Raw genomic sequence first — 144,179 nt, 5'->3', positions numbered from 1 at the left:
GAATCGGCTCCATTTAGCTCTCTTTGGCTTGAATCGGGTCCATTCGCCTCAATTCTGCTCGATTCAGCATAATTAGGCTCGATTAAAACTTACTGAGCTCTAATCAGCTCTTTTCTACTATATTTGTCTCTATTTGGCTCCATTCGACTCCATTCCACACCAGTCTACTCCATTCTACACTATTCTATTCTGTTCTACCCTACTCTAATCTATTCTAATCGATTCGATTCATCGCGATTCGTCTCATTTCCTCTCCACTCGACTCGATTCGGCTTGAATTGGGTCTCTTCATCCATATTCTGCACTACTCCACTCTGACGATTCTACTCTACTCCATTCTACTCTTTGTATTCTCTTCTGTTCTGCTCTATTCAATTGCACTGTGCCTTACCCACTGAATCCCTCCCTAAGCTACACTACTCTAATCTATTCAATTTAATTCGATTTCATTCAATTCAATACTATTCTACCCTCTTAGACACAGTTCAAAGGGATTCGGTGAAATTCCACGAGTTTCGACAGGTTTTGGTTGGATTTCATGGAATTGGACGAAATTCGATGCAGTAGGATGCGATTAGGTGTGTTTTATCTCGATTTAGCTCGGTTCATTTTGTTTGTCTCTAGTTGGCTCTTTTCAGCTCCATTCGGCTACTTTCAGCTCGAATATGGTCGATTTGACTCGATTCGACTCAATTTGCCTTGATTCCGCTCGATTCGGCCCTATTTGGCCCTATTCGGTGCTCTTCAGCTCTATTCCACTCTTTTCTACTCTAGTCATCTCTGTCCGACTCCATTCGACTCCATTCCACACCATTCTACTCCATTCTACACTATCCTATTCTGCAGAACCCTAACCCACCCCACCCTATCCTAATCTAGTCTCTTATTTTCTCTTCTCTTCTGTGGTATTCTATTCTCTTTTTCTATTTTCTCTATTTCATCCTATGATACACTACCATAACCTACACTGAAGTATGTCATCCTATTCTTTTTATTCTATTTTCTCTGTTCCACCGCATGCTACCCTACCCTATGCTACCCACCTAGTCATTGGGAGTACTTAATAAGGGTACTAATTAAGGGTACTAGTTATGGCAAGGGTAATAATTAACACAAGGTTACTAGTTCAGGCTACTAGTTGAAGCCAGGGCACTAGATAAGGCTACTAGTTGAGCTCAGATTCACTAGTTAGGGGTATTAGTGAATGCCAGGGTACTAGTGAAGGGTCCTAGTTCAGACAGAAGTCCTTGTTGAGGGTACTGTTTTAGTCAAGGTTACTGTAAATTGCTCCTATTTAAGAGAAGGGTCCTAGTTAGGGGTACATGTTAAGGTACGGGTACAAGTTAGGGTGACTAGTTAAGGCCAGTTTACTGGTTCAGGCAAGGCTACTAGTTAAGGTAAGTTTGCAAGATAGGGTTACTAGTTCAGACACGTTTACTTGTTAAGGCAAGGCTACTAGTTAGGGGTACTAGTTAAGGTAAGTTTACAAGATAGGGTTACTCATTCAGGCCAGTTTACTAGTTAAGGCAAGGCTACTAGTTAGGGCTACTGGTTAAGGCAAGGGTACTGTTAGGGCTGCTACATAAGGCAGGGCACTAGTTAAGGCAAGGCTACTAGTTCAGGGTACTAATTAAGGCAGGGGCACTAGTTATGTCTCCTAGTTAAGGCAAGGGTACCAGTTTGGGGTCCTAATTCAGGGTACTTGTCAAGACAAGGGTACTATTCAAGGCTACTTGTCTAAGCTACTGATCTATGCCACTATTCTAGCTGACTTGGCTGGGTTACTAGTCTAGGCTACTACTCTAGCCTTCTCTTGTCTACTCTACTCTAGTCTACCTTAGTCTACCCTAGTCCACCCTATCAGAAACTCCCGTGCCATAACCCTTCTAATCTGTTTGATTTGATTCGATTCAAAGCATTTCGATGCCATTGGACACGACTAGGCTCGAAGCTGCTCGATTCGGCTCGATTCAGCACCATTAGCTCGATTCAGCTCGATTATCCTCGTTTCCACGTGATTCGGCTCTGTTCAGCCTTTGTCGTCCCTATTCAGCTCGATTCCACTCTTTTCTACTCTATTCGTCTCTATTTCACTCCATTCTATTCATTCCACACAATTCGACTCTATTCTGCTCTACCCTACCCTACCCTACCCTACTCTAATTGACTCTAATCTCTCTGATGCGATTCATCTCCTTTTATCCCCATCCTGCTATATTCAGCTCTATTCGACTCGATGCTACTCTACTCTATTGTACTCTAGTCTACTCTTCTGTAGTCTAGTCTAGTCTACTCTCTTCTATTCTATTGTATGTTTTCTATTCTGTTCTGTTCTATTCTACTCTATTGTACCGTACCCTATGCTATCCGACTCTAATCGATTCTACTCCATTTGATTGGGTATGATTCGACCCATTTTGAAGTGATTCAGCTCGATTTGGCTCTATTCTACTCTATTCCCCTTCTACTATACTCTAGTCTACTCTTTTCTGTATTCTTTCTGTAATGTTCTGTTCTATTCTATTCTGTCTGATTCTATTCTACTCTAGTCTACCCTACCCTACCATACGCGAACATCCCCTACTCCAATCTATTCAATTTGAGTTGACGAATTTTGACACAATTCAGATCGAATCGGTTCGATTCGTGTCCGCTTGGCTCGAACAGAATAGATTCAGCTTGATTCGGGTCGATTCGGCTCCATTAGACTCGATTCAATGAATTTGGCTCGATTCGGATTGAATAGGTTCAAATGAGCTCGATTCGGCCCTCTTTGGACCTATTCAGCACTATTTGACTCAATCGGCTCTTTTCTACTCCATTCGACTCCATTCAAATCCACTGCACACCATTCTACTCCATTCTACACTATTCTACTCTACCCTACTCTAATTTACTGTAATTGATTCGGTGGGATTCCATGCAATTTGTCTTCTTTCATCTCCATTCGGCTCGATTCGACTCTATTCTACGCTACTCTCCTCTACACTGTTCTGCTCTACTCTACTTTTATCTACTCCATTCTATTGTGTTCTTTCTATTCTGTTCTACCGTGTTCAGTTCTATTCTAATCTATTCTATCATAAAGTACTCTAATATATGTTGCTGGATTCAGTTGCATTCATTTCAATGCGATTGGCTCAAATCGGCTCCATTCCACTCCATTCATCCCCATTCGTCTCGAAGCGCTTCGATTCGGCTCTATTCGGCTCTAATAGCCTCTACTCGACTTTATTAGACTCTACTCAACTCTATTATCTCTTTTCAACTCCATTTGACTCCATTCGACTCCAGTCAACTCCATTCTACAGAATTCTACTTCATCCTACTCTATTCTCTGTTATATTGCATAGTAGTCTACCCTACTCTAAACGAAAAATGTGTTTTATTAGAGTAGTAGTCAATTCGAATGGATTGGATTGGATTTGACTTGAATTGTTGGGATTCAATGCAATTCGACGGGATTCGACGCTATACGGCACGGTTCTGAGGGATTCGGCGTGATTCGTCTTGATTTCTATCGATTCAGCTAATTTTAGCTCTATTTGGCTCTGTTTGGCAATATTGGACTCTATTCTACTCTAGTCTTTGATACTCTACTCGACCCTGTTCTATTCTTTCAGTTCAGTTCTGTTCTATTCTATTCTGTTCTACTACATTCTATTCTACCCTACCCTACCCTTGCTTACCCTACTGTAATCTGTTCGATTCTATTCGAAACACTTGAACGCGATTCGAATTGATTCGGGTCGTATCGGCTCGATTCAGCTCCTTTCTGCTCCATTAGACTCGATTCAGTTCTACTCGGCTCTTTTCTGCTCTATTCAGCTCTGATCGGCAGTATTCGACTCTATTTGACTCTAGTCTACTCCTCTCCACTCCACTCTATTCTTTCTGTTCTCTTCGATTCTACCGTACTCTACCCTAACCTTACCTGCAGCTGCACTAATCTATTTGATTCAGCTCGACACATTTCAATGCGAATCGACATGATTCGTCTCGATTCATCTCGAATTTGGTCGATTCGGGTGTATTCAGCTCTGTTCGGCTATTCGGTCTATTCACCTCTATTTGACTCTATTCTATTCTACTCTACTCTACTTAATTCTATTTTATTCTTTCTATTGCATTCTGTTCCGTGCTAGTCTAACCTCTCCTACCCTACCCTCCTCTACTCTAATCTATACGATTCAATTCAATGCATTTCGTCGCGATTCCATGTGATTAGGCTTGAATCGGCTCCATTTAGCTCTCTTTGGCTTGAATCGGGTCCATTCGCCTCAATTCTGCTCGATTCAGCATAATTAGGCTCGATTAAAACTTATTGAGCTCTAATCAGCTCTTTTCTACTATATTTGTCTCTATTTGGCTCCATTCGACTCCATTCCACACCAGTCTACTCCATTGTACACTATTCTATTCTGTTCTACCCTACTCTAATCTATTCTAATCGATTCGATTCATCGCGATTCGTCTCATTTCCTCTCCACTCGACTCGATTCGGCTTGAATTGGGTCTCTTCATCCATATTCTGCACTACTCCACTCTGACGATTCTACTCTACTCCATTCTACTCTTTGTATTCTCTTCTGTTCTGCTCTATTCAATTGTACTGTGCCTTACCCACTGAATCCCTCCCTAAGCTACACTACTCTAATCTATTCAATTTAATTCGATTTCATTCAATTCAATACTATTCTACCCTCTTAGACACAGTTCAAAGGGATTCGGTGAAATTCCACGAGTTTCGACAGGTTTTGGTTGGATTTCATGGAATTGGACGAAATTCGATGCAGTAGGATGCGATTAGGTGTGTTTTATCTCGATTTAGCTCGGTTCATTTTGTTTGTCTCTAGTTGGCTCTTTTCAGCTCCATTCGGCTACTTTCAGCTCGAATATGGTCGATTTGACTCGATTCGACTCAATTTGCCTTGATTCCGCTCGATTCGGCCCTATTTGGCCCTATTCGGTGCTCTTCAGCTCTATTCCACTCTTTTCTACTCTAGTCATCTCTGTCCGACTCCATTCGACTCCATTCCACACCATTCTACTCCATTCTACACTATCCTATTCTGCAGAACCCTAACCCACCCCACCCTATCCTAATCTAGTCTCTTATTTTCTCTTCTCTTCTGTGGTATTCTATTCTCTTTTTCTATTTTCTCTATTTCATCCTATGATACACCACCATAACCGACACTGAACTATGTCATTCTATTCTTTTTATTCTATTTTCTCTGTTCCACCGCATGCTACCCTACCCTATGCTACTCACCTAGTCATTGGGAGTACTTAATAAGGGTACTAATTAAGGGTACTAGTTATGGCAAGGGTAATAATTAACACAAGGTTACTAGTTCAGGCTACTAGTTGAAGCCAGGGCCCTAGTTAAGGCTACTAGTTGAGCAAAGATTCACTAGTTAGGGGTATTAGTGAATGCCAGGGTACTAGTGAAGGGTCCTAGTTCAGACAGAAGTCCTTGTTGAGGGTACTGTTTTAGTCAAGGTTACTGTAAATTGCTCCTATTTAAGAGAAGGGTCCTAGTTAGGGGTACATGTTAAGGTACGGGTACAAGTTAGGGTGACTAGTTAAGGCCAGTTTACTGGTTCAGGCAAGGCTACTAGTTAAGGTAAGTTTGCAAGATAGGGTTACTAGTTCAGGCACGTTTACTTGTTAAGGCAAGGCTACTAGTTAGGGGTACTAGTTAAGGTAAGTTTACAAGATAGGGTTACTCGTTCAGGCCAGTTTACTAGTTAAGGCAAGGCTACTAGTTAGGGCTACTGGTTAAGGCAAGGGTACTGTTAGGGCTGCTACATAAGGCAGGGCACTAGTTAAGGCAAGGCTACTAGTTCAGGGTACTAATTAAGGCAGGGGCACTAGTTATGGCTCCTAGTTAAGGCAAGGGTACTAGTTTGGGGTCCTAATTCAGGGTACTTGTCAAGACAAGGGTACTATTCAAGGCTACTTGTCTAAGCTACTGATCTATGCCACTATTCTAGCTGACTTGGCTGGGTTACTAGTCTAGGCTACTACTCTAGCCTTCTCTTGTCTACTCTACTCTAGTCTACCTTAGTCTACCCTAGTCCACCCTATCAGAAACTCCCGTGCCATAACCCTTCTAATCTGTTTGATTTGATTCGATTCAAAGCATTTCGATGCCATTGGACACGACTAGGCTCGAAGCTGCTCGATTCGGCTCGATTCAGCACCATTAGCTCGATTCAGCTCGATTATCCTCGTTTCCACTTGATTCGGCTCTGTTCAGCCTTTGTCGTCCCTATTCAGCTCGATTCCACTCTTTTCTACTCTATTCGTCTCTATTTCACTCCATTCTATTCATTCCACACAATTCGACTCTATTCTGCTCTACCCTACCCTACCCTACCCTACTCTAATTGACTCTAATCTCTCTGATGCGATTCATCTCCTTTTATCCCCATCCTGCTATATTCAGCTCTATTCGACTCGATGCTACTCTACTCTATTGTACTCTAGTCTACTCTTCTGTAGTCTAGTCTAGTCTACTCTCTTCTATTCTATTGTATGTTTTCTATTCTGTTCTGTTCTATTCTACTCTATTGTACCGTACCCTATGCTATCCGACTCTAATCGATTCTACTCCATTTGATTGGGTATGATTCGACCCATTTTGAAGTGATTCAGCTCGATTTGGCTCTATTCTACTCTATTCCCCTTCTACTATACTCTAGTCTACTCTTTTCTGTATTCTTTCTGTAATGTTCTGTTCTATTCTATTCTGTCTGATTCTATTCTACTCTAGTCTACCCTACCCTACCATACGCGAACATCCCCTACTCCAATCTATTCAATTTGAGTTGACGAATTTTGACACAATTCAGATCGAATCGGTTCGATTCGTGTCCGCTTGGCTCGAACAGAATAGATTCAGCTTGATTCGGGTCGATTCGGCTCCATTAGACTCGATTCAATGAATTTGGTTCGATTCGGATTGATTAGGTTCAAATGAGCTCGATTCGGCCCTCTTTGGACCTATTCAGCACTATTTGGCTCTATTCGGCTCTTTTCTACTCCATTCGACTCCATTCAATTCCACTGCACACCATTCTACTCCATTCTACACTATTCTACTCTACCCTACTCTAATTTACTGTAATTGATTCGGTGGGATTCCATGCAATTTGTCTCCTTTCATCTCCATTCGGCTCGATTCGACTCTATTCTACGCTACTCTCCTCTACACTGTTCTGCTCTACTCTACTTTTATCTACTCCATTCTATTGTGTTCTATTCCGTTCTACCGTGTTCAATTCTATTCTAATCTATTCTATCATAAAGTACTCTAATATATGTTGCTGGATTCAGTTGCATTCATTTCAATGCGATTGGCTCAAATCGGCTCCATTCCACTCCATTCATCCCCATTCGTCTCGAAGCGCTTCCATTCGGCTCTATTCGGCTCTAATAGCCTCTACTCGACTTTATTAGACTCTACTCAACTCTATTATCTCTTTTCAACTCCATTTGACTCCATTCGACTCCAGTCAACTCCATTCTACAGAATTCTACTTCATCCTACTCTATTCTCTGTTATATTGCATAGTAGTCTACCCTACTCTAAACGAAAAATGTGTTTTATTAGAGTAGTAGTCAATTCGAATCGATTGGATTGGATTTGACTTGAATTGTTGGGATTCAATGCAATTCGACGGGATTCGACGCTATACGGCACGGTTCTGAGGGATTCGGCGTGATTCGTCTTGATTTCTATCGATTCAGCTAATTTTAGCTCTATTTGGCTCTGTTTGGCAATATTGGACTCTATTCTACTCTAGTCTTTGATACTCTACTCGACCCTATTCTATTCTTTCAGTTCGGTTCTGTTCTATTCTATTCTGTTCTACTACATTCTATTCTACCCTACCCTACCCTTGCTTACCCTACTGTAATCTGTTCGATTCTATTCGAAACACTTGAACGCGATTCGAATTGATTCGGGTCGTATCGGCTCGATTCAGCTCCTTTCTGCTCCATTAGACTCGATTCAGTTCTACTCGGCTCTTTTCTGCTCTATTCAGCTCTGATCGGCAGTATTCGACTCTATTTGACTCTAGTCTACTCCTCTCCACTCCACTCTATTCTTTCTGTTCTCTTCGATTCTACCGTACTCTACCCTAAGCTTACCTGCACCTGCACTAATCTATTTGATTCAGCTCGACACGTTTCAATGCGAATCGACATGATTCGTCTCGATTCATCTCGAATTTGGTCGATTCGAGTGTATTCAGCTCTGTTCGGCTCTTTTCGGCTCTTCGGTCTATTCACCTCTATTTGACTCTATTCTATTCTACTCTACTCTACTTAATTCTATTTTATTCTTTCTATTGCATTGTGTTCCGTGCTAGTCTAACCTCTCCTACCCTACCCTCCTCTACTCTAATCTATACGATTCAATTCAATGTATTTCGTCGCGATTCCATGTGATTAGGCTTGAATCGGCTCCATTTAGCTCTCTTTGGCTTGAATCGGGTCCATTCGCCTCAATTCTGCTCGATTCAGCATAATTAGGCTCGATTAAAACTTACTGAGCTCTAATCAGCTCTTTTCTACTATATTTGTCTCTATTTGGCTCCATTCGACTCCATTCCACACCAGTCTACTCCATTCTACACTATTCTATTCTGTTCTACCCTACTCTAATCTATTCTAATCGATTCGATTCATCGCGATTCGTCTCATTTCCTCTCCACTCGACTCGATTCGGCTTGAATTGGGTCTCTTCATCCATATTCTGCACTACTCCACTCTGACGATTCTACTCTACTCATCTCTACTCCATTCTACTCTTTGTATTCTCTTCTGTTCTGCTCTATTCAATTGCACTGTGCCTTACCCACTGAATCCCTCCCTAAGCTACACTACTCTAATCTATTCAATTTAATTCGATTTCATTCAATTCAATACTATTCTACCCTCTTAGACACAGTTCAAAGGGATTCGGTGAAAGTCCACGAGTTTCGACAGGTTTTGGTTGGATTTCATGGAATTGGACGAAATTCGATGCAGTAGGATGCGATTAGGTGTGTTTTATCTCGATTTAGCTCGGTTCATTTTGTTTGTCTCTAGTTGGCTCTTTTCAGCTCCATTCGGCTACTTTCAGCTCGAATATGGTCGATTTGACTCGATTCGACTCAATTTGCCTTGATTCCGCTCGATTCGGCCCTATTTGGCCCTATTCGGTGCTCTTCAGCTCTATTCCACTCTTTTCTACTCTAGTCATCTCTGTCCGACTCCATTCGACTCCATTCCACACCATTCTACTCCATTCTACACTATCCTATTCTGCAGAACCCTAACCCACCCCACCCTATCCTAATCTAGTCTCTTATTTTCTCTTCTCTTCTGTGGTATTCTATTCTCTTTTTCTATTTTCTCTATTTCATCCTATGATACACTACCATAACCTACACTGAAGTATGTCATTCTATTCTTTTTATTCTATTTTCTCTGTTCCACCGCATGCTACCCTACCCTATGCTACCCACCTAGTCATTGGGAGTACTTAATAAGGGTACTAATTAAGGGTACTAGTTATGGCAAGGGTAATAATTAACACAAGGTTACTAGTTCAGGCTACTAGTTGAAGCCAGGGCACTAGTTAAGGCTACTAGTTGAGCAAAGATTCACTAGTTAGGGGTATTAGTGAATGCCAGGGTACTAGTGAAGGGTCCTAGTTCAGACAGAAGTCCTTGTTGAGGGTACTGTTTTAGTCAACGTTACTGTAAATTGCTCCTATTTAAGAGAAGGGTCCTAGTTAGGGGTACATGTTAAGGTACGGGTACAAGTTAGGGTGACTAGTTAAGGCCAGTTTACTGGTTCAGGCAAGGCTACTAGTTAAGGTAAGTTTGCAAGATAGGGTTACTAGTTCAGGCACGTTTACTTGTTAAGGCAAGGCTACTAGTTAGGGGTACTAGTTAAGGTAAGTTTACAAGATAGGGTTACTCGTTCAGGCCAGTTTACTAGTTAAGGCAAGGCTACTAGTTAGGGCTACTGGTTAAGGCAAGGGTACTGTTAGGGCTGCTACATAAGGCAGGGCACTAGTTAAGGCAAGGCTACTAGTTCAGGGTACTAATTAAGGCAGGGGCACTAGTTATGGCTCCTAGTTAAGGCAAGGGTACCAGTTTGGGGTCCTAATTCAGGGTACTTGTCAAGACAAGGGTACTATTCAAGGCTACTTGTCTAAGCTACTGATCTATGCCACTATTCTAGCTGACTTGGCTGGGTTACTAGTCTAGGCTACTACTCTAGCCTTCTCTTGTCTACTCTACTCTAGTCTACCTTAGTCTACCCTAGTCCACCCTATCAGAAACTCCCGTGCCATAACCCTTCTAATCTGTTTGATTTGATTCGATTCAAAGCATTTCGATGCCATTGGACACGACTAGGCTCGAAGCTGCTCGATTCGGCTCGATTCAGCACCATTAGCTCGATTCAGCTCGATTATCCTCGTTTCCACTTGATTCGGCTCTGTTCAGCCTTTGTCGTCCCTATTCAGCTCGATTCCACTCTTTTCTACTCTATTCGTCTCTATTTCACTCCATTCTATTCATTCCACACAATTCGACTCTATTCTGCTCTACCCTACCCTACCCTACCCTACTCTAATTGACTCTAATCTCTCTGATGCGATTCATCTCCTTTTATCCCCATCCTGCTGTATTCAGCTCTATTCGACTCGATGCTACTCTACTCTATTGTACTCTAGTCTACTCTTCTGTAGTCTAGTCTAGTCTACTCTCTTCTATTCTATTGTATGTTTTCTATTCTGTTCTGTTCTATTCTACTCTATTGTACCGTACCCTATGCTATCCGACTCTAATCGATTCTACTCCATTTGATTGGGTATGATTCGACCCATTTTGAAGTGATTCAGCTCGATTTGGCTCTATTCTACTCTATTCCCCTTCTACTATACTCTAGTCTACTCTTTTCTGTATTCTTTCTGTAATGTTCTGTTCTATTCTATTCTGTCTGATTCTATTCTACTCTAGTCTACCCTACCCTACCATACGCGAACATCCCCTACTCCAATCTATTCAATTTGAGTTGACGAATTTTGACACAATTCAGATCGAATCGGTTCGATTCGTGTCCGCTTGGCTCGAACAGAATAGATTCAGCTTGATTCGGGTCGATTCGGCTCCATTAGACTCGATTCAATGAATTTGGCTCGATTCGGATTGATTAGGTTCAAATGAGCTCGATTCGGCCCTCTTTGGACCTATTCAGCACTATTTGGCTCTATTCGGCTCTTTTCTACTCTATTCGACTCCATTCAATTCCATTGCACACCATTCTACTCCATTCTACACTATTCTACTCTACCCTACTCTAATTTACTGTAATTGATTCGGTGGGATTCCATGCAATTTGTCTCCTTTCATCTCCATTCGGCTCGATTCGACTCTATTCTACGCTACTCTCCTCTACACTGTTCTGCTCTACTCTACTTTTATCTACTCCATTCTATTGTGTTCTATTCCGTTCTACCGTGTTCAATTCTATTCTAATCTATTCTATCATAAAGTACTCTAATATATGTTGCTGGATTCAGTTGCATTCATTTCAATGCGATTGGCTCAAATCGGCTCCATTCCACTCCATTCATCCCCATTCGTCTCGAAGCGCTTCGATTCGGCTCTATTCGGCTCTAATAGCCTCTACTCGACTTTATTAGACTCTACTCAACTCTATTATCTCTTTTCAACTCCATTTGACTCCATTCGACTCCAGTCAACTCCATTCTACAGAATTCTACTTCATCCTACTCTATTCTCTGTTATATTGCATAGTAGTCTACCCTACTCTAAACGAAAAATGTGTTTTATTAGAGTAGTAGTCAATTCGAATCGATTGGATTGGATTTGACTTGAATTGTTGGGATTCAATGCAATTCGATGGGATTCGACGCTATACGGCACGGTTCTGAGGGATTCGGCGTGATTCGTCTTGATTTCTATCGATTCAGCTAATTTTAGCTCTATTTGGCTCTGTTTGGCAATATTGGACTCTATTCTACTCTAGTCTTTGATACTCTACTCGACCCTATTCTATTCTTTCAGTTCGGTTCTGTTCTATTCTATTCTGTTCTACTACATTCTATTCTACCCTACCCTACCCTTGCTTACCCTACTGTAATCTGTTCGATTCTATTCGAAACACTTGAACGCGATTCGAATTGATTCGGGTCGTATCGGCTCGATTCAGCTCCTTTCTGCTCCATTAGACTCGATTCAGTTCTACTCGGCTCTTTTCTGCTCTATTCAGCTCTGATCGGCAGTAGTCGACTCTATTTGACTCTAGTCTACTCCTCTCCACTCCACTCTATTCTTTCTGTTCTCTTCGATTCTACCGTACTCTACCCTAACCTTACCTGCACCTGCACTAATCTATTTGATTCAGCTCGACACGTTTCAATGCGAATCGACATGATTCGTCTCGATTCATCTCGAATTTGGTCGATTCGGGTGTATTCAGCTCTGTTCGGCTCTTTTCGGCTATTCGGTCTATTCACCTCTATTTGACTCTATTCTATTCTACTCTACTCTACTTAATTCTATTTTATTCTTTCTATTGCATTCTGTTCCGTGCTAGTCTAACCTCTCCTACCCTACCCTCCTCTACTCTAATCTATACGATTCAATTCAATGTATTTCGTCGCGATTCCATGTGATTAGGCTTGAATCGGCTCCATTTAGCTCTCTTTGGCTTGAATCGGGTCCATTCGCCTCAATTCTGCTCGATTCAGCATAATTAGGCTCGATTAAAACTTATTGAGCTCTAATCAGCTCTTTTCTACTATATTTGTCTCTATTTGGCTCCATTCGACTCCATTCCACACCAGTCTACTCCATTCTACACTATTCTATTCTGTTCTACCCTACTCTAATCTATTCTAATCGATTCGATTCATCGCGATTCGTCTCATTTCCTCTCCACTCGACTCGATTCGGCTTGAATTGGGTCTCTTCATCCATATTCTGCACTACTCCACTCTGACGATTCTACTCTACTCATCTCTACTCCATTCTACTCTTTGTATTCTCTTCTGTTCTGCTCTATTCAATTGCACTGTGCCTTACCCACTGAATCCCTCCCTAAGCTACACTACTCTAATCTATTCAATTTAATTCGATTTCATTCAATTCAATACTATTCTACCCTCTTAGACACAGTTCAAAGGGATTCGGTGAAATTCCACGAGTTTCGACAGGTTTTGGTTGGATTTCATGGAATTGGACGAAATTCGATGCAGTAGGATGCGATTAGGTGTGTTTTATCTCGATTTAGCTCGGTTCATTTTGTTTGTCTCTAGTTGGCTCTTTTCAGCTCCATTCGGCTACTTTCAGCTCGAATATGGTCGATTTGACTCGATTCGACTCAATTTGCCTTGATTCGGCTCGATTCGGCCCTATTTGGCCCTATTCGGTGCTCTTCAGCTCTATTCCACTCTTTTCTACTCTAGTCATCTCTGTCCGACTCCATTCGACTCCATTCCACACCATTCTACTCCATTCTACACTATCCTATTCTGCAGAACCCTAACCCACCCCACCCTATCCTAATCTAGTCTCTTATTTTCTCTTCTCTTCTGTGGTATTCTATTCTCTTTTTCTATTTTCTCTATTTCATCCTATGATACACTACCATAACCTACACTGAAGTATGTCATCCTATTCTTTTTATTCTATTTTCTCTGTTCCACCGCATGCTACCCTACCCTATGCTACCCACCTAGTCATTGGGAGTACTTAATAAGGGTACTAATTAAGGGTACTAGTTATGGCAAGGGTAATAATTAACACAAGGTTACTAGTTCAGGCTACTAGTTGAAGCCAGGGCACTAGATAAGGCTACTAGTTGAGCTCAGATTCACTAGTTAGGGGTATTAGTGAATGCCAGGGTACTAGTGAAGGGTCCTAGTTCAGACAGAAGTCCTTGTTGAGGGTACTGTTTTAGTCAAGGTTACTGTAAATTGCTCCTATTTAAGAGAAGGGTCCTAGTTAGGGGTACATGTTAAGGTACGGGTACAAGTTAGGGTGACTAGTTAAGGCCAGTTTACTGGTTCAGGCAAGGCTACTAGTTAAGGTAAGTTTGCAAGATAGGGTTACTAGTTCAGGCACGTTTACTTGTTAAGGCAAGGCTACTAGTTAGGGGTACTAGTTAAGGTAAGTTTACAAGATAGGGTTACTCGTTCAGGCCAGTTTACTAGTTAAGGCAAGGCTACTAGTTAGGGCTACTGGTTAAGGCAAGGGTACTGTTAGGGCTGCTACATAAGGCAGGGCACTAGTTAAGGCAAGGCTACTAGTTCAGGGTACTAATTAAGGCAGGGGCACTAGTTATGGCTCCTAGTTAAGGCAAGGGTACCAGTTTGGGGTCCTAATTCAGGGTACTTGTCAAGACAAGGGTACTATTCAAGGCTACTTGTCTAAGCTACTGATCTATGCCACTATTCTAGCTGACTTGGCTGGGTTACTAGTCTAGGCTACTACTCTAGCCTTCTCTTGTCTACTCTACTCTAGTCTACCTTAGTCTACCCTAGTCCACCCTATCAGAAACTCCCGTGCCATAACCCTTCTAATCTGTTTGATTTGATTCGATTCAAAGCATTTCGATGCCATTGGACACGACCAGGCTCGAAGCTGCTCGATTCGGCTCGATTCAGCACCATTAGCTCGATTCAGCTCGATTATCCTCGTTTCCACTTGATTCGGCTCTGTTCAGCCTTTGTCGTCCCTATTCAGCTCGATTCCACTCTTTTCTACTCTATTCGTCTCTATTTCACTCCATTCTATTCATTCCACACAATTCGACTCTATTCTGCTCTACCCTACCCTACCCTACCCTACTCTAATTGACTCTAATCTCTCTGATGCGATTCATCTCCTTTTATCCCCATCCTGCTATATTCAGCTCTATTCGACTCGATGCTACTCTACTCTATTGTACTCTAGTCTACTCTTCTGTAGTCTAGTCTAGTCTACTCTCTTCTATTCTATTGTATGTTTTCTATTCTGTTCTGTTCTATTCTACTCTATTGTACCGTACCCTATGCTATCCGACTCTAATCGATTCTACTCCATTTGATTGGGTATGATTCGACCCATTTTGAAGTGATTCAGCTCGATTTGGCTCTATTCTACTCTATTCCCCTTCTACTATACTCTAGTCTACTCTTTTCTGTATTCTTTCTGTAATGTTCTGTTCTATTCTATTCTGTCTGATTCTATTCTACTCTAGTCTACCCTACCCTACCATACGCGAACATCCCCTACTCCAATCTATTCAATTTGAGTTGACGAATTTTGACACAATTCAGATCGAATCGGTTCGATTCGTGTCCGCTTGGCTCGAACAGAATAGATTCAGCTTGATTCGGGTCGATTCGGCTCCATTAGACTCGATTCAATGAATTTGGCTCGATTCGGATTGATTAGGTTCAAATGAGCTCGATTCGGCCCTCTTTGGACCTATTCAGCACTATTTGGCTCTATTCGGCTCTTTTCTACTCTATTCGACTCCATTCAATTCCATTGCACACCATTCTACTCCATTCTACACTATTCTACTCTACCCTACTCTAATTTACTGTAATTGATTCGGTGGGATTCCATGCAATTTGTCTCCTTTCATCTCCATTCGGCTCGATTCGACTCTATTCTACGCTACTCTCCTCTACACTGTTCTGCTCTACTCTACTTTTATCTACTCCATTCTATTGTGTTCTATTCCGTTCTACCGTGTTCAATTCTATTCTAATCTATTCTATCATAAAGTACTCTAATATATGTTGCTGGATTCAGTTGCATTCATTTCAATGCGATTGGCTCAAATCGGCTCCATTCCACTCCATTCATCCCCATTCGTCTCGAAGCGCTTCGATTCGGCTCTATTCGGCTCTAATAGCCTCTACTCGACTTTATTAGACTCTACTCAACTCTATTATCTCTTTTCAACTCCATTTGACTCCATTCGACTCCAGTCAACTCCATTCTACAGAATTCTACTTCATCCTACTCTATTCTCTGTTATATTGCATAGTAGTCTCCCCTACTCTAAACGAAAAATGTGTTTTATTAGAGTAGTAGTCAATTCGAATCGATTGGATTGGATTTGACTTGAATTGTTGGGATTCAATGCAATTCGACGGGATTCGACGCTATACGGCACGGTTCTGAGGGATTCGGCGTGATTCGTCTTGATTTCTATTGATTCAGCTAATTTTAGCTCTATTTGGCTCTGTTTGGCAATATTGGACTCTATTCTACTCTAGTCTTTGATACTCTACTCGACCCTATTCTATTCTTTCAGTTCGGTTCTGTTCTATTCTATTCTGTTCTACTACATTCTATTCTACCCTACCCTACCCTTGCTTACCCTACTGTAATCTGTTCGATTCTATTCGAAACACTTGAACGCGATTCGAATTGATTCGGGTCGTATCGGCTCGATTCAGCTCCTTTCTGCTCCATTAGACTCGATTCAGTTCTACTCGGCTCTTTTCTGCTCTATTCAGCTCTGATCGGCAGTATTCGACTCTATTTGACTCTAGTCTACTCCTCTCCAATCCACTCTATTCTTTCTGTTCTCTTCGATTCTACCGTACTCTACCCTAAGCTTACCTGCACCTGCACTAATCTATTTGATTCAGCTCGACACGTTTCAATGCGAATCGACATGATTCGTCTCGATTCATCTCGAATTTGGTCGATTCGGGTGTATTCAGCTCTGTTCGGCTCTTTTCGGCTCTTCGGTCTATTCACCTCTATTTGACTCTATTCTATTCTACTCTACTCTACTTAATTCTATTTTATTCTTTCTATTGCATTCTGTTCCGTGCTAGTCTAACCTCTCCTACCCTACCCTCCTCTACTCTAATCTATACGATTCAATTCAATGTATTTCGTCGCGATTCCATGTGATTAGGCTTGAATCGGCTCCATTTAGCTCTCTTTGGCTTGAATCGGGTCCATTCGCCTCAATTCTGCTCGATTCAGCATAATTAGGCTCGATTAAAACTTACTGAGCTCTAATCAGCTCTTTTCTACTATATTTGTCTCTATTTGGCTCCATTCGACTCCATTCCACACCAGTCTACTCCATTCTACACTATTCTATTCTGTTCTACCCTACTCTAATCTATTCTAATCGATTCGATTCATCGCGATTCGTCTCATTTCCTCTCCACTCGACTCGATTCGGCTTGAATTGGGTCTCTTCATCCATATTCTGCACTACTCCACTCTGACGATTCTACTCTACTCATCTCTACTCCATTCTACTCTTTGTATTCTCTTCTGTTCTGCTCTATTCAATTGCACTGTGCCTTACCCACTGAATCCCTCCCTAAGCTACACTACTCTAATCTATTCAATTTAATTCGATTTCATTCAATTCAATACTATTCTACCCTCTTAGACACAGTTCAAAGGGATTCGGTGAAATTCCACGAGTTTCGACAGGTTTTGGTTGGATTTCATGGAATTGGACGAAATTCGATGCAGTAGGATGCGATTAGGTGTGTTTTATCTCGATTTAGCTCGGTTCATTTTGTTTGTCTCTAGTTGGCTCTTTTCAGCTCCATTCGGCTACTTTCAGCTCGAATATGGTCGATTTGACTCGATTCGACTCAATTTGCCTTGATTCGGCTCGATTCGGCCCTATTTGGCCCTATTCGGTGCTCTTCAGCTCTATTCCACTCTTTTCTACTCTAGTCATCTCTGTCCGACTCCATTCGACTCCATTCCACACCATTCTACTCCATTCTACACTATCCTATTCTGCAGAACCCTAACCCACCCCACCCTATCCTAATCTAGTCTCTTATTTTCTCTTCTCTTCTGTGGTATTCTATTCTCTTTTTCTATTTTCTCTATTTCATCCTATGATACACTACCATAACCTACACTGAAGTATGTCATCCTATTCTTTTTATTCTATTTTCTCTGTTCCACCGCATGCTACCCTACCCTATGCTACCCACCTAGTCATTGGGAGTACTTAATAAGGGTACTAATTAAGGGTACTAGTTATGGCAAGGGTAATAATTAACACAAGGTTACTAGTTCAGGCTACTAGTTGAAGCCAGGGCACTAGATAAGGCTACTAGTTGAGCTCAGATTCACTAGTTAGGGGTATTAGTGAATGCCAGGGTGCTAGTGAAGGGTCCTAGTTCAGACAGAAGTCCTTGTTGAGGGTACTGTTTTAGTCAAGGTTACTGTAAATTGCTCCTATTTAAGAGAAGGGTCCTAGTTAGGGGTACATGTTAAGGTACGGGTACAAGTTAGGGTGACTAGTTAAGGCCAGTTTACTGGTTCAGGCAAGGCTACTAGTTAAGGTAAGTTTGCAAGATAGGGTTACTAGTTCAGGCACGTTTACTTGTTAAGGCAAGGCTACTAGTTAGGGGTACTAGTTAAGGTAAGTTTACAAGATAGGGTTACTCATTCAGGCCAGTTTACTAGTTAAGGCAAGGCTACTAGTTAGGGCTACTGGTTAAGGCAAGGGTACTGTTAGGGCTGCTACATAAGGCAGGGCACTAGTTAAGGCAAGGCTACTAGTTCAGGGTACTAATTAAGGCAGGGGCACTAGTTATGGCTCCTAGTTAAGGCAAGGGTACCAGTTTGGGGTCCTAATTCAGGGTACTTGTGAAGACAAGGGTACTATTCAAGGCTACTTGTCTAAGCTACTGATCTATGCCACTATTCTAGCTGACTTGGCTGGGTTACTAGTCTAGGCTACTACTCTAGCCTTCTCTTGTCTACTCTACTCTAGTCTACCTTAGTCTACCCTAGTCCACCCTATCAGAAACTCCCGTGCCATAACCCTTCTAATCTGTTTGATTTGATTCGATTCAAAGCATTTCGATGCCATTGGACACGACTAGGCTCGAAGCTGCTCGATTCGGCTCGATTCAGCACCATTAGCTCGATTCAGCTCGATTATCCTCGTTTCCACGTGATTCGGCTCTGTTCAGCCTTTGTCGTCCCTATTCAGCTCGATTCCACTCTTTTCTACTCTATTCGTCTCTATTTCACTCCATTCTATTCATTCCACACAATTCGACTCTATTCTGCTCTACCCTACCCTACCCTACCCTACTCTAATTGACTCTAATCTCTCTGATGCGATTCATCTCCTTTTATCCCCATCCTGCTATATTCAGCTCTATTCGACTCGATGCTACTCTACTCTATTGTACTCTAGTCTACTCTTCTGTAGTCTAGTCTAGTCTACTCTCTTCTATTCTATTGTATGTTTTCTATTCTGTTCTGTTCTATTCTACTCTATTGTACCGTACCCTATGCTATCCGACTCTAATCGATTCTACTCCATTTGATTGGGTATGATTCGACCCATTTTGAAGTGATTCAGCTCGATTTGGCTCTATTCTACTCTATTCCCCTTCTACTATACTCTAGTCTACTCTTTTCTGTATTCTTTCTGTAATGTTCTGTTCTATTCTATTCTGTCTGATTCTATTCTACTCTAGTCTACCCTACCCTACCATACGCGAACATCCCCTACTCCAATCTATTCAATTTGAGTTGACGAATTTTGACACAATTCAGATCGAATCGGTTCGATTCGTGTCCGCTTGGCTCGAACAGAATAGATTCAGCTTGATTCGGGTCGATTCGGCTCCATTAGACTCGATTCAATGAATTTGGCTCGATTCGGATTGAATAGGTTCAAATGAGCTCGATTCGGCCCTCTTTGGACCTATTCAGCACTATTTGACTCAATCGGCTCTTTTCTACTCCATTCGACTCCATTCAAATCCACTGCACACCATTCTACTCCATTCTACACTATTCTACTCTACCCTACTCTAATTTACTGTAATTGATTCGGTGGGATTCCATGCAATTTGTCTTCTTTCATCTCCATTCGGCTCGATTCGACTCTATTCTACGCTACTCTCCTCTACACTGTTCTGCTCTACTCTACTTTTATCTACTCCATTCTATTGTGTTCTTTCTATTCTGTTCTACCGTGTTCAGTTCTATTCTAATCTATTCTATCATAAAGTACTCTAATATATGTTGCTGGATTCAGTTGCATTCATTTCAATGCGATTGGCTCAAATCGGCTCCATTCCACTCCATTCATCCCCATTCGTCTCGAAGCGCTTCGATTCGGCTCTATTCGGCTCTAATAGCCTCTACTCGACTTTATTAGACTCTACTCAACTCTATTATCTCTTTTCAACTCCATTTGACTCCATTCGACTCCAGTCAACTCCATTCTACAGAATTCTACTTCATCCTACTCTATTCTCTGTTATATTGCATAGTAGTCTACCCTACTCTAAACGAAAAATGTGTTTTATTAGAGTAGTAGTCAATTCGAATGGATTGGATTGGATTTGACTTGAATTGTTGGGATTCAATGCAATTCGACGGGATTCGACGCTATACGGCACGGTTCTGAGGGATTCGGCGTGATTCGTCTTGATTTCTATCGATTCAGCTAATTTTAGCTCTATTTGGCTCTGTTTGGCAATATTGGACTCTATTCTACTCTAGTCTTTGATACTCTACTCGACCCTATTCTATTCTTTCAGTTCGGTTCTGTTCTATTCTATTCTGTTCTACTACATTCTATTCTACCCTACCCTACCCTTGCTTACCCTACTGTAATCTGTTCGATTCTATTCGAAACACTTGAACGCGATTCGAATTGATTCGGGTCGTATCGGCTCGATTCAGCTCCTTTCTGCTCCATTAGACTCGATTCAGTTCTACTCGGCTCTTTTCTGCTCTATTCAGCTCTGATCGGCAGTATTCGACTCTATTTGACTCTAGTCTACTCCTCTCCACTCCACTCTATTCTTTCTGTTCTCTTCGATTCTACCGTACTCTACCTAACCTTACCTGCAGCTGCACTAATCTATTTGATTCAGCTCGACACATTTCAATGCGAATCGACATGATTCGTCTCGATTCATCTCGAATTTGGTCGATTCGGGTGTATTCAGCTCTGTTCGGCTATTCGGTCTATTCACCTCTATTTGACTCTATTCTATTCTACTCTACTCTACTTAATTCTATTTTATTCTTTCTATTGCATTCTGTTCCGTGCTAGTCTAACCTCTCCTACCCTACCCTCCTCTACTCTAATCTATACGATTCAATTCAATGCATTTCGTCGCGATTCCATGTGATTAGGCTTGAATCGGCTCCATTTAGCTCTCTTTGGCTTGAATCGGGTCCATTCGCCTCAATTCTGCTCGATTCAGCATAATTAGGCTCGATTAAAACTTATTGAGCTCTAATCAGCTCTTTTCTACTATATTTGTCTCTATTTGGCTCCATTCGACTCCATTCCACACCAGTCTACTCCATTCTACACTATTCTATTCTGTTCTACCCTACTCTAATCTATTCTAATCGATTCGATTCATCGCGATTCGTCTCATTTCCTCTCCACTCGACTCGATTCGGCTTGAATTGGGTCTCTTCATCCATATTCTGCACTACTCCACTCTGACGATTCTACTCTCCTCCATTCTACTCTTTGTATTCTCTTCTGTTCTGCTCTATTCAATTGTACTGTGCCTTACCCACTGAATCCCTCCCTAAGCTACACTACTCTAATCTATTCAATTTAATTCGATTTCATTCAATTCAATACTATTCTACCCTCTTAGACACAGTTCAAAGGGATTCGGTGAAATTCCACGAGTTTCGACAGGTTTTGGTTGGATTTCATGGAATTGGACGAAATTCGATGCAGTAGGATGCGATTAGGTGTGTTTTATCTCGATTTAGCTCGGTTCATTTTGTTTGTCTCTAGTTGGCTCTTTTCAGCTCCATTCGGCTACTTTCAGCTCGAATATGGTTGATTTGACTCGATTCGACTCAATTTGCCTTGATTCCGCTCGATTCGGCCCTATTTGGCCCTATTCGGTGCTCTTCAGCTCTATTCCACTCTTTTCTACTCTAGTCATCTCTGTCCGACTCCATTCGACTCCATTCCACACCATTCTACTCCATTCTACACTATCCTATTCTGCAGAACCCTAACCCACCCCACCCTATCCTAATCTAGTCTCTTATTTTCTCTTCTCTTCTGTGGTATTCTATTCTCTTTTTCTATTTTCTCTATTTCATCCTATGATACACCACCATAACCGACACTAAACTATGTCATTCTATTCTTTTTATTCTATTTTCTCTGTTCCACCGCATGCTACCCTACCCTATGCTACCCACCTAGTCATTGGGAGTACTTAATAAGGGTACTAATTAAGGGTACTAGTTATGGCAAGGGTAATAATTAACACAAGGTTACTAGTTCAGGCTACTAGTTGAAGCCAGGGCCCTAGTTAAGGCTACTAGTTGAGCAAAGATTCACTAGTTAGGGGTATTAGTGAATGCCAGGGTACTAGTGAAGGGTCCTAGTTCAGACACAAGTCCTGGTTGAGGGTACTGTTTTAGTCAAGGTTACTGTAAATTGCTCCTATTTAAGAGAAGGGTCCTAGTTAGGGGTACATGTTAAGGTACGGGTACAAGTTAGGGTGACTAGTTAAGGCCAGTTTACTGGTTCAGGCAAGGCTACTAGTTAAGGTAAGTTTGCAAGATAGGGTTACTAGTTCAGGCACGTTTACTTGTTAAGGCAAGGCTACTAGTTAGGGGTACTAGTTAAGGTAAGTTTACAAGATAGGGTTACTCGTTCAGGCCAGTTTACTAGTTAAGGCAAGGCTACTAGTTAGGGCTACTGGTTAAGGCAAGGGTACTGTTAGGGCTGCTACATAAGGCAGGGCACTAGTTAAGGCAAGGCTACTAGTTCAGGGTACTAATTAAGGCAGGGGCACTAGTTATGGCTCCTAGTTAAGGCAAGGGTACTAGTTTGGGGTCCTAATTCAGGGTACTTGTGAAGACAAGGGTACTATTCAAGGCTACTTGTCTAAGCTACTGATCTATGCCACTATTCTAGCTGACTTGGCTGGGTTACTAGTCTAGGCTACTACTCTAGCCTTCTCTTGTCTACTCTACTCTAGTCTACCTTAGTCTACCCTAGTCCACCCTATCAGAAACTCCCGTGCCATAACCCTTCTAATCTGTTTGATTTGATTCGATTCAAAGCATTTCGATGCCATTGGACACGACTAGGCTCGAAGCTGCTCGATTCGGCTCGATTCAGCACCATTAGCTCGATTCAGCTCGATTATCCTCGTTTCCACGTGATTCGGCTCTGTTCAGCCTTTGTCGTCCCTATTCAGCTCGATTCCACTCTTTTCTACTCTATTCGTCTCTATTTCACTCCATTCTATTCATTCCACACAATTCGACTCTATTCTGCTCTACCCTACCCTACCCTACCCTACTCTAATTGACTCTAATCTCTCTGATGCGATTCATCTCCTTTTATCCCCATCCTGCTATATTCAGCTCTATTCGACTCGATGCTACTCTACTCTATTGTACTCTAGTCTACTCTTCTGTAGTCTAGTCTAGTCTACTCTCTTCTATTCTATTGTATGTTTTCTATTCTGTTCTGTTCTATTCTACTCTATTGTACCGTACCCTATGCTATCCGACTCTAATCGATTCTACTCCATTTGATTGGGTATGATTCGACCCATTTTGAAGTGATTCAGCTCGATTTGGCTCTATTCTACTCTATTCCCCTTCTACTATACTCTAGTCTACTCTTTTCTGTATTCTTTCTGTAATGTTCTGTTCTATTCTATTCTGTCTGATTCTATTCTACTCTAGTCTACCCTACCCTACCATACGCGAACATCCCCTACTCCAATCTATTCAATTTGAGTTGACGAATTTTGACACAATTCAGATCGAATCGGTTCGATTCGTGTCCGCTTGGCTCGAACAGAATAGATTCAGCTTGATTCGGGTCGATTCGGCTCCATTAGACTCGATTCAATGAATTTGGCTCGATTCGGATTGAATAGGTTCAAATGAGCTCGATTCGGCCCTCTTTGGACCTATTCAGCACTATTTGACTCAATCGGCTCTTTTCTACTCCATTCGACTCCATTCAAATCCACTGCACACCATTCTACTCCATTCTACACTATTCTACTCTACCCTACTCTAATTTACTGTAATTGATTCGGTGGGATTCCATGCAATTTGTCTTCTTTCATCTCCATTCGGCTCGATTCGACTCTATTCTACGCTACTCTCCTCTACACTGTTCTGCTCTACTCTACTTTTATCTACTCCATTCTATTGTGTTCTTTCTATTCTGTTCTACCGTGTTCAGTTCTATTCTAATCTATTCTATCATAAAGTACTCTAATATATGTTGCTGGATTCAGTTGCATTCATTTCAATGCGATTGGCTCAAATCGGCTCCATTCCACTCCATTCATCCCCATTCGACTCGAAGCGCTTCGATTCGGCTCTATTCGGCTCTAATAGCCTCTACTCGACTTTATTAGACTCTACTCAACTCTATTATCTCTTTTCAACTCCATTTGACTCCATTCGACTCCAGTCAACTCCATTCTACAGAATTCTACTTCATCCTACTCTATTCTCTGTTATATTGCATAGTAGTCTACCCTACTCTAAACGAAAAATGTGTTTTATTAGAGTAGTAGTCAATTCGAATGGATTGGATTGGATTTGACTTGAATTGTTGGGATTCAATGCAATTCGACGGGATTCGACGCTATACGGCACGGTTCTGAGGGATTCGGCGTGATTCGTCTTGATTTCTATCGATTCAGCTAATTTTAGCTCTATTTGGCTCTGTTTGGCAATATTGGACTCTATTCTACTCTAGTCTTTGATACTCTACTCGACCCTATTCTATTCTTTCAGTTCGGTTCTGTTCTATTCTATTCTGTTCTACTACATTCTATTCTACCCTACCCTACCCTTGCTTACCCTACTGTAATCTGTTCGATTCTATTCGAAACACTTGAACGCGATTCGAATTGATTCGGGTCGTATCGGCTCGATTCAGCTCCTTTCTGCTCCATTAGACTCGATTCAGTTCTACTCGGCTCTTTTCTGCTCTATTCAGCTCTGATCGGCAGTATTCGACTCTATTTGACTCTAGTCTACTCCTCTCCACTCCACTCTATTCTTTCTGTTCTCTTCGATTCTACCGTACTCTACCTAACCTTACCTGCAGCTGCACTAATCTATTTGATTCAGCTCGACACATTTCAATGCGAATCGACATGATTCGTCTCGATTCATCTCGAATTTGGTCGATTCGGGTGTATTCAGCTCTGTTCGGCTATTCGGTCTATTCACCTCTATTTGACTCTATTCTATTCTACTCTACTCTACTTAATTCTATTTTATTCTTTCTATTGCATTCTGTTCCGTGCTAGTCTAACCTCTCCTACCCTACCCTCCTCTACTCTAATCTATACGATTCAATTCAATGCATTTCGTCGCGATTCCATGTGATTAGGCTTGAATCGGCTCCATTTAGCTCTCTTTGGCTTGAATCGGGTCCATTCGCCTCAATTCTGCTCGATTCAGCATAATTAGGCTCGATTAAAACTTATTGAGCTCTAATCAGCTCTTTTCTACTATATTTGTCTCTATTTGGCTCCATTCGACTCCATTCCACACCAGTCTACTCCATTCTACACTATTCTATTCTGTTCTACCCTACTCTAATCTATTCTAATCGATTCGATTCATCGCGATTCGTCTCATTTCCTCTCCACTCGACTCGATTCGGCTTGAATTGGGTCTCTTCATCCATATTCTGCACTACTCCACTCTGACGATTCTACTCTCCTCCATTCTACTCTTTGTATTCTCTTCTGTTCTGCTCTATTCAATTGTACTGTGCCTTACCCACTGAATCCCTCCCTAAGCTACACTACTCTAATCTATTCAATTTAATTCGATTTCATTCAATTCAATACTATTCTACCCTCTTAGACACAGTTCAAAGGGATTCGGTGAAATTCCACGAGTTTCGACAGGTTTTGGTTGGATTTCATGGAATTGGACGAAATTCGATGCAGTAGGATGCGATTAGGTGTGTTTTATCTCGATTTAGCTCGGTTCATTTTGTTTGTCTCTAGTTGGCTCTTTTCAGCTCCATTCGGCTACTTTCAGCTCGAATATGGTCGATTTGACTCGATTCGACTCAATTTGCCTTGATTCGGCTCGATTCGGCCCTATTTGGCCCTATTCGGTGCTCTTCAGCTCTATTCCACTCTTTTCTACTCTAGTCATCTCTGTCCGACTCCATTCGACTCCATTCCACACCATTCTACTCCATTCTACACTATCCTATTCTGCAGAACCCTAACCCACCCCACCCTATCCTAATCTAGTCTCTTATTTTCTCTTCTCTTCTGTGGTATTCTATTCTCTTTTTCTATTTTCTCTATTTCATCCTATGATACACCACCATAACCGACACTAAACTATGTCATTCTATTCTTTTTATTCTATTTTCTCTGTTCCACCGCATGCTACCCTACCCTATGCTACCCACCTAGTCATTGGGAGTACTTAATAAGGGTACTAATTAAGGGTACTAGTTATGGCAAGGGTAATAATTAACACAAGGTTACTAGTTCAGGCTACTAGTTGAAGCCAGGGCCCTAGTTAAGGCTACTAGTTGAGCAAAGATTCACTAGTTAGGGGTATTAGTGAATGCCAGGGTACTAGTGAAGGGTCCTAGTTCAGACACAAGTCCTGGTTGAGGGTACTGTTTTAGTCAAGGTTACTGTAAATTGCTCCTATTTAAGAGAAGGGTCCTAGTTAGGGGTACATGTTAAGGTACGGGTACAAGTTAGGGTGACTAGTTAAGGCCAGTTTACTGGTTCAGGCAAGGCTACTAGTTAAGGTAAGTTTGCAAGATAGGGTTACTAGTTCAGGCACGTTTACTTGTTAAGGCAAGGCTACTAGTTAGGGGTACTAGTTAAGGTAAGTTTACAAGATAGGGTTACTCGTTCAGGCCAGTTTACTAGTTAAGGCAAGGCTACTAGTTAGGGCTACTGGTTAAGGCAAGGGTACTGTTAGGGCTGCTACATAAGGCAGGGCACTAGTTAAGGCAAGGCTACTAGTTCAGGGTACTAATTAAGGCAGGGGCACTAGTTATGGCTCCTAGTTAAGGCAAGGGTACTAGTTTGGGGTCCTAATTCAGGGTACTTGTCAAGACAAGGGTACTATTCAAGGCTACTTGTCTAAGCTACTGATCTATGCCACTATTCTAGCTGACTTGGCTGGGTTACTAGTCTAGGCTACTACTCTAGCCTTCTCTTGTCTACTCTACTCTAGTCTACCTTAGTCTACCCTAGTCCACCCTATCAGAAACTCCCGTGCCATAACCCTTCTAATCTGTTTGATTTGATTCGATTCAAAGCATTTCGATGCCATTGGACACGACTAGGCTCGAAGCTGCTCGATTCGGCTCGATTCAGCACCATTAGCTCGATTCAGCTCGATTATCCTCGTTTCCACGTGATTCGGCTCTGTTCAGCCTTTGTCGTCCCTATTCAGCTCGATTCCACTCTTTTCTACTCTATTCGTCTCTATTTCACTCCATTCTATTCATTCCACACAATTCGACTCTATTCTGCTCTACCCTACCCTACCCTACCCTACTCTAATTGACTCTAATCTCTCTGATGCGATTCATCTCCTTTTATCCCCATCCTGCTATATTCAGCTCTATTCGACTCGATGCTACTCTACTCTATTGTACTCTAGTCTACTCTTCTGTAGTCTAGTCTAGTCTACTCTCTTCTATTCTATTGTATGTTTTCTATTCTGTTCTGTTCTATTCTACTCTATTGTACCGTACCCTATGCTATCCGACTCTAATCGATTCTACTCCATTTGATTGGGTATGATTCGACCCATTTGAAGTGATTCAGCTCGATTTGGCTCTATTCTACTCTATTCCCCTTCTACTATACTCTAGTCTACTCTTTTCTGTATTCTTTCTGTAATGTTCTGTTCTATTCTATTCTGTCTGATTCTATTCTACTCTAGTCTACCCTACCCTACCATACGCGAACATCCCCTACTCCAATCTATTCAATTTGAGTTGACGAATTTTGACACAATTCAGATCGAATCGGTTCGATTCGTGTCCGCTTGGCTCGAACAGAATAGATTCAGCTTGATTCGGGTCGATTCGGCTCCATTAGACTCGATTCAATGAATTTGGTTCGATTCGGATTGATTAGGTTCAAATGAGCTCGATTCGGCCCTCTTTGGACCTATTCAGCACTATTTGGCTCTATTCGGCTCTTTTCTACTCCATTCGACTCCATTCAATTCCATTGCACACCATTCTACTCCATTCTACACTATTCTACTCTACCCTACTCTAATTTACTGTAATTTGATTCGGTGGGATTCCATGCAATTTGTCTCCTTTCATCTCCATTCGGCTCGATTCGACTCTATTCTACGCTACTCTCCTCTACACTGTTCTGCTCTACTCTACTTTTATCTACTCCATTCTATTGTGTTCTATTCCGTTCTACCGTGTTCAATTCTAGTCTAATCTATTCTATCATAAAGTACTCTAATATATGTTGCTGGATTCAGTTGCATTCATTTCAATGCGATTGGCTCAAATCGGCTCCATTCCACTCCATTCATCCCCATTCGTCTCGAAGCGCTTCGATTCGGCTCTAATAGCCTCTACTCGACTTTATTAGACTCTACTCAACTCTATTATCTCTTTTCAACTCCATTTGACTCCATTCGACTCCAGTCAACTCCATTCTACAGAATTCTACTTCATCCTACTCTATTCTCTGTTATATTGCATAGTAGTCTACCCTACTCTAAACGAAAAATGTGTTTTATTAGAGTAGTAGTCAATTCGAATCGATTGGATTGGATTTGACTTGAATTGTTGGGATTCAATGCAATTCGACGGGATTCGACGCTATACGGCACGGTTCTGAGGGATTCGGCGTGATTCGTCTTGATTTCTATCGATTCAGCTAATTTTAGCTCTATTTGGCTCTGTTTGGCAATATTGGACTCTATTCTACTCTAGTCTTTGATACTCTACTCGACCCTATTCTATTCTTTCAGTTCGGTTCTGTTCTATTCTCTTCTGTTCTACTACATTCTATTCTACCCTACCCTACCCTTGCTTACCCTACTGTAATCTGTTCGATTCTATTCGAAACACTTGAACGCGATTCGAATTGATTCGGGTCGTATCGGCTCGATTCAGCTCCTTTCTGCTCCATTAGACTCGATTCAGTTCTACTCGGCTCTTTTCTGCTCTATTCAGCTCTGATCGGCAGTATTCGACTCTATTTGACTCTAGTCTACTCCTCTCCACTCCACTCTATTCTTTCTGTTCTCTTCGATTCTACCGTACTCTACCCTAAGCTTACCTGCACCTGCACTAATCTATTTGATTCAGCTCGACACGTTTCAATGCGAATCGACATGATTCGTCTCGATTCATCTCGAATTTGGTCGATTCGAGTGTATTCAGCTCTGTTCGGCTCTTTTCGGCTCTTCGGTCTATTCACCTCTATTTGACTCTATTCTATTCTACTCTACTCTACTTAATTCTATTTTATTCTTTCTATTGCATTGTGTTCCGTGCTAGTCTAACCTCTCCTACCCTACCCTCCTCTACTCTAATCTATACGATTCAATTCAATGTATTTCGTCGCGATTCCATGTGATTAGGCTTGAATCGGCTCCATTTAGCTCTCTTTGGCTTGAATCGGGTCCATTCGCCTCAATTCTGCTCGATTCAGCATAATTAGGCTCGATTAAAACTTACTGAGCTCTAATCAGCTCTTTTCTACTATATTTGTCTCTATTTGGCTCCATTCGACTCCATTCCACACCAGTCTACTCCATTCTACACTATTCTATTCTGTTCTACCCTACTCTAATCTATTCTAATCGATTCGATTCATCGCGATTCGTCTCATTTCCTCTCCACTCGACTCGATTCGGCTTGAATTGGGTCTCTTCATCCATATTCTGCACTACTCCACTCTGACGATTCTACTCTACTCATCTCTACTCCATTCTACTCTTTGTATTCTCTTCTGTTCTGCTCTATTCAATTGCACTGTGCCTTACCCACTGAATCCCTCCCTAAGCTACACTACTCTAATCTATTCAATTTAATTCGATTTCATTCAATTCAATACTATTCTACCCTCTTAGACACAGTTCAAAGGGATTCGGTGAAAGTCCACGAGTTTCGACAGGTTTTGGTTGGATTTCATGGAATTGGACGATATTCGATGCAGTAGGATGCGATTAGGTGTGTTTTATCTCGATTTAGCTCGGTTCATTTTGTTTGTCTCTAGTTGGCTCTTTTCAGCTCCATTCGGCTACTTTCAGCTCGAATATGGTCGATTTGACTCGATTCGACTCAATTTGCCTTGATTCCGCTCGATTCGGCCCTATTTGGCCCTATTCGGTGCTCTTCAGCTCTATTCCACTCTTTTCTACTCTAGTCATCTCTGTCCGACTCCATTCGACTCCATTCCACACCATTCTACTCCATTCTACACTATCCTATTCTGCAGAACCCTTACCCACCCCACCCTATCCTAATCTAGTCTCTTATTTTCTCTTCTCTTCTGTGGTATTCTATTCTCTTTTTCTATTTTCTCTATTTCATCCTATGATACACTACCATAACCTACACTGAAGTATGTCATCCTATTCTTTTTATTCTATTTTCTCTGTTCCACCGCATGCTACCCTACCCTATGCTACCCACCTAGTCATTGGGAGTACTTAATAAGGGTACTAATTAAGGGTACTAGTTATGGCAAGGGTAATAATTAACACAAGGTTACTAGTTCAGGCTACTAGTTGAAGCCAGGGCACTAGATAAGGCTACTAGTTGAGCTCAGATTCACTAGTTAGGGGTATTAGTGAATGCCAGGGTACTAGTGAAGGGTCCTAGTTCAGACAGAAGTCCTTGTTGAGGGTACTGTTTTAGTCAAGGTTACTGTAAATTGCTCCTATTTAAGAGAAGGGTCCTAGTTAGGGGTACATGTTAAGGTACGGGTACAAGTTAGGGTGACTAGTTAAGGCCAGTTTACTGGTTCAGGCAAGGCTACTAGTTAAGGTAAGTTTGCAAGATAGGGTTACTAGTTCAGGCACGTTTACTTGTTAAGGCAAGGCTACTAGTTAGGGGTACTAGTTAAGGTAAGTTTACAAGATAGGGTTACTCGTTCAGGCCAGTTTACTAGTTAAGGCAAGGCTACTAGTTAGGGCTACTGGTTAAGGCAAGGGTACTGTTAGGGCTGCTACATAAGGCAGGGCACTAGTTAAGGCAAGGCTACTAGTTCAGGGTACTAATTAAGGCAGGGGCACTAGTTATGGCTCCTAGTTAAGGCAAGGGTACCAGTTTGGGGTCCTAATTCAGGGTACTTGTCAAGACAAGGGTACTATTCAAGGCTACTTGTCTAAGCTACTGATCTATGCCACTATTCTAGCTGACTTGGCTGGGTTACTAGTCTAGGCTACTACTCTAGCCTTCTCTTGTCTACTCTACTCTAGTCTACCTTAGTCTACCCTAGTCCACCCTATCAGAAACTCCCGTGCCATAACCCTTCTAATCTGTTTGATTTGATTCGATTCAAAGCATTTCGATGCCATTGGACACGACTAGGCTCGAAGCTGCTCGATTCGGCTCGATTCAGCACCATTAGCTCGATTCAGCTCGATTATCCTCGTTTCCACGTGATTCGGCTCTGTTCAGCCTTTGTCGTCCCTATTCAGCTCGATTCCACTCTTTTCTACTCTATTCGTCTCTATTTCACTCCATTCTATTCATTCCACACAATTCGACTCTATTCTGCTCTACCCTACCCTACCCTACCCTACTCTAATTGACTCTAATCTCTCTGATGCGATTCATCTCCTTTTATCCCCATCCTGCTATATTCAGCTCTATTCGACTCGATGCTACTCTACTCTATTGTACTCTAGTCTACTCTTCTGTAGTCTAGTCTAGTCTACTCTCTTCTATTCTATTGTATGTTTTCTATTCTGTTCTGTTCTATTCTACTCTATTGTACCGTACCCTATGCTATCCGACTCTAATCGATTCTACTCCATTTGATTGGGTATGATTCGACCCATTTTGAAGTGATTCAGCTCGATTTGGCTCTATTCTACTCTATTCCCCTTCTACTATACTCTAGTCTACTCTTTTCTGTATTCTTTCTGTAATGTTCTGTTCTATTCTATTCTGTCTGATTCTATTCTACTCTAGTCTACCCTACCCTACCATACGCGAACATCCCCTACTCCAATCTATTCAATTTGAGTTGACGAATTTTGACACAATTCAGATCGAATCGGTTCGATTCGTGTCCGCTTGGCTCGAACAGAATAGATTCAGCTTGATTCGGGTCGATTCGGCTCCATTAGACTCGATTCAATGAATTTGGCTCGATTCGGATTGATTAGGTTCAAATGAGCTCGATTCGGCCCTCTTTGGACCTATTCAGCACTATTTGGCTCTATTCGGCTCTTTTCTACTCCATTCGACTCCATTCAATTCCACTGCACACCATTCTACTCCATTCTACACTATTCTACTCTACCCTACTCTAATTTACTGTAATTGATTCGGTGGGATTCCATGCAATTTGTCTCCTTTCATCTCCATTCGGCTCGATTCGACTCTATTCTACGCTACTCTCCTCTACACTGTTCTGCTCTACTCTACTTTTATCTACTCCATTCTATTGTGTTCTATTCCGTTCTACCGTGTTCAATTCTATTCTAATCTATTCTATCATAAAGTACTCTAATATATGTTGCTGGATTCAGTTGCATTCATTTCAATGCGATTGGCTCAAATCGGCTCCATTCCACTCCATTCATCCCCATTCGTCTCGAAGCGCTTCGATTCGGCTCTATTCGGCTCTAATAGCCTCTACTCGACTTTATTAGACTCTACTCAACTCTATTATCTCTTTTCAACTCCATTTGACTCCATTCGACTCCAGTCAACTCCATTCTACCGAATTCTACTTCATCCTACTCTATTCTCTGTTATATTGCATAGTAGTCTACCCTACTCTAAACGAAAAATGTGTTTTATTAGAGTAGTAGTCAATTCGAATCGATTGGATTGGATTTGACTTGAATTGTTGGGATTCAATGCAATTCGACGGGATTCGACGCTATACGGCACGGTTCTGAGGGATTCGGCGTGATTCGTCTTGATTTCTATCGATTCAGCTAATTTTAGCTCTATTTGGCTCTGTTTGGCAATATTGGACTCTATTCTACTCTAGTCTTTGATACTCTACTCGACCCTATTCTATTCTTTCAGTTCGGTTCTGTTCTATTCTATTCTGTTCTACTACATTCTATTCTACCCTACCCTACCCTTGCTTACCCTACTGTAATCTGTTCGATTCTATTCGAAACACTTGAACGCGATTCGAATTGATTCGGGTCGTATCGGCTCGATTCAGCTCCTTTCTGCTCCATTAGACTCGATTCAGTTCTACTCGGCTCTTTTCTGCTCTATTCAGCTCTGATCGGCAGTATTCGACTCTATTTGACTCTAGTCTACTCCTCTCCACTCCACTCTATTCTTTCTGTTCTCTTCGATTCTACCGTACTCTACCCTAAGCTTACCTGCACCTGCACTAATCTATTTGATTCAGCTCGACACGTTTCAATGCGAATCGACATGATTCGTCTCGATTCATCTCGAATTTGGTCGATTCGAGTGTATTCAGCTCTGTTCGGCTCTTTTCGGCTCTTCGGTCTATTCACCTCTATTTGACTCTATTCTATTCTACTCTACTCTACTTAATTCTATTTTATTCTTTCTATTGCATTCTGTTCCGTGCTAGTCTAACCTCTCCTACCCTACCCTCCTCTACTCTAATCTATACGATTCAATTCAATGCATTTCGTCGCGATTCCATGTGATTAGGCTTGAATCGGCTCCATTTAGCTCTCTTTGGCTTGAATCGGGTCCATTCGCCTCAATTCTGCTCGATTCAGCATAATTAGGCTCGATTAAAACTTACTGAGCTCTAATCAGCTCTTTTCTACTATATTTGTCTCTATTTGGCTCCATTCGACTCCATTCCACACCAGTCTACTCCATTCTACACTATTCTATTCTGTTCTACCCTACTCTAATCTATTCTAATCGATTCGATTCATCGCGATTCGTCTCATTTCCTCTCCACTCGACTCGATTCGGCTTGAATTGGGTCTCTTCATCCATATTCTGCACTACTCCACTCTGACGATTCTACTCTACTCCATTCTACTCTTTGTATTCTCTTCTGTTCTGCTCTATTCAATTGTACTGTGCCTTACCCACTGAATCCCTCCCTAAGCTACACTACTCTAATCTATTCAATTTAATTCGATTTCATTCAATTCAATACTATTCTACCCTCTTAGACACAGTTCAAAGGGATTCGGTGAAATTCCACGAGTTTCGACAGGTTTTGGTTGGATTTCATGGAATTGGACGAAATTCGATGCAGTAGGATGCGATTAGGTGTGTTTTATCTCGATTTAGCTCGGTTCATTTTGTTTGTCTCTAGTTGGCTCTTTTCAGCTCCATTCGGCTACTTTCAGCTCGAATATGGTCGATTTGACTCGATTCGACTCAATTTGCCTTGATTCCGCTCGATTCGGCCCTATTTGGCCCTATTCGGTGCTCTTCAGCTCTATTCCACTCTTTTCTACTCTAGTCATCTCTGTCCGACTCCATTCGACTCCATTCCACACCATTCTACTCCATTCTACACTATCCTATTCTGCAGAACCCTAACCCACCCCACCCTATCCTAATCTAGTCTCTTATTTTCTCTTCTCTTCTGTGGTATTCTATTCTCTTTTTCTATTTTCTCTATTTCATCCTATGATACACCACCATAACCGACACTGAACTATGTCATTCTATTCTTTTTATTCTATTTTCTCTGTTCCACCGTATGCTACCCTACCCTATGCTACCCACCTAGTCATTGGGAGTACTTAATAAGGGTACTAATTAAGGGTACTAGTTATGGCAAGGGTAATAATTAACACAAGGTTACTAGTTCAGGCTACTAGTTCAAGCCAGGGCACTAGTTAAGGCTACTAGTTGAGCAAAGATTCACTAGTTAGGGGTATTAGTGAATGCCAGGGTACTAGTGAAGGGTCCTAGTTCAGACACAAGTCCTTGTTGAGGGTACTGTTTTAGTCAAGGTTACTGTAAATTGCTCCTATTTAAGAGAAGGGTCCTAGTTAGGGGTACATGTTAAGGTACGGGTACAAGTTAGGGTGACTAGTTAAGGCCAGTTTACTGGTTCGGGCAAGGCTACTAGTTAAGGTAAGTTTGCAAGATAGGGTTACTAGTTCAGGCACGTTTACTTGTTAAGGCAAGGCTACTAGTTAGGGGTACTAGTTAAGGTAAGTTTACAAGATAGGGTTACTCGTTCAGGCCAGTTTACTAGTTAAGGCAAGGCTACTAGTTAGGGCTACTGGTTAAGGCAAGGGTACTGTTAGGGCTGCTACATAAGGCAGGGCACTAGTTAAGGCAAGGCTACTAGTTCAGGGTACTAATTAAGGCAGGGGCACTAGTTATGGCTCCTAGTTAAGGCAAGGGTACTAGTTTGGGGTCCTAATTCAGGGTACTTGTCAAGACAAGGGTACTATTCAAGGCTACTTGTCTAAGCTACTGATCTATGCCACTATTCTAGCTGACTTGGCTGGGTTACTAGTCTAGGCTACTACTCTAGCCTTCTCTTGTCTACTCTACTCTAGTCTACCTTAGTCTACCCTAGTCCACCCTATCAGAAACTCCCGTGCCATAACCCTTCTAATCTGTTTGATTTGATTCGATTCAAAGCATTTCGATGCCATTGGACACGACTAGGCTCGAAGCTGCTCGATTCGGCTCGATTCAGCACCATTAGCTCGATTCAGCTTGATTATCCTCGTTTCCACGTGATTCGGCTCTGTTCAGCCTTTGTCGTCCCTATTCAGCTCGATTCCACTCTTTTCTACTCTATTCGTCTCTATTTCACTCCATTCTATTCATTCCACACAATTCGACTCTATTCTGCTCTACCCTACCCTACCCTACTCTAATTGACTCTAATCTCTCTGATGCGGTTCATCTCCTTTTATCCCCATCCTGCTATATTCAGCTCTATTCGACTCGATGCTACTCTACTCTATTGTACTCTAGTCTACTCTTCTGTAGTCTAGTCTAGTCTACTCTCTTCTATTCTATTGTATGTTTTCTATTCTGTTCTGTTCTATTCTACTCTATTGTACCGTACCCTATGCTATCCGACTCTAATCGATTCTGCTCCATTTGATTGGGTATGATTCGACCCATTTTGAAGTGATTCAGCTCGATTTGGCTCTATTCTACTCTATTCCCCTTCTACTATACTCTAGTCTACTCTTTTCTGTATTCTTTCTGTAATGTTCTGTTCTATTCTATTCTGTCTGATTCTATTCTACTCTAGTCTACCCTACCCTACCATACGCGAACATCCCCTACTCCAATCTATTCAATTTGAGTTGACGAATTTTGACACAATTCAGATCGAATCGGTTCGATTCGTGTCCGCTTGGCTCGAACAGAATAGATTCAGCTTGATTCGGGTCGATTCGGCTCCATTAGACTCGATTCAATGAATTTGGCTCGATTCGGATTGATTAGGTTCAAATGAGCTCGATTCGGCCCTCTTTGGACCTATTCAGCACTATTTGGCTCTATTCGGCTCTTTTCTACTCTATTCGACTCCATTCAATTCCATTGCACACCATTCTACTCCATTCTACACTATTCTACTCTACCCTACTCTAATTTACTGTAATTGATTCGGTTGGATTCCATGCAATTTGTCTCCTTTCATCTCCATTCGGCTCGATTCGACTCTATTCTACGCTACTCTCCTCTACACTGTTCTGCTCTACTCTACTTTTATCTACTCCATTCTATTGTGTTCTATTCCGTTCTACCGTGTTCAATTCTAGTCTAATCTATTCTATCATAAAGTACTCTAATATATGTTGCTGGATTCAGTTGCATTCATTTCAATGCGATTGGCTCAAATCGGCTCCATTCCACTCCATTCATCCCCATTCGTCTCGAAGCGCTTCGATTCGGCTCTATTCGGCTCTAATAGCCTCTACTCGACTTTATTAGACTCTACTCAACTCTATTATCTCTTTTCAACTCCATTTGACTCCATTCGACTCCAGTCAACTCCATTCTACCGAATTCTACTTCATCCTACTCTATTCTCTGTTATATTGCATAGTAGTCTACCCTACTCTAAACGAAAAATGTGTTTTATTAGAGTAGTAGTCAATTCGAATCGATTGGATTGGATTTGACTTGAATTGTTGGGATTCAATGCAATTCGTCGGGATTCGACGCTATACGGCACGGTTCTGAGGGATTCGGCGTGATTCGTCTTGATTTCTATCGATTCAGCTAATTTTAGCTCTATTTGGCTCTGTTTGGCAATATTGGACTCTATTCTACTCTAGTCTTTGATACTCTACTCGACCCTATTCTATTCTTTCAGTTCAGTTCTGTTCTATTCTATTCTGTTCTACTACATTCTATTCTACCCTACCCTACCCTTGCTTACCCTACTGTAATCTGTTCGATTCTATTCGAAACACTTGAACGCGATTCGAATTGATTCGGGTCGTATCGGCTCGATTCAGCTCCTTTCTGCTCCATTAGACTCGATTCAGTTCTACTCGGCTCTTTTCTGCTCTATTCAGCTCTGATCGGCAGTAGTCGACTCTATTTGACTCTAGTCTACTCCTCTCCACTCCACTCTATTCTTTCTGTTCTCTTCGATTCTACCGTACTCTACCCTAACCTTACCTGCACCTGCACTAATCTATTTGATTCAGCTCGACACGTTTCAATGCGAATCGACATGATTCGTCTCGATTCATCTCGAATTTGGTCGATTCGGGTGTATTCAGCTCTGTTCGGATCTTTTCAGCTATTCGGTCTATTCACCTCTATTTGACTCTATTCTATTCTACTCTACTCTACTTAATTCTATTTTATTCTTTCTATTGCATTCTGTTCCGTGCTAGTCTAACCTCTCCTACCCTACCCTCCTCTACTCTAATCTATACGATTCAATTCAATGTATTTCGTCGCGATTCCATGTGATTAGGCTTGAATCGGCTCCATTTAGCTCTCTTTGGCTTGAATCGGGTCCATTCGCCTCAATTCTGCTCGATTCAGCATAATTAGGCTCGATTAAAACTTATTGAGCTCTAATCAGCTCTTTTCTACTATATTTGTCTCTATTTGGCTCCATTCGACTCCATTCCACACCAGTCTACTCCATTCTACACTATTCTATTCTGTTCTACCCTACTCTAATCTATTCTAATCGATTCGATTCATCGCGATTCGTCTCATTTCCTCTCCACTCGACTCGATTCGGCTTGAATTGGGTCTCTTCATCCATATTCTGCACTACTCCACTCTGACGATTCTACTCTACTCCATTCTACTCTTTGTATTCTCTTCTGTTCTGCTCTATTCAATTGTACTGTGCCTTACCCACTGAATCCCTCCCTAAGCTACACTACTCTAATCTATTCAATTTAATTCGATTTCATTCAATTCAATACTATTCTACCCTCTTAGACACAGTTCAAAGGGATTCGGTGAAATTCCACGAGTTTCGACAGGTTTTGGTTGGATTTCATGGAATTGGACGAAATTCGATGCAGTAGGATGCGATTAGGTGTGTTTTATCTCGATTTAGCTCGGTTCATTTTGTTTGTCTCTAGTTGGCTCTTTTCAGCTCCATTCGGCTACTTTCAGCTCGAATATGGTCGATTTGACTCGATTCGACTCAATTTGCCTTGATTCCGCTCGATTCGGCCCTATTTGGCCCTATTCGGTGCTCTTCAGCTCTATTCCACTCTTTTCTACTCTAGTCATCTCTGTCCGACTCCATTCGACTCCATTCCACACCATTCTACTCCATTCTACACTATCCTATTCTGCAGAACCCTAACCCACCCCACCCTATCCTAATCTAGTCTCTTATTTTCTCTTCTCTTCTGTGGTATTCTATTCTCTTTTTCTATTTTCTCTATTTCATCCTATGATACACCACCATAACCGACACTGAACTATGTCATTCTATTCTTTTTATTCTATTTTCTCTGTTCCACCGTATGCTACCCTACCCTATGCTACCCACCTAGTCATTGGGAGTACTTAATAAGGGTACTAATTAAGGGTACTAGTTATGGCAAGGGTAATAATTAACACAAGGTTACTAGTTCAGGCTACTAGTTCAAGCCAGGGCACTAGTTAAGGCTACTAGTTGAGCAAAGATTCACTAGTTAGGGGTATTAGTGAATGCCAGGGTACTAGTGAAGGGTCCTAGTTCAGACACAAGTCCTTGTTGAGGGTACTGTTTTAGTCAAGGTTACTGTAAATTGCTCCTATTTAAGAGAAGGGTCCTAGTTAGGGGTACATGTTAAGGTACGGGTACAAGTTAGGGTGACTAGTTAAGGCCAGTTTACTGGTTCGGGCAAGGCTACTAGTTAAGGTAAGTTTGCAAGATAGGGTTACTAGTTCAGGCACGTTTACTTGTTAAGGCAAGGCTACTAGTTAGGGGTACTAGTTAAGGTAAGTTTACAAGATAGGGTTACTCGTTCAGGCCAGTTTACTAGTTAAGGCAAGGCTACTAGTTAGGGCTACTGGTTAAGGCAAGGGTACTGTTAGGGCTGCTACATAAGGCAGGGCACTAGTTAAGGCAAGGCTACTAGTTCAGGGTACTAATTAAGGCAGGGGCACTAGTTATGGCTCCTAGTTAAGGCAAGGGTACTAGTTTGGGGTCCTAATTCAGGGTACTTGTCAAGACAAGGGTACTATTCAAGGCTACTTGTCTAAGCTACTGATCTATGCCACTATTCTAGCTGACTTGGCTGGGTTACTAGTCTAGGCTACTACTCTAGCCTTCTCTTGTCTACTCTACTCTAGTCTACCTTAGTCTACCCTAGTCCACCCTATCAGAAACTCCCGTGCCATAACCCTTCTAATCTGTTTGATTTGATTCGATTCAAAGCATTTCGATGCCATTGGACACGACTAGGCTCGAAGCTGCTCGATTCGGCTCGATTCAGCACCATTAGCTCGATTCAGCTCGATTATCCTCGTTTCCACGTGATTCGGCTCTGTTCAGCCTTTGTCGTCCCTATTCAGCTCGATTCCACTCTTTTCTACTCTATTCGTCTCTATTTCACTCCATTCTATTCATTCCACACAATTCGACTCTATTCTGCTCTACCCTACCCTACCCTACTCTAATTGACTCTAATCTCTCTGATGCGGTTCATCTCCTTTTATCCCCATCCTGCTATATTCAGCTCTATTCGACTCGATGCTACTCTACTCTATTGTACTCTAGTCTACTCTTCTGTAGTCTAGTCTAGTCTACTCTCTTCTATTCTATTGTATGTTTTCTATTCTGTCCTGTTCTATTCTACTCTATTGTACCGTACCCTATGCTATCCGACTCTAATCGATTCTACTCCATTTGATTGGGTATGATTCGACCCATTTTGAAGTGATTCAGCTCGATTTGGCTCTATTCTACTCTATTCCCCTTCTACTATACTCTAGTCTACTCTTTTCTGTATTCTTTCTGTAATGTTCTGTTCTATTCTATTCTGTCTGATTCTATTCTACTCTAGTCTACCCTACCCTACCATACGCGAACATCCCCTACTCCAATCTATTCAATTTGAGTTGACGAATTTTGACACAATTCAGATCGAATCGGTTCGATTCGTGTCCGCTTGGCTCGAACAGAATAGATTCAGCTTGATTCGGGTCGATTCGGCTCCATTAGACTCGATTCAATGAATTTGGCTCGATTCGGATTGATTAGGTTCAAATGAGCTCGATTCGGCCCTCTTTGGACCTATTCAGCACTATTTGGCTCTATTCGGCTCTTTTCTACTCTATTCTCCATTCAATTCCATTGCACACCATTCTACTCCATTCTACACTATTCTACTCTACCCTACTCTAATTTACTGTAATTGGTTCGGTGGGATTCGATGCAATTTGTCTCCTTTCATCTCCATTCGGCTCGATTCGACTCTATTCTACGCTACTCTCCTCTACACTGTTCTGCTCTACTCTACTTTTATCTACTCCATTCTATTGTGTTCTTTCTATTCCGTTCTACCGTGTTCAATTCTAGTCTAATCTATTCTATCATAAAGTACTCTAATATATGTTGCTGGATTCAGTTGCATTCATTTCAATGCGATTGGCTCAAATCGGCTCCATTCCACTCCATTCATCCCCATTCGTCTCGAAGCGCTTCGATTCGGCTCTAATAGCCTCTACTCGACTTTATTAGACTCTACTCAACTCTATTATCTCTTTTCAACTCCATTTGACTCCATTCGACTCCAGTCAACTCCATTCTACAGAATTCTACTTCATCCTACTCTATTCTCTGTTATATTGCATAGTAGTCTACCCTACTCTAAACGAAAAATGTGTTTTATTAGAGTAGTAGTCAATTCGAATCGATTGGATTGGATTTGACTTGAATTGTTGGGATGCAATGCAATTCGACGGGATTTGACGCTATACGGCACGGTTCTGAGGGATTCGGCGTGATTCGTCTTGATTTCTATCGATTCAGCTAATTTTAGCTCTATTTGGCTCTGTTTGGCAATATTGGACTCTATTCTACTCTAGTCTTTGCTACTCTACTCGACGCTGTTCTATTCTTTCAGTTCAGTTCTGTTCTATTCTATTCTGTTCTACTACATTCTATTCTACCCTACCCTACCCTTGCTTACCCTACTGCAATCTGTTCGATTCTATTCGAAACACTTGAACGCGATTCGAACTGATTCGGGTCGTATCGGCTCGATTCAGCTCCTTTCTGCTCCATTAGACTCGATTCAGTTCTACTCGGCTCTTTTCTGCTCTATTCGGCTCTGATCGGCAGTATTCGACTCTATTTGACTCTAGTCTACTCCTCTCCACTCCACTCTATTCTTTCTGTTCTCTTCGATTCTACCGTACTCTACCCTAACCTTACCTGCCCCTACACTAATCTATTTGATTCAGTTCGACACTTTTCAATGCGATTCGACATGATTCGTCTCGATTCATCTCGAATTTCGTCGATTCGGGTGTACTCAGCTCTGTTCGACTCTTTTTGGCTATTCGGTCTATTCACCTCTATTTGACTCTATTCTATTCTACTCTACTCTACTTAATTCTATTTTATTCTTTCTATTGCATTCTGTTCCGTGCTAGTCTAACCTCTCCTACCCTACCCTCCTCTACTCTAATCTATACGATTCAATTCAATGCATTTCGTCGCGATTCCATGTGATTAGGCTTGAATCGGCTCCATTTAGCTCTCTTTGGCTTGAATCGGGTCCATTCGCCTCAATTCTGCTCGATTCAGCATGATTAGGCTCGATTAAAACTTATTGAGCTCTATTCAGCTCTTTTCTACTAGATTTGTCTCTATTTGGCTCCATTCGACTCCATTCCACACCAGTCTACTCCATTCTACACTATTCTATTCTGTTCTACCCTACTCTAATCTATTCTAATCGATTCGATTCATCGCGATTCGTCTCATTTCCTCTCCACGCGACTCGATTAGGCTTGAATTGGGTCTCTTCATCCATATTCTGCACTACTCCACTCTGACGATTCTACTCTACTCATCTCTACTCCATTCTACTCTTTGTATTCTCTTCTGTTCTGCTCTATTCAATTGTACTGTGCCTTACCCACTGAATCCCTCCCTAAGCTACACTACTCTAATCTATTCAATTTAATTCGATTTCATTCAATTCAATACTATTCTACCCTCTTAGACACAGTTCAAAGGGATTCGGTGAAAGTCCACGAGTTTCGACAGGTTTTGGTTGGATTTCATGGAATTGGACGAAATTCGATGCAGTAGGATGCGATTAGGTGTGTTTTATCTCGATTTAGCTCGGTTCATTTTGTTTGTCTCTAGTTGGCTCTTTTCAGCTCCATTCGGCTACTTTCAGCTCGAATATGGTCGATTTGACTCGATTCGACTCAATCTGCCTTGATTCGGCTCGATTCGGCCCTATTTGGCCCTATTCGGTGCTCTTCAGCTCTATTCCACTCTTTTCTACTCTAGTCATCTCTGTCCGACTCCATTCGACTGCATTCCACACCATTCTACTCCATTCTACACTATCCTATTCTGCAGAACCCTAACCCACCCCACCCTATCCTAATCTAGTCTCTTATTTTCTCTTCTCTTCTGTGGTATTCTATTCTCTTTTTCTATTTTCTCTATTTCATCCTATGATACACTACCATAACCTACACTGAAGTATGTCATTCTATTCTTTTTATTCTATTTTCTTTGTTCCACCGCATGCTACCCTACCCTATGCTACCCCACCTAGTCTTTGGGAGTACATAATAAGGGTACTAATTAAGGGTACTAGTTATGGCAAGGGTAATGATTAACAGAAGGTTACTAGTTCAGGCTACTAGTTGAAGCCAGGGCACTAGATAAGGCTACTAGTTGAGCTCAGATTCACTAGTTAGGGGTATTAGTGAATGCCAGGGTACTAGTGAAGGGTCCTAGTTCAGACAGAAGTCCTTGTTGAGGGTACTGTTTTAGTCAAGGTTACTGTAAATTGCTGCTATTTAAGAGAAGGGTCCTAGTTAGGGGTACATGTTAAGGTAAGGGTACAAGTTAGGGTGACTAGTTAAGGCCAGATTACTGGTTCAGGCAAGGCTACTAGTTAAGGTAAGTTTACAGGATAGGGTTGCTCGTTCAGGCCAGTTTACTAGTTAAGGCAAGGCACCTAGTTAGGGCTACGGGTTAAGGCAAAGGTACTGTTAGGGCTGCTACATAAGGCAGGGCACTAGTTAAGGCAAGGCTACTAGTTCAGGGTACTAATTAAGGCAGGGGCACTAGTTATGGCTCCTAGTTAAGGCAAGGGTACTAGTTTGGGGTCCTCATTCAGGGTACTTGTCAAGACAAGGGTACTATTCAAGGCTACTTGTCTAGGCTACTGATCTATGCCACTATTCTAGCTGACTTGGCTGGGTTACTAGTCTAGGCTACTACTCTAGCCTTCTCTTGTCTACTCTACTCTAATCTACCTTAGTCTACCCTAGTCCACCCTATCAGAAACTCCCGTGCCATAACCCTTCTAATCTGTTTGATTTGATTCGATTCAAAGCATTTCGATGCCATTGGACGCGACTATGCTCGAAGCAGCTCGATTCGGCTCGATTCAGCACCATTAGCTCGATTCAGCTCGATTATCCTCGTTTCCACTTGATTCGGCTCTGTTCAGCCTTTGTCGTCCCTATTCAGCTCGATTCCACTCTTTTCTACTCTATTCGTCTCTATTTCACTCCATTCTATTCATTCCACACAATTCGACTCTATTCTGCTCTACCCTACCCTACCCTACTCTAATTGACTCTAATCTCTCTGATGCGATTCATCTCCTTTTATCCCCATCCTGCTATATTCAGCTCTATTCGACTCGATGCTACTCTACTCTATTGTACTCTAGTCTACTCTTCTGTAGTCTAGTCTAGTCTACTCTCTTCTATTCTATTGTATGTTTTCTATTCTGTTCTGTTCTATTCTACTCTATTGTACCGTACCCTATGCTATCCGACTCTAATCTATTCTACTCCATTTGATTGGGTATGATTCGACCCATTTTGAAGTGATTCAGCTCGATTTGGCTCTATTCTACTCTATTCCCCTTCTACTGTACTCTAGTCTACTCTTTTCTGTATTCTTTCTGTAATGTTCTGTTCTATTCTATTCTGTCTGATTCTATTCTACTCTAGTCTACCCTACCCTACCATACGCGAACATCCCCTACTCCAATCTATTCAATTTGAGTTGACGAATTTTGACACAATTCAGATCGAATCGGTTCGATTCGTGTCCGCTTGGCTCGAACAGAATAGATTCAGCTTGATTCGGGTCGATTCGGCTCCATTAGACTCGATTCAATGAATTTGGCTCGATTCGGATTGATTAGGATCAAATGAGCTCGATTCGGCCCTCTTTGGACCTATTCAGCACTATTTGGCTCTATTCGGCTCTTTTCTACTCTATTCGACTCCATTCAATTCCATTGCACACCATTCTACTCCATTCTACACTATTCTACTCTACCCTACTCTAATTTACTGTAATTGGTTCGGTGGGATTCGATGCAATTTGTCTCCTTTCATCTCCATTCGGCTCGATTCGACTCTATTCTACGCTACTCTCCTCTACACTGTTCTGCTCTACTCTACTTTTATCTACTCCATTCTATTGTGTTCTTTCTATTCCGTTCTACCGTGTTCAATTCTAGTCTAATCTATTCTATCATAAAGTACTCTAATATATGTTGCTGGATTCAGTTGCATTCATTTCAATGCGATTGGCTCAAATCGGCTCCATTCCACTCCATTCATCCCCATTCGTCTCGAAGCGCTTCGATTCGGCTCTAATAGCCTCTACTCGACTTTATTAGACTCTACTCAACTCTATTATCTCTTTTCAACTCCATTTGACTCCATTCGACTCCAGTCAACTCCATTCTACAGAATTCTACTTCATCCTACTCTATTCTCTGTTATATTGCATAGTAGTCTACCCTACTCTAAACGAAAAATGTGTTTTATTAGAGTAGTAGTCAATTCGAATCGATTGGATTGGATTTGACTTGAATTGTTGGGATGCAATGCAATTCGACGGGATTTGACGCTATACGGCACGGTTCTGAGGGATTCGGCGTGATTCGTCTTGATTTCTATCGATTCAGCTAATTTTAGCTCTATTTGGCTCTGTTTGGCAATATTGGACTCTATTCTACTCTAGTCTTTGCTACTCTACTCGACGCTGTTCTATTCTTTCAGTTCAGTTCTGTTCTATTCTATTCTGTTCTACTACATTCTATTCTACCCTACCCTACCCTTGCTTACCCTACTGCAATCTGTTCGATTCTATTCGAAACACTTGAACGCGATTCGAACTGATTCGGGTCGTATCGGCTCGATTCAGCTCCTTTCTGCTCCATTAGACTCGATTCAGTTCTACTCGGCTCTTTTCTGCTCTATTCGGCTCTGATCGGCAGTATTCGACTCTATTTGACTCTAGTCTACTCCTCTCCACTCCACTCTATTCTTTCTGTTCTCTTCGATTCTACCGTACTCTACCCTAACCTTACCTGCCCCTACACTAATCTATTTGATTCAGTTCGACACTTTTCAATGCGATTCGACATGATTCGTCTCGATTCATCTCGAATTTCGTCGATTCGGGTGTACTCAGCTCTGTTCGACTCTTTTTGGCTATTCGGTCTATTCACCTCTATTTGACTCTATTCTATTCTACTCTACTCTACTTAATTCTATTTTATTCTTTCTATTGCATTCTGTTCCGTGCTAGTCTAACCTCTCCTACCCTACCCTCCTCTACTCTAATCTATACGATTCAATTCAATGCATTTCGTCGCGATTCCATGTGATTAGGCTTGAATCGGCTCCATTTAGCTCTCTTTGGCTTGAATCGGGTCCATTCGCCTCAATTCTGCTCGATTCAGCATGATTAGGCTCGATTAAAACTTATTGAGCTCTATTCAGCTCTTTTCTACTAGATTTGTCTCTATTTGGCTCCATTCGACTCCATTCCACACCAGTCTACTCCATTCTACACTATTCTATTCTGTTCTACCCTACTCTAATCTATTCTAATCGATTCGATTCATCGCGATTCGTCTCATTTCCTCTCCACGTGACTCGATTAGGCTTGAATTGGGTCTCTTCATCCATATTCTGCACTACTCCACTCTGACGATTCTACTCTACTCATCTCTACTCCATTCTACTCTTTGTATTCTCTTCTGTTCTGCTCTATTCAATTGTACTGTGCCTTACCCACTGAATCCCTCCCTAAGCTACACTACTCTAATCTATTCAATTTAATTCGATTTCATTCAATTCAATACTATTCTACCCTCTTAGACACAGTTCAAAGGGATTCGGTGAAAGTCCACGAGTTTCGACAGGTTTTGGTTGGATTTCATGGAATTGGACGAAATTCGATGCAGTAGGATGCGATTAGGTGTGTTTTATCTCGATTTAGCTCGGTTCATTTTGTTTGTCTCTAGTTGGCTCTTTTCAGCTCCATTCGGCTACTTTCAGCTCGAATATGGTCGATTTGACTCGATTCGACTCAATCTGCCTTGATTCGGCTCGATTCGGCCCTATTTGGCCCTATTCGGTGCTCTTCAGCTCTATTCCACTCTTTTCTACTCTAGTCATCTCTGTCCGACTCCATTCGACTGCATTCCACACCATTCTACTCCATTCTACACTATCCTATTCTGCAGAACCCTAACCCACCCCACCCTATCCTAATCTAGTCTCTTATTTTCTCTTCTCTTCTGTGGTATTCTATTCTCTTTTTCTATTTTCTCTATTTCATCCTATGATACACTACCATAACCTACACTGAAGTATGTCATTCTATTCTTTTTATTCTATTTTCTTTGTTCCACCGCATGCTACCCTACCCTATGCTACCCCACCTAGTCTTTGGGAGTACATAATAAGGGTACTAATTAAGGGTACTAGTTATGGCAAGGGTAATGATTAACAGAAGGTTACTAGTTCAGGCTACTAGTTGAAGCCAGGGCACTAGATAAGGCTACTAGTTGAGCTCAGATTCACTAGTTAGGGGTATTAGTGAATGCCAGGGTACTAGTGAAGGGTCCTAGTTCAGACAGAAGTCCTTGTTGAGGGTACTGTTTTAGTCAAGGTTACTGTAAATTGCTGCTATTTAAGAGAAGGGTCCTAGTTAGGGGTACATGTTAAGGTAAGGGTACAAGTTAGGGTGACTAGTTAAGGCCAGATTACTGGTTCAGGCAAGGCTACTAGTTAAGGTAAGTTTACAGGATAGGGTTGCTCGTTCAGGCCAGTTTACTAGTTAAGGCAAGGCACCTAGTTAGGGCTACGGGTTAAGGCAAAGGTACTGTTAGGGCTGCTACATAAGGCAGGGCACTAGTTAAGGCAAGGCTACTAGTTCAGGGTACTAATTAAGGCAGGGGCACTAGTTATGGCTCCTAGTTAAGGCAAGGGTACTAGTTTGGGGTCCTCATTCAGGGTACTTGTCAAGACAAGGGTACTATTCAAGGCTACTTGTCTAGGCTACTGATCTATGCCACTATTCTAGCTGACTTGGCTGGGTTACTAGTCTAGGCTACTACTCTAGCCTTCTCTTGTCTACTCTACTCTAATCTACCTTAGTCTACCCTAGTCCACCCTATCAGAAACTCCCGTGCCATAACCCTTCTAATCTGTTTGATTTGATTCGATTCAAAGCATTTCGATGCCATTGGACGCGACTATGCTCGAAGCAGCTCGATTCGGCTCGGTTCAGCACCATTAGCTCGATTCAGCTCGATTATCCTCGTTTCCACTTGATTCGGCTCTGTTCAGCCTTTGTCGTCCCTATTCAGCTCGATTCCACTCTTTTCTACTCTATTCGTCTCTATTTCACTCCATTCTATTCATTCCACACAATTCGACTCCATTCTGCTCTACCCTACCCTACCCTACTCTAATTGACTCTAATCTCTCTGATGCGATTCATCTCCTTTTATCCCCATCCTGCTATATTCAGCTCTATTCGACTCGATGCTACTCTACTCTATTGTACTCTAGTCTACTCTTCTGTAGTCTAGTCTAGTCTACTCTCTTCTATTCTATTGTATGTTTTCTATTCTGTTCTGTTCTATTCTACTCTATTGTACCGTACCCTATGCTATCCGACTCTAATCTATTCTACTCCATTTGATTGGGTATGATTCGACCCATTTTGAAGTGATTCAGCTCGATTTGGCTCTATTCTACTCTATTCCCCTTCTACTATACTCTAGTCTACTCTTTTCTGTATTCTTTCTGTAATGTTCTGTTCTATTCTATTCTGTCTGATTCTATTCTACTCTAGTCTACCCTACCCTACCATACGCGAACATCCCCTACTCCAATCTATTCAATTTGAGTTGACGAATTTTGACACAATTCAGATCGAATCGGTTCGATTCGTGTCCGCTTGGCTCGAACAGAATAGATTCAGCTTGATTCGGGTCGATTCGGCTCCATTAGACTCGATTCAATGAATTTGGCTCGATTCGGATTGATTAGGATCAAATGAGCTCGATTCGGCCCTCTTTGGACCTATTCAGCACTATTTGGCTCTATTCGGCTCTTTTCTACTCTATTCGACTCCATTCAATTCCATTGCACACCATTCTACTCCATTCTACACTATTCTACTCTACCCTACTCTAATTTACTGTAATTGGTTCGGTGGGATTCGATGCAATTTGTCTCCTTTCATCTCCATTCGGCTCGATTCGACTCTATTCTACGCTACTCTCCTCTACACTGTTCTGCTCTACTCTACTTTTATCTACTCCATTCTATTGTGTTCTTTCTATTCCGTTCTACCGTGTTCAATTCTAGTCTAATCTATTCTATCATAAAGTACTCTAATATATGTTGCTGGATTCAGTTGCATTCATTTCAATGCGATTGGCTCAAATCGGCTCCATTCCACTCCATTCATCCCCATTCGTCTCGAAGCGCTTCGATTCGGCTCTAATAGCCTCTACTCGACTTTATTAGACTCTACTCAACTCTATTATCTCTTTTCAACTCCATTTGACTCCATTCGACTCCAGTCAACTCCATTCTACAGAATTCTACTTCATCCTACTCTATTCTCTGTTATATTGCATAGTAGTCTACCCTACTCTAAACGAAAAATGTGTTTTATTAGAGTAGTAGTCAATTCGAATCGATTGGATTGGATTTGACTTGAATTGTTGGGATGCAATGCAATTCGACGGGATTTGACGCTATACGGCACGGTTCTGAGGGATTCGGCGTGATTCGTCTTGATTTCTATCGATTCAGCTAATTTTAGCTCTATTTGGCTCTGTTTGGCAATATTGGACTCTATTCTACTCTAGTCTTTGCTACTCTACTCGACGCTGTTCTATTCTTTCAGTTCAGTTCTGTTCTATTCTATTCTGTTCTACTACATTCTATTCTACCCTACCCTACCCTTGCTTACCCTACTGCAATCTGTTCGATTCTATTCGAAACACTTGAACGCGATTCGAACTGATTCGGGTCGTATCGGCTCGATTCAGCTCCTTTCTGCTCCATTAGACTCGATTCAGTTCTACTCGGCTCTTTTCTGCTCTATTCGGCTCTGATCGGCAGTATTCGACTCTATTTGACTCTAGTCTACTCCTCTCCACTCCACTCTATTCTTTCTGTTCTCTTCGATTCTACCGTACTCTACCCTAACCTTACCTGCCCCTACACTAATCTATTTGATTCAGTTCGACACTTTTCAATGCGATTCGACATGATTCGTCTCGATTCATCTCGAATTTCGTCGATTCGGGTGTACTCAGCTCTGTTCGACTCTTTTTGGCTATTCGGTCTATTCACCTCTATTTGACTCTATTCTATTCTACTCTACTCTACTTAATTCTATTTTATTCTTTCTATTGCATTCTGTTCCGTGCTAGTCTAACCTCTCCTACCCTACCCTCCTCTACTCTAATCTATACGATTCAATTCAATGCATTTCGTCGCGATTCCATGTGATTAGGCTTGAATCGGCTCCATTTAGCTCTCTTTGGCTTGAATCGGGTCCATTCGCCTCAATTCTGCTCGATTCAGCATGATTAGGCTCGATTAAAACTTATTGAGCTCTATTCAGCTCTTTTCTACTAGATTTGTCTCTATTTGGCTCCATTCGACTCCATTCCACACCAGTCTACTCCATTCTACACTATTCTATTCTGTTCTACCCTACTCTAATCTATTCTAATCGATTCGATTCATCGCGATTCGTCTCATTTCCTCTCCACGCGACTCGATTTGGCTTGAATTGGGTCTCTTCATCCATATTCTGCACTACTCCACTCTGACGATTCTACTCTACTCATCTCTACTCCATTCTACTCTTTGTATTCTCTTCTGTTCTGCTCTATTCAATTGTACTGTGCCTTACCCACTGAATCCCTCCCTAAGCTACACTACTCTAATCTATTCAATTTAATTCGATTTCATTCAATTCAATACTATTCTACCCTCTTAGACACAGTTCAAAGGGATTCGGTGAAAGTCCACGAGTTTCGACAGGTTTTGGTTGGATTTCATGGAATTGGACGAAATTCGATGCAGTAGGATGCGATTAGGTGTGTTTTATCTCGATTTAGCTCGGTTCATTTTGTTTGTCTCTAGTTGGCTCTTTTCAGCTCCATTCGGCTACTTTCAGCTCGAATATGGTCGATTTGACTCGATTCGACTCAATCTGCCTTGATTCGGCTCGATTCGGCCCTATTTGGCCCTATTCGGTGCTCTTCAGCTCTATTCCACTCTTTTCTACTCTAGTCATCTCTGTCCGACTCCATTCGACTGCATTCCACACCATTCTACTCCATTCTACACTATCCTATTCTGCAGAACCCTAACCCACCCCACCCTATCCTAATCTAGTCTCTTATTTTCTCTTCTCTTCTGTGGTATTCTATTCTCTTTTTCTATTTTCTCTATTTCATCCTATGATACACTACCATAACCTACACTGAAGTATGTCATTCTATTCTTTTTATTCTATTTTCTTTGTTCCACCGCATGCTACCCTACCCTATGCTACCCCACCTAGTCTTTGGGAGTACATAATAAGGGTACTAATTAAGGGTACTAGTTATGGCAAGGGTAATGATTAACAGAAGGTTACTAGTTCAGGCTACTAGTTGAAGCCAGGGCACTAGATAAGGCTACTAGTTGAGCTCAGATTCACTAGTTAGGGGTATTAGTGAATGCCAGGGTACTAGTGAAGGGTCCTAGTTCAGACACAAGTCCTTGTTGAGGGTACTGTTTTAGTCAAGGTTACTGTAAATTGCTGCTATTTAAGAGAAGGGTCCTAGTTAGGGGTACATGTTAAGGTAAGGGTACAAGTTAGGGTGACTAGTTAAGGCCAGATTACTGGTTCAGGCAAGGCTACTAGTTAAGGTAAGTTTACAGGATAGGGTTGCTCGTTCAGGCCAGTTTACTAGTTAAGGCAAGGCACCTAGTTAGGGCTACGGGTTAAGGCAAAGGTACTGTTAGGGCTGCTACATAAGGCAGGGCACTAGTTAAGGCAAGGCTACTAGTTCAGGGTACTAATTAAGGCAGGGGCACTAGTTATGGCTCCTAGTTAAGGCAAGGGTACTAGTTTGGGGTCCTCATTCAGGGTACTTGTCAAGACAAGGGTACTATTCAAGGCTACTTGTCTAGGCTACTGATCTATGCCACTATTCTAGCTGACTTGGCTGGGTTACTAGTCTAGGCTACTACTCTAGCCTTCTCTTGTCTACTCTACTCTAATCTACCTTAGTCTACCCTAGTCCACCCTAACAGAAACTCCCGTGCCATAACCCTTCTAATCTGTTTGATTTGATTCGATTCAAAGCATTTCGATGCCATTGGACGCGACTATGCTCGAAGCAGCTCGATTCGGCTCGGTTCAGCACCATTAGCTCGATTCAGCTCGATTATCCTCGTTTCCACTTGATTCGGCTCTGTTCAGCCTTTGTCGTCCCTATTCAGCTCGATTCCACTCTTTTCTACTCTATTCGTCTCTATTTCACTCCATTCTATTCATTCCACACAATTCGACTCCATTCTGCTCTACCCTACCCTACCCTACTCTAATTGACTCTAATCTCTCTGATGCGATTCATCTCCTTTTATCCCCATCCTGCTATATTCAGCTCTATTCGACTCGATGCTACTCTACTCTATTGTACTCTAGTCTACTCTTCTGTAGTCTAGTCTAGTCTACTCTCTTCTATTCTATTGTATGTTTTCTATTCTGTTCTGTTCTATTCTACTCTATTGTACCGTACCCTATGCTATCCGACTCTAATCTATTCTACTCCATTTGATTGGGTATGATTCGACCCATTTTGAAGTGATTCAGCTCGATTTGGCTCTATTCTACTCTATTCCCCTTCTACTATACTCTAGTCTACTCTTTTCTGTATTCTTTCTGTAATGTTCTGTTCTATTCTATTCTGTCTGATTCTATTCTACTCTAGTCTACCCTACCCTACCATACGCGAACATCCCCTACTCCAATCTATTCAATTTGAGTTGACGAATTTTGACACAATTCAGATCGAATCGGTTCGATTCGTGTCCGCTTGGCTCGAACAGAATAGATTCAGCTTGATTCGGGTCGATTCGGCTCCATTAGACTCGATTCAATGAATTTGGCTCGATTCGGATTGATTAGGATCAAATGAGCTCGATTCGGCCCTCTTTGGACCTATTCAGCACTATTTGGCTCTATTCGGCTCTTTTCTACTCTATTCGACTCCATTCAATTCCATTGCACACCATTCTACTCCATTCTACACTATTCTACTCTACCCTACTCTAATTTACTGTAATTGGTTCGGTGGGATTCGATGCAATTTGTCTCCTTTCATCTCCATTCGGCTCGATTCGACTCTATTCTACGCTACTCTCCTCTACACTGTTCTGCTCTACTCTACTTTTATCTACTCCATTCTATTGTGTTCTTTCTATTCCGTTCTACCGTGTTCAATTCTAGTCTAATCTATTCTATCATAAAGTACTCTAATATATGTTGCTGGATTCAGTTGCATTCATTTCAATGCGATTGGCTCAAATCGGCTCCATTCCACTCCATTCATCCCCATTCGTCTCGAAGCGCTTCGATTCGGCTCTAATAGCCTCTACTCGACTTTATTAGACTCTACTCAACTCTATTATCTCTTTTCAACTCCATTTGACTCCATTCGACTCCAGTCAACTCCATTCTACAGAATTCTACTTCATCCTACTCTATTCTCTGTTATATTGCATAGTAGTCTACCCTACTCTAAACGAAAAATGTGTTTTATTAGAGTAGTAGTCAATTCGAATCGATTGGATTGGATTTGACTTGAATTGTTGGGATGCAATGCAATTCGACGGGATTTGACGCTATACGGCACGGTTCTGAGGGATTCGGCGTGATTCGTCTTGATTTCTATCGATTCAGCTAATTTTAGCTCTATTTGGCTCTGTTTGGCAATATTGGACTCTATTCTACTCTAGTCTTTGCTACTCTACTCGACGCTGTTCTATTCTTTCAGTTCAGTTCTGTTCTATTCTATTCTGTTCTACTACATTCTATTCTACCCTACCCTACCCTTGCTTACCCTACTGCAATCTGTTCGATTCTATTCGAAACACTTGAACGCGATTCGAACTGATTCGGGTCGTATCGGCTCGATTCAGCTCCTTTCTGCTCCATTAGACTCGATTCAGTTCTACTCGGCTCTTTTCTGCTCTATTCGGCTCTGATCGGCAGTATTCGACTCTATTTGACTCTAGTCTACTCCTCTCCACTCTACTCTATTCTTTCTGTTCTCTTCGATTCTACCGTACTCTACCCTAACCTTACCTGCCCCTACACTAATCTATTTGATTCAGTTCGACACTTTTCAATGCGATTCGACATGATTCGTCTCGATTCATCTCGAATTTCGTCGATTCGGGTGTACTCAGCTCTGTTCGACTCTTTTTGGCTATTCGGTCTATTCACCTCTATTTGACTCTATTCTATTCTACTCTACTCTACTTAATTCTATTTTATTCTTTCTATTGCATTCTGTTCCGTGCTAGTCTAACCTCTCCTACCCTACCCTCCTCTACTCTAATCTATACGATTCAATTCAATGCATTTCGTCGCGATTCCATGTGATTAGGCTTGAATCGGCTCCATTTAGCTCTCTTTGGCTTGAATCGGGTCCATTCGCCTCAATTCTGCTCGATTCAGCATGATTAGGCTCGATTAAAACTTATTGAGCTCTATTCAGCTCTTTTCTACTAGATTTGTCTCTATTTGGCTCCATTCGACTCCATTCCACACCAGTCTACTCCATTCTACACTATTCTATTCTGTTCTACCCTACTCTAATCTATTCTAATCGATTCGATTCATCGCGATTCGTCTCATTTCCTCTCCACGTGACTCGATTAGGCTTGAATTGGGTCTCTTCATCCATATTCTGCACTACTCCACTCTGACGATTCTACTCTACTCATCTCTACTCCATTCTACTCTTTGTATTCTCTTCTGTTCTGCTCTATTCAATTGTACTGTGCCTTACCCACTGAATCCCTCCCTAAGCTACACTACTCTAATCTATTCAATTTAATTCGATTTCATTCAATTCAATACTATTCTACCCTCTTAGACACAGTTCAAAGGGATTCGGTGAAAGTCCACGAGTTTCGACAGGTTTTGGTTGGATTTCATGGAATTGGACGAAATTCGATGCAGTAGGATGCGATTAGGTGTGTTTTATCTCGATTTAGCTCGGTTCATTTTGTTTGTCTCTAGTTGGCTCTTTTCAGCTCCATTCGGCTACTTTCAGCTCGAATATGGTCGATTTGACTCGATTCGACTCAATCTGCCTTGATTCGGCTCGATTCGGCCCTATTTGGCCCTATTCGGTGCTCTTCAGCTCTATTCCACTCTTTTCTACTCTAGTCATCTCTGTCCGACTCCATTCGACTGCATTCCACACCATTCTACTCCATTCTACACTATCCTATTCTGCAGAACCCTAACCCACCCCACCCTATCCTAATCTAGTCTCTTATTTTCTCTTCTCTTCTGTGGTATTCTATTCTCTTTTTCTATTTTCTCTATTTCATCCTATGATACACTACCATAACCTACACTGAAGTATGTCATTCTATTCTTTTTATTCTATTTTCTTTGTTCCACCGCATGCTACCCTACCCTATGCTACCCCACCTAGTCTTTGGGAGTACATAATAAGGGTACTAATTAAGGGTACTAGTTATGGCAAGGGTAATGATTAACAGAAGGTTACTAGTTCAGGCTACTAGTTGAAGCCAGGGCACTAGATAAGGCTACTAGTTGAGCTCAGATTCACTAGTTAGGGGTATTAGTGAATGCCAGGGTACTAGTGAAGGGTCCTAGTTCAGACAGAAGTCCTTGTTGAGGGTACTGTTTTAGTCAAGGTTACTGTAAATTGCTGCTATTTAAGAGAAGGGTCCTAGTTAGGGGTACATGTTAAGGTAAGGGTACAAGTTAGGGTGACTAGTTAAGGCCAGATTACTGGTTCAGGCAAGGCTACTAGTTAAGGTAAGTTTACAGGATAGGGTTGCTCGTTCAGGCCAGTTTACTAGTTAAGGCAAGGCACCTAGTTAGGGCTACGGGTTAAGGCAAAGGTACTGTTAGGGCTGCTACATAAGGCAGGGCACTAGTTAAGGCAAGGCTACTAGTTCAGGGTACTAATTAAGGCAGGGGCACTAGTTATGGCTCCTAGTTAAGGCAAGGGTACTAGTTTGGGGTCCTCATTCAGGGTACTTGTCAAGACAAGGGTACTATTCAAGGCTACTTGTCTAGGCTACTGATCTATGCCACTATTCTAGCTGACTTGGCTGGGTTACTAGTCTAGGCTACTACTCTAGCCTTCTCTTGTCTACTCTACTCTAATCTACCTTAGTCTACCCTAGTCCACCCTAACAGAAACTCCCGTGCCATAACCCTTCTAATCTGTTTGATTTGATTCGATTCAAAGCATTTCGATGCCATTGGACGCGACTATGCTCGAAGCAGCTCGATTCGGCTCGGTTCAGCACCATTAGCTCGATTCAGCTCGATTATCCTCGTTTCCACTTGATTCGGCTCTGTTCAGCCTTTGTCGTCCCTATTCAGCTCGATTCCACTCTTTTCTACTCTATTCGTCTCTATTTCACTCCATTCTATTCATTCCACACAATTCGACTCCATTCTGCTCTACCCTACCCTACCCTACCCTACTCTAATTGACTCTAATCTCTCTGATGCGATTCATCTCCTTTTATCCCCATCCTGCTATATTCAGCTCTATTCGACTCGATGCTACTCTACTCTATTGTACTCTAGTCTACTCTTCTGTAGTCTAGTCTAGTCTACTCTCTTCTATTCTATTGTATGTTTTCTATTCTGTTCTGTTCTATTCTACTCTATTGTACCGTACCCTATGCTATCCGACTCTAATCTATTCTACTCCATTTGATTGGGTATGATTCGACCCATTTTGAAGTGATTCAGCTCGATTTGGCTCTATTCTACTCTATTCCCCTTCTACTATACTCTAGTCTACTCTTTTCTGTATTCTTTCTGTAATGTTCTGTTCTATTCTATTCTGTCTGATTCTATTCTACTCTAGTCTACCCTACCCTACCATACGCGAACATCCCCTACTCCAATCTATTCAATTTGAGTTGACGAATTTTGACACAATTCAGATCGAATCGGTTCGATTCGTGTCCGCTTGGCTCGAACAGAATAGATTCAGCTTGATTCGGGTCGATTCGGCTCCATTAGACTCGATTCAATGAATTTGGCTCGATTCGGATTGATTAGGATCAAATGAGCTCGATTCGGCCCTCTTTGGACCTATTCAGCACTATTTGGCTCTATTCGGCTCTTTTCTACTCTATTCGACTCCATTCAATTCCATTGCACACCATTCTACTCCATTCTACACTATTCTACTCTACCCTACTCTAATTTACTGTAATTGGTTCGGTGGGATTCGATGCAATTTGTCTCCTTTCATCTCCATTCGGCTCGATTCGACTCTATTCTACGCTACTCTCCTCTACACTGTTCTGCTCTACTCTACTTTTATCTACTCCATTCTATTGTGTTCTTTCTATTCCGTTCTACCGTGTTCAATTCTAGTCTAATCTATTCTATCATAAAGTACTCTAATATATGTTGCTGGATTCAGTTGCATTCATTTCAATGCGATTGGCTCAAATCGGCTCCATTCCACTCCATTCATCCCCATTCGTCTCGAAGCGCTTCGATTCGGCTCTAATAGCCTCTACTCGACTTTATTAGACTCTACTCAACTCTATTATCTCTTTTCAACTCCATTTGACTCCAGTCAACTCCATTCTACAGAATTCTACTTCATCCTACTCTATTCTCTGTTATATTGCATAGTAGTCTACCCTACTCTAAACGAAAAATGTGTTTTATTAGAGTAGTAGTCAATTCGAATCGATTGGATTGGATTTGACTTGAATTGTTGGGATGCAATGCAATTCGACGGGATTTGACGCTATACGGCACGGTTCTGAGGGATTCGGCGTGATTCGTCTTGATTTCTATCGATTCAGCTAATTTTAGCTCTATTTGGCTCTGTTTGGCAATATTGGACTCTATTCTACTCTAGTCTTTGCTACTCTACTCGACCCTGTTCTATTCTTTCAGTTCAGTTCTGTTCTATTCTATTCTGTTCTACTACATTCTATTCTACCCTACCCTACCCTTGCTTACCCTACTGCAATCTGTTCGATTCTATTCGAAACACTTGAACGCGATTCGAACTGATTCGGGTCGTATCGGCTCGATTCAGCTCCTTTCTGCTCCATTAGACTCGATTCAGTTCTACTCGGCTCTTTTCTGCTCTATTCGGCTCTGATCGGCAGTATTCGACTCTATTTGACTCTAGTCTACTCCTCTCCACTCCACTCTATTCTTTCTGTTCTCTTCGATTCTACCGTACTCTACCCTAACCTTACCTGCCCCTACACTAATCTATTTGATTCAGTTCGACACTTTTCAATGCGATTCGACATGATTCGTCTCGATTCATCTCGAATTTCGTCGATTCGGGTGTACTCAGCTCTGTTCGACTCTTTTTGGCTATTCGGTCTACTCACCTCTATTTGACTCTATTCTATTCTACTCTACTCTACTTAATTCTATTTTATTCTTTCTATTGCATTCTGTTCCGTGCTAGTCTAACCTCTCCTACCCTACCCTCCTCTACTCTAATCTATACGATTCAATTCAATGCATTTCGTCGCGATTCCATGTGATTAGGCTTGAATCGGCTCCATTTAGCTCTCTTTGGCTTGAATCGGGTCCATTCGCCTCAATTCTGCTCGATTCAGCATGATTAGGCTCGATTAAAACTTATTGAGCTCTATTCAGCTCTTTTCTACTAGATTTGTCTCTATTTGGCTCCATTCGACTCCATTCCACACCAGTCTACTCCATTCTACACTATTCTATTCTGTTCTACCCTACTCTAATCTATTCTAATCGATTCGATTCATCGCGATTCGTCTCATTTCCTCTCCACGCGACTCGATTTGGCTTGAATTGGGTCTCTTCATCCATATTCTGCACTACTCCACTCTGACGATTCTACTCTACTCATCTCTACTCCATTCTACTCTTTGTATTCTCTTCTGTTCTGCTCTATTCAATTGTACTGTGCCTTACCCACTGAATCCCTCCCTAAGCTACACTACTCTAATCTATTCAATTTAATTCGATTTCATTCAATTCAATACTATTCTACCCTCTTAGACACAGTTCAAAGGGATTCGGTGAAAGTCCACGAGTTTCGACAGGTTTTGGTTGGATTTCATGGAATTGGACGAAATTCGATGCAGTAGGATGCGATTAGGTGTGTTTTATCTCGATTTAGCTCGGTTCATTTTGTTTGTCTCTAGTTGGCTCTTTTCAGCTCCATTCGGCTACTTTCAGCTCGAATATGGTCGATTTGACTCGATTCGACTCAATCTGCCTTGATTCGGCTCGATTCGGCCCTATTTGGCCCTATTCGGTGCTCTTCAGCTCTATTCCACTCTTTTCTACTCTAGTCATCTCTGTCCGACTCCATTCGACTGCATTCCACACCATTCTACTCCATTCTACACTATCCTATTCTGCAGAACCCTAACCCACCCCACCCTATCCTAATCTAGTCTCTTATTTTCTCTTCTCTTCTGTGGTATTCTATTCTCTTTTTCTATTTTCTCTATTTCATCCTATGATACACTACCATAACCTACACTGAAGTATGTCATTCTATTCTTTTTATTCTATTTTCTTTGTTCCACCGCATGCTACCCTACCCTATGCTACCCCACCTAGTCTTTGGGAGTACATAATAAGGGTACTAATTAAGGGTACTAGTTATGGCAAGGGTAATGATTAACAGAAGGTTACTAGTTCAGGCTACTAGTTGAAGCCAGGGCACTAGATAAGGCTACTAGTTGAGCTCAGATTCACTAGTTAGGGGTATTAGTGAATGCCAGGGTACTAGTGAAGGGTCCTAGTTCAGACAGAAGTCCTTGTTGAGGGTACTGTTTTAGTCAAGGTTACTGTAAATTGCTGCTATTTAAGAGAAGGGTCCTAGTTAGGGGTACATGTTAAGGTAAGGGTACAAGTTAGGGTGACTAGTTAAGGCCAGATTACTGGTTCAGGCAAGGCTACTAGTTAAGGTAAGTTTACAGGATAGGGTTGCTCGTTCAGGCCAGTTTACTAGTTAAGGCAAGGCACCTAGTTAGGGCTACGGGTTAAGGCAAAGGTACTGTTAGGGCTGCTACATAAGGCAGGGCACTAGTTAAGGCAAGGCTACTAGTTCAGGGTACTAATTAAGGCAGGGGCACTAGTTATGGCTCCTAGTTAAGGCAAGGGTACTAGTTTGGGGTCCTCATTCAGGGTACTTGTCAAGACAAGGGTACTATTCAAGGCTACTTGTCTAGGCTACTGATCTATGCCACTATTCTAGCTGACTTGGCTGGGTTACTAGTCTAGGCTACTACTCTAGCCTTCTCTTGTCTACTCTACTCTAATCTACCTTAGTCTACCCTAGTCCACCCTAACAGAAACTCCCGTGCCATAACCCTTCTAATCTGTTTGATTTGATTCGATTCAAAGCATTTCGATGCCATTGGACGCGACTATGCTCGAAGCAGCTCGATTCGGCTCGGTTCAGCACCATTAGCTCGATTCAGCTCGATTATCCTCGTTTCCACTTGATTCGGCTCTGTTCAGCCTTTGTCGTCCCTATTCAGCTCGATTCCACTCTTTTCTACTCTATTCGTCTCTATTTCACTCCATTCTATTCATTCCACACAATTCGACTCCATTCTGCTCTACCCTACCCTACCCTACTCTAATTGACTCTAATCTCTCTGATGCGATTCATCTCCTTTTATCCCCATCCTGCTATATTCAGCTCTATTCGACTCGATGCTACTCTACTCTATTGTACTCTAGTCTACTCTTCTGTAGTCTAGTCTAGTCTACTCTCTTCTATTCTATTGTATGTTTTCTATTCTGTTCTGTTCTATTCTACTCTATTGTACCGTACCCTATGCTATCCGACTCTAATCTATTCTACTCCATTTGATTGGGTATGATTCGACCCATTTTGAAGTGATTCAGCTCGATTTGGCTCTATTCTACTCTATTCCCCTTCTACTATACTCTAGTCTACTCTTTTCTGTATTCTTTCTGTAATGTTCTGTTCTATTCTATTCTGTCTGATTCTATTCTACTCTAGTCTACCCTACCCTACCATACGCGAACATCCCCTACTCCAATCTATTCAATTTGAGTTGACGAATTTTGACACAATTCAGATCGAATCGGTTCGATTCGTGTCCGCTTGGCTCGAACAGAATAGATTCAGCTTGATTCGGGTCGATTCGGCTCCATTAGACTCGATTCAATGAATTTGGCTCGATTCGGATTGATTAGGATCAAATGAGCTCGATTCGGCCCTCTTTGGACCTATTCAGCACTATTTGGCTCTATTCGGCTCTTTTCTACTCTATTCGACTCCATTCAATTCCATTGCACACCATTCTACTCCATTCTACACTATTCTACTCTACCCTACTCTAATTTACTGTAATTGGTTCGGTGGGATTCGATGCAATTTGTCTCCTTTCATCTCCATTCGGCTCGATTCGACTCTATTCTACGCTACTCTCCTCTACACTGTTCTGCTCTACTCTACTTTTATCTACTCCATTCTATTGTGTTCTTTCTATTCCGTTCTACCGTGTTCAATTCTAGTCTAATCTATTCTATCATAAAGTACTCTAATATATGTTGCTGGATTCAGTTGCATTCATTTCAATGCGATTGGCTCAAATCGGCTCCATTCCACTCCATTCATCCCCATTCGTCTCGAAGCGCTTCGATTCGGCTCTAATAGCCTCTACTCGACTTTATTAGACTCTACTCAACTCTATTATCTCTTTTCAACTCCATTTGACTCCATTCGACTCCAGTCAACTCCATTCTACAGAATTCTACTTCATCCTACTCTATTCTCTGTTATATTGCATAGTAGTCTACCCTACTCTAAACGAAAAATGTGTTTTATTAGAGTAGTAGTCAATTCGAATCGATTGGATTGGATTTGACTTGAATTGTTGGGATGCAATGCAATTCGACGGGATTTGACGCTATACGGCACGGTTCTGAGGGATTCGGCGTGATTCGTCTTGATTTCTATCGATTCAGCTAATTTTAGCTCTATTTGGCTCTGTTTGGCAATATTGGACTCTATTCTACTCTAGTCTTTGCTACTCTACTCGACGCTGTTCTATTCTTTCAGTTCAGTTCTGTTCTATTCTATTCTGTTCTACTACATTCTATTCTACCCTACCCTACCCTTGCTTACCCTACTGCAATCTGTTCGATTCTATTCGAAACACTTGAACGCGATTCGAACTGATTCGGGTCGTATCGGCTCGATTCAGCTCCTTTCTGCTCCATTAGACTCGATTCAGTTCTACTCGGCTCTTTTCTGCTCTATTCGGCTCTGATCGGCAGTATTCGACTCTATTTGACTCTAGTCTACTCCTCTCCACTCCACTCTATTCTTTCTGTTCTCTTCGATTCTACCGTACTCTACCCTAACCTTACCTGCCCCTACACTAATCTATTTGATTCAGTTCGACACTTTTCAATGCGATTCGACATGATTCGTCTCGATTCATCTCGAATTTCGTCGATTCGGGTGTACTCAGCTCTGTTCGACTCTTTTTGGCTATTCGGTCTATTCACCTCTATTTGACTCTATTCTATTCTACTCTACTCTACTTAATTCTATTTTATTCTTTCTATTGCATTCTGTTCCGTGCTAGTCTAACCTCTCCTACCCTACCCTCCTCTACTCTAATCTATACGATTCAATTCAATGCATTTCGTCGCGATTCCATGTGATTAGGCTTGAATCGGCTCCATTTAGCTCTCTTTGGCTTGAATCGGGTCCATTCGCCTCAATTCTGCTCGATTCAGCATGATTAGGCTCGATTAAAACTTATTGAGCTCTATTCAGCTCTTTTCTACTAGATTTGTCTCTATTTGGCTCCATTCGACTCCATTCCACACCAGTCTACTCCATTCTACACTATTCTATTCTGTTCTACCCTACTCTAATCTATTCTAATCGATTCGATTCATCGCGATTCGTCTCATTTCCTCTCCACGTGACTCGATTAGGCTTGAATTGGGTCTCTTCATCCATATTCTGCACTACTCCACTCTGACGATTCTACTCTACTCATCTCTACTCCATTCTACTCTTTGTATTCTCTTCTGTTCTGCTCTATTCAATTGTACTGTGCCTTACCCACTGAATCCCTCCCTAAGCTACACTACTCTAATCTATTCAATTTAATTCGATTTCATTCAATTCAATACTATTCTACCCTCTTAGACACAGTTCAAAGGGATTCGGTGAAAGTCCACGAGTTTCGACAGGTTTTGGTTGGATTTCATGGAATTGGACGAAATTCGATGCAGTAGGATGCGATTAGGTGTGTTTTATCTCGATTTAGCTCGGTTCATTTTGTTTGTCTCTAGTTGGCTCTTTTCAGCTCCATTCGGCTACTTTCAGCTCGAATATGGTCGATTTGACTCGATTCGACTCAATCTGCCTTGATTCGGCTCGATTCGGCCCTATTTGGCCCTATTCGGTGCTCTTCAGCTCTATTCCACTCTTTTCTACTCTAGTCATCTCTGTCCGACTCCATTCGACTGCATTCCACACCATTCTACTCCATTCTACACTATCCTATTCTGCAGAACCCTAACCCACCCCACCCTATCCTAATCTAGTCTCTTATTTTCTCTTCTCTTCTGTGGTATTCTATTCTCTTTTTCTATTTTCTCTATTTCATCCTATGATACACTACCATAACCTACACTGAAGTATGTCATTCTATTCTTTTTATTCTATTTTCTTTGTTCCACCGCATGCTACCCTACCCTATGCTACCCCACCTAGTCTTTGGGAGTACATAATAAGGGTACTAATTAAGGGTACTAGTTATGGCAAGGGTAATGATTAACAGAAGGTTACTAGTTCAGGCTACTAGTTGAAGCCAGGGCACTAGATAAGGCTACTAGTTGAGCTCAGATTCACTAGTTAGGGGTATTAGTGAATGCCAGGGTACTAGTGAAGGGTCCTAGTTCAGACAGAAGTCCTTGTTGAGGGTACTGTTTTAGTCAAGGTTACTGTAAATTGCTGCTATTTAAGAGAAGGGTCCTAGTTAGGGGTACATGTTAAGGTAAGGGTACAAGTTAGGGTGACTAGTTAAGGCCAGATTACTGGTTCAGGCAAGGCTACTAGTTAAGGTAAGTTTACAGGATAGGGTTGCTCGTTCAGGCCAGTTTACTAGTTAAGGCAAGGCACCTAGTTAGGGCTACGGGTTAAGGCAAAGGTACTGTTAGGGCTGCTACATAAGGCAGGGCACTAGTTAAGGCAAGGCTACTAGTTCAGGGTACTAATTAAGGCAGGGGCACTAGTTATGGCTCCTAGTTAAGGCAAGGGTACTAGTTTGGGGTCCTCATTCAGGGTACTTGTCAAGACAAGGGTACTATTCAAGGCTACTTGTCTAGGCTACTGATCTATGCCACTATTCTAGCTGACTTGGCTGGGTTACTAGTCTAGGCTACTACTCTAGCCTTCTCTTGTCTACTCTACTCTAATCTACCTTAGTCTACCCTAGTCCACCCTAACAGAAACTCCCGTGCCATAACCCTTCTAATCTGTTTGATTTGATTCGATTCAAAGCATTTCGATACCATTGGACGCGACTATGCTCGAAGCAGCTCGATTCGGCTCGGTTCAGCACCATTAGCTCGATTCAGCTCGATTATCCTCGTTTCCACTTGATTCGGCTCTGTTCAGCCTTTGTCGTCCCTATTCAGCTCGATTCCACTCTTTTCTACTCTATTCGTCTCTATTTCACTCCATTCTATTCATTCCACACAATTCGACTCTATTCTGCTCTACCCTACCCTACCCTACTCTAATTGACTCTAACTCTCTGATGCGATTCATCTCCTTTTATCCCCATCCTGCTATATTCAGCTCTATTCGACTCGATGCTACTCTACTCTATTGTACTCTAGTCTACTCTTCTGTAGTCTAGTCTAGTCTACTCTCTTCTATTCTATTGTATGTTTTCTATTCTGTTCTGTTCTATTCTACTCTATTGTACCGTACCCTATGCTATCCGACTCTAATCTATTCTACTCCATTTGATTGGGTATGATTCGACCCATTTTGAAGTGATTCAGCTCGATTTGGCTCTATTCTACTCTATTCCCCTTCTACTATACTCTAGTCTACTCTTTTCTGTATTCTTTCTGTAATGTTCTGTTCTATTCTATTCTGTCTGATTCTATTCTACTCTAGTCTACCCTACCCTACCATACGCGAACATCCCCTACTCCAATCTATTCAATTTGAGTTGACGAATTTTGACACAATTCAGATCGAATCGGTTCGATTCGTGTCCGCTTGGCTCGAACAGAATAGATTCAGCTTGATTCGGGTCGATTCGGCTCCATTAGACTCGATTCAATGAATTTGGCTCGATTCGGATTGATTAGGATCAAATGAGCTCGATTCGGCCCTCTTTGGACCTATTCAGCACTATTTGGCTCTATTCGGCTCTTTTCTACTCTATTCGACTCCATTCAATTCCATTGCACACCATTCTACTCCATTCTACACTATTCTACTCTACCCTACTCTAATTTACTGTAATTGGTTCGGTGGGATTCGATGCAATTTGTCTCCTTTCATCTCCATTCGGCTCGATTCGACTCTATTCTACGCTACTCTCCTCTACACTGTTCTGCTCTACTCTACTTTTATCTACTCCATTCTATTGTGTTCTTTCTATTCCGTTCTACCGTGTTCAATTCTAGTCTAATCTATTCTATCATAAAGTACTCTAATATATGTTGCTGGATTCAGTTGCATTCATTTCAATGCGATTGGCTCAAATCGGCTCCATTCCACTCCATTCATCCCCATTCGTCTCGAAGCGCTTCGATTCGGCTCTAATAGCCTCTACTCGACTTTATTAGACTCTACTCAACTCTATTATCTCTTTTCAACTCCATTTGACTCCATTCGACTCCAGTCAACTCCATTCTACAGAATTCTACTTCATCCTACTCTATTCTCTGTTATATTGCATAGTAGTCTACCCTACTCTAAACGAAAAATGTGTTTTATTAGAGTAGTAGTCAATTCGAATCGATTGGATTGGATTTGACTTGAATTGTTGGGATGCAATGCAATTCGACGGGATTTGACGCTATACGGCACGGTTCTGAGGGATTCGGCGTGATTCGTCTTGATTTCTATCGATTCAGCTAATTTTAGCTCTATTTGGCTCTGTTTGGCAATATTGGACTCTATTCTACTCTAGTCTTTGCTACTCTACTCGACCCTGTTCTATTCTTTCAGTTCAGTTCTGTTCTATTCTATTCTGTTCTACTACATTCTATTCTACCCTACCCTACCCTTGCTTACCCTACTGCAATCTGTTCGATTCTATTCGAAACACTTGAACGCGATTCGAACTGATTCGGGTCGTATCGGCTCGATTCAGCTCCTTTCTGCTCCATTAGACTCGATTCAGTTCTACTCGGCTCTTTTCTGCTCTATTCGGCTCTGATCGGCAGTATTCGACTCTATTTGACTCTAGTCTACTCCTCTCCACTCCACTCTATTCTTTCTGTTCTCTTCGATTCTACCGTACTCTACCCTAACCTTACCTGCCCCTACACTAATCTATTTGATTCAGTTCGACACTTTTCAATGCGATTCGACATGATTCGTCTCGATTCATCTCGAATTTCGTCGATTCGGGTGTACTCAGCTCTGTTCGACTCTTTTTGGCTATTCGGTCTACTCACCTCTATTTGACTCTATTCTATTCTACTCTACTCTACTTAATTCTATTTTATTCTTTCTATTGCATTCTGTTCCGTGCTAGTCTAACCTCTCCTACCCTACCCTCCTCTACTCTAATCTATACGATTCAATTCAATGCATTTCGTCGCGATTCCATGTGATTAGGCTTGAATCGGCTCCATTTAGCTCTCTTTGGCTTGAATCGGGTCCATTCGCCTCAATTCTGCTCGATTCAGCATGATTAGGCTCGATTAAAACTTATTGAGCTCTATTCAGCTCTTTTCTACTAGATTTGTCTCTATTTGGCTCCATTCGACTCCATTCCACACCAGTCTACTCCATTCTACACTATTCTATTCTGTTCTACCCTACTCTAATCTATTCTAATCGATTCGATTCATCGCGATTCGTCTCATTTCCTCTCCACGTGACTCGATTAGGCTTGAATTGGGTCTCTTCATCCATATTCTGCACTACTCCACTCTGACGATTCTACTCTACTCATCTCTACTCCATTCTACTCTTTGTATTCTCTTCTGTTCTGCTCTATTCAATTGTACTGTGCCTTACCCACTGAATCCCTCCCTAAGCTACACTACTCTAATCTATTCAATTTAATTCGATTTCATTCAATTCAATACTATTCTACCCTCTTAGACACAGTTCAAAGGGATTCGGTGAAAGTCCACGAGTTTCGACAGGTTTTGGTTGGATTTCATGGAATTGGACGAAATTCGATGCAGTAGGATGCGATTAGGTGTGTTTTATCTCGATTTAGCTCGGTTCATTTTGTTTGTCTCTAGTTGGCTCTTTTCAGCTCCATTCGGCTACTTTCAGCTCGAATATGGTCGATTTGACTCGATTCGACTCAATCTGCCTTGATTCGGCTCGATTCGGCCCTATTTGGCCCTATTCGGTGCTCTTCAGCTCTATTCCACTCTTTTCTACTCTAGTCATCTCTGTCCGACTCCATTCGACTGCATTCCACACCATTCTACTCCATTCTACACTATCCTATTCTGCAGAACCCTAACCCACCCCACCCTATCCTAATCTAGTCTCTTATTTTCTCTTCTCTTCTGTGGTATTCTATTCTCTTTTTCTATTTTCTCTATTTCATCCTATGATACACTACCATAACCTACACTGAAGTATGTCATTCTATTCTTTTTATTCTATTTTCTTTGTTCCACCGCATGCTACCCTACCCTATGCTACCCCACCTAGTCTTTGGGAGTACATAATAAGGGTACTAATTAAGGGTACTAGTTATGGCAAGGGTAATGATTAACAGAAGGTTACTAGTTCAGGCTACTAGTTGAAGCCAGGGCACTAGATAAGGCTACTAGTTGAGCTCAGATTCACTAGTTAGGGGTATTAGTGAATGCCAGGGTACTAGTGAAGGGTCCTAGTTCAGACAGAAGTCCTTGTTGAGGGTACTGTTTTAGTCAAGGTTACTGTAAATTGCTGCTATTTAAGAGAAGGGTCCTAGTTAGGGGTACATGTTAAGGTAAGGGTACAAGTTAGGGTGACTAGTTAAGGCCAGATTACTGGTTCAGGCAAGGCTACTAGTTAAGGTAAGTTTACAGGATAGGGTTGCTCGTTCAGGCCAGTTTACTAGTTAAGGCAAGGCACCTAGTTAGGGCTACGGGTTAAGGCAAAGGTACTGTTAGGGCTGCTACATAAGGCAGGGCACTAGTTAAGGCAAGGCTACTAGTTCAGGGTACTAATTAAGGCAGGGGCACTAGTTATGGCTCCTAGTTAAGGCAAGGGTACTAGTTTGGGGTCCTCATTCAGGGTACTTGTCAAGACAAGGGTACTATTCAAGGCTACTTGTCTAGGCTACTGATCTATGCCACTATTCTAGCTGACTTGGCTGGGTTACTAGTCTAGGCTACTACTCTAGCCTTCTCTTGTCTACTCTACTCTAATCTACCTTAGTCTACCCTAGTCCACCCTAACAGAAACTCCCGTGCCATAACCCTTCTAATCTGTTTGATTTGATTCGATTCAAAGCATTTCGATACCATTGGACGCGACTATGCTCGAAGCAGCTCGATTCGGCTCGGTTCAGCACCATTAGCTCGATTCAGCTCGATTATCCTCGTTTCCACTTGATTCGGCTCTGTTCAGCCTTTGTCGTCCCTATTCAGCTCGATTCCACTCTTTTCTACTCTATTCGTCTCTATTTCACTCCATTCTATTCATTCCACACAATTCGACTCTATTCTGCTCTACCCTACCCTACCCTACTCTAATTGACTCTAACTCTCTGATGCGATTCATCTCCTTTTATCCCCATCCTGCTATATTCAGCTCTATTCGACTCGATGCTACTCTACTCTATTGTACTCTAGTCTACTCTTCTGTAGTCTAGTCTAGTCTACTCTCTTCTATTCTATTGTATGTTTTCTATTCTGTTCTGTTCTATTCTACTCTATTGTACCGTACCCTATGCTATCCGACTCTAATCTATTCTACTCCATTTGATTGGGTATGATTCGACCCATTTTGAAGTGATTCAGCTCGATTTGGCTCTATTCTACTCTATTCCCCTTCTACTATACTCTAGTCTACTCTTTTCTGTATTCTTTCTGTAATGTTCTGTTCTATTCTATTCTGTCTGATTCTATTCTACTCTAGTCTACCCTACCCTACCATACGCGAACATCCCCTACTCCAATCTATTCAATTTGAGTTGACGAATTTTGACACAATTCAGATCGAATCGGTTCGATTCGTGTCCGCTTGGCTCGAACAGAATAGATTCAGCTTGATTCGGGTCGATTCGGCTCCATTAGACTCGATTCAATGAATTTGGCTCGATTCGGATTGATTAGGATCAAATGAGCTCGATTCGGCCCTCTTTGGACCTATTCAGCACTATTTGGCTCTATTCGGCTCTTTTCTACTCTATTCGACTCCATTCAATTCCATTGCACACCATTCTACTCCATTCTACACTATTCTACTCTACCCTACTCTAATTTACTGTAATTGGTTCGGTGGGATTCGATGCAATTTGTCTCCTTTCATCTCCATTCGGCTCGATTCGACTCTATTCTACGCTACTCTCCTCTACACTGTTCTGCTCTACTCTACTTTTATCTACTCCATTCTATTGTGTTCTTTCTATTCCGTTCTACCGTGTTCAATTCTAGTCTAATCTATTCTATCATAAAGTACTCTAATATATGTTGCTGGATTCAGTTGCATTCATTTCAATGCGATTGGCTCAAATCGGCTCCATTCCACTCCATTCATCCCCATTCGTCTCGAAGCGCTTCGATTCGGCTCTAATAGCCTCTACTCGACTTTATTAGACTCTACTCAACTCTATTATCTCTTTTCAACTCCATTTGACTCCATTCGACTCCAGTCAACTCCATTCTACAGAATTCTACTTCATCCTACTCTATTCTCTGTTATATTGCATAGTAGTCTACCCTACTCTAAACGAAAAATGTGTTTTATTAGAGTAGTAGTCAATTCGAATCGATTGGATTGGATTTGACTTGAATTGTTGGGATGCAATGCAATTCGACGGGATTTGACGCTATACGGCACGGTTCTGAGGGATTCGGCGTGATTCGTCTTGATTTCTATCGATTCAGCTAATTTTAGCTCTATTTGGCTCTGTTTGGCAATATTGGACTCTATTCTACTCTAGTCTTTGCTACTCTACTCGACGCTGTTCTATTCTTTCAGTTCAGTTCTGTTCTATTCTATTCTGTTCTACTACATTCTATTCTACCCTACCCTACCCTTGCTTACCCTACTGCAATCTGTTCGATTCTATTCGAAACACTTGAACGCGATTCGAACTGATTCGGGTCGTATCGGCTCGATTCAGCTCCTTTCTGCTCCATTAGACTCGATTCAGTTCTACTCGGCTCTTTTCTGCTCTATTCGGCTCTGATCGGCAGTATTCGACTCTATTTGACTCTAGTCTACTCCTCTCCACTCTACTCTATTCTTTCTGTTCTCTTCGATTCTACCGTACTCTACCCTAACCTTACCTGCCCCTACACTAATCTATTTGATTCAGTTCGACACTTTTCAATGCGATTCGACATGATTCGTCTCGATTCATCTCGAATTTCGTCGATTCGGGTGTACTCAGCTCTGTTCGACTCTTTTTGGCTATTCGGTCTATTCACCTCTATTTGACTCTATTCTATTCTACTCTACTCTACTTAATTCTATTTTATTCTTTCTATTGCATTCTGTTCCGTGCTAGTCTAACCTCTCCTACCCTACCCTCCTCTACTCTAATCTATACGATTCAATTCAATGCATTTCGTCGCGATTCCATGTGATTAGGCTTGAATCGGCTCCATTTAGCTCTCTTTGGCTTGAATCGGGTCCATTCGCCTCAATTCTGCTCGATTCAGCATGATTAGGCTCGATTAAAACTTATTGAGCTCTATTCAGCTCTTTTCTACTAGATTTGTCTCTATTTGGCTCCATTCGACTCCATTCCACACCAGTCTACTCCATTCTACACTATTCTATTCTGTTCTACCCTACTCTAATCTATTCTAATCGATTCGATTCATCGCGATTCGTCTCATTTCCTCTCCACGTGACTCGATTAGGCTTGAATTGGGTCTCTTCATCCATATTCTGCACTACTCCACTCTGACGATTCTACTCTACTCATCTCTACTCCATTCTACTCTTTGTATTCTCTTCTGTTCTGCTCTATTCAATTGTACTGTGCCTTACCCACTGAATCCCTCCCTAAGCTACACTACTCTAATCTATTCAATTTAATTCGATTTCATTCAATTCAATACTATTCTACCCTCTTAGACACAGTTCAAAGGGATTCGGTGAAAGTCCACGAGTTTCGACAGGTTTTGGTTGGATTTCATGGAATTGGACGAAATTCGATGCAGTAGGATGCGATTAGGTGTGTTTTATCTCGATTTAGCTCGGTTCATTTTGTTTGTCTCTAGTTGGCTCTTTTCAGCTCCATTCGGCTACTTTCAGCTCGAATATGGTCGATTTGACTCGATTCGACTCAATCTGCCTTGATTCGGCTCGATTCGGCCCTATTTGGCCCTATTCGGTGCTCTTCAGCTCTATTCCACTCTTTTCTACTCTAGTCATCTCTGTCCGACTCCATTCGACTGCATTCCACACCATTCTACTCCATTCTACACTATCCTATTCTGCAGAACCCTAACCCACCCCACCCTATCCTAATCTAGTCTCTTATTTTCTCTTCTCTTCTGTGGTATTCTATTCTCTTTTTCTATTTTCTCTATTTCATCCTATGATACACTACCATAACCTACACTGAAGTATGTCATTCTATTCTTTTTATTCTATTTTCTTTGTTCCACCGCATGCTACCCTACCCTATGCTACCCCACCTAGTCTTTGGGAGTACATAATAAGGGTACTAATTAAGGGTACTAGTTATGGCAAGGGTAATGATTAACAGAAGGTTACTAGTTCAGGCTACTAGTTGAAGCCAGGGCACTAGATAAGGCTACTAGTTGAGCTCAGATTCACTAGTTAGGGGTATTAGTGAATGCCAGGGTACTAGTGAAGGGTCCTAGTTCAGACAGAAGTCCTTGTTGAGGGTACTGTTTTAGTCAAGGTTACTGTAAATTGCTGCTATTTAAGAGAAGGGTCCTAGTTAGGGGTACATGTTAAGGTAAGGGTACAAGTTAGGGTGACTAGTTAAGGCCAGATTACTGGTTCAGGCAAGGCTACTAGTTAAGGTAAGTTTACAGGATAGGGTTGCTCGTTCAGGCCAGTTTACTAGTTAAGGCAAGGCACCTAGTTAGGGCTACGGGTTAAGGCAAAGGTACTGTTAGGGCTGCTACATAAGGCAGGGCACTAGTTAAGGCAAGGCTACTAGTTCAGGGTACTAATTAAGGCAGGGGCACTAGTTATGGCTCCTAGTTAAGGCAAGGGTACTAGTTTGGGGTCCTCATTCAGGGTACTTGTCAAGACAAGGGTACTATTCAAGGCTACTTGTCTAGGCTACTGATCTATGCCACTATTCTAGCTGACTTGGCTGGGTTACTAGTCTAGGCTACTACTCTAGCCTTCTCTTGTCTACTCTACTCTAATCTACCTTAGTCTACCCTAGTCCACCCTAACAGAAACTCCCGTGCCATAACCCTTCTAATCTGTTTGATTTGATTCGATTCAAAGCATTTCGATACCATTGGACGCGACTATGCTCGAAGCAGCTCGATTCGGCTCGGTTCAGCACCATTAGCTCGATTCAGCTCGATTATCCTCGTTTCCACTTGATTCGGCTCTGTTCAGCCTTTGTCGTCCCTATTCAGCTCGATTCCACTCTTTTCTACTCTATTCGTCTCTATTTCACTCCATTCTATTCATTCCACACAATTCGACTCTATTCTGCTCTACCCTACCCTACCCTACTCTAATTGACTCTAACTCTCTGATGCGATTCATCTCCTTTTATCCCCATCCTGCTATATTCAGCTCTATTCGACTCGATGCTACTCTACTCTATTGTACTCTAGTCTACTCTTCTGTAGTCTAGTCTAGTCTACTCTCTTCTATTCTATTGTATGTTTTCTATTCTGTTCTGTTCTATTCTACTCTATTGTACCGTACCCTATGCTATCCGACTCTAATCTATTCTACTCCATTTGATTGGGTATGATTCGACCCATTTTGAAGTGATTCAGCTCGATTTGGCTCTATTCTACTCTATTCCCCTTCTACTATACTCTAGTCTACTCTTTTCTGTATTCTTTCTGTAATGTTCTGTTCTATTCTATTCTGTCTGATTCTATTCTACTCTAGTCTACCCTACCCTACCATACGCGAACATCCCCTACTCCAATCTATTCAATTTGAGTTGACGAATTTTGACACAATTCAGATCGAATCGGTTCGATTCGTGTCCGCTTGGCTCGAACAGAATAGATTCAGCTTGATTCGGGTCGATTCGGCTCCATTAGACTCGATTCAATGAATTTGGCTCGATTCGGATTGATTAGGATCAAATGAGCTCGATTCGGCCCTCTTTGGACCTATTCAGCACTATTTGGCTCTATTCGGCTCTTTTCTACTCTATTCGACTCCATTCAATTCCATTGCACACCATTCTACTCCATTCTACACTATTCTACTCTACCCTACTCTAATTTACTGTAATTGGTTCGGTGGGATTCGATGCAATTTGTCTCCTTTCATCTCCATTCGGCTCGATTCGACTCTATTCTACGCTACTCTCCTCTACACTGTTCTGCTCTACTCTACTTTTATCTACTCCATTCTATTGTGTTCTTTCTATTCCGTTCTACCGTGTTCAATTCTAGTCTAATCTATTCTATCATAAAGTACTCTAATATATGTTGCTGGATTCAGTTGCATTCATTTCAATGCGATTGGCTCAAATCGGCTCCATTCCACTCCATTCATCCCCATTCGTCTCGAAGCGCTTCGATTCGGCTCTAATAGCCTCTACTCGACTTTATTAGACTCTACTCAACTCTATTATCTCTTTTCAACTCCATTTGACTCCATTCGACTCCAGTCAACTCCATTCTACAGAATTCTACTTCATCCTACTCTATTCTCTGTTATATTGCATAGTAGTCTACCCTACTCTAAACGAAAAATGTGTTTTATTAGAGTAGTAGTCAATTCGAATCGATTGGATTGGATTTGACTTGAATTGTTGGGATGCAATGCAATTCGACGGGATTTGACGCTATACGGCACGGTTCTGAGGGATTCGGCGTGATTCGTCTTGATTTCTATCGATTCAGCTAATTTTAGCTCTATTTGGCTCTGTTTGGCAATATTGGACTCTATTCTACTCTAGTCTTTGCTACTCTACTCGACGCTGTTCTATTCTTTCAGTTCAGTTCTGTTCTATTCTATTCTGTTCTACTACATTCTATTCTACCCTACCCTACCCTTGCTTACCCTACTGCAATCTGTTCGATTCTATTCGAAACACTTGAACGCGATTCGAACTGATTCGGGTCGTATCGGCTCGATTCAGCTCCTTTCTGCTCCATTAGACTCGATTCAGTTCTACTCGGCTCTTTTCTGCTCTATTCGGCTCTGATCGGCAGTATTCGACTCTATTTGACTCTAGTCTACTCCTCTCCACTCCACTCTATTCTTTCTGTTCTCTTCGATTCTACCGTACTCTACCCTAACCTTACCTGCCCCTACACTAATCTATTTGATTCAGTTCGACACTTTTCAATGCGATTCGACATGATTCGTCTCGATTCATCTCGAATTTCGTCGATTCGGGTGTACTCAGCTCTGTTCGACTCTTTTTGGCTATTCGGTCTATTCACCTCTATTTGACTCTATTCTATTCTACTCTACTCTACTTAATTCTATTTTATTCTTTCTATTGCATTCTGTTCCGTGCTAGTCTAACCTCTCCTACCCTACCCTCCTCTACTCTAATCTATACGATTCAATTCAATGCATTTCGTCGCGATTCCATGTGATTAGGCTTGAATCGGCTCCATTTAGCTCTCTTTGGCTTGAATCGGGTCCATTCGCCTCAATTCTGCTCGATTCAGCATGATTAGGCTCGATTAAAACTTATTGAGCTCTATTCAGCTCTTTTCTACTAGATTTGTCTCTATTTGGCTCCATTCGACTCCATTCCACACCAGTCTACTCCATTCTACACTATTCTATTCTGTTCTACCCTACTCTAATCTATTCTAATCGATTCGATTCATCGCGATTCGTCTCATTTCCTCTCCACGCGACTCGATTTGGCTTGAATTGGGTCTCTTCATCCATATTCTGCACTACTCCACTCTGACGATTCTACTCTACTCATCTCTACTCCATTCTACTCTTTGTATTCTCTTCTGTTCTGCTCTATTCAATTGTACTGTGCCTTACCCACTGAATCCCTCCCTAAGCTACACTACTCTAATCTATTCAATTTAATTCGATTTCATTCAATTCAATACTATTCTACCCTCTTAGACACAGTTCAAAGGGATTCGGTGAAAGTCCACGAGTTTCGACAGGTTTTGGTTGGATTTCATGGAATTGGACGAAATTCGATGCAGTAGGATGCGATTAGGTGTGTTTTATCTCGATTTAGCTCGGTTCATTTTGTTTGTCTCTAGTTGGCTCTTTTCAGCTCCATTCGGCTACTTTCAGCTCGAATATGGTCGATTTGACTCGATTCGACTCAATCTGCCTTGATTCGGCTCGATTCGGCCCTATTTGGCCCTATTCGGTGCTCTTCAGCTCTATTCCACTCTTTTCTACTCTAGTCATCTCTGTCCGACTCCATTCGACTGCATTCCACACCATTCTACTCCATTCTACACTATCCTATTCTGCAGAACCCTAACCCACCCCACCCTATCCTAATCTAGTCTCTTATTTTCTCTTCTCTTCTGTGGTATTCTATTCTCTTTTTCTATTTTCTCTATTTCATCCTATGATACACTACCATAACCTACACTGAAGTATGTCATTCTATTCTTTTTATTCTATTTTCTTTGTTCCACCGCATGCTACCCTACCCTATGCTACCCCACCTAGTCTTTGGGAGTACATAATAAGGGTACTAATTAAGGGTACTAGTTATGGCAAGGGTAATGATTAACAGAAGGTTACTAGTTCAGGCTACTAGTTGAAGCCAGGGCACTAGATAAGGCTACTAGTTGAGCTCAGATTCACTAGTTAGGGGTATTAGTGAATGCCAGGGTACTAGTGAAGGGTCCTAGTTCAGACAGAAGTCCTTGTTGAGGGTACTGTTTTAGTCAAGGTTACTGTAAATTGCTGCTATTTAAGAGAAGGGTCCTAGTTAGGGGTACATGTTAAGGTAAGGGTACAAGTTAGGGTGACTAGTTAAGGCCAGATTACTGGTTCAGGCAAGGCTACTAGTTAAGGTAAGTTTACAGGATAGGGTTGCTCGTTCAGGCCAGTTTACTAGTTAAGGCAAGGCACCTAGTTAGGGCTACGGGTTAAGGCAAAGGTACTGTTAGGGCTGCTACATAAGGCAGGGCACTAGTTAAGGCAAGGCTACTAGTTCAGGGTACTAATTAAGGCAGGGGCACTAGTTATGGCTCCTAGTTAAGGCAAGGGTACTAGTTTGGGGTCCTCATTCAGGGTACTTGTCAAGACAAGGGTACTATTCAAGGCTACTTGTCTAGGCTACTGATCTATGCCACTATTCTAGCTGACTTGGCTGGGTTACTAGTCTAGGCTACTACTCTAGCCTTCTCTTGTCTACTCTACTCTAATCTACCTTAGTCTACCCTAGTCCACCCTAACAGAAACTCCCGTGCCATAACCCTTCTAATCTGTTTGATTTGATTCGATTCAAAGCATTTCGATGCCATTGGACGCGACTATGCTCGAAGCAGCTCGATTCGGCTCGGTTCAGCACCATTAGCTCGATTCAGCTCGATTATCCTCGTTTCCACTTGATTCGGCTCTGTTCAGCCTTTGTCGTCCCTATTCAGCTCGATTCCACTCTTTTCTACTCTATTCGTCTCTATTTCACTCCATTCTATTCATTCCACACAATTCGACTCCATTCTGCTCTACCCTACCCTACCCTACTCTAATTGACTCTAATCTCTCTGATGCGATTCATCTCCTTTTATCCCCATCCTGCTATATTCAGCTCTATTCGACTCGATGCTACTCTACTCTATTGTACTCTAGTCTACTCTTCTGTAGTCTAGTCTAGTCTACTCTCTTCTATTCTATTGTATGTTTTCTATTCTGTTCTGTTCTATTCTACTCTATTGTACCGTACCCTATGCTATCCGACTCTAATCTATTCTACTCCATTTGATTGGGTATGATTCGACCCATTTTGAAGTGATTCAGCTCGATTTGGCTCTATTCTACTCTATTCCCCTTCTACTATACTCTAGTCTACTCTTTTCTGTATTCTTTCTGTAATGTTCTGTTCTATTCTATTCTGTCTGATTCTATTCTACTCTAGTCTACCCTACCCTACCATACGCGAACATCCCCTACTCCAATCTATTCAATTTGAGTTGACGAATTTTGACACAATTCAGATCGAATCGGTTCGATTCGTGTCCGCTTGGCTCGAACAGAATAGATTCAGCTTGATTCGGGTCGATTCGGCTCCATTAGACTCGATTCAATGAATTTGGCTCGATTCGGATTGATTAGGATCAAATGAGCTCGATTCGGCCCTCTTTGGACCTATTCAGCACTATTTGGCTCTATTCGGCTCTTTTCTACTCTATTCGACTCCATTCAATTCCATTGCACACCATTCTACTCCATTCTACACTATTCTACTCTACCCTACTCTAATTTACTGTAATTGGTTCGGTGGGATTCGATGCAATTTGTCTCCTTTCATCTCCATTCGGCTCGATTCGACTCTATTCTACGCTACTCTCCTCTACACTGTTCTGCTCTACTCTACTTTTATCTACTCCATTCTATTGTGTTCTTTCTATTCCGTTCTACCGTGTTCAATTCTAGTCTAATCTATTCTATCATAAAGTACTCTAATATATGTTGCTGGATTCAGTTGCATTCATTTCAATGCGATTGGCTCAAATCGGCTCCATTCCACTCCATTCATCCCCATTCGTCTCGAAGCGCTTCGATTCGGCTCTAATAGCCTCTACTCGACTTTATTAGACTCTACTCAACTCTATTATCTCTTTTCAACTCCATTTGACTCCATTCGACTCCAGTCAACTCCATTCTACAGAATTCTACTTCATCCTACTCTATTCTCTGTTATATTGCATAGTAGTCTACCCTACTCTAAACGAAAAATGTGTTTTATTAGAGTAGTAGTCAATTCGAATCGATTGGATTGGATTTGACTTGAATTGTTGGGATGCAATGCAATTCGACGGGATTTGACGCTATACGGCACGGTTCTGAGGGATTCGGCGTGATTCGTCTTGATTTCTATCGATTCAGCTAATTTTAGCTCTATTTGGCTCTGTTTGGCAATATTGGACTCTATTCTACTCTAGTCTTTGCTACTCTACTCGACGCTGTTCTATTCTTTCAGTTCAGTTCTGTTCTATTCTATTCTGTTCTACTACATTCTATTCTACCCTACCCTACCCTTGCTTACCCTACTGCAATCTGTTCGATTCTATTCGAAACACTTGAACGCGATTCGAACTGATTCGGGTCGTATCGGCTCGATTCAGCTCCTTTCTGCTCCATTAGACTCGATTCAGTTCTACTCGGCTCTTTTCTGCTCTATTCGGCTCTGATCGGCAGTATTCGACTCTATTTGACTCTAGTCTACTCCTCTCCACTCCACTCTATTCTTTCTGTTCTCTTCGATTCTACCGTACTCTACCCTAACCTTACCTGCCCCTACACTAATCTATTTGATTCAGTTCGACACTTTTCAATGCGATTCGACATGATTCGTCTCGATTCATCTCGAATTTCGTCGATTCGGGTGTACTCAGCTCTGTTCGACTCTTTTTGGCTATTCGGTCTATTCACCTCTATTTGACTCTATTCTATTCTACTCTACTCTACTTAATTCTATTTTATTCTTTCTATTGCATTCTGTTCCGTGCTAGTCTAACCTCTCCTACCCTACCCTCCTCTACTCTAATCTATACGATTCAATTCAATGCATTTCGTCGCGATTCCATGTGATTAGGCTTGAATCGGCTCCATTTAGCTCTCTTTGGCTTGAATCGGGTCCATTCGCCTCAATTCTGCTCGATTCAGCATGATTAGGCTCGATTAAAACTTATTGAGCTCTATTCAGCTCTTTTCTACTAGATTTGTCTCTATTTGGCTCCATTCGACTCCATTCCACACCAGTCTACTCCATTCTACACTATTCTATTCTGTTCTACCCTACTCTAATCTATTCTAATCGATTCGATTCATCGCGATTCGTCTCATTTCCTCTCCACGCGACTCGATTTGGCTTGAATTGGGTCTCTTCATCCATATTCTGCACTACTCCACTCTGACGATTCTACTCTACTCATCTCTACTCCATTCTACTCTTTGTATTCTCTTCTGTTCTGCTCTATTCAATTGTACTGTGCCTTACCCACTGAATCCCTCCCTAAGCTACACTACTCTAATCTATTCAATTTAATTCGATTTCATTCAATTCAATACTATTCTACCCTCTTAGACACAGTTCAAAGGGATTCGGTGAAAGTCCACGAGTTTCGACAGGTTTTGCTTGGATTTCATGGAATTGGACGAAATTCGATGCAGTAGGATGCGATTAGGTGTGTTTTATCTCGATTTAGCTCGGTTCATTTTGTTTGTCTCTAGTTGGCTCTTTTCAGCTCCATTCGGCTACTTTCAGCTCGAATATGGTCGATTTGACTCGATTCGACTCAATCTGCCTTGATTCGGCTCGATTCGGCCCTATTTGGCCCTATTCGGTGCTCTTCAGCTCTATTCCACTCTTTTCTACTCTAGTCATCTCTGTCCGACTCCATTCGACTGCATTCCACACCATTCTACTCCATTCTACACTATCCTATTCTGCAGAACCCTAACCCACCCCACCCTATCCTAATCTAGTCTCTTATTTTCTCTTCTCTTCTGTGGTATTCTATTCTCTTTTTCTATTTTCTCTATTTCATCCTATGATACACTACCATAACCTACACTGAAGTATGTCATTCTATTCTTTTTATTCTATTTTCTTTGTTCCACCGCATGCTACCCTACCCTATGCTACCCCACCTAGTCTTTGGGAGTACATAATAAGGGTACTAATTAAGGGTACTAGTTATGGCAAGGGTAATGATTAACAGAAGGTTACTAGTTCAGGCTACTAGTTGAAGCCAGGGCACTAGATAAGGCTACTAGTTGAGCTCAGATTCACTAGTTAGGGGTATTAGTGAATGCCAGGGTACTAGTGAAGGGTCCTAGTTCAGACAGAAGTCCTTGTTGAGGGTACTGTTTTAGTCAAGGTTACTGTAAATTGCTGCTATTTAAGAGAAGGGTCCTAGTTAGGGGTACATGTTAAGGTAAGGGTACAAGTTAGGGTGACTAGTTAAGGCCAGATTACTGGTTCAGGCAAGGCTACTAGTTAAGGTAAGTTTACAGGATAGGGTTGCTCGTTCAGGCCAGTTTACTAGTTAAGGCAAGGCACCTAGTTAGGGCTACGGGTTAAGGCAAAGGTACTGTTAGGGCTGCTACATAAGGCAGGGCACTAGTTAAGGCAAGGCTACTAGTTCAGGGTACTAATTAAGGCAGGGGCACTAGTTATGGCTCCTAGTTAAGGCAAGGGTACTAGTTTGGGGTCCTCATTCAGGGTACTTGTCAAGACAAGGGTACTATTCAAGGCTACTTGTCTAGGCTACTGATCTATGCCACTATTCTAGCTGACTTGGCTGGGTTACTAGTCTAGGCTACTACTCTAGCCTTCTCTTGTCTACTCTACTCTAATCTACCTTAGTCTACCCTAGTCCACCCTAACAGAAACTCCCGTGCCATAACCCTTCTAATCTGTTTGATTTGATTCGATTCAAAGCATTTCGATGCCATTGGACGCGACTATGCTCGAAGCAGCTCGATTCGGCTCGGTTCAGCACCATTAGCTCGATTCAGCTCGATTATCCTCGTTTCCACTTGATTCGGCTCTGTTCAGCCTTTGTCGTCCCTATTCAGCTCGATTCCACTCTTTTCTACTCTATTCGTCTCTATTTCACTCCATTCTATTCATTCCACACAATTCGACTCCATTCTGCTCTACCCTACCCTACCCTACTCTAATTGACTCTAATCTCTCTGATGCGATTCATCTCCTTTTATCCCCATCCTGCTATATTCAGCTCTATTCGACTCGATGCTACTCTACTCTATTGTACTCTAGTCTACTCTTCTGTAGTCTAGTCTAGTCTACTCTCTTCTATTCTATTGTATGTTTTCTATTCTGTTCTGTTCTATTCTACTCTATTGTACCGTACCCTATGCTATCCGACTCTAATCTATTCTACTCCATTTGATTGGGTATGATTCGACCCATTTTGAAGTGATTCAGCTCGATTTGGCTCTATTCTACTCTATTCCCCTTCTACTATACTCTAGTCTACTCTTTTCTGTATTCTTTCTGTAATGTTCTGTTCTATTCTATTCTGTCTGATTCTATTCTACTCTAGTCTACCCTACCCTACCATACGCGAACATCCCCTACTCCAATCTATTCAATTTGAGTTGACGAATTTTGACACAATTCAGATCGAATCGGTTCGATTCGTGTCCGCTTGGCTCGAACAGAATAGATTCAGCTTGATTCGGGTCGATTCGGCTCCATTAGACTCGATTCAATGAATTTGGCTCGATTCGGATTGATTAGGATCAAATGAGCTCGATTCGGCCCTCTTTGGACCTATTCAGCACTATTTGGCTCTATTCGGCTCTTTTCTACTCTATTCGACTCCATTCAATTCCATTGCACACCATTCTACTCCATTCTACACTATTCTACTCTACCCTACTCTAATTTACTGTAATTGGTTCGGTGGGATTCGATGCAATTTGTCTCCTTTCATCTCCATTCGGCTCGATTCGACTCTATTCTACGCTACTCTCCTCTACACTGTTCTGCTCTACTCTACTTTTATCTACTCCATTCTATTGTGTTCTTTCTATTCCGTTCTACCGTGTTCAATTCTAGTCTAATCTATTCTATCATAAAGTACTCTAATATATGTTGCTGGATTCAGTTGCATTCATTTCAATGCGATTGGCTCAAATCGGCTCCATTCCACTCCATTCATCCCCATTCGTCTCGAAGCGCTTCGATTCGGCTCTAATAGCCTCTACTCGACTTTATTAGACTCTACTCAACTCTATTATCTCTTTTCAACTCCATTTGACTCCAGTCAACTCCATTCTACAGAATTCTACTTCATCCTACTCTATTCTCTGTTATATTGCATAGTAGTCTACCCTACTCTAAACGAAAAATGTGTTTTATTAGAGTAGTAGTCAATTCGAATCGATTGGATTGGATTTGACTTGAATTGTTGGGATGCAATGCAATTCGACGGGATTTGACGCTATACGGCACGGTTCTGAGGGATTCGGCGTGATTCGTCTTGATTTCTATCGATTCAGCTAATTTTAGCTCTATTTGGCTCTGTTTGGCAATATTGGACTCTATTCTACTCTAGTCTTTGATACTCTACTCGACCCTGTTCTATTCTTTCAGTTCAGTTCTGTTCTATTCTATTCTGTTCTACTACATTCTATTCTACCCTACCCTACCCTTGCTTACCCTACTGCAATCTGTTCGATTCTATTCGAAACACTTGAACGCGATTCGAACTGATTCGGGTCGTATCGGCTCGATTCAGCTCCTTTCTGCTCCATTAGACTCGATTCAGTTCTACTCGGCTCTTTTCTGCTCTATTCGGCTCTGATCGGCAGTATTCGACTCTATTTGACTCTAGTCTACTCCTCTCCACTCCACTCTATTCTTTCTGTTCTCTTCGATTCTACCGTACTCTACCCTAACCTTACCTGCCCCTACACTAATCTATTTGATTCAGTTCGACACTTTTCAATGCGATTCGACATGATTCGTCTCGATTCATCTCGAATTTCGTCGATTCGGGTGTACTCAGCTCTGTTCGACTCTTTTTGGCTATTCGGTCTATTCACCTCTATTTGACTCTATTCTATTCTACTCTACTCTACTTAATTCTATTTTATTCTTTCTATTGCATTCTGTTCCGTGCTAGTCTAACCTCTCCTACCCTACCCTCCTCTACTCTAATCTATACGATTCAATTCAATGCATTTCGTCGCGATTCCATGTGATTAGGCTTGAATCGGCTCCATTTAGCTCTCTTTGGCTTGAATCGGGTCCATTCGCCTCAATTCTGCTCGATTCAGCATGATTAGGCTCGATTAAAACTTATTGAGCTCTATTCAGCTCTTTTCTACTAGATTTGTCTCTATTTGGCTCCATTCGACTCCATTCCACACCAGTCTACTCCATTCTACACTATTCTATTCTGTTCTACCCTACTCTAATCTATTCTAATCGATTCGATTCATCGCGATTCGTCTCATTTCCTCTCCACGCGACTCGATTTGGCTTGAATTGGGTCTCTTCATCCATATTCTGCACTACTCCACTCTGACGATTCTACTCTACTCATCTCTACTCCATTCTACTCTTTGTATTCTCTTCTGTTCTGCTCTATTCAATTGTACTGTGCCTTACCCACTGAATCCCTCCCTAAGCTACACTACTCTAATCTATTCAATTTAATTCGATTTCATTCAATTCAATACTATTCTACCCTCTTAGACACAGTTCAAAGGGATTCGGTGAAAGTCCACGAGTTTCGACAGGTTTTGCTTGGATTTCATGGAATTGGACGAAATTCGATGCAGTAGGATGCGATTAGGTGTGTTTTATCTCGATTTAGCTCGGTTCATTTTGTTTGTCTCTAGTTGGCTCTTTTCAGCTCCATTCGGCTACTTTCAGCTCGAATATGGTCGATTTGACTCGATTCGACTCAATCTGCCTTGATTCGGCTCGATTCGGCCCTATTTGGCCCTATTCGGTGCTCTTCAGCTCTATTCCACTCTTTTCTACTCTAGTCATCTCTGTCCGACTCCATTCGACTGCATTCCACACCATTCTACTCCATTCTACACTATCCTATTCTGCAGAACCCTAACCCACCCCACCCTATCCTAATCTAGTCTCTTATTTTCTCTTCTCTTCTGTGGTATTCTATTCTCTTTTTCTATTTTCTCTATTTCATCCTATGATACACTACCATAACCTACACTGAAGTATGTCATTCTATTCTTTTTATTCTATTTTCTTTGTTCCACCGCATGCTACCCTACCCTATGCTACCCCACCTAGTCTTTGGGAGTACATAATAAGGGTACTAATTAAGGGTACTAGTTATGGCAAGGGTAATGATTAACAGAAGGTTACTAGTTCAGGCTACTAGTTGAAGCCAGGGCACTAGATAAGGCTACTAGTTGAGCTCAGATTCACTAGTTAGGGGTATTAGTGAATGCCAGGGTACTAGTGAAGGGTCCTAGTTCAGACAGAAGTCCTTGTTGAGGGTACTGTTTTAGTCAAGGTTACTGTAAATTGCTGCTATTTAAGAGAAGGGTCCTAGTTAGGGGTACATGTTAAGGTAAGGGTACAAGTTAGGGTGACTAGTTAAGGCCAGATTACTGGTTCAGGCAAGGCTACTAGTTAAGGTAAGTTTACAGGATAGGGTTGCTCGTTCAGGCCAGTTTACTAGTTAAGGCAAGGCACCTAGTTAGGGCTACGGGTTAAGGCAAAGGTACTGTTAGGGCTGCTACATAAGGCAGGGCACTAGTTAAGGCAAGGCTACTAGTTCAGGGTACTAATTAAGGCAGGGGCACTAGTTATGGCTCCTAGTTAAGGCAAGGGTACTAGTTTGGGGTCCTCATTCAGGGTACTTGTCAAGACAAGGGTACTATTCAAGGCTACTTGTCTAGGCTACTGATCTATGCCACTATTCTAGCTGACTTGGCTGGGTTACTAGTCTAGGCTACTACTCTAGCCTTCTCTTGTCTACTCTACTCTAATCTACCTTAGTCTACCCTAGTCCACCCTAACAGAAACTCCCGTGCCATAACCCTTCTAATCTGTTTGATTTGATTCGATTCAAAGCATTTCGATGCCATTGGACGCGACTATGCTCGAAGCAGCTCGATTCGGCTCGGTTCAGCACCATTAGCTCGATTCAGCTCGATTATCCTCGTTTCCACTTGATTCGGCTCTGTTCAGCCTTTGTCGTCCCTATTCAGCTCGATTCCACTCTTTTCTACTCTATTCGTCTCTATTTCACTCCATTCTATTCATTCCACACAATTCGACTCCATTCTGCTCTACCCTACCCTACCCTACCCTACTCTAATTGACTCTAATCTCTCTGATGCGATTCATCTCCTTTTATCCCCATCCTGCTATATTCAGCTCTATTCGACTCGATGCTACTCTACTCTATTGTACTCTAGTCTACTCTTCTGTAGTCTAGTCTAGTCTACTCTCTTCTATTCTATTGTATGTTTTCTATTCTGTTCTGTTCTATTCTACTCTATTGTACCGTACCCTATGCTATCCGACTCTAATCTATTCTACTCCATTTGATTGGGTATGATTCGACCCATTTTGAAGTGATTCAGCTCGATTTGGCTCTATTCTACTCTATTCCCCTTCTACTATACTCTAGTCTACTCTTTTCTGTATTCTTTCTGTAATGTTCTGTTCTATTCTATTCTGTCTGATTCTATTCTACTCTAGTCTACCCTACCCTACCATACGCGAACATCCCCTACTCCAATCTATTCAATTTGAGTTGACGAATTTTGACACAATTCAGATCGAATCGGTTCGATTCGTGTCCGCTTGGCTCGAACAGAATAGATTCAGCTTGATTCGGGTCGATTCGGCTCCATTAGACTCGATTCAATGAATTTGGCTCGATTCGGATTGATTAGGATCAAATGAGCTCGATTCGGCCCTCTTTGGACCTATTCAGCACTATTTGGCTCTATTCGGCTCTTTTCTACTCTATTCGACTCCATTCAATTCCATTGCACACCATTCTACTCCATTCTACACTATTCTACTCTACCCTACTCTAATTTACTGTAATTGGTTCGGTGGGATTCGATGCAATTTGTCTCCTTTCATCTCCATTCGGCTCGATTCGACTCTATTCTACGCTACTCTCCTCTACACTGTTCTGCTCTACTCTACTTTTATCTACTCCATTCTATTGTGTTCTTTCTATTCCGTTCTACCGTGTTCAATTCTAGTCTAATCTATTCTATCATAAAGTACTCTAATATATGTTGCTGGATTCAGTTGCATTCATTTCAATGCGATTGGCTCAAATCGGCTCCATTCCACTCCATTCATCCCCATTCGTCTCGAAGCGCTTCGATTCGGCTCTAATAGCCTCTACTCGACTTTATTAGACTCTACTCAACTCTATTATCTCTTTTCAACTCCATTTGACTCCATTCGACTCCAGTCAACTCCATTCTACAGAATTCTACTTCATCCTACTCTATTCTCTGTTATATTGCATAGTAGTCTACCCTACTCTAAACGAAAAATGTGTTTTATTAGAGTAGTAGTCAATTCGAATCGATTGGATTGGATTTGACTTGAATTGTTGGGATGCAATGCAATTCGACGGGATTTGACGCTATACGGCACGGTTCTGAGGGATTCGGCGTGATTCGTCTTGATTTCTATCGATTCAGCTAATTTTAGCTCTATTTGGCTCTGTTTGGCAATATTGGACTCTATTCTACTCTAGTCTTTGATACTCTACTCGACCCTGTTCTATTCTTTCAGTTCAGTTCTGTTCTATTCTATTCTGTTCTACTACATTCTATTCTACCCTACCCTACCCTTGCTTACCCTACTGCAATCTGTTCGATTCTATTCGAAACACTTGAACGCGATTCGAACTGATTCGGGTCGTATCGGCTCGATTCAGCTCCTTTCTGCTCCATTAGACTCGATTCAGTTCTACTCGGCTCTTTTCTGCTCTATTCGGCTCTGATCGGCAGTATTCGACTCTATTTGACTCTAGTCTACTCCTCTCCACTCCACTCTATTCTTTCTGTTCTCTTCGATTCTACCGTACTCTACCCTAACCTTACCTGCCCCTACACTAATCTATTTGATTCAGTTCGACACTTTTCAATGCGATTCGACATGATTCGTCTCGATTCATCTCGAATTTCGTCGATTCGGGTGTACTCAGCTCTGTTCGACTCTTTTTGGCTATTCGGTCTACTCACCTCTATTTGACTCTATTCTATTCTACTCTACTCTACTTAATTCTATTTTATTCTTTCTATTGCATTCTGTTCCGTGCTAGTCTAACCTCTCCTACCCTACCCTCCTCTACTCTAATCTATACGATTCAATTCAATGCATTTCGTCGCGATTCCATGTGATTAGGCTTGAATCGGCTCCATTTAGCTCTCTTTGGCTTGAATCGGGTCCATTCGCCTCAATTCTGCTCGATTCAGCATGATTAGGCTCGATTAAAACTTATTGAGCTCTATTCAGCTCTTTTCTACTAGATTTGTCTCTATTTGGCTCCATTCGACTCCATTCCACACCAGTCTACTCCATTCTACACTATTCTATTCTGTTCTACCCTACTCTAATCTATTCTAATCGATTCGATTCATCGCGATTCGTCTCATTTCCTCTCCACGCGACTCGATTAGGCTTGAATTGGGTCTCTTCATCCATATTCTGCACTACTCCACTCTGACGATTCTACTCTACTCATCTCTACTCCATTCTACTCTTTGTATTCTCTTCTGTTCTGCTCTATTCAATTGTACTGTGCCTTACCCACTGAATCCCTCCCTAAGCTACACTACTCTAATCTATTCAATTTAATTCGATTTCATTCAATTCAATACTATTCTACCCTCTTAGACACAGTTCAAAGGGATTCGGTGAAAGTCCACGAGTTTCGACAGGTTTTGGTTGGATTTCATGGAATTGGACGAAATTCGATGCAGTAGGATGCGATTAGGTGTGTTTTATCTCGATTTAGCTCGGTTCATTTTGTTTGTCTCTAGTTGGCTCTTTTCAGCTCCATTCGGCTACTTTCAGCTCGAATATGGTCGATTTGACTCGATTCGACTCAATCTGCCTTGATTCGGCTCGATTCGGCCCTATTTGGCCCTATTCGGTGCTCTTCAGCTCTATTCCACTCTTTTCTACTCTAGTCATCTCTGTCCGACTCCATTCGACTGCATTCCACACCATTCTACTCCATTCTACACTATCCTATTCTGCAGAACCCTAACCCACCCCACCCTATCCTAATCTAGTCTCTTATTTTCTCTTCTCTTCTGTGGTATTCTATTCTCTTTTTCTATTTTCTCTATTTCATCCTATGATACACTACCATAACCTACACTGAAGTATGTCTTTCTATTCTTTTTATTCTATTTTCTTTGTTCCACCGCATGCTACCCTACCCTATGCTACCCCACCTAGTCTTTGGGAGTACATAATAAGGGTACTAATTAAGGGTACTAGTTATGGCAAGGGTAATGATTAACAGAAGGTTACTAGTTCAGGCTACTAGTTGAAGCCAGGGCACTAGATAAGGCTACTAGTTGAGCTCAGATTCACTAGTTAGGGGTATTAGTGAATGCCAGGGTACTAGTGAAGGGTCCTAGTTCAGACAGAAGTCCTTGTTGAGGGTACTGTTTTAGTCAAGGTTACTGTAAATTGCTGCTATTTAAGAGAAGGGTCCTAGTTAGGGGTACATGTTAAGGTAAGGGTACAAGTTAGGGTGACTAGTTAAGGCCAGATTACTGGTTCAGGCAAGGCTACTAGTTAAGGTAAGTTTACAGGATAGGGTTGCTCGTTCAGGCCAGTTTACTAGTTAAGGCAAGGCACCTAGTTAGGGCTACGGGTTAAGGCAAAGGTACTGTTAGGGCTGCTACATAAGGCAGGGCACTAGTTAAGGCAAGGCTACTAGTTCAGGGTACTAATTAAGGCAGGGGCACTAGTTATGGCTCCTAGTTAAGGCAAGGGTACTAGTTTGGGGTCCTAATTCAGGGTACTTGTCAAGACAAGGGTACTATTCAAGGCTACTTGTCTAGGCTACTGATCTATGCCACTATTCTAGCTGACTTGGCTGGGTTACTAGTCTAGGCTACTACTCTAGCCTTCTCTTGTCTACTCTACTCTAATCTACCTTAGTCTACCCTAGTCCACCCTAACAGAAACTCCCGTGCCATAACCCTTCTAATCTGTTTGATTTGATTCGATTCAAAGCATTTCGATGCCATTGGACGCGACTATGCTCGAAGCAGCTCGATTCGGCTCGGTTCAGCACCATTAGCTCGATTCAGCTCGATTATCCTCGTTTCCACTTGATTCGGCTCTGTTCAGCCTTTGTCGTCCCTATTCAGCTCGATTCCACTCTTTTCTACTCTATTCGTCTCTATTTCACTCCATTCTATTCATTCCACACAATTCGACTCCATTCTGCTCTACCCTACCCTACCCTACCCTACTCTAATTGACTCTAATCTCTCTGATGCGATTCATCTCCTTTTATCCCCATCCTGCTATATTCAGCTCTATTCGACTCGATGCTACTCTACTCTATTGTACTCTAGTCTACTCTTCTGTAGTCTAGTCTAGTCTACTCTCTTCTATTCTATTGTATGTTTTCTATTCTGTTCTGTTCTATTCTACTCTATTGTACCGTACCCTATGCTATCCGACTCTAATCTATTCTACTCCATTTGATTGGGTATGATTCGACCCATTTTGAAGTGATTCAGCTCGATTTGGCTCTATTCTACTCTATTCCCCTTCTACTATACTCTAGTCTACTCTTTTCTGTATTCTTTCTGTAATGTTCTGTTCTATTCTATTCTGTCTGATTCTATTCTACTCTAGTCTACCCTACCCTACCATACGCGAACATCCCCTACTCCAATCTATTCAATTTGAGTTGACGAATTTTGACACAATTCAGATCGAATCGGTTCGATTCGTGTCCGCTTGGCTCGAACAGAATAGATTCAGCTTGATTCGGGTCGATTCGGCTCCATTAGACTCGATTCAATGAATTTGGCTCGATTCGGATTGATTAGGATCAAATGAGCTCGATTCGGCCCTCTTTGGACCTATTCAGCACTATTTGGCTCTATTCGGCTCTTTTCTACTCTATTCGACTCCATTCAATTCCATTGCACACCATTCTACTCCATTCTACACTATTCTACTCTACCCTACTCTAATTTACTGTAATTGGTTCGGTGGGATTCGATGCAATTTGTCTCCTTTCATCTCCATTCGGCTCGATTCGACTCTATTCTACGCTACTCTCCTCTACACTGTTCTGCTCTACTCTACTTTTATCTACTCCATTCTATTGTGTTCTTTCTATTCCGTTCTACCGTGTTCAATTCTAGTCTAATCTATTCTATCATAAAGTACTCTAATATATGTTGCTGGATTCAGTTGCATTCATTTCAATGCGATTGGCTCAAATCGGCTCCATTCCACTCCATTCATCCCCATTCGTCTCGAAGCGCTTCGATTCGGCTCTAATAGCCTCTACTCGACTTTATTAGACTCTACTCAACTCTATTATCTCTTTTCAACTCCATTTGACTCCATTCGACTCCAGTCAACTCCATTCTACAGAATTCTACTTCATCCTACTCTATTCTCTGTTATATTGCATAGTAGTCTACCCTACTCTAAACGAAAAATGTGTTTTATTAGAGTAGTAGTCAATTCGAATCGATTGGATTGGATTTGACTTGAATTGTTGGGATGCAATGCAATTCGACGGGATTTGACGCTATACGGCACGGTTCTGAGGGATTCGGCGTGATTCGTCTTGATTTCTATCGATTCAGCTAATTTTAGCTCTATTTGGCTCTGTTTGGCAATATTGGACTCTATTCTACTCTAGTCTTTGATACTCTACTCGACCCTGTTCTATTCTTTCAGTTCAGTTCTGTTCTATTCTATTCTGTTCTACTACATTCTATTCTACCCTACCCTACCCTTGCTTACCCTACTGCAATCTGTTCGATTCTATTCGAAACACTTGAACGCGATTCGAACTGATTCGGGTCGTATCGGCTCGATTCAGCTCCTTTCTGCTCCATTAGACTCGATTCAGTTCTACTCGGCTCTTTTCTGCTCTATTCGGCTCTGATCGGCAGTATTCGACTCTATTTGACTCTAGTCTACTCCTCTCCACTCCACTCTATTCTTTCTGTTCTCTTCGATTCTACCGTACTCTACCCTAACCTTACCTGCCCCTACACTAATCTATTTGATTCAGTTCGACACTTTTCAATGCGATTCGACATGATTCGTCTCGATTCATCTCGAATTTCGTCGATTCGGGTGTACTCAGCTCTGTTCGACTCTTTTTGGCTATTCGGTCTATTCACCTCTATTTGACTCTATTCTATTCTACTCTACTCTACTTAATTCTATTTTATTCTTTCTATTGCATTCTGTTCCGTGCTAGTCTAACCTCTCCTACCCTACCCTCCTCTACTCTAATCTATACGATTCAATTCAATGCATTTCGTCGCGATTCCATGTGATTAGGCTTGAATCGGCTCCATTTAGCTCTCTTTGGCTTGAATCGGGTCCATTCGCCTCAATTCTGCTCGATTCAGCATGATTAGGCTCGATTAAAACTTATTGAGCTCTATTCAGCTCTTTTCTACTAGATTTGTCTCTATTTGGCTCCATTCGACTCCATTCCACACCAGTCTACTCCATTCTACACTATTCTATTCTGTTCTACCCTACTCTAATCTATTCTAATCGATTCGATTCATCGCGATTCGTCTCATTTCCTCTCCACGCGACTCGATTTGGCTTGAATTGGGTCTCTTCATCCATATTCTGCACTACTCCACTCTGACGATTCTACTCTACTCATCTCTACTCCATTCTACTCTTTGTATTCTCTTCTGTTCTGCTCTATTCAATTGTACTGTGCCTTACCCACTGAATCCCTCCCTAAGCTACACTACTCTAATCTATTCAATTTAATTCGATTTCATTCAATTCAATACTATTCTACCCTCTTAGACACAGTTCAAAGGGATTCGGTGAAAGTCCACGAGTTTCGACAGGTTTTGCTTGGATTTCATGGAATTGGACGAAATTCGATGCAGTAGGATGCGATTAGGTGTGTTTTATCTCGATTTAGCTCGGTTCATTTTGTTTGTCTCTAGTTGGCTCTTTTCAGCTCCATTCGGCTACTTTCAGCTCGAATATGGTCGATTTGACTCGATTCGACTCAATCTGCCTTGATTCGGCTCGATTCGGCCCTATTTGGCCCTATTCGGTGCTCTTCAGCTCTATTCCACTCTTTTCTACTCTAGTCATCTCTGTCCGACTCCATTCGACTGCATTCCACACCATTCTACTCCATTCTACACTATCCTATTCTGCAGAACCCTAACCCACCCCACCCTATCCTAATCTAGTCTCTTATTTTCTCTTCTCTTCTGTGGTATTCTATTCTCTTTTTCTATTTTCTCTATTTCATCCTATGATACACTACCATAACCTACACTGAAGTATGTCATTCTATTCTTTTTATTCTATTTTCTTTGTTCCACCGCATGCTACCCTACCCTATGCTACCCCACCTAGTCATTGGGAGTACTTAATAAGGGTACTAATTAAGGGTACTAGTTATGGCAAGGGTAATGATTAACAGAAGGTTACTAGTTCAGGCTACTAGTTGAAGCCAGGGCACTAGATAAGGCTACTAGTTGAGCTCAGATTCACTAGTTAGGGGTATTAGTGAATGCCAGGGTACTAGTGAAGGGTCCTAGTTCAGACAGAAGTCCTTGTTGAGGGTACTGTTTTAGTCAAGGTTACTGTAAATTGCTGCTATTTAAGAGAAGGGTCCTAGTTAGGGGTACATGTTAAGGTAAGGGTACAAGTTAGGGTGACTAGTTAAGGCCAGATTACTGGTTCAGGCAAGGCTACTAGTTAAGGTAAGTTTACAGGATAGGGTTGCTCGTTCAGGCCAGTTTACTAGTTAAGGCAAGGCACCTAGTTAGGGCTACGGGTTAAGGCAAAGGTACTGTTAGGGCTGCTACATAAGGCAGGGCACTAGTTAAGGCAAGGCTACTAGTTCAGGGTACTAATTAAGGCAGGGGCACTAGTTATGGCTCCTAGTTAAGGCAAGGGTACTAGTTTGGGGTCCTAATTCAGGGTACTTGTCAAGACAAGGGTACTATTCAAGGCTACTTGTCTAGGCTACTGATCTATGCCACTATTCTAGCTGACTTGGCTGGGTTACTAGTCTAGGCTACTACTCTAGCCTTCTCTTGTCTACTCTACTCTAATCTACCTTAGTCTACCCTAGTCCACCCTAACAGAAACTCCCGTGCCATAACCCTTCTAATCTGTTTGATTTGATTCGATTCAAAGCATTTCGATGCCATTGGACGCGACTATGCTCGAAGCAGCTCGATTCGGCTCGATTCAGCACCATTAGCTCGATTCAGCTCGATTATCCTCGTTTCCACTTGATTCGGCTCTGTTCAGCCTTTGTCGTCCCTATTCAGCTCGATTCCACTCTTTTCTACTCTATTCGTCTCTATTTCACTCCATTCTATTCATTCCACACAATTCGACTCCATTCTGCTCTACCCTACCCTACCCTACTCTAGTTGACTCTAATCTCTCTGATGCGATTCATCTCCTTTTATCCCCATCCTGCTATATTCAGCTCTATTCGACTCGATGCTACTCTACTCTATTGTACTCTAGTCTACTCTTCTGTAGTCTAGTCTAGTCTACTCTCTTCTATTCTATTGTATGTTTTCTATTCTGTTCTGTTCTATTCTACTCTATTGTACCGTACCCTATGCTATCCGACTCTAATCTATTCTACTCCATTTGATTGGGTATGATTCGACCCATTTTGAAGTGATTCAGCTCGATTTGGCTCTATTCTACTCTATTCCCCTTCTACTATACTCTAGTCTACTCTTTTCTGTATTCTTTCTGTAATGTTCTGTTCTATTCTATTCTGTCTGATTCTATTCTACTCTAGTCTACCCTACCCTACCATACGCGAACATCCCCTACTCCAATCTATTCAATTTGAGTTGACGAATTTTGACACAATTCAGATCGAATCGGTTCGATTCGTGTCCGCTTGGCTCGAACAGAATAGATTCAGCTTGATTCGGGTCGATTCGGCTCCATTAGACTCGATTCAATGAATTTGGCTCGATTCGGATTGATTAGGATCAAATGAGCTCGATTCGGCCCTCTTTGGACCTATTCAGCACTATTTGGCTCTATTCGGCTCTTTTCTACTCTATTCGACTCCATTCAATTCCATTGCACACCATTCTACTCCATTCTACACTATTCTACTCTACCCTACTCTAATTTACTGTAATTGGTTCGGTGGGATTCGATGCAATTTGTCTCCTTTCATCTCCATTCGGCTCGATTCGACTCTATTCTACGCTACTCTCCTCTACACTGTTCTGCTCTACTCTACTTTTATCTACTCCATTCTATTGTGTTCTTTCTATTCCGTTCTACCGTGTTCAATTCTAGTCTAATCTATTCTATCATAAAGTACTCTAATATATGTTGCTGGATTCAGTTGCATTCATTTCAATGCGATTGGCTCAAATCGGCTCCATTCCACTCCATTCATCCCCATTCGTCTCGAAGCGCTTCGATTCGGCTCTAATAGCCTCTACTCGACTTTATTAGACTCTACTCAACTCTATTATCTCTTTTCAACTCCATTTGACTCCATTCGACTCCAGTCAACTCCATTCTACAGAATTCTACTTCATCCTACTCTATTCTCTGTTATATTGCATAGTAGTCTACCCTACTCTAAACGAAAAATGTGTTTTATTAGAGTAGTAGTCAATTCGAATCGATTGGATTGGATTTGACTTGAATTGTTGGGATGCAATGCAATTCGACGGGATTTGACGCTATACGGCACGGTTCTGAGGGATTCGGCGTGATTCGTCTTGATTTCTATCGATTCAGCTAATTTTAGCTCTATTTGGCTCTGTTTGGCAATATTGGACTCTATTCTACTCTAGTCTTTGCTACTCTACTCGACCCTGTTCTATTCTTTCAGTTCAGTTCTGTTCTATTCTATTCTGTTCTACTACATTCTATTCTACCCTACCCTACCCTTGCTTACCCTACTGCAATCTGTTCGATTCTATTCGAAACACTTGAACGCGATTCGAACTGATTCGGGTCGTATCGGCTCGATTCAGCTCCTTTCTGCTCCATTAGACTCGATTCAGTTCTACTCGGCTCTTTTCTGCTCTATTCGGCTCTGATCGGCAGTATTCGACTCTATTTGACTCTAGTCTACTCCTCTCCACTCCACTCTATTCTTTCTGTTCTCTTCGATTCTACCGTACTCTACCCTAACCTTACCTGCCCCTACACTAATCTATTTGATTCAGTTCGACACTTTTCAATGCGATTCGACATGATTCGTCTCGATTCATCTCGAATTTCGTCGATTCGGGTGTACTCAGCTCTGTTCGACTCTTTTTGGCTATTCGGTCTATTCACCTCTATTTGACTCTATTCTATTCTACTCTACTCTACTTAATTCTATTTTATTCTTTCTATTGCATTCTGTTCCGTGCTAGTCTAACCTCTCCTACCCTACCCTCCTCTACTCTAATCTATACGATTCAATTCAATGCATTTCGTCGCGATTCCATGTGATTAGGCTTGAATCGGCTCCATTTAGCTCTCTTTGGCTTGAATCGGGTCCATTCGCCTCAATTCTGCTCGATTCAGCATGATTAGGCTCGATTAAAACTTATTGAGCTCTATTCAGCTCTTTTCTACTAGATTTGTCTCTATTTGGCTCCATTCGACTCCATTCCACACCAGTCTACTCCATTCTACACTATTCTATTCTGTTCTACCCTACTCTAATCTATTCTAATCGATTCGATTCATCGCGATTCGTCTCATTTCCTCTCCACGCGACTCGATTTGGCTTGAATTGGGTCTCTTCATCCATATTCTGCACTACTCCACTCTGACGATTCTACTCTACTCATCTCTACTCCATTCTACTCTTTGTATTCTCTTCTGTTCTGCTCTATTCAATTGTACTGTGCCTTACCCACTGAATCCCTCCCTAAGCTACACTACTCTAATCTATTCAATTTAATTCGATTTCATTCAATTCAATACTATTCTACCCTCTTAGACACAGTTCAAAGGGATTCGGTGAAAGTCCACGAGTTTCGACAGGTTTTGGTTGGATTTCATGGAATTGGACGAAATTCGATGCAGTAGGATGCGATTAGGTGTGTTTTATCTCGATTTAGCTCGGTTCATTTTGTTTGTCTCTAGTTGGCTCTTTTCAGCTCCATTCGGCTACTTTCAGCTCGAATATGGTCGATTTGACTCGATTCGACTCAATCTGCCTTGATTCGGCTCGATTCGGCCCTATTTGGCCCTATTCGGTGCTCTTCAGCTCTATTCCACTCTTTTCTACTCTAGTCATCTCTGTCCGACTCCATTCGACTGCATTCCACACCATTCTACTCCATTCTACACTATCCTATTCTGCAGAACCCTAACCCACCCCACCCTATCCTAATCTAGTCTCTTATTTTCTCTTCTCTTCTGTGGTATTCTATTCTCTTTTTCTATTTTCTCTATTTCATCCTATGATACACTACCATAACCTACACTGAAGTATGTCATTCTATTCTTTTTATTCTATTTTCTTTGTTCCACCGCATGCTACCCTACCCTATGCTACCCCACCTAGTCTTTGGGAGTACATAATAAGGGTACTAATTAAGGGTACTAGTTATGGCAAGGGTAATGATTAACAGAAGGTTACTAGTTCAGGCTACTAGTTGAAGCCAGGGCACTAGATGAGGCTACTAGTTGAGCTCAGATTCACCAGTTAGGGGTATTAGTGAATGCCAGGGTACTAGTGAAGGGTCCTAGTTCAGACAGAAGTCCTTGTTGAGGGTACTGTTTTAGTCAAGGTTACTGTAAATTGCTGCTATTTAAGAGAAGGGTCCTAGTTAGGGGTACATGTTAAGGTAAGGGTACAAGTTAGGGTGACTAGTTAAGGCCAGTTTACTGGTTCAGGCAAGGCTACTAGTTAAGGTAAGTTTACAGGATAGGGTTGCTCGTTCAGGCCAGTTTACTAGTTAAGGCAAGGCACCTAGTTAGGGCTACGGGTTAAGGCAAAGGTACTGTTAGGGCTGCTACATAAGGCAGGGCACTAGTTAAGGCAAGGCTACTAGTTCAGGGTACTAATTAAGGCAGGGGCACTAGTTATGGCTCCTAGTTAAGGCAAGGGTACTAGTTTGGGGTCCTCATTCAGGGTACTTGTCAAGACAAGGGTACTATTCAAGGCTACTTGTCTAGGCTACTGATCTATGCCACTATTCTAGCTGACTTGGCTGGGTTACTAGTCTAGGCTACTACTCTAGCCTTCTCTTGTCTACTCTACTCTAATCTACCTTAGTCTACCCTAGTCCACCCTATCAGAAACTCCCGTGCCATAACCCTTCTAATCTGTTTGATTTGATTCGATTCAAAGCATTTCGACGCCATTGGACGCGACTATGCTCGAAGCAGCTCGATTCGGCTCGATTCAGCACCATTAGCTCGATTCAGCTCGATTATCCTCGTTTCCACTTGATTCGGCTCTGTTCAGCCTTTGTCGTCCCTATTCAGCTCGATTCCACTCTTTTCTACTCTATTCGTCTCTATTTCACTCCATTCTATTCATTCCACACAATTCGACTCTATTCTGCTCTACCCTACCCTACCCTACTCTAATTGACTCTAATCTCTCTGATGCGATTCATCTCCTTTTATCCCCATCCTGCTATATTCAGCTCTATTCGACTCGATGCTACTCTACTCTATTGTACTCTAGTCTACTCTTCTGTAGTCTAGTCTAGTCTACTCTCTTCTATTCTATTGTATGTTTTCTATTCTGTTCTGTTCTATTCTACTCTATTGTACCGTACCCTATGCTATCCGACTCTAATCTATTCTACTCCATTTGATTGGGTATGATTCGACCCATTTTGAAGTGATTCAGCTCGATTTGGCTCTATTCTACTCTATTCCCCTTCTACTATACTCTAGTCTACTCTTTTCTGTATTCTTTCTGTAATGTTCTGTTCTATTCTATTCTGTCTGATTCTATTCTACTCTAGTCTACCCTACCCTACCATACGCGAACATCCCCTACTCCAATCTATTCAATTTGAGTTGACGAATTTTGACACAATTCAGATCGAATCGGTTCGATTCGTGTCCGCTTGGCTCGAACAGAATAGATTCAGCTTGATTCGGGTCGATTCGGCTCCATTAGACTCGATTCAATGAATTTGGCTCGATTCGGATTGATTAGGATCAAATGAGCTCGATTCGGCCCTCTTTGGACCTATTCAGCACTATTTGGCTCTATTCGGCTCTTTTCTACTCTATTCGACTCCATTCAATTCCATTGCACACCATTCTACTCCATTCTACACTATTCTACTCTACCCTACTCTAATTTACTGTAATTGGTTCGGTGGGATTCGATGCAATTTGTCTCCTTTCATCTCCATTCGGCTCGATTCGACTCTATTCTACGCTACTCTCCTCTACACTGTTCTGCTCTACTCTACTTTTATCTACTCCATTCTATTGTGTTCTTTCTATTCCGTTCTACCGTGTTCAATTCTAGTCTAATCTATTCTATCATAAAGTACTCTAATATATGTTGCTGGATTCAGTTGCATTCATTTCAATGCGATTGGCTCAAATCGGCTCCATTCCACTCCATTCATCCCCATTCGTCTCGAAGCGCTTCGATTCGGCTCTAATAGCCTCTACTCGACTTTATTAGACTCTACTCAACTCTATTATCTCTTTTCAACTCCATTTGACTCCATTCGACTCCAGTCAACTCCATTCTACAGAATTCTACTTCATCCTACTCTATTCTCTGTTATATTGCATAGTAGTCTACCATAGTCAATTCGAATCGATTGGATTGGATTTGACTTGAATTGTTGGGATGCAATGCAATTCGACGGGATTTGACGCTATACGGCACGGTTCTGAGGGATTCGGCGTGATTCGTCTTGATTTCTATCGATTCAGCTAATTTTAGCTCTATTTGGCTCTGTTTGGCAATATTGGACTCTATTCTACTCTAGTCTTTGATACTCTACTCGACCCTGTTCTATTCTTTCAGTTCAGTTCTGTTCTATTCTATTCTGTTCTACTACATTCTATTCTACCCTACCCTACCCTTGCTTACCCTACTGCAATCTGTTCGATTCTATTCGAAACACTTGAACGCGATTCGAACTGATTCGGGTCGTATCGGCTCGATTCAGCTCCTTTCTGCTCCATTAGACTCGATTCAGTTCTACTCGGCTCTTTTCTGCTCTATTCGGCTCTGATCGGCAGTATTCGACTCTATTTGACTCTAGTCTACTCCTCTCCACTCCACTCTATTCTTTCTGTTCTCTTCGATTCTACCGTACTCTACCCTAACCTTACCTGCCCCTACACTAATCTATTTGATTCAGTTCGACACTTTTCAATGCGATTCGACATGATTCGTCTCGATTCATCTCGAATTTCGTCGATTCGGGTGTACTCAGCTCTGTTCGACTCTTTTTGGCTATTCGGTCTATTCACCTCTATTTGACTCTATTCTATTCTACTCTACTCTACTTAATTCTATTTTATTCTTTCTATTGCATTCTGTTCCGTGCTAGTCTAACCTCTCCTACCCTACCCTCCTCTACTCTAATCTATACGATTCAATTCAATGCATTTCGTCGCGATTCCATGTGATTAGGCTTGAATCGGCTCCATTTAGCTCTCTTTGGCTTGAATCGGGTCCATTCGCCTCAATTCTGCTCGATTCAGCATGATTAGGCTCGATTAAAACTTATTGAGCTCTATTCAGCTCTTTTCTACTAGATTTGTCTCTATTTGGCTCCATTCGACTCCATTCCACACCAGTCTACTCCATTCTACACTATTCTATTCTGTTCTACCCTACTCTAATCTATTCTAATCGATTCGATTCATCGCGATTCGTCTCATTTCCTCTCCACGCGACTCGATTTGGCTTGAATTGGGTCTCTTCATCCATATTCTGCACTACTCCACTCTGACGATTCTACTCTACTCATCTCTACTCCATTCTACTCTTTGTATTCTCTTCTGTTCTGCTCTATTCAATTGTACTGTGCCTTACCCACTGAATCCCTCCCTAAGCTACACTACTCTAATCTATTCAATTTAATTCGATTTCATTCAATTCAATACTATTCTACCCTCTTAGACACAGTTCAAAGGGATTCGGTGAAAGTCCACGAGTTTCGACAGGTTTTGGTTGGATTTCATGGAATTGGACGAAATTCGATGCAGTAGGATGCGATTAGGTGTGTTTTATCTCGATTTAGCTCGGTTCATTTTGTTTGTCTCTAGTTGGCTCTTTTCAGCTCCATTCGGCTACTTTCAGCTCGAATATGGTCGATTTGACTCGATTCGACTCAATCTGCCTTGATTCGGCTCGATTCGGCCCTATTTGGCCCTATTCGGTGCTCTTCAGCTCTATTTCACTCTTTTCTACTCTAGTCATCTCTGTCCGACTCCATTCGACTGCATTCCACACCATTCTACTCCATTCTACACTATCCTATTCTGCAGAACCCTAACCCACCCCACCCTATCCTAATCTAGTCTCTTATTTTCTCTTCTCTTCTGTGGTATTCTATTCTCTTTTTCTATTTTCTCTATTTCATCCTATGATACACTACCATAACCTACACTGAAGTATGTCATTCTATTCTTTTTATTCTATTTTCTTTGTTCCACCGCATGCTACCCTACCCTATGCTACCCCACCTAGTCTTTGGGAGTACATAATAAGGGTACTAATTAAGGGTACTAGTTATGGCAAGGGTAATGATTAACAGAAGGTTACTAGTTCAGGCTACTAGTTGAAGCCAGGGCACTAGATGAGGCTACTAGTTGAGCTCAGATTCACCAGTTAGGGGTATTAGTGAATGCCAGGGTACTAGTGAAGGGTCCTAGTTCAGACACAAGTCCTTGTTGAGGGTACTGTTTTAGTCAAGGTTACTGTAAATTGCTGCTATTTAAGAGAAGGGTCCTAGTTAGGGGTACATGTTAAGGTAAGGGTACAAGTTAGGGTGACTAGTTAAGGCCAGATTACTGGTTCAGGCAAGGCTACTAGTTAAGGTAAGTTTACAGGATAGGGTTGCTCGTTCAGGCCAGTTTACTAGTTAAGGCAAGGCACCTAGTTAGGGCTACGGGTTAAGGCAAAGGTACTGTTAGGGCTGCTACATAAGGCAGGGCACTAGTTAAGGCAAGGCTACTAGTTCAGGGTACTAATTAAGGCAGGGGCACTAGTTATGGCTCCTAGTTAAGGCAAGGGTACTAGTTTGGGGTCCTCATTCAGGGTACTTGTCAAGACAAGGGTACTATTCAAGGCTACTTGTCTAGGCTACTGATCTATGCCACTATTCTAGCTGACTTGGCTGGGTTACTAGTCTAGGCTACTACTCTAGCCTTCTCTTGTCTACTCTACTCTAATCTACCTTAGTCTACCCTAGTCCACCCTATCAGAAACTCCCGTGCCATAACCCTTCTAATCTGTTTGATTTGATTCGATTCAAAGCATTTCGATGCCATTGGACGCGACTATGCTCGAAGCAGCTCGATTCGGCTCGATTCAGCACCATTAGCTCGATTCAGCTCGATTATCCTCGTTTCCACTTGATTCGGCTCTGTTCAGCCTTTGTCGTCCCTATTCAGCTCGATTCCACTCTTTTCTACTCTATTCGTCTCTATTTCACTCCATTCTATTCATTCCACACAATTCGACTCCATTCTGCTCTACCCTACCCTACCCTACTCTAATTGACTCTAATCTCTCTGATGCGATTCATCTCCTTTTATCCCCATCCTGCTATATTCAGCTCTATTCGACTCGATGCTACTCTACTCTATTGTACTCTAGTCTACTCTTCTGTAGTCTAGTCTAGTCTACTCTCTTCTATTCTATTGTATGTTTTCTATTCTGTTCTGTTCTATTCTACTCTATTGTACCGTACCCTATGCTATCCGACTCTAATCTATTCTACTCCATTTGATTGGGTATGATTCGACCCATTTTGAAGTGATTCAGCTCGATTTGGCTCTATTCTACTCTATTCCCCTTCTACTATACTCTAGTCTACTCTTTTCTGTATTCTTTCTGTAATGTTCTGTTCTATTCTATTCTGTCTGATTCTATTCTACTCTAGTCTACCCTACCCTACCATACGCGAACATCCCCTACTCCAATCTATTCAATTTGAGTTGACGAATTTTGACACAATTCAGATCGAATCGGTTCGATTCGTGTCCGCTTGGCTCGAACAGAATAGATTCAGCTTGATTCGGGTCGATTCGGCTCCATTAGACTCGATTCAATGAATTTGGCTCGATTCGGATTGATTAGGATCAAATGAGCTCGATTCGGCCCTCTTTGGACCTATTCAGCACTATTTGGCTCTATTCGGCTCTTTTCTACTCTGTTCGACTCCATTCAATTCCATCGCACACCATTCTACTCCATTCTACACTATTCTACCCTACCCTACTCTAATTTACTGTAATTGATTCGGTGGGATTCGATGCAATTTGTCTCCTTTCATCTCCATTCGGCTCGATTCGACTCTATTCTACGCTACTCTCCTCTACACTGTTCTGCTCTACTCTACTTTTATCTACTCCATTCTATTGTGTTCTTTCTATTCTGTTCTACCGTGTTCAATTCTAGTCTAATCTATTCTATCATAAAGTACTCTAATATATGTTGCTGGATTCAGTTGCATTCATTTCAATGCGATTGGCTCAAATCGGCTCCATTCCACTCCATTCATCCCCATTCGTCTCGAAGCGCTTCGATTCGGCTCTATTCGGCTCTAATAGCCTCTACTCGACTTTATTAGACTCTACTCAACTCTATTATCTCTTTTCAACTCCATTTGACTCCATTCGACTCCAGTCAACTCCATTCTACAGAATTCTACTTCATCCTACTCTATTCTCTGTTATATTGCATAGTAGTCTACCCTACTCTAAACGAAAAATGTGTTTTATTAGAGTAGTAGTCAATTCGAATCGATTGGATTGGATTTGACTTGCGTTGTTGGGATGCAATGCAATTCGACGGGGTTTGACGCTATACGGCACGGTTCTGAGGGATTCGGCGTGATTCGTCTTGATTTCTATCGATTCAGCTAATTTTAGCTCTATTTGGCTCTGTTTGGCAATATCGGACTCTATTCTACTCTAGTCTTTGATACTCTACTCGACCCTATTCTATTCTTTCAGTTCAGTTCTGTTCTATTCTATTCTGTTCTACTACATTCTATTCTACCCTACCCTACCCTTGCTTACCCTACTGCAATCTGTTCGATTCTATTCGAAACACTTGAACGCGATTCGAACTGATTCGGGTCGTATCGGCTCGATTCAGCTCCTTTCTGCTCCATTAGACTCGATTCAGTTCTACTCGGCTCTTTTCTGCTCTATTCGGCTCTGATCGGCAGTATTCGACTCTATTTGACTCTAGTCTACTCCTCTCCACTCCACTCTATTCTTTCTGTTCTCTTCGATTCTACCGTACTCTACCCTAACCTTACCTGCCCCTACACTAATCTATTTGATTCAGTTCGACACTTTTCAATGCGATTCGACATGATTCGTCTCGATTCATCTCGAATTTCGTCGATTCGGGTGTACTCAGCTCTGTTCGACTCTTTTTGGCTATTCGGTCTATTCACCTCTATTTGACTCTATTCTATTCTACTCTACTCTACTTAATTCTATTTTATTCTTTCTATTGCATTCTGTTCCGTGCTAGTCTAACCTCTCCTACCCTACCCTCCTCTACTCTAATCTATACGATTCAATTCAATGCATTTCGTCGCGATTCCATGTGATTAGGCTTGAATCGGCTCCATTTAGCTCTCTTTGGCTTGAATCGGGTCCATTCGCCTCAATTCTGCTCGATTCAGCATAATTAGGCTCGATTAAAACTTATTGAGCTCTATTCAGCTCTTTTCTACTAGATTTGTCTCTATTTGGCTCCATTCGACTCCATTCCACACCAGTCTACTCCATTCTACACTATTCTATTCTGTTCTACCCTACTCTAATCTATTCTAATCGATTCGATTCATCGCGATTCGTCTCATTTCCTCTCCACGCGACTCGATTTGGCTTGAATTGGGTCTCTTCATCCATATTCTGCACTACTCCACTCTGACGATTCTACTCTACTCATCTCTACTCCATTCTACTCTTTGTATTCTCTTCTGTTCTGCTCTATTCAATTGTACTGTGCCTTACCCACTGAATCCCTCCCTAAGCTACACTACTCTAATCTATTCAATTTAATTCGATTTCATTCAATTCAATACTATTCTACCCTCTTAGACACAGTTCAAAGGGATTCGGTGAAAGTCCACGAGTTTCGACAGGTTTTGGTTGGATTTCATGGAATTGGACGAAATTCGATGCAGTAGGATGCGATTAGGTGTGTTTTATCTCGATTTAGCTCGGTTCATTTTGTTTGTCTCTAGTTGGCTCTTTTCAGCTCCATTCGGCTACTTTCAGCTCGAATATGGTCGATTTGACTCGATTCGACTCAATCTGCCTTGATTCGGCTCGATTCGGCCCTATTTGGCCCTATTCGGTGCTCTTCAGCTCTATTCCACTCTTTTCTACTCTAGTCATCTCTGTCCGACTCCATTCGACTGCATTCCACACCATTCTACTCCATTCTACACTATCCTATTCTGCAGAACCCTAACCCACCCCACCCTATCCTAATCTAGTCTCTTATTTTCTCTTCTCTTCTGTGGTATTCTATTCTCTTTTTCTATTTTCTCTATTTCATCCTATGATACACTACCATAACCTACACTGAAGTATGTCATTCTATTCTTTTTATTCTATTTTCTTTGTTCCACCGCATGCTACCCTACCCTATGCTACCCCACCTAGTCTTTGGGAGTACATAATAAGGGTACTAATTAAGGGTACTAGTTATGGCAAGGGTAATGATTAACAGAAGGTTACTAGTTCAGGCTACTAGTTGAAGCCAGGGCACTAGATAAGGCTACTAGTTGAGCTCAGATTCACTAGTTAGGGGTATTAGTGAATGCCAGGGTACTAGTGAAGGGTCCTAGTTCAGACAGAAGTCCTTGTTGAGGGTACTGTTTTAGTCAAGGTTACTGTAAATTGCTGCTATTTAAGAGAAGGGTCCTAGTTAGGGGTACATGTTAAGGTAAGGGTACAAGTTAGGGTGACTAGTTAAGGCCAGATTACTGGTTCAGGCAAGGCTACTAGTTAAGGTAAGTTTACAGGATAGGGTTGCTCGTTCAGGCCAGTTTACTAGTTAAGGCAAGGCACCTAGTTAGGGCTACGGGTTAAGGCAAAGGTACTGTTAGGGCTGCTACATAAGGCAGGGCACTAGTTAAGGCAAGGCTACTAGTTCAGGGTACTAATTAAGGCAGGGGCACTAGTTATGGCTCCTAGTTAAGGCAAGGGTACTAGTTTGGGGTCCTCATTCAGGGTACTTGTCAAGACAAGGGTACTATTCAAGGCTACTTGTCTAGGCTACTGATCTATGCCACTATTCTAGCTGACTTGGCTGGGTTACTAGTCTAGGCTACTACTCTAGCCTTCTCTTGTCTACTCTACTCTAATCTACCTTAGTCTACCCTAGTCCACCCTATCAGAAACTCCCGTGCCATAACCCTTCTAATCTGTTTGATTTGATTCGATTCAAAGCATTTCGATGCCATTGGACGCGACTATGCTCGAAGCAGCTCGATTCGGCTCGATTCAGCACCATTAGCTCGATTCAGCTCGATTATCCTCGTTTCCACTTGATTCGGCTCTGTTCAGCCTTTGTCGTCCCTATTCAGCTCGATTCCACTCTTTTCTACTCTATTCGTCTCTATTTCACTCCATTCTATTCATTCCACACAATTCGACTCCATTCTGCTCTACCCTACCCTACCCTACTCTAATTGACTCTAATCTCTCTGATGCGATTCATCTCCTTTTATCCCCATCCTGCTATATTCAGCTCTATTCGACTCGATGCTACTCTACTCTATTGTACTCTAGTCTACTCTTCTGTAGTCTAGTCTAGTCTACTCTCTTCTATTCTATTGTATGTTTTCTATTCTGTTCTGTTCTATTCTACTCTATTGTACCGTACCCTATGCTATCCGACTCTAATCTATTCTACTCCATTTGATTGGGTATGATTCGACCCATTTTGAAGTGATTCAGCTCGATTTGGCTCTATTCTACTCTATTCCCCTTCTACTATACTCTAGTCTACTCTTTTCTGTATTCTTTCTGTAATGTTCTGTTCTATTCTATTCTGTCTGATTCTATTCTACTCTAGTCTACCCTACCCTACCATACGCGAACATCCCCTACTCCAATCTATTCAATTTGAGTTGACGAATTTTGACACAATTCAGATCGAATCGGTTCGATTCGTGTCCGCTTGGCTCGAACAGAATAGATTCAGCTTGATTCGGGTCGATTCGGCTCCATTAGACTCGATTCAATGAATTTGGCTCGATTCGGATTGATTAGGATCAAATGAGCTCGATTCGGCCCTCTTTGGACCTATTCAGCACTATTTGGCTCTATTCGGCTCTTTTCTACTCTATTCGACTCCATTCAATTCCATTGCACACCATTCTACCCCATTCTACACTATTCTACTCTACCCTACTCTAATTTACTGTAATTGGTTCGGTGGGATTCGATGCAATTTGTCTCCTTTCATCTCCATTCGGCTCGATTCGACTCTATTCTACGCTACTCTCCTCTACACTGTTCTGCTCTACTCTACTTTTATCTACTCCATTCTATTGTGTTCTTTCTATTCCGTTCTACCGTGTTCAATTCTAGTCTAATCTATTCTATCATAAAGTACTCTAATATATGTTGCTGGATTCAGTTGCATTCATTTCAATGCGATTGGCTCAAATCGGCTCCATTCCACTCCATTCATCCCCATTCGTCTCGAAGCGCTTCGATTCGGCTCTAATAGCCTCTACTCGACTTTATTAGACTCTACTCAACTCTATTATCTCTTTTCAACTCCATTTGACTCCATTCGACTCCAGTCAACTCCATTCTACAGAATTCTACTTCATCCTACTCTATTCTCTGTTATATTGCATAGTAGTCTACCCTACTCTAAACGAAAAATGTGTTTTATTAGAGTAGTAGTCAATTCGAATCGATTGGATTGGATTTGACTTGAATTGTTGGGATGCAATGCAATTCGACGGGATTTGACGCTATACGGCACGGTTCTGAGGGATTCGGCGTGATTCGTCTTGATTTCTATCGATTCAGCTAATTTTAGCTCTATTTGGCTCTGTTTGGCAATATTGGACTCTATTCTACTCTAGTCTTTGATACTCTACTCGACCCTGTTCTATTCTTTCAGTTCAGTTCTGTTCTATTCTATTCTGTTCTACTACATTCTATTCTACCCTACCCTACCCTTGCTTACCCTACTGCAATCTGTTCGATTCTATTCGAAACACTTGAACGCGATTCGAACTGATTCGGGTCGTATCGGCTCGATTCAGCTCCTTTCTGCTCCATTAGACTCGATTCAGTTCTACTCGGCTCTTTTCTGCTCTATTCGGCTCTGATCGGCAGTATTCGACTCTATTTGACTCTAGTCTACTCCTCTCCACTCCACTCTATTCTTTCTGTTCTCTTCGATTCTACCGTACTCTACCCTAACCTTACCTGCCCCTACACTAATCTATTTGATTCAGTTCGACACTTTTCAATGCGATTCGACATGATTCGTCTCGATTCATCTCGAATTTCGTCGATTCGGGTGTACTCAGCTCTGTTCGACTCTTTTTGGCTATTCGGTCTATTCACCTCTATTTGACTCTATTCTATTCTACTCTACTCTACTTAATTCTATTTTATTCTTTCTATTGCATTCTGTTCCGTGCTAGTCTAACCTCTCCTACCCTACCCTCCTCTACTCTAATCTATACGATTCAATTCAATGCATTTCGTCGCGATTCCATGTGATTAGGCTTGAATCGGCTCCATTTAGCTCTCTTTGGCTTGAATCGGGTCCATTCGCCTCAATTCTGCTCGATTCAGCATGATTAGGCTCGATTAAAACTTATTGAGCTCTATTCAGCTCTTTTCTACTAGATTTGTCTCTATTTGGCTCCATTCGACTCCATTCCACACCAGTCTACTCCATTCTACACTATTCTATTCTGTTCTACCCTACTCTAATCTATTCTAATCGATTCGATTCATCGCGATTCGTCTCATTTCCTCTCCACGCGACTCGATTTGGCTTGAATTGGGTCTCTTCATCCATATTCTGCACTACTCCACTCTGACGATTCTACTCTACTCATCTCTACTCCATTCTACTCTTTGTATTCTCTTCTGTTCTGCTCTATTCAATTGTACTGTGCCTTACCCACTGAATCCCTCCCTAAGCTACACTACTCTAATCTATTCAATTTAATTCGATTTCATTCAATTCAATACTATTCTACCCTCTTAGACACAGTTCAAAGGGATTCGGTGAAAGTCCACGAGTTTCGACAGGTTTTGGTTGGATTTCATGGAATTGGACGAAATTCGATGCAGTAGGATGCGATTAGGTGTGTTTTATCTCGATTTAGCTCGGTTCATTTTGTTTGTCTCTAGTTGGCTCTTTTCAGCTCCATTCGGCTACTTTCAGCTCGAATATGGTCGATTTGACTCGATTCGACTCAATTTGCCTTGATTCCGCTCGATTCGGCCCTATTTGGCCCTATTCGGTGCTCTTCAGCTCTATTCCACTCTTTTCTACTCTAGTCATCTCTGTCCGACTCCATTCGACTCCATTCCACACCATTCTACTCCATTCTACACTATCCTATTCTGCAGAACCCTAACCCACCCCACCCTATCCTAATCTAGTCTCTTATTTTCTCTTCTCTTCTGTGGTATTCTATTCTCTTTTTCTATTTTCTCTATTTCATCCTATGATACACTACCATAACCTACACTGAAGTATGTCATTCTATTCTTTTTATTCTATTTTCTTTGTTCCACCGCATGCTACCCTACCCTATGCTACCCCACCTAGTCATTGGGAGTACTTAATAAGGGTACTAATTAAGGGTACTAGTTATGGCAAGGGTAATGATTAACAGAAGGTTACTAGTTCAGGCTACTAGTTGAAGCCAGGGCACTAGATAAGGCTACTAGTTGAGCTCAGATTCACTAGTTAGGGGTATTAGTGAATGCCAGGGTACTAGTGAAGGGTCCTAGTTCAGACACAAGTCCTTGTTGAGGGTACTGTTTTAGTCAAGGTTACTGTAAATTGCTGCTATTTAAGAGAAGGGTCCTAGTTAGGGGTACATGTTAAGGTAAGGGTACAAGTTAGGGTGACTAGTTAAGGCCAGATTACTGGTTCAGGCAAGGCTACTAGTTAAGGTAAGTTTACAGGATAGGGTTGCTCGTTCAGGCCAGTTTACTAGTTAAGGCAAGGCACCTAGTTAGGGCTACGGGTTAAGGAAAGGTACTGTTAGGGCTGCTACATAAGGCAGGGCACTAGTTAAGGCAAGGCTACTAGTTCAGGGTACTAATTAAGGCAGGGGCACTAGTTATGGCTCCTAGTTAAGGCAAGGGTACTAGTTTGGGGTCCTCATTCAGGGTACTTGTCAAGACAAGGGTACTATTCAAGGCTACTTGTCTAGGCTACTGATCTATGCCACTATTCTAGCTGACTTGGCTGGGTTACTAGTCTAGGCTACTACTCTAGCCTTCTCTTGTCTACTCTACTCTAATCTACCTTAGTCTACCCTAGTCCACCCTATCAGAAACTCCCGTGCCATAACCCTTCTAATCTGTTTGATTTGATTCGATTCAAAGCATTTCGATGCCATTGGATGCGACTATGCTCGAAGCAGCTCGATTCGGCTCGATTCAGCACCATTAGCTCGATTCAGCTCGATTATCCTCGTTTCCACTTGATTCGGCTCTGTTCAGCCTTTGTCGTCCCTATTCAGCTCGATTCCACTCTTTTCTACTCTATTCGTCTCTATTTCACTCCATTCTATTCATTCCACACAATTCGACTCCATTCTGCTCTACCCTACCCTACCCTACTCTAATTGACTCTAATCTCTCTGATGCGATTCATCTCCTTTTATCCCCATCCTGCTATATTCAGCTCTATTCGACTCGATGCTACTCTACTCTATTGTACTCTAGTCTACTCTTCTGTAGTCTAGTCTAGTCTACTCTCTTCTATTCTATTGTATGTTTTCTATTCTGTTCTGTTCTATTCTACTCTATTGTACCGTACCCTATGCTATCCGACTCTAATCTATTCTACTCCATTTGATTGGGTATGATTCGACCCATTTTGAAGTGATTCAGCTCGATTTGGCTCTATTCTACTCTATTCCCCTTCTACTATACTCTAGTCTACTCTTTTCTGTATTCTTTCTGTAATGTTCTGTTCTATTCTATTCTGTCTGATTCTATTCTACTCTAGTCTACCCTACCCTACCATACGCGAACATCCCCTACTCCAATCTATTCAATTTGAGTTGACGAATTTTGACACAATTCAGATCGAATCGGTTCGATTCGTGTCCGCTTGGCTCGAACAGAATAGATTCAGCTTGATTCGGGTCGATTCGGCTCCATTAGACTCGATTCAATGAATTTGGCTCGATTCGGATTGATTAGGATCAAATGAGCTCGATTCGGCCCTCTTTGGACCTATTCAGCACTATTTGGCTCTATTCGGCTCTTTTCTACTCTGTTCGACTCCATTCAATTCCATCGCACACCATTCTACTCCATTCTACACTATTCTACCCTACCCTACTCTAATTTACTGTAATTGATTCGGTGGGATTCGATGCAATTTGTCTCCTTTCATCTCCATTCGGCTCGATTCGACTCTATTCTACGCTACTCTCCTCTACACTGTTCTGCTCTACTCTACTTTTATCTACTCCATTCTATTGTGTTCTTTCTATTCTGTTCTACCGTGTTCAATTCTAGTCTAATCTATTCTATCATAAAGTACTCTAATATATGTTGCTGGATTCAGTTGCATTCATTTCAATGCGATTGGCTCAAATCGGCTCCATTCCACTCCATTCATCCCCATTCGTCTCGAAGCGCTTCGATTCGGCTCTAATAGCCTCTACTCGACTTTATTAGACTCTACTCAACTCTATTATCTCTTTTCAACTCCATTTGACTCCATTCGACTCCAGTCAACTCCATTCTACAGAATTCTACTTCATCCTACTCTATTCTCTGTTATATTGCATAGTAGTCTACCCTACTCTAAACGAAAAATGTGTTTTATTAGAGTAGTAGTCAATTCGAATCGATTGGATTGGATTTGACTTGCGTTGTTGGGATGCAATGCAATTCGACGGGGTTTGACGCTATACGGCACGGTTCTGAGGGATTCGGCGTGATTCGTCTTGATTTCTATCGATTCAGCTAATTTTAGCTCTATTTGGCTCTGTTTGGCAATATCGGACTCTATTCTACTCTAGTCTTTGATACTCTACTCGACCCTATTCTATTCTTTCAGTTCAGTTCTGTTCTATTCTATTCTGTTCTACTACATTCTATTCTACCCTACCCTACCCTTGCTTACCCTACTGCAATCTGTTCGATTCTATTCGAAACACTTGAACGCGATTCGAACTGATTCGGGTCGTATCGGCTCGATTCAGCTCCTTTCTGCTCCATTAGACTCGATTCAGTTCTACTCGGCTCTTTTCTGCTCTATTCGGCTCTGATCGGCAGTATTCGACTCTATTTGACTCTAGTCTACTCCTCTCCACTCCACTCTATTCTTTCTGTTCTCTTCGATTCTACCGTACTCTACCCTAACCTTACCTGCCCCTACACTAATCTATTTGATTCAGTTCGACACTTTTCAATGCGATTCGACATGATTCGTCTCGATTCATCTCGAATTTCGTCGATTCGGGTGTACTCAGCTCTGTTCGACTCTTTTTGGCTATTCGGTCTATTCACCTCTATTTGACTCTATTCTATTCTACTCTACTCTACTTAATTCTATTTTATTCTTTCTATTGCATTCTGTTCCGTGCTAGTCTAACCTCTCCTACCCTACCCTCCTCTACTCTAATCTATACGATTCAATTCAATGCATTTCGTCGCGATTCCATGTGATTAGGCTTGAATCGGCTCCATTTAGCTCTCTTTGGCTTGAATCGGGTCCATTCGCCTCAATTCTGCTCGATTCAGCATGATTAGGCTCGATTAAAACTTATTGAGCTCTATTCAGCTCTTTTCTACTAGATTTGTCTCTATTTGGCTCCATTCGACTCCATTCCACACCAGTCTACTCCATTCTACACTATTCTATTCTGTTCTACCCTACTCTAATCTATTCTAATCGATTCGATTCATCGCGATTCGTCTCATTTCCTCTCCACGCGACTCGATTTGGCTTGAATTGGGTCTCTTCATCCATATTCTGCACTACTCCACTCTGACGATTCTACTCTACTCATCTCTACTCCATTCTACTCTTTGTATTCTCTTCTGTTCTGCTCTATTCAATTGTACTGTGCCTTACCCACTGAATCCCTCCCTAAGCTACACTACTCTAATCTATTCAATTTAATTCGATTTCATTCAATTCAATACTATTCTACCCTCTTAGACACAGTTCAAAGGGATTCGGTGAAAGTCCACGAGTTTCGACAGGTTTTGGTTGGATTTCATGGAATTGGACGAAATTCGATGCAGTAGGATGCGATTAGGTGTGTTTTATCTCGATTTAGCTCGGTTCATTTTGTTTGTCTCTAGTTGGCTCTTTTCAGCTCCATTCGGCTACTTTCAGCTCGAATATGGTCGATTTGACTCGATTCGACTCAATCTGCCTTGATTCGGCTCGATTCGGCCCTATTTGGCCCTATTCGGTGCTCTTCAGCTCTATTCCACTCTTTTCTACTCTAGTCATCTCTGTCCGACTCCATTCGACTGCATTCCACACCATTCTACTCCATTCTACACTATCCTATTCTGCAGAACCCTAACCCACCCCACCCTATCCTAATCTAGTCTCTTATTTTCTCTTCTCTTCTGTGGTATTCTATTCTCTTTTTCTATTTCCTCTATTTCATCCTATGATACACTACCATAACCTACACTGAAGTATGTCATTCTATTCTTTTTATTCTATTTTCTTTGTTCCACCGCATGCTACCCTACCCTATGCTACCCCACCTAGTCTTTGGGAGTACATAATAAGGGTACTAATGAAGGGTACTAGTTATGGCAAGGGTAATGATTAACAGAAGGTTACTAGTTCAGGCTACTAGTTGAAGCCAGGGCACTAGATAAGGCTACTAGTTGAGCTCAGATTCACTAGTTAGGGGTATTAGTGAATGCCAGGGTACTAGTGAAGGGTCCTAGTTCAGACAGAAGTCCTTGTTGAGGGTACTGTTTTAGTCAAGGTTACTGTAAATTGCTGCTATTTAAGAGAAGGGTCCTAGTTAGGGGTACATGTTAAGGTAAGGGTACAAGTTAGGGTGACTAGTTAAGGCCAGATTACTGGTTCAGGCAAGGCTACTAGTTAAGGTAAGTTTACAGGATAGGGTTGCTCGTTCAGGCCAGTTTACTAGTTAAGGCAAGGCACCTAGTTAGGGCTACGGGTTAAGGCAAAGGTACTGTTAGGGCTGCTACATAAGGCAGGGCACTAGTTAAGGCAAGGCTACTAGTTCAGGGTACTAATTAAGGCAGGGGCACTAGTTATGGCTCCTAGTTAAGGCAAGGGTACTAGTTTGGGGTCCTCATTCAGGGTACTTGTCAAGACAAGGGTACTATTCAAGGCTACTTGTCTAGGCTACTGATCTATGCCACTATTCTAGCTGACTTGGCTGGGTTACTAGTCTAGGCTACTACTCTAGCCTTCTCTTGTCTACTCTACTCTAATCTACCTTAGTCTACCCTAGTCCACCCTATCAGAAACTCCCGTGCCATAACCCTTCTAATCTGTTTGATTTGATTCGATTCAAAGCATTTCGATGCCATTGGACGCGACTATGCTCGAAGCAGCTCGATTCGGCTCGATTCAGCACCATTAGCTCGATTCAGCTCGATTATCCTCGTTTCCACTTGATTCGGCTCTGTTCAGCCTTTGTCGTCCCTATTCAGCTCGATTCCACTCTTTTCTACTCTATTCGTCTCTATTTCACTCCATTCTATTCATTCCACACAATTCGACTCCATTCTGCTCTACCCTACCCTACCCTACTCTAATTGACTCTAATCTCTCTGATGCGATTCATCTCCTTTTATCCCCATCCTGCTATATTCAGCTCTATTCGACTCGATGCTACTCTACTCTATTGTACTCTAGTCTACTCTTCTGTAGTCTAGTCTAGTCTACTCTCTTCTATTCTATTGTATGTTTTCTATTCTGTTCTGTTCTATTCTACTCTATTGTACCGTACCCTATGCTATCCGACTCTAATCTATTCTACTCCATTTGATTGGGTATGATTCGACCCATTTTGAAGTGATTCAGCTCGATTTGGCTCTATTCTACTCTATTCCCCTTCTACTATACTCTAGTCTACTCTTTTCTGTATTCTTTCTGTAATGTTCTGTTCTATTCTATTCTGTCTGATTCTATTCTACTCTAGTCTACCCTACCCTACCATACGCGAACATCCCCTACTCCAATCTATTCAATTTGAGTTGACGAATTTTGACACAATTCAGATCGAATCGGTTCGATTCGTGTCCGCTTGGCTCGAACAGAATAGATTCAGCTTGATTCGGGTCGATTCGGCTCCATTAGACTCGATTCAATGAATTTGGCTCGATTCGGATTGATTAGGATCAAATGAGCTCGATTCGGCCCTCTTTGGACCTATTCAGCACTATTTGGCTCTATTCGGCTCTTTTCTACTCTATTCGACTCCATTCAATTCCATTGCACACCATTCTACCCCATTCTACACTATTCTACTCTACCCTACTCTAATTTACTGTAATTGGTTCGGTGGGATTCGATGCAATTTGTCTCCTTTCATCTCCATTCGGCTCGATTCGACTCTATTCTACGCTACTCTCCTCTACACTGTTCTGCTCTACTCTACTTTTATCTACTCCATTCTATTGTGTTCTTTCTATTCCGTTCTACCGTGTTCAATTCTAGTCTAATCTATTCTATCATAAAGTACTCTAATATATGTTGCTGGATTCAGTTGCATTCATTTCAATGCGATTGGCTCAAATCGGCTCCATTCCACTCCATTCATCCCCATTCGTCTCGAAGCGCTTCGATTCGGCTCTAATAGCCTCTACTCGACTTTATTAGACTCTACTCAACTCTATTATCTCTTTTCAACTCCATTTGACTCCATTCGACTCCAGTCAACTCCATTCTACAGAATTCTACTTCATCCTACTCTATTCTCTGTTATATTGCATAGTAGTCTACCCTACTCTAAACGAAAAATGTGTTTTATTAGAGTAGTAGTCAATTCGAATCGATTGGATTGGATTTGACTTGAATTGTTGGGATGCAATGCAATTCGACGGGATTTGACGCTATACGGCACGGTTCTGAGGGATTCGGCGTGATTCGTCTTGATTTCTATCGATTCAGCTAATTTTAGCTCTATTTGGCTCTGTTTGGCAATATTGGACTCTATTCTACTCTAGTCTTTGCTACTCTACTCGACCCTGTTCTATTCTTTCAGTTCAGTTCTGTTCTATTCTATTCTGTTCTACTACATTCTATTCTACCCTACCCTACCCTTGCTTACCCTACTGCAATCTGTTCGATTCTATTCGAAACACTTGAACGCGATTCGAACTGATTCGGGTCGTATCGGCTCGATTCAGCTCCTTTCTGCTCCATTAGACTCGATTCAGTTCTACTCGGCTCTTTTCTGCTCTATTCGGCTCTGATCGGCAGTATTCGACTCTATTTGACTCTAGTCTACTCCTCTCCACTCCACTCTATTCTTTCTGTTCTCTTCGATTCTACCGTACTCTACCCTAACCTTACCTGCCCCTACACTAATCTATTTGATTCAGTTCGACACTTTTCAATGCGATTCGACATGATTCGTCTCGATTCATCTCGAATTTCGTCGATTCGGGTGTACTCAGCTCTGTTCGACTCTTTTTGGCTATTCGGTCTATTCACCTCTATTTGACTCTATTCTATTCTACTCTACTCTACTTAATTCTATTTTATTCTTTCTATTGCATTCTGTTCCGTGCTAGTCTAACCTCTCCTACCCTACCCTCCTCTACTCTAATCTATACGATTCAATTCAATGCATTTCGTCGCGATTCCATGTGATTAGGCTTGAATCGGCTCCATTTAGCTCTCTTTGGCTTGAATCGGGTCCATTCGCCTCAATTCTGCTCGATTCAGCATGATTAGGCTCGATTAAAACTTATTGAGCTCTATTCAGCTCTTTTCTACTAGATTTGTCTCTATTTGGCTCCATTCGACTCCATTCCACACCAGTCTACTCCATTCTACACTATTCTATTCTGTTCTACCCTACTCTAATCTATTCTAATCGATTCGATTCATCGCGATTCGTCTCATTTCCTCTCCACGCGACTCGATTTGGCTTGAATTGGGTCTCTTCATCCATATTCTGCACTACTCCACTCTGACGATTCTACTCTACTCATCTCTACTCCATTCTACTCTTTGTATTCTCTTCTGTTCTGCTCTATTCAATTGTACTGTGCCTTACCCACTGAATCCCTCCCTAAGCTACACTACTCTAATCTATTCAATTTAATTCGATTTCATTCAATTCAATACTATTCTACCCTCTTAGACACAGTTCAAAGGGATTCGGTGAAAGTCCACGAGTTTCGACAGGTTTTGGTTGGATTTCATGGAATTGGACGAAATTCGATGCAGTAGGATGCGATTAGGTGTGTTTTATCTCGATTTAGCTCGGTTCATTTTGTTTGTCTCTAGTTGGCTCTTTTCAGCTCCATTCGGCTACTTTCAGCTCGAATATGGTCGATTTGACTCGATTCGACTCAATCTGCCTTGATTCGGCTCGATTCGGCCCTATTTGGCCCTATTCGGTGCTCTTCAGCTCTATTCCACTCTTTTCTACTCTAGTCATCTCTGTCCGACTCCATTCGACTGCATTCCACACCATTCTACTCCATTCTACACTATCCTATTCTGCAGAACCCTAACCCACCCCACCCTATCCTAATCTAGTCTCTTATTTTCTCTTCTCTTCTGTGGTATTCTATTCTCTTTTTCTATTTTCTCTATTTCATCCTATGATACACTACCATAACCTACACTGAAGTATGTCTTTCTATTCTTTTTATTCTATTTTCTTTGTTCCACCGCATGCTACCCTACCCTATGCTACCCCACCTAGTCTTTGGGAGTACATAATAAGGGTACTAATGAAGGGTACTAGTTATGGCAAGGGTAATGATTAACAGAAGGTTACTAGTTCAGGCTACTAGTTGAAGCCAGGGCACTAGATAAGGCTACTAGTTGAGCTCAGATTCACTAGTTAGGGGTATTAGTGAATGCCAGGGTACTAGTGAAGGGTCCTAGTTCAGACAGAAGTCCTTGTTGAGGGTACTGTTTTAGTCAAGGTTACTGTAAATTGCTGCTATTTAAGAGAAGGGTCCTAGTTAGGGGTACATGTTAAGGTAAGGGTACAAGTTAGGGTGACTAGTTAAGGCCAGATTACTGGTTCAGGCAAGGCTACTAGTTAAGGTAAGTTTACAGGATAGGGTTGCTCGTTCAGGCCAGTTTACTAGTTAAGGCAAGGCACCTAGTTAGGGCTACGGGTTAAGGCAAAGGTACTGTTAGGGCTGCTACATAAGGCAGGGCACTAGTTAAGGCAAGGCTACTAGTTCAGGGTACTAATTAAGGCAGGGGCACTAGTTATGGCTCCTAGTTAAGGCAAGGGTACTAGTTTGGGGTCCTCATTCAGGGTACTTGTCAAGACAAGGGTACTATTCAAGGCTACTTGTCTAGGCTACTGATCTATGCCACTATTCTAGCTGACTTGGCTGGGTTACTAGTCTAGGCTACTACTCTAGCCTTCTCTTGTCTACTCTACTCTAATCTACCTTAGTCTACCCTAGTCCACCCTATCAGAAACTCCCGTGCCATAACCCTTCTAATCTGTTTGATTTGATTCGATTCAAAGCATTTCGATGCCATTGGACGCGACTATGCTCGAAGCAGCTCGATTCGGCTCGATTCAGCACCATTAGCTCGATTCAGCTCGATTATCCTCGTTTCCACTTGATTCGGCTCTGTTCAGCCTTTGTCGTCCCTATTCAGCTCGATTCCACTCTTTTCTACTCTATTCGTCTCTATTTCACTCCATTCTATTCATTCCACACAATTCGACTCCATTCTGCTCTACCCTACCCTACCCTACTCTAATTGACTCTAATCTCTCTGATGCGATTCATCTCCTTTTATCCCCATCCTGCTATATTCAGCTCTATTCGACTCGATGCTACTCTACTCTATTGTACTCTAGTCTACTCTTCTGTAGTCTAGTCTAGTCTACTCTCTTCTATTCTATTGTATGTTTTCTATTCTGTTCTGTTCTATTCTACTCTATTGTACCGTACCCTATGCTATCCGACTCTAATCTATTCTACTCCATTTGATTGGGTATGATTCGACCCATTTTGAAGTGATTCAGCTCGATTTGGCTCTATTCTACTCTATTCCCCTTCTACTATACTCTAGTCTACTCTTTTCTGTATTCTTTCTGTAATGTTCTGTTCTATTCTATTCTGTCTGATTCTATTCTACTCTAGTCTACCCTACCCTACCATACGCGAACATCCCCTACTCCAATCTATTCAATTTGAGTTGACGAATTTTGACACAATTCAGATCGAATCGGTTCGATTCGTGTCCGCTTGGCTCGAACAGAATAGATTCAGCTTGATTCGGGTCGATTCGGCTCCATTAGACTCGATTCAATGAATTTGGCTCGATTCGGATTGATTAGGATCAAATGAGCTCGATTCGGCCCTCTTTGGACCTATTCAGCACTATTTGGCTCTATTCGGCTCTTTTCTACTCTATTCGACTCCATTCAATTCCATTGCACACCATTCTACCCCATTCTACACTATTCTACTCTACCCTACTCTAATTTACTGTAATTGGTTCGGTGGGATTCGATGCAATTTGTCTCCTTTCATCTCCATTCGGCTCGATTCGACTCTATTCTACGCTACTCTCCTCTACACTGTTCTGCTCTACTCTACTTTTATCTACTCCATTCTATTGTGTTCTTTCTATTCCGTTCTACCGTGTTCAATTCTAGTCTAATCTATTCTATCATAAAGTACTCTAATATATGTTGCTGGATTCAGTTGCATTCATTTCAATGCGATTGGCTCAAATCGGCTCCATTCCACTCCATTCATCCCCATTCGTCTCGAAGCGCTTCGATTCGGCTCTAATAGCCTCTACTCGACTTTATTAGACTCTACTCAACTCTATTATCTCTTTTCAACTCCATTTGACTCCATTCGACTCCAGTCAACTCCATTCTACAGAATTCTACTTCATCCTACTCTATTCTCTGTTATATTGCATAGTAGTCTACCCTACTCTAAACGAAAAATGTGTTTTATTAGAGTAGTAGTCAATTCGAATCGATTGGATTGGATTTGACTTGAATTGTTGGGATGCAATGCAATTCGACGGGATTTGACGCTATACGGCACGGTTCTGAGGGATTCGGCGTGATTCGTCTTGATTTCTATCGATTCAGCTAATTTTAGCTCTATTTGGCTCTGTTTGGCAATATTGGACTCTATTCTACTCTAGTCTTTGCTACTCTACTCGACCCAGTTCTATTCTTTCAGTTCAGTTCTGTTCTATTCTATTCTGTTCTACTACATTCTATTCTACCCTACCCTACCCTTGCTTACCCTACTGCAATCTGTTCGATTCTATTCGAAACACTTGAACGCGATTCGAACTGATTCGGGTCGTATCGGCTCGATTCAGCTCCTTTCTGCTCCATTAGACTCGATTCAGTTCTACTCGGCTCTTTTCTGCTCTATTCGGCTCTGATCGGCAGTATTCGACTCTATTTGACTCTAGTCTACTCCTCTCCACTCCACTCTATTCTTTCTGTTCTCTTCGATTCTACCGTACTCTACCCTAACCTTACCTGCCCCTACACTAATCTATTTGATTCAGTTCGACACTTTTCAATGCGATTCGACATGATTCGTCTCGATTCATCTCGAATTTCGTCGATTCGGGTGTACTCAGCTCTGTTCGACTCTTTTTGGCTATTCGGTCTATTCACCTCTATTTGACTCTATTCTATTCTACTCTACTCTACTTAATTCTATTTTATTCTTTCTATTGCATTCTGTTCCGTGCTAGTCTAACCTCTCCTACCCTACCCTCCTCTACTCTAATCTATACGATTCAATTCAATGCATTTCGTCGCGATTCCATGTGATTAGGCTTGAATCGGCTCCATTTAGCTCTCTTTGGCTTGAATCGGGTCCATTCGCCTCAATTCTGCTCGATTCAGCATGATTAGGCTCGATTAAAACTTATTGAGCTCTATTCAGCTCTTTTCTACTAGATTTGTCTCTATTTGGCTCCATTCGACTCCATTCCACACCAGTCTACTCCATTCTACACTATTCTATTCTGTTCTACCCTACTCTAATCTATTCTAATCGATTCGATTCATCGCGATTCGTCTCATTTCCTCTCCACGCGACTCGATTTGGCTTGAATTGGGTCTCTTCATCCATATTCTGCACTACTCCACTCTGACGATTCTACTCTACTCATCTCTACTCCATTCTACTCTTTGTATTCTCTTCTGTTCTGCTCTATTCAATTGTACTGTGCCTTACCCACTGAATCCCTCCCTAAGCTACACTACTCTAATCTATTCAATTTAATTCGATTTCATTCAATTCAATACTATTCTACCCTCTTAGACACAGTTCAAAGGGATTCGGTGAAAGTCCACGAGTTTCGACAGGTTTTGGTTGGATTTCATGGAATTGGACGAAATTCGATGCAGTAGGATGCGATTAGGTGTGTTTTATCTCGATTTAGCTCGGTTCATTTTGTTTGTCTCTAGTTGGCTCTTTTCAGCTCCATTCGGCTACTTTCAGCTCGAATATGGTCGATTTGACTCGATTCGACTCAATCTGCCTTGATTCGGCTCGATTCGGCCCTATTTGGCCCTATTCGGTGCTCTTCAGCTCTATTCCACTCTTTTCTACTCTAGTCATCTCTGTCCGACTCCATTCGACTGCATTCCACACCATTCTACTCCATTCTACACTATCCTATTCTGCAGAACCCTAACCCACCCCACCCTATCCTAATCTAGTCTCTTATTTTCTCTTCTCTTCTGTGGTATTCTATTCTCTTTTTCTATTTTCTCTATTTCATCCTATGATACACTACCATAACCTACACTGAAGTATGTCTTTCTATTCTTTTTATTCTATTTTCTTTGTTCCACCGCATGCTACCCTACCCTATGCTACCCCACCTAGTCTTTGGGAGTACATAATAAGGGTACTAATTAAGGGTACTAGTTATGGCAAGGGTAATGATTAACAGAAGGTTACTAGTTCAGGCTACTAGTTGAAGCCAGGGCACTAGATAAGGCTACTAGTTGAGCTCAGATTCACTAGTTAGGGGTATTAGTGAATGCCAGGGTACTAGTGAAGGGTCCTAGTTCAGACAGAAGTCCTTGTTGAGGGTACTGTTTTAGTCAAGGTTACTGTAAATTGCTGCTATTTAAGAGAAGGGTCCTAGTTAGGGGTACATGTTAAGGTAAGGGTACAAGTTAGGGTGACTAGTTAAGGCCAGATTACTGGTTCAGGCAAGGCTACTAGTTAAGGTAAGTTTACAGGATAGGGTTGCTCGTTCAGGCCAGTTTACTAGTTAAGGCAAGGCACCTAGTTAGGGCTACGGGTTAAGGCAAAGGTACTGTTAGGGCTGCTACATAAGGCAGGGCACTAGTTAAGGCAAGGCTACTAGTTCAGGGTACTAATTAAGGCAGGGGCACTAGTTATGGCTCCTAGTTAAGGCAAGGGTACTAGTTTGGGGTCCTCATTCAGGGTACTTGTCAAGACAAGGGTACTATTCAAGGCTACTTGTCTAGGCTACTGATCTATGCCACTATTCTAGCTGACTTGGCTGGGTTACTAGTCTAGGCTACTACTCTAGCCTTCTCTTGTCTACTCTACTCTAATCTACCTTAGTCTACCCTAGTCCACCCTATCAGAAACTCCCGTGCCATAACCCTTCTAATCTGTTTGATTTGATTCGATTCAAAGCATTTCGATGCCATTGGACGCGACTATGCTCGAAGCAGCTCGATTCGGCTCGATTCAGCACCATTAGCTCGATTCAGCTCGATTATCCTCGTTTCCACTTGATTCGGCTCTGTTCAGCCTTTGTCGTCCCTATTCAGCTCGATTCCACTCTTTTCTACTCTATTCGTCTCTATTTCACTCCATTCTATTCATTCCACACAATTCGACTCCATTCTGCTCTACCCTACCCTACCCTACTCTAATTGACTCTAATCTCTCTGATGCGATTCATCTCCTTTTATCCCCATCCTGCTATATTCAGCTCTATTCGACTCGATGCTACTCTACTCTATTGTACTCTAGTCTACTCTTCTGTAGTCTAGTCTAGTCTACTCTCTTCTATTCTATTGTATGTTTTCTATTCTGTTCTGTTCTATTCTACTCTATTGTACCGTACCCTATGCTATCCGACTCTAATCTATTCTACTCCATTTGATTGGGTATGATTCGACCCATTTTGAAGTGATTCAGCTCGATTTGGCTCTATTCTACTCTATTCCCCTTCTACTATACTCTAGTCTACTCTTTTCTGTATTCTTTCTGTAATGTTCTGTTCTATTCTATTCTGTCTGATTCTATTCTACTCTAGTCTACCCTACCCTACCATACGCGAACATCCCCTACTCCAATCTATTCAATTTGAGTTGACGAATTTTGACACAATTCAGATCGAATCGGTTCGATTCGTGTCCGCTTGGCTCGAACAGAATAGATTCAGCTTGATTCGGGTCGATTCGGCTCCATTAGACTCGATTCAATGAATTTGGCTCGATTCGGATTGATTAGGATCAAATGAGCTCGATTCGGCCCTCTTTGGACCTATTCAGCACTATTTGGCTCTATTCGGCTCTTTTCTACTCTATTCGACTCCATTCAATTCCATTGCACACCATTCTACCCCATTCTACACTATTCTACTCTACCCTACTCTAATTTACTGTAATTGGTTCGGTGGGATTCGATGCAATTTGTCTCCTTTCATCTCCATTCGGCTCGATTCGACTCTATTCTACGCTACTCTCCTCTACACTGTTCTGCTCTACTCTACTTTTATCTACTCCATTCTATTGTGTTCTTTCTATTCCGTTCTACCGTGTTCAATTCTAGTCTAATCTATTCTATCATAAAGTACTCTAATATATGTTGCTGGATTCAGTTGCATTCATTTCAATGCGATTGGCTCAAATCGGCTCCATTCCACTCCATTCATCCCCATTCGTCTCGAAGCGCTTCGATTCGGCTCTAATAGCCTCTACTCGACTTTATTAGACTCTACTCAACTCTATTATCTCTTTTCAACTCCATTTGACTCCATTCGACTCCAGTCAACTCCATTCTACAGAATTCTACTTCATCCTACTCTATTCTCTGTTATATTGCATAGTAGTCTACCCTACTCTAAACGAAAAATGTGTTTTATTAGAGTAGTAGTCAATTCGAATCGATTGGATTGGATTTGACTTGAATTGTTGGGATGCAATGCAATTCGACGGGATTTGACGCTATACGGCACGGTTCTGAGGGATTCGGCGTGATTCGTCTTGATTTCTATCGATTCAGCTAATTTTAGCTCTATTTGGCTCTGTTTGGCAATATTGGACTCTATTCTACTCTAGTCTTTGCTACTCTACTCGACCCAGTTCTATTCTTTCAGTTCAGTTCTGTTCTATTCTATTCTGTTCTACTACATTCTATTCTACCCTACCCTACCCTTGCTTACCCTACTGCAATCTGTTCGATTCTATTCGAAACACTTGAACGCGATTCGAACTGATTCGGGTCGTATCGGCTCGATTCAGCTCCTTTCTGCTCCATTAGACTCGATTCAGTTCTACTCGGCTCTTTTCTGCTCTATTCGGCTCTGATCGGCAGTATTCGACTCTATTTGACTCTAGTCTACTCCTCTCCACTCCACTCTATTCTTTCTGTTCTCTTCGATTCTACCGTACTCTACCCTAACCTTACCTGCCCCTACACTAATCTATTTGATTCAGTTCGACACTTTTCAATGCGATTCGACATGATTCGTCTCGATTCATCTCGAATTTCGTCGATTCGGGTGTACTCAGCTCTGTTCGACTCTTTTTGGCTATTCGGTCTATTCACCTCTATTTGACTCTATTCTATTCTACTCTACTCTACTTAATTCTATTTTATTCTTTCTATTGCATTCTGTTCCGTGCTAGTCTAACCTCTCCTACCCTACCCTCCTCTACTCTAATCTATACGATTCAATTCAATGCATTTCGTCGCGATTCCATGTGATTAGGCTTGAATCGGCTCCATTTAGCTCTCTTTGGCTTGAATCGGGTCCATTCGCCTCAATTCTGCTCGATTCAGCATGATTAGGCTCGATTAAAACTTATTGAGCTCTATTCAGCTCTTTTCTACTAGATTTGTCTCTATTTGGCTCCATTCGACTCCATTCCACACCAGTCTACTCCATTCTACACTATTCTATTCTGTTCTACCCTACTCTAATCTATTCTAATCGATTCGATTCATCGCGATTCGTCTCATTTCCTCTCCACGCGACTCGATTTGGCTTGAATTGGGTCTCTTCATCCATATTCTGCACTACTCCACTCTGACGATTCTACTCTACTCATCTCTACTCCATTCTACTCTTTGTATTCTCTTCTGTTCTGCTCTATTCAATTGTACTGTGCCTTACCCACTGAATCCCTCCCTAAGCTACACTACTCTAATCTATTCAATTTAATTCGATTTCATTCAATTCAATACTATTCTACCCTCTTAGACACAGTTCAAAGGGATTCGGTGAAAGTCCACGAGTTTCGACAGGTTTTGGTTGGATTTCATGGAATTGGACGAAATTCGATGCAGTAGGATGCGATTAGGTGTGTTTTATCTCGATTTAGCTCGGTTCATTTTGTTTGTCTCTAGTTGGCTCTTTTCAGCTCCATTCGGCTACTTTCAGCTCGAATATGGTCGATTTGACTCGATTCGACTCAATCTGCCTTGATTCGGCTCGATTCGGCCCTATTTGGCCCTATTCGGTGCTCTTCAGCTCTATTCCACTCTTTTCTACTCTAGTCATCTCTGTCCGACTCCATTCGACTGCATTCCACACCATTCTACTCCATTCTACACTATCCTATTCTGCAGAACCCTAACCCACCCCACCCTATCCTAATCTAGTCTCTTATTTTCTCTTCTCTTCTGTGGTATTCTATTCTCTTTTTCTATTTTCTCTATTTCATCCTATGATACACTACCATAACCTACACTGAAGTATGTCTTTCTATTCTTTTTATTCTATTTTCTTTGTTCCACCGCATGCTACCCTACCCTATGCTACCCCACCTAGTCTTTGGGAGTACATAATAAGGGTACTAATTAAGGGTACTAGTTATGGCAAGGGTAATGATTAACAGAAGGTTACTAGTTCAGGCTACTAGTTGAAGCCAGGGCACTAGATAAGGCTACTAGTTGAGCTCAGATTCACTAGTTAGGGGTATTAGTGAATGCCAGGGTACTAGTGAAGGGTCCTAGTTCAGACAGAAGTCCTTGTTGAGGGTACTGTTTTAGTCAAGGTTACTGTAAATTGCTGCTATTTAAGAGAAGGGTCCTAGTTAGGGGTACATGTTAAGGTAAGGGTACAAGTTAGGGTGACTAGTTAAGGCCAGATTACTGGTTCAGGCAAGGCTACTAGTTAAGGTAAGTTTACAGGATAGGGTTGCTCGTTCAGGCCAGTTTACTAGTTAAGGCAAGGCACCTAGTTAGGGCTACGGGTTAAGGCAAAGGTACTGTTAGGGCTGCTACATAAGGCAGGGCACTAGTTAAGGCAAGGCTACTAGTTCAGGGTACTAATTAAGGCAGGGGCACTAGTTATGGCTCCTAGTTAAGGCAAGGGTACTAGTTTGGGGTCCTCATTCAGGGTACTTGTCAAGACAAGGGTACTATTCAAGGCTACTTGTCTAGGCTACTGATCTATGCCACTATTCTAGCTGACTTGGCTGGGTTACTAGTCTAGGCTACTACTCTAGCCTTCTCTTGTCTACTCTACTCTAATCTACCTTAGTCTACCCTAGTCCACCCTATCAGAAACTCCCGTGCCATAACCCTTCTAATCTGTTTGATTTGATTCGATTCAAAGCATTTCGATGCCATTGGACGCGACTATGCTCGAAGCAGCTCGATTCGGCTCGATTCAGCACCATTAGCTCGATTCAGCTCGATTATCCTCGTTTCCACTTGATTCGGCTCTGTTCAGCCTTTGTCGTCCCTATTCAGCTCGATTCCACTCTTTTCTACTCTATTCGTCTCTATTTCACTCCATTCTATTCATTCCACACAATTCGACTCCATTCTGCTCTACCCTACCCTACCCTACTCTAATTGACTCTAATCTCTCTGATGCGATTCATCTCCTTTTATCCCCATCCTGCTATATTCAGCTCTATTCGACTCGATGCTACTCTACTCTATTGTACTCTAGTCTACTCTTCTGTAGTCTAGTCTAGTCTACTCTCTTCTATTCTATTGTATGTTTTCTATTCTGTTCTGTTCTATTCTACTCTATTGTACCGTACCCTATGCTATCCGACTCTAATCTATTCTACTCCATTTGATTGGGTATGATTCGACCCATTTTGAAGTGATTCAGCTCGATTTGGCTCTATTCTACTCTATTCCCCTTCTACTATACTCTAGTCTACTCTTTTCTGTATTCTTTCTGTAATGTTCTGTTCTATTCTATTCTGTCTGATTCTATTCTACTCTAGTCTACCCTACCCTACCATACGCGAACATCCCCTACTCCAATCTATTCAATTTGAGTTGACGAATTTTGACACAATTCAGATCGAATCGGTTCGATTCGTGTCCGCTTGGCTCGAACAGAATAGATTCAGCTTGATTCGGGTCGATTCGGCTCCATTAGACTCGATTCAATGAATTTGGCTCGATTCGGATTGATTAGGATCAAATGAGCTCGATTCGGCCCTCTTTGGACCTATTCAGCACTATTTGGCTCTATTCGGCTCTTTTCTACTCTATTCGACTCCATTCAATTCCATTGCACACCATTCTACCCCATTCTACACTATTCTACTCTACCCTACTCTAATTTACTGTAATTGGTTCGGTGGGATTCGATGCAATTTGTCTCCTTTCATCTCCATTCGGCTCGATTCGACTCTATTCTACGCTACTCTCCTCTACACTGTTCTGCTCTACTCTACTTTTATCTACTCCATTCTATTGTGTTCTTTCTATTCCGTTCTACCGTGTTCAATTCTAGTCTAATCTATTCTATCATAAAGTACTCTAATATATGTTGCTGGATTCAGTTGCATTCATTTCAATGCGATTGGCTCAAATCGGCTCCATTCCACTCCATTCATCCCCATTCGTCTCGAAGCGCTTCGATTCGGCTCTAATAGCCTCTACTCGACTTTATTAGACTCTACTCAACTCTATTATCTCTTTTCAACTCCATTTGACTCCATTCGACTCCAGTCAACTCCATTCTACAGAATTCTACTTCATCCTACTCTATTCTCTGTTATATTGCATAGTAGTCTACCCTACTCTAAACGAAAAATGTGTTTTATTAGAGTAGTAGTCAATTCGAATCGATTGGATTGGATTTGACTTGAATTGTTGGGATGCAATGCAATTCGACGGGATTTGACGCTATACGGCACGGTTCTGAGGGATTCGGCGTGATTCGTCTTGATTTCTATCGATTCAGCTAATTTTAGCTCTATTTGGCTCTGTTTGGCAATATTGGACTCTATTCTACTCTAGTCTTTGCTACTCTACTCGACCCTGTTCTATTCTTTCAGTTCAGTTCTGTTCTATTCTATTCTGTTCTACTACATTCTATTCTACCCTACCCTACCCTTGCTTACCCTACTGCAATCTGTTCGATTCTATTCGAAACACTTGAACGCGATTCGAACTGATTCGGGTCGTATCGGCTCGATTCAGCTCCTTTCTGCTCCATTAGACTCGATTCAGTTCTACTCGGCTCTTTTCTGCTCTATTCGGCTCTGATCGGCAGTATTCGACTCTATTTGACTCTAGTCTACTCCTCTCCACTCCACTCTATTCTTTCTGTTCTCTTCGATTCTACCGTACTCTACCCTAACCTTACCTGCCCCTACACTAATCTATTTGATTCAGTTCGACACTTTTCAATGCGATTCGACATGATTCGTCTCGATTCATCTCGAATTTCGTCGATTCGGGTGTACTCAGCTCTGTTCGACTCTTTTTGGCTATTCGGTCTATTCACCTCTATTTGACTCTATTCTATTCTACTCTACTCTACTTAATTCTATTTTATTCTTTCTATTGCATTCTGTTCCGTGCTAGTCTAACCTCTCCTACCCTACCCTCCTCTACTCTAATCTATACGATTCAATTCAATGCATTTCGTCGCGATTCCATGTGATTAGGCTTGAATCGGCTCCATTTAGCTCTCTTTGGCTTGAATCGGGTCCATTCGCCTCAATTCTGCTCGATTCAGCATGATTAGGCTCGATTAAAACTTATTGAGCTCTATTCAGCTCTTTTCTACTAGATTTGTCTCTATTTGGCTCCATTCGACTCCATTCCACACCAGTCTACTCCATTCTACACTATTCTATTCTGTTCTACCCTACTCTAATCTATTCTAATCGATTCGATTCATCGCGATTCGTCTCATTTCCTCTCCACGCGACTCGATTTGGCTTGAATTGGGTCTCTTCATCCATATTCTGCACTACTCCACTCTGACGATTCTACTCTACTCATCTCTACTCCATTCTACTCTTTGTATTCTCTTCTGTTCTGCTCTATTCAATTGTACTGTGCCTTACCCACTGAATCCCTCCCTAAGCTACACTACTCTAATCTATTCAATTTAATTCGATTTCATTCAATTCAATACTATTCTACCCTCTTAGACACAGTTCAAAGGGATTCGGTGAAAGTCCACGAGTTTCGACAGGTTTTGGTTGGATTTCATGGAATTGGACGAAATTCGAGGCAGTAGGATGCGATTAGGTGTGTTTTATCTCGATTTAGCTCGGTTCATTTTGTTTGTCTCTAGTTGGCTCTTTTCAGCTCCATTCGGCTACTTTCAGCTCGAATATGGTCGATTTGACTCGATTCGACTCAATCTGCCTTGATTCGGCTCGATTCGGCCCTATTTGGCCCTATTCGGTGCTCTTCAGCTCTATTCCACTCTTTTCTACTCTAGTCATCTCTGTCCGACTCCATTCGACTCCATTCCACACCATTCTACTCCATTCTACACTATCCTATTCTGCAGAACCCTAACCCACCCCACCCTATCCTAATCTAGTCTCTTATTTTCTCTTCTCTTCTGTGGTATTCTATTCTCTTTTTCTATTTTCTCTATTTCATCCTATGATACACTACCATAACCTACACTGAAGTATGTCATTCTATTCTTTTTATTCTATTTTCTTTGTTCCACCGCATGCTACCCTACCCTATGCTACCCCACCTAGTCTTTGGGAGTACATAATAAGGGTACTAATTAAGGGTACTAGTTATGGCAAGGGTAATGATTAACAGAAGGTTACTAGTTCAGGCTACTAGTTGAAGCCAGGGCACTAGATAAGGCTACTAGTTGAGCTCAGATTCACTAGTTAGGGGTATTAGTGAATGCCAGGGTACTAGTGAAGGGTCCTAGTTCAGACAGAAGTCCTTGTTGAGGGTACTGTTTTAGTCAAGGTTACTGTAAATTGCTGCTATTTAAGAGAAGGGTCCTAGTTAGGGGTACATGTTAAGGTAAGGGTACAAGTTAGGGTGACTAGTTAAGGCCAGATTACTGGTTCAGGCAAGGCTACTAGTTAAGGTAAGTTTACAGGATAGGGTTGCTCGTTCAGGCCAGTTTACTAGTTAAGGCAAGGCACCTAGTTAGGGCTACGGGTTAAGGCAAAGGTACTGTTAGGGCTGCTACATAAGGCAGGGCACTAGTTAAGGCAAGGCTACTAGTTCAGGGTACTAATTAAGGCAGGGGCACTAGTTATGGCTCCTAGTTAAGGCAAGGGTACTAGTTTGGGGTCCTCATTCAGGGTACTTGTCAAGACAAGGGTACTATTCAAGGCTACTTGTCTAGGCTACTGATCTATGCCACTATTCTAGCTGACTTGGCTGGGTTACTAGTCTAGGCTACTACTCTAGCCTTCTCTTGTCTACTCTACTCTAATCTACCTTAGTCTACCCTAGTCCACCCTATCAGAAACTCCCGTGCCATAACCCTTCTAATCTGTTTGATTTGATTCGATTCAAAGCATTTCGATGCCATTGGACGCGACTATGCTCGAAGCAGCTCGATTCGGCTCGATTCAGCACCATTAGCTCGATTCAGCTCGATTATCCTCGTTTCCACTTGATTCGGCTCTGTTCAGCCTTTGTCGTCCCTATTCAGCTCGATTCCACTCTTTTCTACTCTATTCGTCTCTATTTCACTCCATTCTATTCATTCCACACAATTCGACTCCATTCTGCTCTACCCTACCCTACTCTAGTTGACTCTAATCTCTCTGATGCGATTCATCTCCTTTTATCCCCATCCTGCTATATTCAGCTCTATTCGACTCGATGCTACTCTACTCTATTGTACTCTAGTCTACTCTTCTGTAGTCTAGTCTAGTCTACTCTCTTCTATTCTATTGTATGTTTTCTATTCTGTTCTGTTCTATTCTACTCTATTGTACCGTACCCTATGCTATCCGACTCTAATCTATTCTACTCCATTTGATTGGGTATGATTCGACCCATTTTGAAGTGATTCAGCTCGATTTGGCTCTATTCTACTCTATTCCCCTTCTACTATACTCTAGTCTACTCTTTTCTGTATTCTTTCTGTAATGTTCTGTTCTATTCTATTCTGTCTGATTCTATTCTACTCTAGTCTACCCTACCCTACCATACGCGAACATCCCCTACTCCAATCTATTCAATTTGAGTTGACGAATTTTGACACAATTCAGATCGAATCGGTTCGATTCGTGTCCGCTTGGCTCGAACAGAATAGATTCAGCTTGATTCGGGTCGATTCGGCTCCATTAGACTCGATTCAATGAATTTGGCTCGATTCGGATTGATTAGGATCAAATGAGCTCGATTCGGCCCTCTTTGGACCTATTCAGCACTATTTGGCTCTATTCGGCTCTTTTCTACTCTATTCGACTCCATTCAATTCCATTGCACACCATTCTACTCCATTCTACACTATTCTACTCTACCCTACTCTAATTTACTGTAATTGGTTCGGTGGGATTCGATGCAATTTGTCTCCTTTCATCTCCATTCGGCTCGATTCGACTCTATTCTACGCTACTCTCCTCTACACTGTTCTGCTCTACTCTACTTTTATCTACTCCATTCTATTGTGTTCTTTCTATTCCGTTCTACCGTGTTCAATTCTAGTCTAATCTATTCTATCATAAAGTACTCTAATATATGTTGCTGGATTCAGTTGCATTCATTTCAATGCGATTGGCTCAAATCGGCTCCATTCCACTCCATTCATCCCCATTCGTCTCGAAGCGCTTCGATTCGGCTCTAATAGCCTCTACTCGACTTTATTAGACTCTACTCAACTCTATTATCTCTTTTCAACTCCATTTGACTCCATTCGACTCCAGTCAACTCCATTCTACAGAATTCTACTTCATCCTACTCTATTCTCTGTTATATTGCATAGTAGTCTACCCTACTCTAAACGAAAAATGTGTTTTATTAGAGTAGTAGTCAATTCGAATCGATTGGATTGGATTTGACTTGAATTGTTGGGATGCAATGCAATTCGACGGGATTTGACGCTATACGGCACGGTTCTGAGGGATTCGGCGTGATTCGTCTTGATTTCTATCGATTCAGCTAATTTTAGCTCTATTTGGCTCTGTTTGGCAATATTGGACTCTATTCTACTCTAGTCTTTGCTACTCTACTCGACCCTGTTCTATTCTTTCAGTTCAGTTCTGTTCTATTCTATTCTGTTCTACTACATTCTATTCTACCCTACCCTACCCTTGCTTACCCTACTGCAATCTGTTCGATTCTATTCGAAACACTTGAACGCGATTCGAACTGATTCGGGTCGTATCGGCTCGATTCAGCTCCTTTCTGCTCCATTAGACTCGATTCAGTTCTACTCGGCTCTTTTCTGCTCTATTCGGCTCTGATCGGCAGTATTCGACTCTATTTGACTCTAGTCTACTCCTCTCCACTCCACTCTATTCTTTCTGTTCTCTTCGATTCTACCGTACTCTACCCTAACCTTACCTGCCCCTACACTAATCTATTTGATTCAGTTCGACACTTTTCAATGCGATTCGACATGATTCGTCTCGATTCATCTCGAATTTCGTCGATTCGGGTGTACTCAGCTCTGTTCGACTCTTTTTGGCTATTCGGTCTATTCACCTCTATTTGACTCTATTCTATTCTACTCTACTCTACTTAATTCTATTTTATTCTTTCTATTGCATTCTGTTCCGTGCTAGTCTAACCTCTCCTACCCTACCCTCCTCTACTCTAATCTATACGATTCAATTCAATGCATTTCGTCGCGATTCCATGTGATTAGGCTTGAATCGGCTCCATTTAGCTCTCTTTGGCTTGAATCGGGTCCATTCGCCTCAATTCTGCTCGATTCAGCATGATTAGGCTCGATTAAAACTTATTGAGCTCTATTCAGCTCTTTTCTACTAGATTTGTCTCTATTTGGCTCCATTCGACTCCATTCCACACCAGTCTACTCCATTCTACACTATTCTATTCTGTTCTACCCTACTCTAATCTATTCTAATCGATTCGATTCATCGCGATTCGTCTCATTTCCTCTCCACGCGACTCGATTTGGCTTGAATTGGGTCTCTTCATCCATATTCTGCACTACTCCACTCTGACGATTCTACTCTACTCATCTCTACTCCATTCTACTCTTTGTATTCTCTTCTGTTCTGCTCTATTCAATTGTACTGTGCCTTACCCACTGAATCCCTCCCTAAGCTACACTACTCTAATCTATTCAATTTAATTCGATTTCATTCAATTCAATACTATTCTACCCTCTTAGACACAGTTCAAAGGGATTCGGTGAAAGTCCACGAGTTTCGACAGGTTTTGGTTGGATTTCATGGAATTGGACGAAATTCGAGGCAGTAGGATGCGATTAGGTGTGTTTTATCTCGATTTAGCTCGGTTCATTTTGTTTGTCTCTAGTTGGCTCTTTTCAGCTCCATTCGGCTACTTTCAGCTCGAATATGGTCGATTTGACTCGATTCGACTCAATCTGCCTTGATTCGGCTCGATTCGGCCCTATTTGGCCCTATTCGGTGCTCTTCAGCTCTATTCCACTCTTTTCTACTCTAGTCATCTCTGTCCGACTCCATTCGACTCCATTCCACACCATTCTACTCCATTCTACACTATCCTATTCTGCAGAACCCTAACCCACCCCACCCTATCCTAATCTAGTCTCTTATTTTCTCTTCTCTTCTGTGGTATTCTATTCTCTTTTTCTATTTTCTCTATTTCATCCTATGATACACTACCATAACCTACACTGAAGTATGTCATTCTATTCTTTTTATTCTATTTTCTTTGTTCCACCGCATGCTACCCTACCCTATGCTACCCCACCTAGTCTTTGGGAGTACATAATAAGGGTACTAATTAAGGGTACTAGTTATGGCAAGGGTAATGATTAACAGAAGGTTACTAGTTCAGGCTACTAGTTGAAGCCAGGGCACTAGATAAGGCTACTAGTTGAGCTCAGATTCACTAGTTAGGGGTATTAGTGAATGCCAGGGTACTAGTGAAGGGTCCTAGTTCAGACAGAAGTCCTTGTTGAGGGTACTGTTTTAGTCAAGGTTACTGTAAATTGCTGCTATTTAAGAGAAGGGTCCTAGTTAGGGGTACATGTTAAGGTAAGGGTACAAGTTAGGGTGACTAGTTAAGGCCAGATTACTGGTTCAGGCAAGGCTACTAGTTAAGGTAAGTTTACAGGATAGGGTTGCTCGTTCAGGCCAGTTTACTAGTTAAGGCAAGGCACCTAGTTAGGGCTACGGGTTAAGGCAAAGGTACTGTTAGGGCTGCTACATAAGGCAGGGCACTAGTTAAGGCAAGGCTACTAGTTCAGGGTACTAATTAAGGCAGGGGCACTAGTTATGGCTCCTAGTTAAGGCAAGGGTACTAGTTTGGGGTCCTCATTCAGGGTACTTGTCAAGACAAGGGTACTATTCAAGGCTACTTGTCTAGGCTACTGATCTATGCCACTATTCTAGCTGACTTGGCTGGGTTACTAGTCTAGGCTACTACTCTAGCCTTCTCTTGTCTACTCTACTCTAATCTACCTTAGTCTACCCTAGTCCACCCTATCAGAAACTCCCGTGCCATAACCCTTCTAATCTGTTTGATTTGATTCGATTCAAAGCATTTCGATGCCATTGGACGCGACTATGCTCGAAGCAGCTCGATTCGGCTCGATTCAGCACCATTAGCTCGATTCAGCTCGATTATCCTCGTTTCCACTTGATTCGGCTCTGTTCAGCCTTTGTCGTCCCTATTCAGCTCGATTCCACTCTTTTCTACTCTATTCGTCTCTATTTCACTCCATTCTATTCATTCCACACAATTCGACTCCATTCTGCTCTACCCTACCCTACCCTACTCTAGTTGACTCTAATCTCTCTGATGCGATTCATCTCCTTTTATCCCCATCCTGCTATATTCAGCTCTATTCGACTCGATGCTACTCTACTCTATTGTACTCTAGTCTACTCTTCTGTAGTCTAGTCTAGTCTACTCTCTTCTATTCTATTGTATGTTTTCTATTCTGTTCTGTTCTATTCTACTCTATTGTACCGTACCCTATGCTATCCGACTCTAATCTATTCTACTCCATTTGATTGGGTATGATTCGACCCATTTTGAAGTGATTCAGCTCGATTTGGCTCTATTCTACTCTATTCCCCTTCTACTATACTCTAGTCTACTCTTTTCTGTATTCTTTCTGTAATGTTCTGTTCTATTCTATTCTGTCTGATTCTATTCTACTCTAGTCTACCCTACCCTACCATACGCGAACATCCCCTACTCCAATCTATTCAATTTGAGTTGACGAATTTTGACACAATTCAGATCGAATCGGTTCGATTCGTGTCCGCTTGGCTCGAACAGAATAGATTCAGCTTGATTCGGGTCGATTCGGCTCCATTAGACTCGATTCAATGAATTTGGCTCGATTCGGATTGATTAGGATCAAATGAGCTCGATTCGGCCCTCTTTGGACCTATTCAGCACTATTTGGCTCTATTCGGCTCTTTTCTACTCTATTCGACTCCATTCAATTCCATTGCACACCATTCTACTCCATTCTACACTATTCTACTCTACCCTACTCTAATTTACTGTAATTGGTTCGGTGGGATTCGATGCAATTTGTCTCCTTTCATCTCCATTCGGCTCGATTCGACTCTATTCTACGCTACTCTCCTCTACACTGTTCTGCTCTACTCTACTTTTATCTACTCCATTCTATTGTGTTCTTTCTATTCCGTTCTACCGTGTTCAATTCTAGTCTAATCTATTCTATCATAAAGTACTCTAATATATGTTGCTGGATTCAGTTGCATTCATTTCAATGCGATTGGCTCAAATCGGCTCCATTCCACTCCATTCATCCCCATTCGTCTCGAAGCGCTTCGATTCGGCTCTAATAGCCTCTACTCGACTTTATTAGACTCTACTCAACTCTATTATCTCTTTTCAACTCCATTTGACTCCATTCGACTCCAGTCAACTCCATTCTACAGAATTCTACTTCATCCTACTCTATTCTCTGTTATATTGCATAGTAGTCTACCCTACTCTAAACGAAAAATGTGTTTTATTAGAGTAGTAGTCAATTCGAATCGATTGGATTGGATTTGACTTGAATTGTTGGGATGCAATGCAATTCGACGGGATTTGACGCTATACGGCACGGTTCTGAGGGATTCGGCGTGATTCGTCTTGATTTCTATCGATTCAGCTAATTTTAGCTCTATTTGGCTCTGTTTGGCAATATTGGACTCTATTCTACTCTAGTCTTTGCTACTCTACTCGACCCTGTTCTATTCTTTCAGTTCAGTTCTGTTCTATTCTATTCTGTTCTACTACATTCTATTCTACCCTACCCTACCCTTGCTTACCCTACTGCAATCTGTTCGATTCTATTCGAAACACTTGAACGCGATTCGAACTGATTCGGGTCGTATCGGCTCGATTCAGCTCCTTTCTGCTCCATTAGACTCGATTCAGTTCTACTCGGCTCTTTTCTGCTCTATTCGGCTCTGATCGGCAGTATTCGACTCTATTTGACTCTAGTCTACTCCTCTCCACTCCACTCTATTCTTTCTGTTCTCTTCGATTCTACCGTACTCTACCCTAACCTTACCTGCCCCTACACTAATCTATTTGATTCAGTTCGACACTTTTCAATGCGATTCGACATGATTCGTCTCGATTCATCTCGAATTTCGTCGATTCGGGTGTACTCAGCTCTGTTCGACTCTTTTTGGCTATTCGGTCTATTCACCTCTATTTGACTCTATTCTATTCTACTCTACTCTACTTAATTCTATTTTATTCTTTCTATTGCATTCTGTTCCGTGCTAGTCTAACCTCTCCTACCCTACCCTCCTCTACTCTAATCTATACGATTCAATTCAATGCATTTCGTCGCGATTCCATGTGATTAGGCTTGAATCGGCTCCATTTAGCTCTCTTTGGCTTGAATCGGGTCCATTCGCCTCAATTCTGCTCAATTCAGCATAATTAGGCTCGATTAAAACTTATTGAGCTCTATTCAGCTCTTTTCTACTAGATTTGTCTCTATTTGGCAACATTCGACTCCATTCCACACCAGTCTACTCCATTCTACACTATTCTATTCTGTTCTACCCTACTCTAATCTATTCTAATCGATTCGATTCATCGCGATTCGTCTCATTTCCTCTCCACGCGACTCGATTTGGCTTGAATTGGGTCTCTTCATCCATATTCTGCACTACTCCACTCTGACGATTCTACTCTACTCATCTCTACTCCATTCTACTCTTTGTATTCTCTTCTGTTCTGCTCTATTCAATTGTACTGTGCCTTACCCACTGAATCCCTCCCTAAGCTACACTACTCTAATCTATTCAATTTAATTCGATTTCATTCAATTCAATACTATTCTACCCTCTTAGACACAGTTCAAAGGGATTCGGTGAAAGTCCACGAGTTTCGACAGGTTTTGGTTGGATTTCATGGAATTGGACGAAATTCGATGCAGTAGGATGCGATTAGGTGTGTTTTATCTCGATTTAGCTCGGTTCATTTTGTTTGTCTCTAGTTGGCTCTTTTCAGCTCCATTCGGCTACTTTCAGCTCGAATATGGTCGATTTGACTCGATTCGACTCAATCTGCCTTGATTCGGCTCGATTCGGCCCTATTTGGCCCTATTCGGTGCTCTTCAGCTCTATTCCACTCTTTTCTACTCTAGTCATCTCTGTCCGACTCCATTCGACTCCATTCCACACCATTCTACTCCATTCTACACTATCCTATTCTACAGAACCCTAACCCACCCCACCCTATCCTAATCTAGTCTCTTATTTTCTCTTCTCTTCTGTGGTATTCTATTCTCTTTTTCTATTTTCTCTATTTCATCCTATGATACACTACCATAACCTACACTGAAGTATGTCATTCTATTCTTTTTATTCTATTTTCTTTGTTCCACCGCATGCTACCCTACCCTATGCTACCCCACCTAGTCATTGGGAGTACTTAATAAGGGTACTAATTAAGGGTACTAGTTATGGCAAGAGTAATGATTAACAGACGGTTACTAGTTCAGGCTACTAGTTGAAGCCAGGGCACTAGATAAGGCTACTAGTTGAGCTCAGATTCACTAGTTAGGGGTATTAGTGAATGCCAGGGTACTAGTGAAGGGTCCTAGTTCAGACAGAAGTCCTTGTTGAGGGTACTGTTTTAGTCAAGGTTACTGTAAATTGCTCCTATTTAAGAGAAGGGTCCTAGTTAGGGGTACATGTTAAGGTAAGGGTACAAGTTAGGGTGACTAGTTAAGGCCAGTTTACTGGTTCAGGCAAGGCTACTAGTTAAGGTAAGTTTACAGGATAGGGTTGCTCGTTCAGGCCAGTTTACTAGTTAAGGCAAGGCACCTAGTTAGGGCTACGGGTTAAGGCAAAGGTACTGTTAGGGCTGCTACATAAGGCAGGGCACTAGTTAAGGCAAGGCTACTAGTTCAGGGTACTAATTAAGGCAGGGGCACTAGTTATGGCTCCTAGTTAAGGCAAGGGTACTAGTTTGGGGTCCTCATTCAGGGTACTTGTCAAGACAAGGGTACTATTCAAGGCTACTTGTCTAGGCTACTGATCTATGCCACTATTCTAGCTGACTTGGCTGGGTTACTAGTCTAGGCTACTACTCTAGCCTTCTCTTGTCTACTCTACTCTAATCTACCTTAGTCTACCCTAGTCCACCCTATCAGAAACTCCCGTGCCATAACCCTTCTAATCTGTTTGATTTGATTCGATTCAAAGCATTTCGATGCCATTGGACGCGACTATGCTCGAAGCAGCTCGATTCGGCTCGATTCAGCACCATTAGCTCGATTCAGCTCGATTATCCTCGTTTCCACTTGATTCGGCTCTGTTCAGCCTTTGTCGTCCCTATTCAGCTCGATTCCACTCTTTTCTACTCTATTCGTCTCTATTTCACTCCATTCTATTCATTCCACACAATTCGACTCCATTCTGCTCTACCCTACCCTACCCTACTCTAGTTGACTCTAATCTCTCTGATGCGATTCATCTCCTTTTATCCCCATCCTGCTATATTCAGCTCTATTCGACTCGATGCTACTCTACTCTATTGTACTCTAGTCTACTCTTCTGTAGTCTAGTCTAGTCTACTCTCTTCTATTCTATTGTATGTTTTCTATTCTGTTCTGTTCTATTCTACTCTATTGTACCGTACCCTATGCTATCCGACTCTAATCTATTCTACTCCATTTGATTGGGTATGATTCGACCCATTTTGAAGTGATTCAGCTCGATTTGGCTCTATTCTACTCTATTCCCCTTCTACTATACTCTAGTCTACTCTTTTCTGTATTCTTTCTGTAATGTTCTGTTCTATTCTATTCTGTCTGATTCTATTCTACTCTAGTCTACCCTACCCTACCATACGCGAACATCCCCTACTCCAATCTATTCAATTTGAGTTGACGAATTTTGACACAATTCAGATCGAATCGGTTCGATTCGTGTCCGCTTGGCTCGAACAGAATAGATTCAGCTTGATTCGGGTCGATTCGGCTCCATTAGACTCGATTCAATGAATTTGGCTCGATTCGGATTGATTAGGATCAAATGAGCTCGATTCGGCCCTCTTTGGACCTATTCAGCACTATTTGGCTCTATTCGGCTCTTTTCTACTCTATTCGACTCCATTCAATTCCATTGCACACCATTCTACTCCATTCTACACTATTCTACTCTACCCTACTCTAATTTACTGTAATTGGTTCGGTGGGATTCGATGCAATTTGTCTCCTTTCATCTCCATTCGGCTCGATTCGACTCTATTCTACGCTACTCTCCTCTACACTGTTCTGCTCTACTCTACTTTTATCTACTCCATTCTATTGTGTTCTTTCTATTCCGTTCTACCGTGTTCAATTCTAGTCTAATCTATTCTATCATAAAGTACTCTAATATATGTTGCTGGATTCAGTTGCATTCATTTCAATGCGATTGGCTCAAATCGGCTCCATTCCACTCCATTCATCCCCATTCGTCTCGAAGCGCTTCGATTCGGCTCTAATAGCCTCTACTCGACTTTATTAGACTCTACTCAACTCTATTATCTCTTTTCAACTCCATTTGACTCCATTCGACTCCAGTCAACTCCATTCTACAGAATTCTACTTCATCCTACTCTATTCTCTGTTATATTGCATAGTAGTCTACCCTACTCTAAACGAAAAATGTGTTTTATTAGAGTAGTAGTCAATTCGAATCGATTGGATTGGATTTGACTTGAATTGTTGGGATGCAATGCAATTCGACGGGATTTGACGCTATACGGCACGGTTCTGAGGGATTCGGCGTGATTCGTCTTGATTTCTATCGATTCAGCTAATTTTAGCTCTATTTGGCTCTGTTTGGCAATATTGGACTCTATTCTACTCTAGTCTTTGATACTCTACTCGACCCTGTTCTATTCTTTCAGTTCAGTTCTGTTCTATTCTATTCTGTTCTACTACATTCTATTCTACCCTACCCTACCCTTGCTTACCCTACTGCAATCTGTTCGATTCTATTCGAAACACTTGAACGCGATTCGAACTGATTCGGGTCGTATCGGCTCGATTCAGCTCCTTTCTGCTCCATTAGACTCGATTCAGTTCTACTCGGCTCTTTTCTGCTCTATTCGGCTCTGATCGGCAGTATTCGACTCTATTTGACTCTAGTCTACTCCTCTCCACTCCACTCTATTCTTTCTGTTCTCTTCGATTCTACCGTACTCTACCCTAACCTTACCTGCCCCTACACTAATCTATTTGATTCAGTTCGACACTTTTCAATGCGATTCGACATGATTCGTCTAGATTCATCTCGAATTTCGTCGATTCGGGTGTACTCAGCTCTGTTCGACTCTTTTTGGCTATTCGGTCTATTCACCTCTATTTGACTCTTCTATTCTACTCTACTCTACTTAATTCTATTTTATTCTTTCTATTGCATTCTGTTCCGTGCTAGTCTAACCTCTACTACCCTACCCTCCTCTACTCTAATCTATACGATTCAATTCAATGCATTTCGTCGCGATTCCATGTGATTAGGCTTGAATCGGCTCCATTTAGCTCTCTTTGGCTTGAATCGGGTCCATTCCCCTCAATTCTGCTCGATTCAGCATAATTAGGCTCGATTAAAACTTATTGAGCTCTATTCAGCTCTTTTCTACTATATTTGTCTCTATTTGGCAACATTCGACTCCATTCCACACCAGTCTACTCCATTCTACACTATTCTATTCTGTTCTACCCTACTCTAATCTATTCTAATCGATTCGATTCATCGCGATTCGTCTCATTTCCTCTCCACGCGACTCGATTTGGCTTGAATTGGGTCTCTTCATCCATATTCTGCACTACTCCACTCTGACGATTCTACTCTACTCATCTCTACTCCATTCTACTCTTTGTATTCTCTTCTGTTCTGCTCTATTCAATTGTACTGTGCCTTACCCACTGAATCCCTCCCTAAGCTACACTACTCTAATCTATTCAATTTAATTCGATTTCATTCAATTCAATACTATTCTACCCTCTTAGACACAGTTCAAAGGGATTCGGTGAAAGTCCACGAGTTTCGACAGGTTTTGGTTGGATTTCATGGAATTGGACGAAATTCGATGCAGTAGGATGCGATTAGGTGTGTTTTATCTCGATTTAGCTCGGTTCATTTTGTTTGTCTCTAGTTGGCTCTTTTCAGCTCCATTCGGCTACTTTCAGCTCGAATATGGTCGATTTGACTCGATTCGACTCAATTTGCCTTGATTCGGCTCGATTCGGCCCTATTTGGCCCTATTCGGTGCTCTTCAGCTCTATTCCACTCTTTTCTACTCTAGTCATCTCTGTCCGACTCCATTCGACTCCATTCCACACCATTCTACTCCATTCTACACTATCCTATTCTACAGAACCCTAACCCACCCCACCCTATCCTAATCTAGTCTCTTATTTTCTCTTCTCTTCTGTGGTATTCTATTCTCTTTTTATATTTCCTCTATTTCATCCTATGATACACTACCATAACCTACACTGAAGTATGTCATTCTATTCTTTTTATTCTATTTTCTTTGTTCCACTGCATGCTACCCTACCCTATGCTACCCCACCTAGTCATTGGGAGTACTTAATAAGGGTACTAATTAAGGGTACTAGTTATGGCAAGGGTAATGATTAACAGAAGGTTACTAGTTCAGGCTACTAGTTGAAGCCAGGGCACTAGATAAGGCTACTAGTTGAGCTCAGATTCACTAGTTAGGGGTATTAGTGAATGCCAGGGTACTAGTGAAGGGTCCTAGTTCAGACACAAGTCCTTGTTGAGGGTACTGTTTTAGTCAAGGTTACTGTAAATTGCTCCTATTTAAGAGAAGGGTCCTAGTTAGGGGTACATGTTAAGGTAAGGGTACAAGTTAGGGTGACTAGTTAAGGCCAGATTACTGGTTCAGGCAAGGCTACTAGTTAAGGTAAGTTTACAGGATAGGGTTGCTCGTTCAGGCCAGTTTACTAGTTAAGGCAAGGCACCTAGTTAGGGCTACGGGTTAAGGCAAAGGTACTGTTAGGGCTGCTACATAAGGCAGGGCACTAGTTAAGGCAAGGCTACTAGTTCAGGGTACTAATTAAGGCAGGGGCACTAGTTATGGCTCCTAGTTAAGGCAAGGGTACTAGTTTGGGGTCCTCATTCAGGGTACTTGTCAAGACAAGGGTACTATTCAAGGCTACTTGTCTAGGCTACTGATCTATGCCACTATTCTAGCTGACTTGGCTGGGTTACTAGTCTAGGCTACTACTCTAGCCTTCTCTTGTCTACTCTACTCTAATCTACCTTAGTCTACCCTAGTCCACCCTATCAGAAACTCCCGTGCCATAACCCTTCTAATCTGTTTGATTTGATTCGATTCAAAGCATTTCGATGCCATTGGACGCGACTATGCTCGAAGCAGCTCGATTCGGCTCGATTCAGCACCATTAGCTCGATTCAGCTCGATTATCCTCGTTTCCACTTGATTCGGCTCTGTTCAGCCTTTGTCGTCCCTATTCAGCTCGATTCCACTCTTTTCTACTCTATTCGTCTCTATTTCAC

This window comes from Elephas maximus, chromosome 18 (assembly GCF_024166365.1).
Source record: "Elephas maximus indicus isolate mEleMax1 chromosome 18, mEleMax1 primary haplotype, whole genome shotgun sequence".
NCBI classification, from domain to species: domain Eukaryota; kingdom Metazoa; phylum Chordata; class Mammalia; order Proboscidea; family Elephantidae; genus Elephas; species Elephas maximus.
This window is presented reverse-complemented; position numbering follows the sequence as displayed.